At 44.4% G+C, this 136,132-nt stretch overlaps 2 protein-coding genes across 9 annotated transcripts; both read right to left on the minus strand.

Moving 5' to 3' along the window:
• Positions 1 to 719: 719 nt before the first annotated feature.
• ADSL (adenylosuccinate lyase) lies at positions 720 to 18,470 on the minus strand. 2 transcript variants are annotated; one of them, XM_032346194.1, is made up of 14 exons: positions 18,243 to 18,316; positions 17,312 to 17,511; positions 13,947 to 14,150; positions 12,208 to 12,252; positions 11,071 to 11,150; positions 7,537 to 7,708; positions 7,281 to 7,327; positions 6,510 to 6,600; positions 6,013 to 6,082; positions 5,724 to 5,871; positions 3,907 to 3,997; positions 3,026 to 3,115; positions 2,320 to 2,496; positions 720 to 852 (listed from the first exon to the last, which is right to left on the minus strand). In XM_032346194.1, exons 3-14 carry the CDS (start codon positions 14,109 to 14,111, stop codon positions 766 to 768), a joined length of 1,263 nt encoding a protein of 420 aa, XP_032202085.1. In that variant the 5' UTR covers positions 14,112 to 14,150; positions 17,312 to 17,511; positions 18,243 to 18,316; the 3' UTR covers positions 720 to 765. The 2 variants fall into 2 exon arrangements, with proteins under 2 accessions (XP_032202085.1, XP_032202084.1); XM_032346193.1 differs by lacking the exon at positions 17,312 to 17,511 and having other exon boundaries at positions 18,243 to 18,470.
• Positions 18,471 to 31,181: 12,711 nt separating this feature from the next.
• TNRC6B (trinucleotide repeat containing adaptor 6B) lies at positions 31,182 to 98,463 on the minus strand. 7 transcript variants are annotated; one of them, XM_032346202.1, is made up of 22 exons: positions 98,004 to 98,463; positions 91,175 to 91,516; positions 86,539 to 88,887; positions 84,812 to 84,970; positions 83,256 to 83,431; positions 82,440 to 82,496; positions 80,346 to 80,420; positions 79,444 to 79,489; positions 77,695 to 77,843; positions 76,500 to 76,670; positions 72,198 to 72,323; positions 60,092 to 60,223; positions 59,714 to 59,809; positions 59,352 to 59,541; positions 52,570 to 52,707; positions 50,183 to 50,359; positions 48,386 to 48,532; positions 48,027 to 48,122; positions 45,286 to 45,510; positions 44,785 to 44,855; positions 42,103 to 42,242; positions 31,182 to 41,177 (listed from the first exon to the last, which is right to left on the minus strand). In XM_032346202.1, the coding sequence occupies exons 2-22, from the start codon at positions 91,371 to 91,373 to the stop codon at positions 40,790 to 40,792; spliced, it is 5,307 nt and encodes a 1,768-aa protein (XP_032202093.1). In that variant the 5' UTR covers positions 91,374 to 91,516; positions 98,004 to 98,463; the 3' UTR covers positions 31,182 to 40,789. The 7 variants fall into 7 exon arrangements, with proteins under 7 accessions (XP_032202093.1, XP_032202092.1, XP_032202088.1 ...); XM_032346201.1 differs by lacking the exon at positions 98,004 to 98,463 and adding an exon at positions 92,963 to 93,308; XM_032346197.1 differs by lacking the exon at positions 98,004 to 98,463 and adding an exon at positions 92,057 to 92,232.
• Positions 98,464 to 136,132: the final 37,669 nt, after the last annotated feature.

The following is a 136,132-nucleotide window of genomic DNA, read 5'->3' on the forward strand; positions in this document are numbered from 1 at the left end:
GATTAAAGACTGTCGAAAGCCCTGATGAAATCAATAGACCCAATGAGCTTTTCTCTGATATATAAGTTTTACCAAAAGATGAAGTCAGCCTGGGTACAACGTCAGGTGAGTAAACCTGAAAATTCACTGTACCTCTGACTTTCATTACAATTTCTGGCAGAACGTAACCGGATACCAAAGGCATCCAACCATACTGAATCAGGGTCCAGGTTACTTTGCTAGACACAGATCAAATTTACCTTCAGAAGAGAGGACCAGGAGTTTGCTTACTTGCTCATGATCAAGTGAGCAGGTGAAACAGACTACGCTAGCTGGACACATGCCTGAAAGAACAGAGCGAACTACCAACTACAGGCTGTGCTGCTGTAGGAAACAAGAGTCCAATTCAACATAATTTGTTTTTTTAAGAGAGAGGAAAAGCAGGGAGAGGAAGGGAGGGGCTGAGGGAGAAGGAGAATCTTAAGCAGGCTCCACACCCAGAGCTGAGCCTCACATGGGGCTCGATCTCACAACCCTGAGATCACGACCTGAGCTGAAATCAAGAAGAGTCAGATGCTTAACCAGCTGAGCCACCCAGGTGCCCCAACGTGATTTATTTCTGCTTTGTAAACCTTGAGAATTTGAAGGCACCATGCAAAGAAAAAAGCGCCGCATCAATTTAAGGTGATAGGTAAAAGGTAAAATAAAGCATCAGAATAACATTTTCCAAGACTCAGCAATAAAAGTTAATGAAGCCAAAGACTTCTTGTTTAATTTTTTCCAACGCTACAGACATAATTCTGCTTTCACCTTCATTACACTTTCATATGGTTTCAGCAGGGGATATACCTCCTCTTCTAAGAATCTCTGCACCTGCCAAAAAGGAAAGCAAATATAAGACAAAAGAAAATGTCAAGATGTAAATTTGATAAAGCTTTTTTCAATGTCCATTTATATCACTGAGAAATAATTTGATAAAGCTCTTACTCCACCAGTGAACTTCCATTTTTCTCAACCACCTGTCAGGAATCTGGCCCTAGGCTGAGGCAGCTCAACCCACCCTGCCCCCATGTGCTTCCCCACAAAGCAGCCCAGCCCAGCCCAGCGGAAGTTGGTCTCCCCATCGCCCACCTGGTTCCCCAAGCTAAAATCATCACTGCTTCTTTCCTCCTCATTCAACCAGCTGCCAAGTGACTAACTTGCTAACCGGCCCTGCAATCTCTCCCCTTATCTGTATCTACCACTTTGGCTCAACGCCCTCATCATGTACTGCGTGGCCGCCTCTGGCAACTTCCTTGCTGGTCTCCTGCCTCCAGTCTGTCTTCCAACTTGAAAGCCTGTAACTATTTCTGGGCACTTGGTGCTCCAGCAACACTCAAATGATTGCAGTTTCTCTCCCATGCTGAACTATGTTATATGCCAGTTCCTACTTGTCCCTAAGATTCAACTCAGATGTCAAGTCTTCCAGGAAGCCTTTCCGGACCTCTCCTATTTTAGAGCTGTTCTACTCCTCCTTTGTGATCCCAAAGAATGTGCTTCCCACAAATCCTGTAGGCACTCCTTGGTGTTATGACCTCTTTATAAGACTTCCCCACCAAGTTTTGACCCCCAGAACGAAGCATAGTATCCGAATGCATAATGAGCACCTAGTCCGCACGCGTACGTCTTTTTGAATTAGCTCTTACAGTCTCTAAAAGACCAAGAGGGAAAATGACATTTACTGAATACTTACTATGCATTAAACACTGTGCTAGGTCTTTTAATCCATGTAACCACCAGCCTGTGAGATATGTATTCTTATCCTGCCGGCCAATGAAAGCCAGAAGTCAGGAACGAACCTGACGGATCTTCCTGAGGGTAAAACCCAATCTTTGTCCATTATACCACATGCTCCAGACCAGAATTCAGAGAAATCACAGGGAGAAATACTTAAGACAGCTCAAAACAACCAAATCATCACGTTAGCCTGCTCTGAATGCTTTCTGACTAGCCTCACTCTCATCGTACCTCTTATAAAAGTAGAAACATTGAAGACAGTATTCTAGGTTCTGTAGCCCAGCAGTGTAAATAGAGGGCAGTTTGGGGGCACGCGGATGGCTTGGTTAAGCATCCAACTCTTGATTTGAGTTCAGATCATGATCTCAGGATCATGAGATCACGCCCTGTGTTGGGTTTCATGCAGGGTGTGGAGTCTAAGACTCTCCCTCTTCCTCTGCCCTTCCGCCAGCGCCCTAGCCCCCACTTGCACAGGCTCTTTCAAAAAAAATTAAAAAATAAAAAATTTTAAAAAGAGAGCATTTGGGGAGGCTTACAGTGCTATGGAAGTTTTCTGGTGCTTACCTGTTGGGATGCACGACCTGTAAACGAAGAAGGATCCAGTAGATGGTCCAGCTGGGAGTGAATGGGACTGAAGTAGGCATCGGCCTGAATTCGCTCTATGAGGTCATTGTCACCCCCTTCCTGCTTGACCACAGCAGCTGCCTGCTGCGAAAGCACTCTGATTTTCTCATGGCAATCCTGGGAAGACAGTGAGGTATGGTTGGCTTATTTACTAAGAGGGCATCTGAACATCTTAAGAAGTCATCCAACATCACATCCATGCTGTCTGTGGCTGGTACACAAAACCCTTCTAGGCTGAAGTGGTTCCCCTCACAGTCTGACTCCAAGATCTTGACCCTCTGACCTTATCCTAGGCTGAACCTGAAGTAAATGTCCAACTTGCACTCCCTCCTCTAAAGCCTCACGAACCGTGTGCTCTTCTGTCCTGCCCACTCCCCCACCATTTCCTGTTTGGAAATTCAGACCTAATTCCTTCACTAGGAGTGGACCTTTTCTACAGGTGACTAAGTGATTCGCTTTTAACAACCCAAGTTCACCACAATCACTCTCTAGAGAAAAGCCTGTTCTATGGCAGAATACGGTTACTGCTGTGTACCACTACCATGATTGAGGGTGAAGAAAGAAATGTTTTCATTTTCCTTAAGGGAGGAGAATAGGACTAAAGGTGCACTTTCCACTCATCCAGGACCATGAGGGATCAACAAACCTGGCGGTTACCCCCAGCTTTCACCATGGCCATGATGATGTTCTCTGTGGCCATGAAAGGCAGCTCTTGCCGAATGCGTCGTTCAATTACCTAGAAGAATGAATGCAGGCCTAAGATGGCTCAAGGTTACAAAGTCACACACACGCAATAAGAGATCCAAGTGACCAGCAAAACGCACACAGGACATGAACTATCGTATTTATGAAGACAGAGAGTAGAATGGATCGTTTTCATTAACAGTGTATTTTTCAGTTTTCTTTCTAATCCAAAGTAGTATTATTATTTATTAACATATAACCTATTATTTGTTTCAGGGGTACAGGTCTGTGATTCACTAGTCTTACACAGCTCACAGTGCTCGCCACTGCACATTTACTCCCCAATGTCCATCACCCGGCCACCCCACCCTTCCCATCCCGGCTACCCCCCTCAAAGTATTATTCTGATTTAAAAAAGGAATACTGGTTTAAATAAATTTTTAAAAATTGCTTCACCGGAAAGATTTCTGAAACTGGGACTTTGTTGAAATTTCTATGCCCAACCTGAAGAGCCAAGTATGTAACGGAAATGAACCCATCTGCCTCAGGTACTTAAAAACGGGCAAAGGAAATCGTCTGCTCTGCCAGTCACGCCACAGCTGATGATTCCTGCTCATGAACAGTGTAAGCCAAAGGAGTTCCTTTTCTCTCTTCTACAAACATGTCTGTGGATCCCAGGGTTAGTTCTCTAGAGCTTACGTCATCACCTCCGGAATGTGCTCAGGCAGGACCGGGATGCAGCTCCTCAAACATATTCACTCCAGAGCAGGAAGAGATTACGCTCCCCCTCCCACAATTCAACCCCTCCCCCCAACATTTTGCTGTTCAATGGAGGCATCTTACTTTAGGGTACACCACCAATCCTTCAGAAATGTTCTGCAGCGTATTCAGTATCGTATCTGCAGTAAGAAATGCCTCAGCCAAACAGATACGTCTGGAAAACAAACAGCCCGTTCAGTTATCTCTTTAAACAAATACCCATTTGAGTGACATGTAGGGTGTGTCCCAAGAAGCTGCCTCACTGACTTGTCACGCCACATGTACTATGTGGACAACTTCCTTTCATCTCGTGACTTCAGCTACCCCCATATCCTGATGACCCGGCCATCTATCACCCCTTGTCCAGGCCACCTGCTTCCGTGCCAGATCAGACACCCCACTGGAGAGCTCCGCCTGGTGGATCTGTAGGCACCTCAAACCCTGAACTGCACTCAGCCACTTTTCCACTGCTTCCTGCTCATGTGTCACACCCACACTTCTGCTCCCGTGGCTCCTGCTCAGTAAATGGCACTAACACCACATCATGATTTTAATTCTCACTCCTCCACCACCAAGGTCGGCCAATCTGCCCCCGATTTTAGACCCATACCCTTCCTCTCTGATCACAAAGCCACTGTGCCAGTGAGCACGTAGCTTTTTTTAAAGTAGCCCCCTAATGTGTTCTGACCAGATTCATGTCCTCTTACATCCAATTCTCCAAACTGTTACAGGGAGCTCTAGCGGGCACATCTGATTAGGTCACACCCTGATGAGAAGTATGCAACGGCTGACTTCTGAATGAGTTCACACGTTTTATTTCCATCAATGTCTTATTCCCTGGATTACACTAAGATCCCAGAGTGTTAGCTTTAACTATGTTTTTTTTTTTTTTCAGATCCTACTACAATGCAAGCAAACCAGAGTAATGTGAAACTACTTTAAAAAAGTACAGTATGGGGACGCCTGGGTGGCTCAGTTGGTTAAGCAGCTGCCTTCAGCTCAGGCCATGATCCCAGTCTCCTGGGATCGAGTCCCACATCGGGCTCCTTGCTCGGCAGGGAGCCTGCTTCTCCCTCTGCCTCTGCCTGCCATTCTGTCTGCCTGTGCTCTCTTGATCTCCCTCTCTCTCTGACAAATAAATAAAATCTTTAAAAAAAAAAAAAAAAAAGTACAGCATGGAGCGCCTGACTGCCTCAGTTGTCTAAGCGTCTGCCTTTGGCTCAGGTCATGATCCCAGGGTCCTGGGACAGAGCCCTGAGTCGGATCCTTGTTCAGCAGGGAGCCTGCTTCTCCCTCTGCCCCTCCATCTGCTTGTGCTCTCTTGCTTTCTCTCAATACATAAATAAATGAAATCTCAAAAAAAAAAGTCTGGGGCACCCGGGTGGCTCAGTGGGTTAAAGCCTCTGCTTTTGGCTCAGGTCATGATCTCAGGGTCTGGGGATCAAGCCCCGCATCAGGCTCTCTGCTCAGCGGGGAGCCTGCTTCCCCCTTTCTCTCTGCCTACTTGTGATCTCTCTCTGTCAAATAAATAAATAAAATCTTTTAAAAAAAAGTCTGTTATTTCTTGAGTCTTAGAGCATCACCTCCTCTGTGAAGCCTTCCCTGACTCCTCTACCCCCTCCCCCCTCCCCTCCTCTACTCCCCCATCTTAGCTCCCACAGAGATTATCTCACACACACAATGATCCTAACACGCATCACACTGTTCTATATTCTTGCCTCCCTGTTAGACCCTTCCAGGATCTGTGGGGACAAGGAGACCCCTCCAGCCTCTATGGCGACAAGACCCCTCTAGGCTCCGTGGCAACAAGGAGAAAATGTACAGATGCTCAAAACATCCTTCAGGCTCCTCTGCTGGTCGTCCCCGCAACTTGCTGTACACGGCACCCCCCTTCTACTGACCGATTGGCACTATCATCCAGTGTGCGCTCAAACCACTGCACAGAGGCCGTCTGCAGCGGGTCCATGATAAGGGTCATCAGGTGACGGGCGAGGCTGCAGCACCGCTCAGAGCGCATAGGGTTCCGCTTGTATGGCATCGCACTTGAGCCTGCCACGTACAAGGTGAAGCAAATGCAGAGACTTCAGAGGACAGTGAGTGCCCGAGCACACTGCTGGGTGAGCTATTCACACATGCCCACCGGCCTCCCAGCATCTCTGCAGCGCTCCCACATCTTCCCAGAACACTCACCAATCTGCTGTTTTTCGAAGGGTTCCTCCATCTCCTTGAGGTTTGCCAGGAGTCGTATGTCGGTACAAATCTGGGGGGAAAGGGCCACAGGCATCATCCCACAGTGCTGGTGCGCAGGACCCTGGGAGCAGGGGCTAGACTGATGAAGGAGATGAGCACGTCCTCTCTAAGAGCTCCTGGAGAATATCTCGCTCAGACTCCTTCTGGCTCTTGAAGAGCAGGGATAACAAGGAAGGGAGCATGGAAACATGGTGTGGAACACCGCTGAAGAACACCAAGGACAGACAAGGCAAGATGAGCTTTAATGAGAACGCTGGAGCTAGTCCTGCCTTTTAACACACTTAATTTCAGAGCTGCCACCTGCAGACCCCAGACAGTAAAACGAAGTTTGACATCTCTCGAGAGATAAGTCTAGATAGAAGTCTGAGGCAAATTCCATCTCTCTGTGGTATGCAAAGCTCTCAGCCCCACTCCAACAAACTGCCTCTACCACTCACCTTGTGCACAGATGCCCCCAAGCTAGCCAGCACGGACAGCACCTCAATATCCAGTTTCCGTGTGTAGGTCTGCCCTGTGATGATGAAAGCCCTAGAAATAAATGGAAAAGAATCATAAGTGAAATATTTCAGGGGCACCTGCTGGCTCAGTTGGCGGAGCATGCAACTCTTGATCTCAAGGTTGTTTTTCGAGTAAGTGTGGAGGTTACTTACAAATAAAATCTGGGAAAAAAAAGTTTTTTCAAAATGTGACTGTGTCAAACAAATGAGCAAAAACAGACCTTAAGCAAAAGCTTGGTCTCACTGGTCTACTAAGTCCTACCGAGCCCCCATGACCTCACTGATCACATGCTTCTGAAACAAGCTGTTCTTCCACCCTTTATCCTAAGGCCCAGGCCCAAGAAGGAAGTGTGGGCCTGGGGTGCCCGTGTCTTGTCATAACCTGATGGAAATGCGTGCAACAAGCAGCCATGGTGAAGCCTGGTGGCCCTCAGTGGAAATGGTCAGATTTAGATGAACCCACGGGAGGACCTCGATGTGGGTGAGACTACTCTAAAAATCTCAGAAGTAAACACTTTCCTTTTTCCTTATAGACTGTAAAAAAGTAGAATCTAGACTATAAGAAAATAAAAACCCAGGCCAGAGATAAAAGGAAATGGGCAGAAGAACGAAGGAAGAAAAAGTTAGGGTCAAATCAAGAGGTACACTGAACATAGGGCTTTCATCACTTAACAGGGAATAGGGAAGCCAACACTTTTCCCATTTACCTACCTTTTAAATCCTGCCTTTTCTGTCACCATCTTGTCAAGCTGCTCTACCTTGGAAGAAAAAGACCTCCCTGTAGAAATCCAGGTGTGACCAGTATGAGAACATCTCAACATCCTGCCCAGGTTTCAACCCGTGGTACTCCTCTGGTCCAAAGACTCCACTCATCCCAAGATCAATCCTCCTCTCAGCCTGGAGGTCAGCTTTGTTTCTGGTGTTCTCACCACTGAGTTTCCGTGTCCCCCAGTTGCTCTCAGAATACCTTCTGGTCATCTCCCTCGAAGAGCTGCAGGAAGCTGGCCTGAGTGCCAGTGGTGCCCTTCACGCCCCGAAAGCGCAGGTCATCTCGGACCCGCTTCAAGTTCTGGAGATCCATGCAAAGGTCCTGAATCCAAAGACAGCAACGTTTCCCAACTGTGGTCAGCTGAGCAGGCCTGAAAATGACCCAAGAAGGACACACAGAAGTCTCAAACCAAGGACTTACTTCATAAAAGCTTCATTCCTTTTTTGAACAATTATTGCTATCCCTGGAAAGGGTAAGAATTAAAGTAAGAGACAGAGAAAATGGTGTAGACAAAACCAGAGCTAAGAGGTTTGGGTAAATAAGGATAAGGAAATTCAATGTCATTTATAAATATTCAATGATTATGTAACTAAAGGTCTTCTAACATAGTTCTTTATCATCAAGAGGCAATAGAAGGGCAGGCACAATGTCTGTTTTGTTTGTTCCCAGACTTTGGCAAGTCAAATACACTCATGTAACAAACACTTGCCAAATATCCAATGTGTTCTTGGTTTTGAAAATACAGCAAACACAGAGAAGGTTCCTGTCCAATGGAGCTCACACTGTGGTATAAACAAGCAAATGAAGTAACTACTGATTTTTGGTCAGAAATGTGAAAACATAAAATAATGAGGACATTGGAGAAAGCTACTCTAGACTGTCAACAAAGGAAGGCCTCTGAGAGACAAGGTCTGAGAAGGAGCTAGCCATGCTGTGGAGAACAGCCCCAAAACAGACATAACCAACGGACTCTAATGTAACAGATGAGGGCTTTGCTCCCCGTCCTAAGTCTAAATCAATCTACTGCAGGTCTGTTTCTGAATGTAAAGTATAAGTATGAATATACTACAGTAAGGTTGGAGTTCTAATAGATGGTCTAGCTCATCCCAGATGGATTTTCACTTCCGTCAGGCTAATGACATGAACAGCTGGCACCATGAAGGCATACCATGAGCCACAGTATGTCCCCCATTAATCTCACGGTGTTTTCTAGCTAACTCTCACTAGCAGATTACTGCTACAAGGAAAGATATAAACGGATGGCTTTGCTTGGTCTGTTCAAGGCAGCATTGCACATAACAGCCACAAAGTAGAAACAATTCAAATGTCTATCAATGGAAGAATGGAAAACAAAATCTGGTATAGCCACCACTACAGCTACAAAGAGAGACGAAGCACTCTACATGCTACGAGCCCTGAAAACATTAAGCGAACAAAGTCAGTCATAGTAAGAGGAATACTGCATGACTCTATTTAAATAAAACATCCAGAAGCAGCAGATCCATAGACAGAAAAATAGATCGTGACTGCCAGGGGATAGTTAAGGAGGGTAATAGGAGTGACTGGTACGTGGGTATGGGTTTTTTTGAGAGGTGATGGAAATATTCTGAAATTATGTACTGGTGACTATGTAATTCTGTAAATGTACTAAAAAACATGCATTACGGGCACCTGGGCATCTCCATCAGTTGGGCATCCGACTCTTGATTTCGGCTCAGGTCATGATCTCAGGTCATGGGATTAAGCCCTGCATCAGGCTCTGTGCTCAGCAGGGAGTCTGTTTGAGAGTGTCTCTCCCTCTACACCTCCCCTGGCTCATGCTCTTTCTCTAAATTCAATAAATCTTTAAAAAAAAACCTGATCACTAATTGCAGACTTAAAAAGGGTGAATTTTATCTCAATAAAGCTGCTTCCTGGGGCACCTGGGTGGTTCAGTGGGTTAAAGTTTCTGCCTTTGGCTCAGTTCATGATCCCAGGGTCCTGGGATCGAGCCTCGAATCAGGCTCTCTGCTCAGCAGGGAGCCTGCTTCCTCCTCTATCTCTGCCTGCCCCTCTGCCTACTTGTGATCTCTGTCAAATAAATAAATAAAATCTTTAAAAAATAAAAATAAAAAAAATAAAGCTGCTTCCCTTTCCCCTCTTTTCAAAAGTTTATTTATTTGAGGGGAAGGGACGAGAGAGCAGGGAGCCCAATGCAGGGCTGGCTCCCAGGACCCTGACATCATGACCTAAGCCAAAACCAAGTCAGCCGCTTAACTGACTGAGCCACCCAGGCACCCCACTCCTTTATTTTTTTTTTTTTTTAAGATTTTTTATGTATTTATTTGACAGTCATAGATCACAAGTTGGCAGAGAGGCAGGCAGAAAGAAAAGGGGGAAGCAGGCTCCCCACTGAGCAGAGAGCCCGATGTGGGGCTCGATCCCAGTACCCTGAGATCATGACCTGAGCTGAAGGTAGGGGCTTTAACCCACTGGGCCACTCAGGCACCCGCCCCCAACCTTTTTAAGTAGGCTTCATGTACAACATGGGGCTTGAACCCACAATCCAGAGATCGAGAGTCACGTGCTCAACTGACTAAGCCGGCCAGGTGCCCCAGAACTGCTGCATTTTAAGTGCAGGAACTGACTATGCTGAGGTGATACTCATGCATCAGCACTTTTCTGAGCGCCTAATGCTGCTAACTGGGGCAGCAGGTGCCCTCATCACCTCCGCGCACAGGAACACTGGGATGCACGCGTTCTCAGACACTCTCCACTACTCACAGGAGCGGAAGAGGAGCTGCAAGTCAGGTAAAGCTCAGAAGCCAACGGAAGGCCACGTTCGTCATGGCCACCCCACATGCCGCACACGGACTCCTCATGACAATTCCCTCAGCTTTCTGCTACCGAGAAATGCAGACCTGAACTTTGAGAAGATTAAACTCAACAGCCTCTCCTAAGTTATAGGAGATAATATCCTTGTTGCCACTCGATATCCCACTAAAATGTAAGGCAAATGCTAACACGCCACTACTGGAATGTCATCCTTAGAAGTTCGCTACTAGCATTCCAAAAATGACTTTCTCCGCTTTTGAAAAGGATTTTAGTTGATAATCATAAAAATATGTGCACACTTTATAGGGGAAAAATGTAATTATCCTATTATGCCACAAACGAGATAAATCAGGATTTATTTCTTGGTGTATTTTCTTCCAATCTTTATACAATTTGTATGCGGTCTTTATTCTACAACATTAACCTAAGCATATTTCCATGGTATTAGACTTACAAGCATCACTTTAATGGCTGCGTATTATTCTAGCCTATGAATATACTACATACTATACCTTATTTAATTATTCTCTTATTCTGGACATTTAGATTATTTCCAATGCTTACTACCAAAACCAACATATTGTTTAACAGAGATCTTTGTACATAAGGCTTTTTGCATAATTTAGATTACTTCCTTGGGCTAGAGTCTTAAAAATGGAATTACTAAATCAAGGAGCATGAATATTTTCTACGGCTCTTGATCCAGATTTCCCAATGTTCCCCCAATGAACTCTTAAGAATCTAGCTTTTACGGTAGGGACAATGTTCATTCCTCATAAGCATCCCAAGTTATCTGCTAAACTATGTTTTGAGATTCTTCACCTCCAGGCTTCCACAGAGAAGGGAAACTGAAGAAAGAAATGAAAGCCAAATGCACACAAACTAGCCCAAGTCCCAAGAAGTAATCATATCACTTACTGGAAATGTGTGAAACCTAAGGTGGGAAGATCAGCTCGTTCCTTAGCAAAGTCAGCAAGCCGAGAGATCACTCTAGCAAGCTGTAAGAAAGACCATGTAGAGAAGAATGAGTTCACTGTGAGCTTGTTATATAATCAGGAGTTCAACTTTTAGACAATATAAATTTATATTATATAAATATAAATATAAATTTAGACAATGTAAATTAGATCTCCAGCCTGTGGAAGGCAGAGGCATATCTTTTCATCTTTGTATCCCAAAGTGCCTTCATGAGTTCAAAGCAACCAATATTTGAAAATTGAGTTGACTACCTAGAGTCATGAACTTTTTCTGCACAATTTAAAGATCACTTATGTGCTCATGCAGAAAAAAACAGGATAAAATCACAAATCTGACCCACATATTCCAACAATAAGCAGGTAGTTAACTTCCTTCATTTAAAAGGCTATGTTTTATTTTCATTTAAAAAAAATTTTTTTTTAAGATTTTTAAAATTTATTTATTTGACAGACAGAGATCATAAGTAGGCAGAGAGGCAGGCAGAGAGAGAGAGAGAGAGAGAGGAGGAAGCAGGGTCCCCACGGAGCAGAGAGCCCGATGTGGGGCTCAATCCCAGGACCCTGGGACCATGACCTGAGCTGAAGGCAGAGGCTTTAACCCACTGAGCCACCCAGGTGCCCCATATTTTCATTGTTTTTGAAGATTTTATTTATCTGACAGAGAAAGACACAGTGAAAGAGGGAACATAATCAGGGGGAGCAACAGAGAGAGACAGAGAAGCAGGCTCAAGCTGAGCAGGGAGCCCACAGGGGGTTTGATCCCAGGACTCTGGGATCATGACCTGAGTTGGGGCAGACGCTTAATCCACTGAGCCACCCAGGAGCTCCTAAAAGGCTACGTTTTATTTATTTATTTATTTATTTATTTATTTATTTTTAAAGGCTATGTTTTAAAAAGCATTTGCTTAGAGCATTTTAACCCAAAGAAACAATTAGTTCTACAGATCTGACACAGGATCTTTCGCCTGAGTAAAAGACAACCTATTTATATTCATGTTATGTTGATTTATTTGAAAGCGGTGCCATGTCCTATCTTGGGGAAACCAGGGCTGACAGGAAACTGCTGCCAACTCCTTACCTTTGGCAAAAGCAGATCAAATGCGTTTCTAAGAATAATCAGGTCCTGCAAAGGAAAATGCAGTGGTCTCACATTAAACAGCTTGGCCCAAACAATATTATATAACCCCTTTTAGCCCTCACAACTGGGCTTCTCAGCTAGCCACTTATCTCACTATAAGCTACCCTCGGTGGAAGCCAGAAGATCCTAGCAGAAGTTGTTCTTTTCAGGTTACTGTTTTAAAAGCACATCAACCTGGAGAGCAGTACTTCTGCAATCTCCAAGGAACAAAACCCTTATACCCCCAAAGGCCAGTGTACATGGTATCTAAAATGACTGGAAAACAGTCACAGGGCAAACTTCCATCCTGAATACTGTGAAGATGTCCAGGTCACCGAGCTCCCAAAGAGAAATTCCTGAGTCTCAGAGAAGCTTCCAGGGGGAACATTCCATTAGTTTCCCCTATCTGTGTCCACATCTACCATTGCTGACAACAACAACAACAACAACAACAACAACAAAAAGACATGAACCAGAATACCAAGGTTTAGAAAATTTAAAGCTGTCCTTGAGGGAAACAGGATATGCATTTCAGGCCAACTCACATGAGACAGTAATTGCGGAGCCCAACTACACACTGGGTACATGTAAAAAATAAAAAATAAAGTGTATTCCAAGGAAAGGGATTGTAGTTCTTCCATTATTTGAGTCACCAATTACACACAGATGCCTTTAATTATGTACCACTTGAGACTCTAAGTATTTGGGGCAATTTAAAAATCAGTGGCTTCTTTCTGACTTGGAAGGGTATCTGGAATAGAACTTCTGGTCCCCCCGGCACAGTGTGATCCAGAGCACAGCTTTGGAGCCATTCTCCCTGGGCGTGTATCCTTTCTAGCGGTGTGACATTAGGCAAGTTCTTCAACCTAAGTGTCCTAATCCGTAGAGAAAGGAATCATAAAGCCAGATCCAAAAGACTACACATTCTGATTCCATTTATAGGACATTACCAGAAAAGGCAAAACTACAGAGAAAGAAAGCAGGTCAATGGTTGTTTGGGCTGGAGAGCAGGAGTGGGAACTGACTGGCAACAGGCATAAGAACTCCTCAGCGTGATGGATGTGCCACAATCCAGACTGAAGCAAAGGCTGAACTGTAACAATTTACCAAAACTCACTGAACTGCACATTTGAGATAGAAAAATTTATGGTATGTAAACTACACCTCAAAAAGCCGTCGAAAAATGGAGATAAAAGCACCTCTCTTATGGTTGTGAAGAATAAATGAAGTAAGACATATAAAGTGGTCAGAATACTGCCAAGGGCCTAGTAAACTCTTAGGAAAATGTGATATTACTTTTTCATGTTTGACGATAAACTCCTCTGCCAATTAAGTGTTTTGTGAAAGAATCCTAATGCAAACCTTTCCCCGCACCCCAGAAGTTACAATAAAGAGTTATAAAGGACTTTGGAAAGAAACCCCGTCTGGACAATGGCCTTGCCACTAAAACACTAAGACCTTGACTTGGGTCCAGCCAACCAATGCATAAACTGCATCTGCCAGTCTTCCATTATGGAAGTCATTAGGGGCTTATAGTTTAGATTGGAAGGATAACAAAAGCAGAAAATTCCCGAGTTTATGAAACCCCTGAAGCTAATGATCTATGGAATCACTTCCTAAAATTAGACAAAAATCACATAAAATTCATAAATCCATTATGAAGACTGAATCCTAAGTGGAAACTAAACAGAGGCTCTTACCGTATTGTCTCCAACGTAGCAGGAGGTGGCGCCAAGATGAATTATGGCTGCAGCTTTTGGGCAGCAGTGGCCAAACGTGTGCACGTGAGCCATCACATCATGTCGCAACTGCTTCTCCTCCTCAGCTGCCATCTTGAAGTCGATGTTGTCCAGGTTTGACCTCATCTCCTGGATCTGTTCATCTGTGATAGGCAAACCCAATGTCTGCAGAACAGGCAAAGCAAAATAAATAACCTCAAATGTCACAACGACTTGAAGTGACACCAAGAAAAAAGAAAAAAAAATGGTTCATCTTAGCATTTACGCCCCACCTCCCAATTCTTAAATTCAAATTTGGGGTGGGGATCTGGGTGGCTCAGTTGGTTGAGCCATGCGGGCTCTTGATTTCAACTCAGGTCATGACCTCAAGGTCTTGGGAGGGAGCCCTGCCACAGACTCCCTGCTCAGCGGGGGTGTCTGCTGGTCTCCCTCTCCCTTTGGCCCCTACCCCTCCCTCCCTCGCACATACTCTCTCTAAATAAATCAATAAATCTTTAGAAAAAATAAAAATAAAATTGGGGGCAATGAAAAGTACATGGGGAGGAGGGCATGTTTTCTTTTTTTAAGATTTTATTTATTTTGGGGCACCTGGGTGGCTCAGTCAGTTAAGATACTGCCTTCAGCTTAGGTCAGGATACCAGAGTCCTAGGATCAAGAACCGCATCCGGCTCCCCGCTTAGCAGGAGAGTCTGCTTCTCTCCCTCCCTCTGCTCATGCACCGCGCTCTCTCTCTCGCTCACTCTCCCTCTTTCAAATACATAAAGTCTTAAAAAAAAGGGATGCCTGGGTGGCTCAGTTGGTTAAACGGCTGCCTTCAGCTCAGGTCATGATCCCAGTGTCCTGAAATCGAGTCCCACATCGGGCTCTTTGCTCGGCGGGAAGCCTGCTTCTCCCTCCACCTCTGCTGCCACTCCATCTGCCTGTGCTCACTCTCTCTCTCTCTGGCAAATAAATAAATAAAATCTTAAAAAAAAAAATAGATTGTATTTATTTATGGGGGGGAACATGCATGCACACGGGGAGGGTCAGAGGAAGAAAGAATCCCAAGCAGACTGCCTGGGAAGCAGCACTCAGGGCTTGATCCCACTACCCTGAGATCACCACCAAGCCAAAACCAAGAGTTGGATGCTTGACCAACTGAGCCACCCTGACTCCCTGGAGGGCATGAGTTTTTTTTTTTCCTTTTTAAAAAAATTTTTTATTTTTGAGAGAGAGAAAGAGAGAGCTTGCACCCTCCAGCAAGTGGGTGTGGGGGGCATAGGGAGAAGCAGACTCCCCAACCAGCCAGGACCCTAGGATCCTGAGAAGGCAGACACTTAACTGAGTCACCCAGGCACCCGAGGGCACGATTTTCTTAAATAATGTAAATTACATTCTAAGTAAATGCCAGAATATGCAATAATATATTCTGATCTTTGTTCTCTCTGCCTTTATATCTCTGCCTGGCTCACATGTTTTGGTCTTTGGGCTCAAATGTCATCACGTCAAAGAGGTCCTTCCCAAGTCCCAAATGAAACATCCTTCTTATATGTCATTCAACTATCCCTTTTTTTTTTTTTTAAGATTTTATTTATTTATTTGACAGAGATCACAAGTAGGCAGAGAGGCAGGCAGAGAGAAAGAGGAGGAAGCAGGCTCCCTGCTGAGCAGAGAGCCCAATGCGGGACTCGATCCCAAGACCCTGAGATCATGACCTGAGCCGAAGGCAGCGGCTTAACCCACTGAGCCACCCAGGCACCCTCAACTATCCCTTTAACCTAAATTTATCTACAGCACTTAATACCACATGACACTTTTACAAACGCATTAGCCTGTCCCTCCCCCTAGAATGTACACTCCGTAAGAGGAAAGTTTGTTGTCTTTATTGCTTACCCCTTAGAGCTTGGCCCCCACAGTGAGAGATCCAGGTCAAAACTTTACTTTTGACCCAGATGGATTTACTTTGAGAAAGGAGAATTAAGAATGTTGCAAGTGGTTTTGCCAACAAATTACATACAGCAAACTCAGTAAAACTGAAAACCACTACAGGAAGTTATTGAGAAAATAAACAGATAAACATCTTACATTCATTCATCACTGGAAAAACCAGGCTGGCAAAAAACAGCTTGCAGCCCAGAGGCAGCTCAGAATCCTGGATTCAAGTGCTAAATACACAGACTGGTGAAATTCACTCAAACCTGTCTTGAAACTCCCAAGCCTTGACCCTGGGGAGGTTCATGCATTGAAGGCCTATCTTGTTTAAGACGGTAGCTACTTGCCAGATATGGCGATTTACATGTAAGCTGATTGAAATTAAAAAGTAAAAATTCAGGGACGCCTGGGTGGCTCAGTTGGTTGGACGACTGCCTTCGGCTCAGGTCATGATCCCGGAGTCCCGGGATCGAGTCCCACATCAGGCTCCCAGCTCCATGGGGAGTCTGCTTCACTCTCTGACCTTCTCCTCGCTCATGCTCTCTCTCACTGTCTCTCTCTCAAATAAATAAATAAAATCTTTAAAAAAAAAAAAAAAAGTAAAAATTCAGTTCCTCAGTCACACTAGCCAAATTTCGATAGCTCAGGTAGCTATAGGGGCCAAGCTTTATGACAACAGACGGTATCTCAGGTCTCCTTCCAAAGCAAAGCAGCAGGGGGCAGTGTGGCGGAACTGCTTCCTGCCCCCAAGCAAGGCATCTTGTTGAAATTCATCCCCTACCCCTGCTTTTCTGCATTCCTCCCTATCTCTTATTCAATTTTCTTCTTAGCTACTAAAAATCACTGCGCAGTTTATGCTAATTTCGACACCCTAACATATTCCAAACTCAGATTATACCAAACGTGTATGCATTTCAGGCAATGCGCTGACTCGGCAGAGGAAATTCATAATCTGAATCTGAAATCTGAATGCATATTCAGAGGACTCCACATTTCAATTCCTGCTAGAAGACGTTTCCTAGTTATGGTGATCCTGGCGTTTTTGAATGCCACTACCCTCATCTATATAATGGAGTAGCATATGAAAGAGAAAAGAGTACATGCCAGTACATGATAAATCACAACACCCTATTAAGGTCCTTTTCTACCCATTACTGTCATCTTAGCCGATAGTTGATGAAGTCCTTCTGTGTCTCCATTCTGTCATCTGTCAAACATCTGTAAAACAGTACTTACTATACAGGATTTTTCTGAGGGTTAATGAGCCATTAGTACGCAAGGTCTTAAGACAGTGCCTGGCATAGAGTAGACATGATAAATGTGTCTTCTATTATTATGTCACTTAATTTTCTTGAGCACAATGAAGGGGAAGTGGAAAATCTAGCGAGTTTTCTGCTTGGGAAGTTCGGCTATACCTCGGTCCCAGGCACGTGCTCAGATTGTTTCCAAGTTTACTGATGCCCTTTGAGAGGACACTGCCATCTTGCCTGTTGTGGCATTTTCCTCCGAAACTTTATAGCTCTCTGGATCACCTTCAGCTTCCTTCAAATCCTCTGGGAAGGCCCCTCTGGAGCTATTTCTGAAAGCACTGAGCTGAACAGCTTTATATGCAGCTCTTAAAAAAAGACACCAGAAATCCCGTCAAATAATCCCTTACCCTGATTCTCCCTCCTTAGAAAGGCAAAACGCAGCCGAATGGACGGGAAATAGCGGCCTAGGAAATACGAATTTTGTAGTGACACTCCTGTCCCTAACTCCATCGAGGCACCGTGGAAGATAAAGTGGCTGAGTGCTCAGGCTCGGCACTGAACCCAAGTTAACATCCCGGTTCCGCTATTAATGGTTAGGAGCTAACAACGCGCGTGGCTATCACTGAGGCTTGGTTTCGCCCATACCATGTAGAATTTCCACGTATAATGTGGAAAAGGCACCACCTAGTTTGCGAAGTTTTTACTAGTTAAACGGGAAAAGATGTGTAAAGAAATTAGAACAGCACACAAGCACGTAAGGAGCGCTCAGAGTCCGTGGCCAGCGGAGTATTCCTGCAGGAACGGCCAAGATAAAGCCTTAAAACCACAGGGTGCACTTCTCGCCGCCGCCTCCGCGTCCCTAACCCTCTGTGAGTCTAAACTAGGGAGGCAACAGGTGTCGCTCCCGGGCCTCCTGCCCTGACCTTCCTCGGGCCATAGCACCTCAGGAAAGGGATACTCGGCCGAAAATAGCGGGGCAGCTGCCCCCTGGGGCCAGGCCCAGGCCCAAGCCCAAGCCCATGCCCGGCGCCGAGCCGCGCACGTGCCGAGCGGGCCCGCCTCTCCCAGCCCGGCCCCTGTCCCCGTGGCCCGTTACCTGCTCGGCCTCCGCTAGCCACAGCCAGAGCTGCCGCCAGGTCCGGAATTTGTACCTGTCACTAAACACGAAGCACATCTCCGGGCTGGCATAGCGGGAGGCAAGCGGCGAGCGGTAGCTGTCGTACCCGCAGGGCGCCTGCTGCCCGCCGCGGTCGCCGCTCTCCGCCATCCCGACCGGGAGTACCTACTAGCTGAGGGAGGGCCAGCGAGGGCTGGAGCGGAAGTCCGGGGGCGGGACTTCCTCCATTCGGGGCGGGACCTCCTCCACTTGGTCCCGCCCCGGGGTTCTGGGAGACGCCGGCGCGTAAAGTTGTCGGGCTTGGGCTGCCGGCGGGTGAGGTTTGGCGGGTTTCTCTTCGTGGACAAGGAACGTGATTAGCCTTTCGTTGGTTACTTAGCCACTCTGTGCCTCAGTGTCCCCATTTGAAAAAAGTTACGCTAATACCTGCCTTTAAGACTACCGTGAGGTGTCAGGGTATCAGACCGATGTCTGGGACACTTAGAAAACCCTCTATGTGTTTTGCTATTATTTTTTAAAATATTTTATTTATTTATTTTAGAGAGAATGAGAGCGCACAAGCAGGGGGAGGGACAAAGAGAATCTCAGGAAGAGTCCCCGCGAAACGTGAGCGGGATGGGGGGCTCGATCTGATGACCCTGAAATCAGAACCTGACCGGAAACCAAGAGCCCATGCTCAACTGGCTGAGCCACCCCGATGCCCCTGTGTTGGCTGTTATTCATTATAGCCGCCGCCCAGCCCAGGTTCACTGCCACGGCCTGTCTGGCACCAGCGCAGTTCCGAGGAGAAATGGTGTCCAAGCGAAATCAGCATTTGTTGAGGTCCAAGTGAGCCCCTTGCACGGAAATGCAGTAAGAATGCATTTCGGCCAGTGCTGGAACTGAGATTCCAGAAGCTGAGTGACTTGCTGAGGGCCACCCAGCTAGTAAGTGGAGCCACCCCACTTCAGATTCTGCACTGTTAGCCACTGTGCTGTATGGTTTCCAGCACACACCATGCCCTGTCAACCCCTGGTAAAGGCATTTGCTCTCAGTCTGGAACACCTCTCTCTTTCCTTCACAACCTTCTACTTAAGGCTCAGTCCAGAAAATGTTCCTAATGAACCCACTCTTTCCTCTGGTTGGCCAATAATAATAGAAACCTCGAACACTGTGGCGCCTGGGTGGCTCAGTCCTTAAGAGTTTGCCTTCAACTCAGGTCGTGATCCCAGCGTCCTGGAATCAAGCCCTGGAGCCTGCTTCTCCCTCTCTAGCTCCCCTGTGCGTGTGTTCCCTCTCTCACTCTCTCTCTCTGTCATAGATAAATAACAAAATCTTAAAAACAAACAAACAAACCTCTAACATTTGTGGAGGTCTTAGTAAGTTTTTCTTACCTACAGGCAGTAGGTTTTTACACTCAATCTCATTTAATCTAGCTGGCTCAGTTGGAGTATGCAACTCTTGATCTCAGGGTGTTAAATTCGAGTCCTACACTGGGTATAGAGCTTACTTGAAAATGAAATCTTAGGAACACCTGGATGGACCAGTCAGTTAAGTGCATGGGACTCTTGGTTTCAGCTGAGGTCATGATCTCTGGGTTCTGAGACCCAAATAAAGTTCTTGCCTCAATGCACAGAGTAAGTGTTCAGTAAATGCCAGCCATTGTTACAATCCCCATTTTGCAGGTGGCAAAACAAAGGCGTGGGCAGGTGGAGAGCCTCTAGAGAGTGTTTATGTGGGTGGGTGGGGGGAAGTCTAGGCATTAAATGCAGGCAGATAGGCTCCAGAAACGTGGTTCTTAGCAGCTCCAAATACACACCTTCCTTCATGCTGCAGTAGCAGACACTATGCTGCTTTGAAATAACCTATTTCTGAGTTCCTCAGTAGGAGGAGACCTCCCAGGGGAATTCCATTTTGAAGTCCCAGCTTCTTTGCTGAGGTGACCTCCCCTTTGCCGGTAACCATGATACTTCAGGGATATTAAAAGTTGCTGATTAGGGGTGCCTGGCTGGCCCAGTCATGCGACCCTTGATCTCAGAGTCATGAGTTCAAGCCCCACCTTAGGTGTAGAGCTTACTTTGGAAAAAAAAAGTTGTGGATTAGATCTCAAGGCTTCAAGATTTTAACTTTTTTTTTTTTAATTATTTATTTGACAGACAGAGATCACAAGTAGGCAGAGAGGCAAGCAGAGAGAGAGGAAGGGAAGCAGGCTCCCTGCTGAGCAGAGAGCCCGATGCTGGGCTCGATCCCAGGACCTTGGGATCATGACCTGAGCCGAAGGCAGAGGCTTTATTTAACCCACTGAGCCACCCAGGTGCCCAGATCTTAACTTTTGACAACAGTTTCTTTTTCTGTCACTTTTCCATTTCTGCTTTCATTTATTCATGGATTCAATCAAAACCCTATGGACCACACCTGTGGTATCTCCTAGATGACAAATGACCTCCTGGCTTCTTTTTTGTTGTTGTTCTTAAATATTTTATTTACTTATTTGACAGAGATATAGCAAGAGAGAAAACACAAGCAGGGGGAGTGGGAGAGGGAGAAGCAGGCTGAGCAAGGAGCCTGATGCTGTGGGGCTTGATCCCAGGATCCTGGGATCATGACCTGAGCCGAAGGCAGACACTTCACTGAGTCACCCAGGCGTCCCCAGAGTTCAGTGTTTTTGCCTTTCCAACTGATGGCAGACTTGGTTGGGGCAGAGATGTCATCTCATCATGATCAGAGATCATGACATCTCAGTCACTGTGTCCCTGGAACCTAACACAGGATCTATCTAGCACAGTATGGGCGCTCAGTCAATGTCTACTGGATGAAGGAATGAATGCTGCCCAAAGGAGTCTAGCAGAGAGAGAGAAATAAGGCCCACAGTAGGCAAGATTCAAGTTAGATCCTGACATTTCACTTCCTCTTTCCACACCTCTCACATTTCCTCCATGTCCCCATTCCACGGATCCTTCTGGCCTCCACCTGGACCTCAGAATTAGCAGCCAGAATTGACTGAAGCACTAATTCCAGAATACCTTGGCTGTCAGAGAAGCCCATCAGTTACCTGGGCACAGCACTCAAGTCTTCTATGTCCCTTCTGGAGCTGCAGAGGCTCAGTGTTGGGGGTGAGAGCAGACAATTCTGGGAAGACGGAGAATTTACTTCCGGGAGCTTCCCGCTCTTTGCAGAGTGTGGCAGGGCTGTCACTGCTTTGATGTGCTGTGACGAGTGTCCTATTCTCACTTTCCACTGTGACTGTTGCAAACGCAACTGTTCCCTCGGTCTTCCAGCACTCTCTCTTGCCTCTCCTTCACTCTGCTCTCACTTTTCCCCCCTCAACATAGGAGTTTCTGTCTCCAGTTCTTCTAGATCCTCATTCAGGAAAGGATCTTGCTCTTTCAATTACTTGATGTCAAATCTTTTATCTCTCTAGTTCTTCCTCCCTTCTTGTGATTAAAAAAAAAAAAAAAAAAAAAAAAAAAGCACAGGTCTCTCCCACTATAGAAGCATTTCCACTTGCCCTGTTACTTCTTTAACACGGGAACCTCTCTTTCTGGCTGTGTCTTCACCAACCATTCCTGGCACCGTGTGATTTGCAATTGCTTAACCTTTCAGCACCTGGGCCTTCTCCTCTGCCGGCGGCGGCTGATGATCCCCAGGTGGACACTGACTGACGAGCAAAGGCAAGAACAGAAGCTGACTCCCTAGATCACTCACCGTCCAGGATCTGCCTGTATTGAACAAATGTGCTCCGCTGCTCACTTTATTCCTTAGCACTTTCATATAACCTCTGCCCTCTGGTTTCCTCCAAACCACACTCATTCATCACTGAGAACTTCCTGTAATAAACACATCAAAAGGCCCTTGCCCATATTTGCATGAAGAACCACTAATATGGTAACACAGTATGTGTAACACACTAATATGGTAACACTAATATGTAACACAGTGTTACATATTAGTTTTTTGTTTGTTTGTTTGTTTGTTTTTTAAAGAATCACTAGGGGCACCTGTGGCTCAGTTGTTAGACATCTGCCTTTGGCTCAGGTCATGGTCCTGGGGTCCTGGGATCGAGCCCCACATTGGGCTCCCTGCTCAGCAGGGAGCCTCCTTCTCCCTCTCCCACTCTCCCTGCTTGTGTTCCCTCTCTGCGTCTCTCTCTGTCAAATAAATAAAATATTTTTTAAAAATAAAAGATCACTAATAAAATCTGTGTGCTGGGAGGACATGCAGGGAATGAAATAAGCAGGGAAAGAACAGGGAGCCAGCTTTTTTTTTTCTTCCTAATGTATGTCTTTATGTCATTTTCATTTTTGAGTCCAACAGGAGAGACAGAGGAGGAAGCAGGCTCCCTGCTGAGCAGAGTCCGATGTGGGGCTCGATCCCAGGACCCTGAGATCATGACCCGAGCTAAAGACAGAGGCTTTAATCAACTGAGTCACCCAGGCGCCCCTCTTGTTTCCTATATTAAATCACCCCTCCTGGTAGACTGGAGTGCTTAGCAATTTTGACAAGCCCTCCCTCCCTCTTGCTTTGAAAACAGAACCGTACTGATTCCCCTCCCTTTCTGACTGCTCTTTCTTCGCTAACATTTCCCCTTCTCACTTCTGGAAAAGGAAGCAGTGGGAGTTTCTGCAAGACTTAACCCACCTTTCTGCACTTAACCCACCCTTTCTGGAAACGGGTTGCACATCTGCAAGGCTTGCCTTTTGAGTCTGCAGGTTCTCCAGAGCTTTGGTTCTTGATCTTCAAAGGTCACTTCCAGGGATGCCTGGGTAGCTCAGTGGGTTAAGCCTCTGCCTTCAGCTCAAGTCAAGATCTCAGGGTCCTGGGATTGAGCCCCACATCTGGCTCTCTGCTCGGCAGGGAGCCTGCTTCCCCCTCTCTGCCTACTTGCGATTTCTCTCTCTCTCTGTCAAATAAATAAAAAAATCTTAAAAAAAAAAAGCCACTTCCACCTGGTTGTCATGGCTACCTAAATCAACATCTCTAGTTTGGGAGTCTTACCTTTTTCTTTTTTTTTTTTTTTAAGATTTTATTTATTTATTTGACAGAGATCACAAGTAGGCAGAGAGGCAGGCAGAGAGAGAGAGAGAGGAGAAAGCAGGCTCCCCGCTGAACAGAAAGCCCAATGCAGGGCTCCATCCCAGGACCCTGGGATCATGACCTGAGCTGAAAGTAGAGGCTTTAACCCACTGAGCCACTCAGGCACCCCACCTTTTTTTTCTTTTCTTTTAAAGATTTTATTTATTTATTTGACAGAGAGAGAAAGATCACAAGTAGGCAGAGAGGCAGGCAGAGAGAGAGGAGGAAGCAGGCTCCCCGCTGAGCAGAGCCTGATGTGGGGCTTGATCCGAGGACCCCGAGACCATGACCCGAGCCGAGGGCAGAGGCCTAACCCACTGAGCCACCCAGGCGCCCCGGGACTTTTACACTTAAAAAAAATTTTTTTTTGTTCTAAGTGGGCTCAACACTCAACATAGGGCTTGAACTCACAACCCTGAGATCAAAGAGTTGCATGCTCTACCAAGTGAGCCAGCCAGGTGCCCCTCTGTCCTTCTTTCTTAAACAAATTATTCATGTAATGTCCTGTTACCCATTAGGATCATTCATTCCACAATGGTGCGTACCGTGTGCCAGGCATTGTACTAGGCGTTGGGATACAGGGGTCAGCTGATGAGGCTGCCGTGGAAGAGGACAAAGGCGAGAAGAGGAGGTAATTTTGGAGAAGTAGATGGAAGCCAGACCAGGAGATCCTTGTTGGAAAGAAGGATATTTGGGGGTTTTATTCTAACCCATGGAAAATCACTGAAAGGTTTTAATGACAGACGGTGACTTAATCAGATTTGTGTTTTGAAAATATCCCATTGGCTATGTATGGAATGGATCAGGGGCAGGGAAACTGGGGTGAATGACACAAGAAGCCAGATGCGCTAATGCCATAGACTAGGTAAGACCTAGGGGTATGGGTAATCTAGCTTGGATAAGAGAAGTGCGTGCAGAGGAATTAAAGAATGGGAAGCGATTAAAAAGTACACTCAATCCATCTTAGTGACGGATTAGTTCTGGGGTGTATGGGACAGGGCGGAGTCACGGATGCTTCTAGTTCTCTAGGTTTTATCACTGCATGGATAATAATGCCACATACCAGGGGGTGGGAGGAGGGGCTGCAGGCAGGACAGACTTCTGTCATGGATGTGTTAACAGAGCTGTTATCTAGGTGTTTTGGGACTCCTGGGTGCCTCAGTCGGTTAAGCGTCTACCTTAGGCTCAGGTCGTGATCCGAGGGTCCTGGGATGGAGCCCCACATCCGGCTCCCTGCTCAGTGGGGAGCCGGCTTCCTCCTCTCTCTCTGCCTGCTTCTCTGCCTACTTGTGATCTCTGTCAAATAAATACATAAAATCTTAAAAAAAAAAAAAAAGAAAGAAATGTTGAGCAGACGATGAAACATCCAATGTTAAGTGCTGGAAATATAAATTTAGCGGTCATTAGCACATAGATGGTAATTAAAACCATAGAAGTTTTAGGCCCTGGAGCTGATGAACAACACAGGAAAGAATTCTGCCTTGGGGCGCCTGCCTGGCATGGAACTCCATCTCTGGGTCTTAGGGTCGTTGGGTCAAGCCACAAGTTGGGTATGGAATCTACTTAATTTAAAAAAGAAAAAGAAAAAAAAAAGGACAAATTCTGCCTTTTGTGCAGTGCTTACATTCCAGTGAGGGAGATGGTGTTAAAGAATAAACAAGACAATTTTGGAAGTGCTAAGTTCTTGGAAGAAAATATAGTAGGACAAGAGCACAGAGTAACTTAGGGTGGGTATGGGGGGGTGACAACTATTTTTTATTTTTTTAAGTCTATTTATTTATTTAAAAAAAAGATTTTATTTATTTATTTGACAGACAGACAGAGATCACAAGCAGGCAGAGAGAGAGAGAGGAGGAAGCAGGCTTCCCGCTGAGCAGAGAGCCCGATGCAGGGCTCGATCCCAGGACCCTGGAATCATGACCTGAGCCGAAGACAGAGGCTTTAACCCTCTGAGCCACCCAGGCGCCCCTAAGTCTATTTATTTAGGAATCTCTACACCCAATGTGAGGCTCAAACTTACCACTGCAAGATCAACTGAACCAGTTGAAGGCGCCCCAGTGACATCTATTTTTGATAGGACAAGCAAGCTAAGACCTCACATTTGACCACAGATCACACAATGACCCAGGGACCAGAGCATTCCAGACTGTGGAAAAAAAAACTACAATGCCTTGAGGTGGGCATGGGAAGTCTGGTGTGACTGAGAGAAAGGAAAGCTGACAAGGGTCCTGTAAGACTGAGATTGAGAATCGCAGAGAATGAGACCGAGTATGGGTTTTGTGGACCACAATATAGAGTTTGGATTTTAATTTTTAGGAGAAAGCCCTGGAGGGTAGTGACATAAACCAACAGAGAGGTCTGGGGTGGGCGTGAGGGGACAATGGGCAATGGGGAGGGCCTCCTGCAGTGGTCGCTGGACCCAAGTTGCTTGTGGGAAGATGGGGACCACGTGGGGATGTTTAACATACAGCTGAAGGGCTTCCTGATGGCTGAATCAGGGGCGTGAAGCAGCTGTGAGTCTGAACCATTAGCTAAACAGTGGTGCCATTTACTGAGATGGTTAAGACGAGGAAAGCAGATTTGACCAGGAAGGCAGAGGGATTTGTCCATTAGCCTTGGCTGTCGACAGTGTTGACTGTTAGCGGATAGACAGGACATTAGAAAGGCCAAGGCCAGAGATAGAATTTGGGCAGGATGGGGACACGTGTTGTATTTTAAAACACTGGGCTGGCTGATCTCATCTAGGAGGAGCAACGGGACTAGAGAGCAAAATTCAGGACTGGGCCTGAGCCCGGGGCACTCCAAAATTGAAAATTTAGAGCTGTCAGAGGAAAAGGGGGACTAAGAAAGGCGGCCCATCAGGAGGACACCACCTGGGATTTGGGCACAAAGAACACTGGGGTTGAGCACTGATGAAATCCAACATTTCTTGGCCAAGGCAGCAGAGGCTGGGAGAGATGGAGGGGGTAGAGGAACACGTTAGAGCATAGAAGGAAATCCAGGGGCTGCGGTCTCAAGAGGTAAATGGCCGTGTCCACTGGACTAGGGAGGCTGTTAGTGACCTTAGGGGAACGACAGAGGCAGAGACCCAGGAGGAGGAGACGAGAAAGTTTCTCCAGAAGGAACATGGGACAGCAGCCGGGGGTGGGGGGCAGGGGCCGGAACGGGGGCCCACAGGAGGGGGTCTACAATGGCACGGACTTCCCTGAGCAGGCCGACTGGCCAGGGCTCCCAGCCAAACACGTGAAGACAGAATGGATGATGGAGAGGCAAACGCACCTAGGGGGCCGGAAGGGAAAGGGTCCCACACACCAGAGGAAGCACTTCTCTCTGATTATACTTTGGAATCAGGAATTTAGGGGGTTTTCCGACACCTCTCATTTTCTTTCTCCGTGCATCAGGGTGCACGTTGCGTGGCGTCAGGGTCTCACTGCTGGTTGGTTCCAGACTGACAGGAGTCCTTATTTGCCTCACGGTGACTTCTTTTTTTTTTTTTTTGAGCAACGCTGCTCTTGGGTACTGGCAGAAAATAAAGAGAGTTGGGTTTCCAAAACGGGGATTTTCTCACGTGGGTGTCAGCACAGGAGCGACAACAGAATTTAAGGGACTCTGCGACCATGTTATTGAAATGATGGGCTATAAAACCTCACCTGCTTAGGGAAGAGGAAGGAGAGGGCTGATGGGTTGGAGAAAGTAAATAACGTCATGTCCTGGAGTGGCCGATGAGTTTTAAAACAGAGAGGAGAGAGAACCAGTTGGAAGGACACGAGGGCAAAGTCAAGGATGCTGAAATTTGTGATCGTGGAGGGGAGCGATGTGGCATGACTATGGGAGTGTGTGGCTGGGTTGGCCTGGAGGAAGGAACGTAGCAGCCTGGGCTGTTAGGGCGATTCTCCATGTGGACACCTGGAGTCGCCTAAAGTGATGGCAGGCCTTACAGGGAAGAGGAAGGCGGAGTCAGACGTTGAGTCTTAACCACTACCTTTCCTTCTACAACCCCATCCCCACCCTTCGCCATCGATGCGTTCCTAAAATACCCCAGATTTAAAATAAAGTCCTTGGCGATACAGGTCTTCGGAGCTCCTGTGGAGATCTAGTCCGCGGATGACAGCACTTGCTTGGACAGGCGGGCCCTGGGGATGTTCTCCGGCATCTCGTTCACCTCTTCTCCCACTTCCCGGCGCGGACGTATTTTACAACACAAGCACTGGAAGTGTGTGGCCTACTGCTTCCTACAACAGACTCGCTTAAGATCATTTTCTCAGAGACCCAGTGGTTTCCCGCAGAGGGCGTTTTGGCACAGTCACTTTGGGATCCCGTCCAGGTTCCTGGTATGGTTTCACCACTGGCTGAGACGAGGGTCAGGTAAGCGAGTGCATGTCTGTTACGGGGCTCCCTGAGCAGCGCCCGCTCTACCGTAAGCAGTCCATCAGCGCTATCAGCAGCTCATTTAAGTTCTTCTGAGCCGGGTTCCTCAAGAAATGGGTCTGCTGCCATCCGTCTGGCAAAGTATCCTGAGAATTAAGTCAGACAACAGTACCTGGGAATCAGAAAATGTTGGTTTCCTTCCGTTCCTCCCCTTTGCCATTCTAGAGGCGCTTCGCGGCCAGATGTCTACCAGGTCTCTGAGCGGCTAAGCATGGGTAAGAGGCTGCCAGGGCCGGGCATCAGCGGGCAGGTTCTCGGCCACGGCCTCCACCGGGCACTTCTCTCTGCTCTCGTGGCTCTCACTCCAAAGACAAGTAGGGATTCAACAGGATAACAACAAGAGGCAGAAGGAGAACATCAGTTTCTTTTAGAGACTGTGGACCCAGCGGGGGGGGGCGGGCGGGCAGCGGGGAGCTGGGGCCACCGCACCCGCCACTCTGACCACCCCAATAGCCATGACCTCACAGGGCAGGACAGACACCACGGAGGCCCAGTTCAGATGCTGACTTTTGGGGAGCTTCTGTGTGTGGATCAGGGAGGGCTAGAGAAGAAGAAACAAAATCTAAACTTTCCGCAAACAAGCCAATTAAATCAGCGGAATAAAACAGGAAACCACAATCAATGCTTAGCAGCCAAACACATTTATTAGTCTTTTTTCTTTTTTTTTTTTTTCCAGGAACCCAAAAATATTTTGTAGTTATAATGTAAGCAACTGAGTTGCACATAATACAATCATATCTTTCCAAAATAAAATAAAATAAAAAACTAAACAAAACAAAAATAAGCTGTTTAAAAGCCCAAAAAAACCCTTCAGAAAACTCTTACATATGCATTACATCATCTCTCAGTTTTAATGAAATGACGGCGACTTAGTTCCTCAGTACGCAACCTGTCACAATCCAATAAACACCACCCTTTAGTTTTTTTTTGTTGGTTTTTGAGATTTTTTTGTTTTTTTGTTTTTGTTTTTGTTTTTGTTTTTTGTTTTTTTTTTAAATCCAGCATGAGAAATACAGTACCTGCTATGGCGAAAAATACACATAAAATGCAACTTTTCAGCTTATTTGTACATTAGTAGAGTTTAACATTTTATTGTTTGTTTTTTCTTTAAGTGAACCAGTGATTTTAAGTACCACTATACTAAAAAAAGTAAAATAAAACAGAGAAAAGGGGGGCCCAGCCTGCCATGCAAGTGCACCTCTAAAGTGCCTAGTTTCTGTGTCCATGTAAAACCAGTAACATGAGGAACAATTTCAACACATGGGAGTTTGATTAAACCTCTATATGTTTAAGGAAACACACACACAAAGACAATGCCGTATCCTCCCTTTTCTCCCCTCACACTTCCTTGAATCCCATCGTCCGCTCCCTCTGTCGCCCACCAGAAGAGAGAAAAGAAAGCCGCCAAAGTAACATCGTCAAAGCTATTTCAAGTATAAGAAAACCAAACACTTCTAGGTAACTTGCAGAGAGCGTCACTATGGGCGGCTGTGGAGTCGGGTTGGGAGGCTTTGTTTCTGCTGAGTGTTTCAGATGAGAAGATTTTTTGCTGTACCTTCCTGTGAACCTGTTTGTGTGCAAAGTTGGAAAGCTGCCTTTTAAAACTCCAGCCTCTTTCTGATGCCCTTCTCTGTGCCTTCTGTTCAAAGGGGGCAAGGAGAGAAGTGCGGGGCGGAGGGAGGAGGAGGGCAGGGCTTCTCCGTCTCCCCGTGTCCCCCTCCCACCGGATCCCCTCACTTCTCTTGGTCACCATTGGTGACCTGATTAGCTCTCTCTCACTGCAGAGATCCCCATGCTTGTTTCCTGATTTGGTAGGATATATTTTACTATGTAAACATAGCCCCTAGGATTATGGAACCCAAAGCAGCATTTATATCTCCAGCTAAATGGAGAAAGAGAAAATAGTACAGAAACCTCTCCTCAGGTTGCTTTTGTTGTCTCTTTTTGGTTACTCAAAACAGGGATGGGTTGGGTGGGCACAGAATGAAGTTGTAGGCAAATAGCAGAGTTAGGAGTGGGCACAATTGAGCTGTTTCGTCTGCTTTTCCCTCCCAGAAGGATTTTTTTTTTAAATAACCTGTTAAAAATGTTCCTGCACCTTAAGTCATACAGAGGTTAAGGCCAAGGGTGCAGAATCTTGTGCACGTGTCTCTGTGAGCACATTCGTGGTGCAGGCACCATTTTTGATGACTTGTGAGATCACTGGACACACTTTGGTCACTGGTGTGTGCAAAGGGTGGTGGGGGAGGGTCCCAGGAAAGAAGTGCAGAGATCAGCAAAGCCCTTTGGGAGCATCGTGGATGATGTGAGGGCAGGAAGAACTTACGGGGGACGAGAGGAAGGAGACAGACAGAAAAGGGACCTTTCAAACAAACGAGAAATAAAGTCCTAAGGTGGTCAGCGCCCCAAATCAGAAGGTGGGCGGTGAATTAGCAGATGTGCATTTATTCTCAAGCTTCTTTCCTTCAGAGGAAGTCGTCACTATACAAGGTCGGGGGCTCAAACTAAAAAGGGCCTCTAGATACAGGGTTGATCTTTGAGATGGGGGTGGGGAGGGAAAGAGGTGTTGGTGAAGCAGCTGTTCAAAACGATCCCCTGTGACCCTGCCTTGTGAGTGGCCAAATCCTGGAGAGCGGCAGCGGACAGATCCTACAAGCAGCATTTGTTAAAACCTTCTCCGTCCTGTCAGCTTCAAGCCTCAGGTAGGGAGGCATTCACGGAAATGCCTGAGGGGGCCCACACCTTTCAGGAAGGTGGTTTGCATGTCTCAGATGAACTACCTTCTCAGTAAGAAATCAATACATTTCTCGAGCACTGCAAAGTGACGAGTCTGTGAATTCTACAGCGCCAGACTGAAATGCCAGGAGTAAGGCCCTTTGTGAACTACAGAATGCTACTCCATGACTCGAAAAGTGAGCCTGCGGGGCGAAGCAAGAAAGGTTGAGAGCTCAAAGTCTCAGGTTAAAAAACATCCTGGAGTGCCCGGAGGGGATGCATCTTCTGGAAGAGAGAAATTCAGCCACGGACCCACCCTGGAACTAGATCTGGAGTAGATGGAGTAGATGGCATCTCTCCCAAACAGGGTTTAGACTCGGGTCGGCTGGCACTGTACGTGGCAGGCAGTGGAGAGACCACCACCCCGCAAATGCACGTCTGCTCCCCCTGACCTGTTCTGCTTTCTTTTTTTACGCATGGAAGGAGATCTGAAACTTCAGATGGCTTAAAAAAAAAAAAACAAGAAAGAATATCATATTTTAGGGCTACTTTCACAGCAAAGAAAATTGTAAAAGTTATCTTACTATTTACACATTCATATTTCAAAAAGGATAACCCACTGATGTCAGAAAAGGAGAGGGGCGGGGTGAGGGGTCTACACTGCAGGAGAAATGTACCTCGAGGTATCGTTTTGTGTTAGACAGTTGAAACGTCAGGATTTTTTTTTTCTTGTTTTTTTTTTTTTTTTTGTCTAAAGGCAATCTAACAGATTGGAACCCTGATAAGATCGTGCCTGCACAGCCCTGCACGGGCACGAGGAGACTGTGATCAAGTCTGTTACTCGTTACAGTACTGTGAACGTCGACGACAAGAACTGCTTGCATGGAAACACTGAAAATGGGCAGAACAATCTGTGGCTTACGATACTGTAGGCTGCAGACAAGGCCTAGGCCAGAGGGAGGCGGGTGCCAGGATCCACCGCAGGCCAGAATCAACAAAGGAATTCTGTCAGGGCGAGGGGAGGCTGGGGGCGGTCCTGTGGCCTGCACCTCGCCGCTCACTAGCTCTCCGCGGAAGAAACGCCAGGCCGCAGAGAGAGGACATGTGGCTGAGGGGTAGGGGGTGAGGAAGAGAATTCTTTCTGCCTGCCAAGCAACAGTCCCCCTTCCCCACAGAGCAGGGCAGTTTCCTTATAAATAAGCTCATTCGAAAAGGATGATGGAAGAAGGAAAGAAAAATTCAAAGGAGCGAGGAGGAGGAGGAGCAGGGGGAGAAGTTCTGGAAATCAGAGAGAAAGATCAACTTGAAGGTCAGCACGAGGGAGGTATGGTTTCCTGAGCTTGAAAGGGTTCTGAATTCAGGAAAGGAGGAGTACTTTGTCCCAGAGAACACTAGGGCCTTTGGGGCCCCCTGTCGCCCTGGGCTAACACTGCACGGCTGGGGCGGAGAATCTGGTACCGCAGCAGCTGGCAGGGACTGCTGGCCCCAGGCCCCCCGCCGCCCCCCACCCGCCCCGGGACGGCGGGGAGGACTGGACTCCAGGCCTCTTTCTACCTCACTGTACAGACTCCACTGCTTCTCCCTTCACTCCCCTTCCCCGCCAGGTCGTGGGGATACCATGGACACAGAAACCGTAGAACAAGGATGCAAAGCTACTTCCTTCCCCTTTCTGCCCCCCCTTTGCAGAATGCATAGTTACAATTCACGTTACAAAATAAAGAAGCAATGATGACCACATATGGGACCTTTTTTTTTTTTTTTGAAAAAAGAAAAAAAATCCAACAACCTCTTCTTAAATTCAGTATCAAAATTCACATTTGCATAATAATACATTTCAAGGCCATTAGAGAGGAATGAGAGAGAAGCACAGAAAGCCGCATCTCTCCTCCCTTTGTCTCCTGAATGAAGCTGAAGGAATCTTGCGGGAGGGATTGTTTTCCTCTTTGGGGAGTACTGAGGAATTATGGAAATGGCCCTTAGCATTCACTTGCGGTTTCTTTAGAAGAGAGGGCATGGGGAGAAGAGGTGCAATCGTTGAAAACAAACACAAAAACAAATTAAGAGACACTGCAGATTTCTATGCTTAACTATAATAGTTCGGAAGAAATAAAATAGGACTTCGGACTTTTCTCTTTTCTTTCTCAAACATTTCCATCTTATTCTTTCAGAAGCTTTTTCCTCGCGTGTAATACCCTGTTCGCATAAACGGCCAGAGGAGGTGAGGAAAGTACTGCCTCCTCAGGACAGACTCAAGAGGGGGAACAGGTGCTGCCTGCCCCGCACACGGCAGAAGCTAGAAAACGCCTTCTGGACATGCATGCATGGGTCACGAACATCACTGTATTTCTCCAGTGCTTACAGAAACACAAAAACTCAGATAGGCACAGCCACACGCGCGCGCTTGCACACACACATATACACACGAAGGAAACTAGGTTCTGCAGATAAATTCAACCTGCACGCTTGGACGACCCTGGGTCTCTGTCGCTGTGCACCATCCCCTCGTTCTCCCTCCCGAGCCCCAGGATCTCTTCCACACAACTCGACACTGTGCAATATGGATGCTAATGGAAACTCCAGAGCCGCCCCTGGGGTCCGCCGGGAGAATCGCTGACTTCCCTAAAAAGACTACGCTGACCGCCTTTCTGTTTCATCCTCATGGACAGCTTCTTCCTAAAACAGACGGTCTCTGTACTCACAAAGGCACATTCAGAAATACTACACTTAAGTAATTAATTCCTTGGACAAAATTAAAAGGGGAGGGGTAGGGGTGGTGTTTTAAATACATTTATTCCAACTTATCCTGAAATTTCTGGCAAGAAGCGTCATGCTGAATGCATCACTTGGTGAGAAACTATACTACCTTTAAAAGGTATGTAACTTCTGGGAGGATTCCAAAGGTTTTTGCTTTGTTTTGTATAAAGACCCCTCCCCCTCCTCTCGTTCATTTTTGGTGAACACATTTAGGATAAGACTCTCTCTCTCCCATTCCATAAAGCTCTGCTGTAAGGCTAGTCCCGCAGTAAGGCTGCTCCAGCTCACCCCCGTGACCTCCGACCGCCCAGCCCTCGGAGAACCTTGCACACCTGTCGGGAGCCCAGGGAGAAGGCCTGCCACATTCCCTGGGAGGTCCCAGAGAGCAGGGCAGAAGGGAAACAAAAGCACTTTGTTTCACATCTCTGCTACAATGATAGTGTAAACTACCTTCACAATTTTTCTTTTGCTGTTCCCAGTAAAGAGGAATTTCTCTTTTTGTAAAGACAGTCTCAACATGTTAACCTTGGCTCTGGACAGGACAGGGGCTTGGGAGGTGAGGACTGATTGTGGGAAAACTCAACTGAGGCACAAAGTGCTTTGGGGAAACACGAATTCTTTTTTCTTTAAAACAGAAGAGTTCTTGCCTTCATCTGACCTTTCCTCTCCCATGGAGAAAGCAAGCATTTGTCACAATGATGACCCCATAACAGGCAGAGACCCATCGGTCAGGGCGGTACCAATCTTCCTGATGTGCAGAGCTTCTCATGACAAACAAGTTGTGTGGCTAACGGACAAGAACTATCTAAATTCTGTGCGGCAAACACTGGCAGCTTCCGTCATTTTCGGTTTTTTTTGTTTGTTGTTTTTTTTTTAAGTGGTGGTAGCAGGAGGATACTACAAGAGCCTGACCATTCAGAAACCGCTCACACGTTACAATACTTGGTAATTCCTTCTGATCTAGTCCTAGTGACCACGCACCTAAGGACAGAAGGAATGCCCCACCAGTGGGGAGTAGCTCTGTTTCCTGACCAGTGTTGCCTCTGCCATCCTGTGAATGTTCATGGCCTCTTTCCTTTGGTGGCACAGGCAGCGCAGGGAGGTGTTGTGGGCAGGGGAGGGAGGGTCAGTGTTTTACTTTTATTAGGCTATTACTATGTTTACAAGTTCTTGAAGTTGATAATTATTTTAAATCTAAAGAATGTGATGCCAGTACCTCCTTTGTCTAATTCAAGGTCAAGAAAACAACACTATCATTAATAAGCAGGGACCATCTCTGGAAATTACACACACTTTTGGCACTGGCCATAAACCTACAGAGCTTATTACAGGGTACGCACTAACTCTGGAAACACAGAGAACATTCTATGTGGGTTTAAAAAAAAAAAATAGATTGATGACGTTCTTGACAACATTATGTATACTTGTCTGTTTCTAGACTGTGTTGGACACCCTGCACTTGTAGGTAAGAAAGCTAAGAGGGTGTGGTACAGCGTGCAGCAGAGGGGGAGGGCATACCACTTTCTGAATGGGTTCTGAGGTCTACAGATTGAGAATTCACTGCAGACAAAGAAGCTGGAATATTTTCACCTGCACCATCACATGCAGACCAAGCTGGACACTCACAGGAAGGGAAGCAACTCAAGAATAAGATTTCTTTTTGCAGCAACGCTAAGATGCGGAATTAACGCACAGGCATGAAGACTGACAAAACTTGGCAAAAACGCTGGAGAAGAAAAAGTTTGATTTTTTTTTTCAACCAGCTGAAAATGTACCTCTACTCCTAGTAAAAGATCTTATAGATAGCTAAAACAAAAGAAAAAAACCCCAAATCCAAGCAATAATCTACAACGTGTTACATACTGAATCTGAACTCTGAGGAGGGGTAGAAGGAACCTGTTTTACATAAAGACTCCATTGTTCCCTAATCTTAGAGATGGCTATTACAGCCAAGTCTGCCGAAAACATCTTGTTTATACTGCAGAGGAAAACAGGCTTGGCTCAAGCGTTTTGCACAGCACAGAGACATCTTCATTTTGTTTAAGAGAAGAGTCAAGATGGCAAAATAGGAAAAAATAAAATTAAAAAGTACACAGCATCTGAGGTCGATATGGAATCTGGCTGTTAATCTTACAAACACTGCCGCCCCCATGGCAAAAATTCAAGTGACTATTTGCAACAAGTCAATAGCCTGTGAAATGCTAGTTTCTGCTAGATATATTAATAAAAGCTCTTCCAAATTCTTAGGAATTTCTTTTCCTTTTGTGTGTGTGTGTGTGTGTGTGTCTCAGATACCACATTCAACCCACAGGAACTTGGAAGAACCAATTGCTAATTCATGCTACATTCATATCAGAAGAGTTGGGAAAGTTCTTACAACAGGAGCCATTCGATTAGAAAATTAAGCTGCTCTAAGTAAAACTGATCGAATGGCAATCAGTGGATAATATTGATTTACTGGGGGACACTGGTGAAGAATTTGGTTTGGAACCTTAACAAGTAGCACTGCTAAGTTAACTTCTGTGCATGTTGTGAATGGAAAAGGTCAAGGCTAGGTATGGAGGAATCAGAGATGCCATATGGGCCATCCATTTCTTCACAGTGTCTCGGAGATCTGAACTTTGTTTTTTTTTTTGTTTTTGTTTTTTTTGTGTGTGTTTTTTGTGTTTTGTTTTTTTTTTTTTTTTGGTTTTTGTTTTTTAAACACCTAAAATTAGGTCATGGCACTGGATTTCAATTGCCAGTAGAGGTCTCCAGTCTGATGGAAGACATCTCTTCCCCACGAGTGCTTTTTCCTTTTGGCTACTCATGTGGTAGACCGAAACCAAGTTTGTGATGTCTGAAAGATGGGCACCTCCAGCCACTAGTAACCAAGTGTTTAAAAAAATAAAGGAAACTAGTAAAAATTGGAAAGCTCAAATTTACATGATCGAAGTGTTTATAAAATAAATCTACATTAAGGAGAGGTGACCAGCAAACCTCTGCACACATGCCAGAATGTGGTGGAGAGAGGCCACTCCCACCGAATTTTTTAAGTGTTATAGAAGTTACCTAACCTCTCAGCAGACATGCCTCTTGCCAAAGAATACCATGGAAAGAAAAGAGTTTTTCTCTTCCATTATATCCTCACTATATCCTGTTCTTAGGTCACTGCCAACCAATAAAGCAAAGCTTCCAGCAAGTTGACAAAAGATATGGGGTCGGGGTGGGGGGTTGGGGGAAAGAGGAGACAAAGTAGGACAAGAGCAGAAAACCAGGAACCCCTTTCTACTGGCCCAACACAAACCGACTTTAAAATCACTGTACGCAGTTGTCCCAATGACATACCTGGAGAAGTCAGTGCAAGGAAGGATCTTGGCATTCCGCATTATCCAGACATGAAAGCGTATTTAACTTCCTTGACTTCTGTTTATTTATTTTAAATTTAGCCCCCTGCCTTTGGGGCCTGTCCAGAACCACTCCAATTTCCTTAATGGGCAAGCGTAGGTTAATGTCTGTGGAGTGACTGGACCACATGCACATACACACGAGCTCCCCCTGCTTAGGATGTCTGGGTGTATGTACGAAGGCACTAAAGTGGTTTTAGAGAAATTGCAGGCAGCAACCCCACCCATTCCCGTTACCTGTCGAGCTGGAGTTTCTTTCCCACTGGGAAGCTTAGATGTTTAAAAGAAGCTGTGGTCATGCTTGGGAATTCTGACCCCTGGCCCCAGGAGGGAATACAAAAGGAGAATTCAACATCAGGAAAAACTGAAAGGAAATACTCCACATCTCCAGCTGAGGGATGGGGATAATTAAGCAGCAGATCTTCAAAACAGCAATTACAATGAGCACAACAGTAGCTGGGAGCTAAAAAAGTAAAATCACTTGTTCCTCATTAGATTCTGCTTATTTTCTCCTCCTCCCGTGTAACAAGCGGGGAGGTAAGACAGACATTCTTCATTAACAGAACAGTCCATAGATAGTTTCCTCTAGTAATGCCTATGTTTAAAATTTGTTCCAAAAATTATTAACCTATATTTCCTAGCTCTTTACACAGATTCTCAGCAATCCAACCGTACAAGATTTTACAGATTAGAGTTTACTTCTGTTTTTCTAAGTTGTTCTTTCTATCTTTCTTTTGTTGCTGGGGTTTGAGGGACAGGGAGAAGGGTTCCCTTAAAAAAAAAATAACAATCTTTAGGGGAGATGTCAGTTCACTCTTAAATGGAAAGGAAAAAAGTGATGGCATTCCCATTTATACAAACCAAACACTCCCACTAAATGACACACAATTTCAAATAAATCCGTGATAAAGCTCTTAGAAAGCTAAACCTTCTCCCATATTTTTAAGATAACGAATTGACCTGTTGCTGCTAAATTCATAATTTTTAAAAAATAGTTCTTTCTATGTGTTTTAAAATGTGTGATCCCCAGTATGACAATAATGTTTGGAGACTTTTCTTTTTACATTTTTTTAAGTAAAAATTGTTTAAACTTTTTGAAGTTTCAGGAACTTGTAAAAGTTTATTAACAGGAAAGAAACAGCCGTCTATCTAGGATAAGATACGGTTAAATAAACCATCTTCAAAAAACTGGCTTCCTACCCTAGAATTCCTGAGAATGCTTGCAAATTTTAAAGCAGGAAAATAAATGTTAAAAACAAAAACAAAAAACACTGTTAAATGCTCCCAGAGTTAGTCTTCATCTAAAATATATATTTATATGTATATATATACGCACTTTTTGGTCTTTTTTTTTTTTTAAGTTTTTAATTTTTTCCCTTTAAGCTTAAGATGGAAGAACATTTGAGCTTCTCGTGTTTATTTTTACATATTTCAAATCCCTCATTATGTCTTGTAAACAAGAGGGGCTCTAGCACCCGGCTTTCACCGTAGTATCGTAAGGAACCCAACTAACCCATAGTGCAGGCCTAGGAACCAGCAGGCAGGAGGGGGGCGGGGGCGGGGCACGGCAGGGAACCATGGCAGTGGACAGGGTTGCCACGGTGGTGGGGGGCCTCAGGACATGCTCCTGGCCCGGGGCCACTAAGATTTCGCCTCCTGTAGATGGCTGAACACAGCCGCTCTCCACCTGGACATCACCACACACCACAGGGTTTCCCTCACACACAGAGAGCAGGCGGAGGGGCCCGGAAGGAGACGTTTGTACATGGGCAGGGGTGGAAGGGGCACGGTGGTGGTGATGACAACCAGAGAGCAGAAGAGGGCGCGGTTCGCTTTCTACAAGGCATCCAATGGGACCGAACCAAGGCTGGAGACTCAAGTCTGACCACCTACCCACAAAGGGCACATAAAGACTTAGCTGAGCCATCACTCACTTGAACTATGCATGTCAATCTCTTCTGAGGCTAGGTTTACAATCAACGGGGTAAGCCAAAGGACTACAGAATTCCCATTCTTTGCCTCCTAAAACCACTTCAATGCAAATAATTCGTTTTTGCCTTTTCCTATACACACCCACCCACCCACCTACACACAGACACAAGCTAAAAGTCAAATACATTAGACATTGTTGTATCCTTCACTGAAGATGCTGAAGAAAGAAAAACTCCCTTGTCCTCACTAGCAGCAAGTTACGGAGGACAGTAGAGGTCTGCTCCCACCAAGGGTTGGAATGGGCAGGTATTTGCTGGTACAGAATGTCGGCACTTTATGTTAAACAGTATAATGCAGACTGGGATGTCCACACCAAGTGCTAGCACGTTACCGGCATACGTTCCCCTCCCCCCACCCCACCCGCCCCGCCAGCCATCCGCTTTGTATAAAGGGGTTTTCGGGTCTGCTAGAACTCTTCACAAAAAGCAGTCTGATACATGTTGATTCCAACTAAGTACATACATGTTGGTGGTAACTGTGGATTAAAAGTTGCCCCCTAGTCGGCCCAGAGTACTACTACATTGATGCTTAAAAAAAAAAAAAAAAAAAAAAAAAAAAAAGTCTTTAAATACCGAAATAAAAAAAGCAACATTACAAGGAAAAAAAAATAGAGGTCAAAACCAAAAAAAGGTGCAATACTTAAAAAGTCTTTGCTAAGTTATACCTGCCTAAGCGAAAACCACATACACAGGAAACACACAACACAGAGGAACGAAAGGAGACGCTTGAAGTCCACACTGGTTTAAGGACATTCGTTAAGTAAACGTTTCTGTCAGTGATGGCCTCGTGCTGTAAGACGCCGCGGCCTGGCACAGGTAACGCTCGGCGAGAGAGGAGCAGAGAGAGGGAGAAGCTGCAGGGGCTCTCAGGAGGCTGCTCGCAACCGATTTGTGTCCGTTTTCACAGAACGAAAAAGAAAACCAATGGAAACCTTAATTCGGCACTACCTCACGTCTGCTCAATTCCTCCTACCTGATGACACGAGACGGGGAGCGTTCTTTTTCTGCCTTTGAGACGTGCTGTACGTAAAAAACCGCCTGTTCCCAGTCAGACTGATGAAAGAAAAGGCCTGGATAAAACTTAGTGGGTATTCCATGTGCCCGGCGGCCATGAACTTTAAAAAAACCCAGAAATCAGTAAACACACGGTTGCTCAACCAGGTGCCTCCTGCTCTCCTACTTTTTTGGACTTGGCAGTGCTCCGCTCTACTGCTAGGTCAAAAGAAAAGCAAGAGAAAACTCACTCGGGCTAATTTGCAAATGGAAAGGAGCTCCCCGCTTATGAAATCATTAAAAAGCACTCTGTTCATCTTAATGCAGCCCAACGGAGTTGCTTTAGTAAGCAGTGGCTCCCTGCGCTTGTGTGTTCTCTTAGTTTAAAAAAAAGAAAATAAAATAAAAAGCAGATGGCCGGCCAGCCAGCCTGCAAACTGTCAGCAACGCAGCTTTCTGAGATCGAGTGGGGGAGGAGGAGGAGGACACGGGTGTACACACACACACACAGAGACAGAGAGAAGGATGCACGCGGATGCACATGAACACACGTGCACACACATACCAGAACGAGCATGCCTGGGCAGTTACATGTGCCAGAACACACTGGTATTTATCAACCAGCCAATCACAAATTTTTTCCTTTTTTTTTTTTTTAGGTTTTTTGTGTTTTTGTTTTTAAAGTGAGGCTCCGTCAAGTCTTCCCCCCCCCACCCCAACAATTCTTTTGAATTCCCCTCCCTCCCAAACGTGGTAGACCTAAGGACGGAAACACACCCAGTGCAAACAAAGTTAAAAAGCTATTTTTTTTTCAGTATATATGTTTCTTAGCAACAACTTCCATATAACATGAAAAAAGTGAAAAACTAGAAACTAATTTTTTTAATTTTTTTTGTGTGTTTAAATTTAAATGGTATGTGTACTTGCTTCACATTGTCTTTCTAGGTTGGCGTTCATGATTCAAGTATTTCAAGAGTGATATGTTCTCTTTTTGGATTCATATTCCAAACGAAAAAACTGAAGTTATAAGGGAGGCAACTATGTGCTCAGACAGTCTGTCAATGACCCACCTTTTTTTTCTCTCTCCGTTTTCTTTTTTCCTTTTAAAAATGTATTTATTGCAAGTTGAAAAAAAAAACGAAAAGGTCAAGTTAGTGCTGCTGCTGTTCCAAAAAAGGTCACGAGGTCAGAGTTGAAAGTTCTAAGTTCAGATTGAATCCGACCCTCCTCCCAGAAGGTCACCAGGTAGTAAGGGAGCAGGGCTGCCCATCCTATGGGGATCTTCCACAGCTGGGACTCCCCACAAGCTAGAAGAATAGTTTGGGGGCCCCCACAACGAAGCGCCAGCAAGATCGGCCCCGCTGCTGCCACCAGCACTGCTGCTCCACTGCCCGAGCCCTGTGGACCCACCGAAAAGATTCAGAGCCGGTCCGACGGGATCTGACTGGGTCTGGCCGGTCTCCAGCGACTGCCAACCTGTGGCGGGTGCACTTGGGGTTGCTGCAGGTGTAGGGGGCTGAGCTTGTGCCAGAAAGCGGCTAACTTCATCATCGGTGGCAAACTCAGCCAGGATGGTAGTGTTTCCCAACACACACCTAGAAAAAAGGGGAGGAAACAGCTATGGATTGGAGGGCAATCCTAAAGCACCCACAGGGACTGAGGGTGCTGAGTCCTCGACGGTCACTGGGTACCCCTCTGACTAGGAGCTTCCACATCCCCAGGAAGCTTTGCAGAACGCCGCATTGTGGGCCCCACCCCAGGCCTCCAGGATCCCGTTTTAACCCGCCTGGGTGCTCGAGAAGCACTGTTTTCAATCAGTAAGGGATCACTAATCTCAGGACATCCAAAGACTACTCGAGGGCACCATGTATCAGTAACCTTTGGGTATATGGAATTTGTATGTGGAGAACAACGTCACGCCTCTTTTCCCCCAGGGGAGGGGGAAGGTCACACCACAGGCAATGGGGTGACTCAGCTTTAGACATCTGGAGGTGCTGCTGCTCTGTGTCACGGCCCCACTCGTTGCCCAAGCCTCACTGCTGCCCGCTCGCTTGCTTGGTAGCTTTCTGCCGTGACATCTGCTGGCGCGGTGTGATTCAGTCCCACCTACTTTAGACAAAACCACGGCTACCCGCCCCCGCCGACCACCGCGTTTCACCTTCACCAAAAAAGAAGCCAAGGTAGGTTGCTAGGTTCTATTATGAAAAGTCACAGCGCTTCTTACAATGTCTCACAGTCTCATAAATACTGGCTTTGTTTCACGGCACTCAACATTTACTCACTGCTTCACGACTTCACAAATTCCTTAGTTTTGGAATTCTGGTGAGTGGCCTATGACACTGGTGAGTGGCACGGGACAGTCCGCGCTTAGGGAGAGAAAAGCAGTCCCCTCAGTACCAAGCAGTCGCTTAAGCCATGATGCTGTTTTTGTGTACCTGTGTCCCGTCAAGCAGGTGGCAGGCCACTCACGTGTGCACCTTCATGCGTGTCTGTCTCAGTGAGGGCACGAGGGGTACTCACATGTGCAGTGCGGTCTGGGCCTTGGCCGCCTCCTGTTTGGTGCTGTATCGAATCAGGGCGGTGCCCTGGGTTAGGTTCAGATGGAATGTCAGCAGTGGGCCATGCTGCATGCAGATGGTTCTCAACGTTGACCCATCGATCTGAGGGGTAATGACATTCACGAGATTAAAACCTGGTCGTGGGGTGTGAAGGGAACGCAAGTGGCCGTTCTTACACAGGAGAAGACTCCTGGATTGTAAATAACGGTATCAGCTCAAAATGCGTCTTGGAGAAAGGAAGGAAGAACTCGGAGCAGGAAAGAGTGCACTGAATAGAGGTCTTAAAGGCAAATTTTAAGATTTTCAAAGCCCTGGGCTAAGATCTAGTGGGTCCACACTAGAAATAGAAACGTTTGTAAAACACAGCTCAAAACAAATCATAGGATTCAACCTGCAGTGTCTTTTCCTGAAGAGGTAAACAAGTGACCGTGTGTTGATCTGTGAGGCTGCAGGGAGCAGAAATAAGACGGCACCTGAGTAGAATTTAAGAGAACATGCCCAGTTCTTGGCATCACTGCCAGTGTAGTAATCTCCACTTCCCCGGGTAATGATCTCACAGAGAACTAAGAGGTTAGCACTGCTAATCACACCTCATGGTGTGGGATGCTGCTGGCTGACCTAGCTCACGGACTATAGTGGTGTCCTTGGACTCCCACGGTGGCCAACCCAGGGTGAGACTTTCTGCCTCCTTCTCTGTGAACTCTGCTGCCTCAGCCTCCTGTTAGCCAGACTCTCATGTCCAGTGATTCGAGACTGTTCCTCTCACCCAGGACATGGATGAACAAACCTACTTCTTCACTCTGATCAACTTATCTGTACTGCGATCTTAACTAGCTTGAGATAGGCTGCGGAGTCCAACACTCGGTTCATTTCTTTGGAAGGGAAACAGATGACCATCGGAACAGCCTTCGAAATTTGTGCTACTGGTGGCAGCTGTGGAAACGCTGTGTGGTTTCGCCACGGAAACCCTGCAGGATGGAAACCAGTAGGTTCACCAAATTTCTTTATAGAAAATGATAAGCAACTATATGAGCATGGCCTAGAGTATGCCACAAGTAACCTTTCAGCAGAGATGCCCTCTAAACAGATTTTAGGTATTTAAAGTAAATTTATCCAAGTTCCAAAAGATTTGCCCTAAAAACTTTCTAAGCTACGATGGAGATTCGTCTATTAGGCAGTTCTGAGCTTTAAAATTAAACAATTCTTTTTACTACAAACACAGCCAACCCCTTGATTCATTTTACACACATATACATATGTATTCACTGTTTTTCATAGAATAAAACAGAAGTGGACAGCTCGTTAGCTTCCCCAGGTTCCTTTCAAAACAGCGTATCCATTACTGTCTCTCTCATCCTAACCATATAACCACCACACTGAGCGAAAGCTTTCAGAATGTTGTCATATTCTGGGATGCCGGGTGGCTCAGTCGGCTAAGTGTCTGCTGCCTTCAGCTCAGGTCATGATCTCGGGGTCCTGAGATCTAGTCCCGTGTCAGGCTCTCAGTGGGGAATCTGCTTTTCCCACTCCCTCTGCACCAGCCCCCCCCACTCGTGCTTAATCTCAAATTCTTTAAAAATGTTCTAATGAGGCATATACAGTTCTGAGTATAGTCATATAAAATCTTCATACTTCAGTCATTTATCAGCTAAAAAAAAAAACCCCACCTAAGGCTTTTAGCTGAATTGATACGGAGACTAAGAGCCAACCCAGATCTTTCCTCATGCTAACTGTATTTATGAACTACCCTTCTCCACATGTACTCTTAAATATAAGCCCTGGGTACACTCTGCACAAACAGATTCACTGGGCAAGTAAATTTAGGAGAAGCTGTATTTCCCCACAGAGGATCATAATACATGTTAGCATATTAAAGGATCTAAGAAGTCTCATAGTGGAGAAACCTGCTTAATTTTGTTTAATCAAGTATATATTCCAAACATATTAGGCCAGAGACCTATTAATATCCCATGGGAACACTCTAGAACATGCTGGCTTACTAAAGTGTGCATGAATCCATTTATGAATTAAATGCTAGACAATTCATTTTATGTGTCAAAGGGAAGGAGACATAATTGACTCCTTTGAATAAGGTGTTGTAAAGGGGGTGCTGTCAAGTCCAAATGAAGGTCATGGGCTCACTTGCAGTGGGTTCATTTAATCTCATGTGAGTGTTCAACGTAATACTCCTGCAAATATGTCAGTTATCAAGCAAACAAGGTGACAGAGTGGCTTGGAGCAAATGAAACCCATCACTGTAAAAACAACCCAGAGGGCATGTTCTGAAGAGAGCAAATTAGTAATGCCATCTACAAAGAAGAGAGTAACAGACGGAAAACTGAAAGCACTCATGTGGCATTCACACTAGGAAACTGACAGATTTCCTCTACTGCCAAGAGGGATGGTTAATTATTTATGAAGCATAAAAATGGGAAGATATTGAGTCTTAAGCCTTGCTGGGCCTACACTCCCCATTTAGAAGGCTTCAAGCCCTTGGGTCCGCAGACCCACTCCTGTGCGCTGGACCTCTCTGTAGTGACCAGGAAATTAATAAGCTTTCTTATCTGCCGACATCCCACACCTGAGTTTCCCTGTCTTAATGCAATCAAGTCCTGTCTCGAAAATCACAAGGAAACATGATTACCTGTGGAGTGAGATTGTGAAGAACCAGCCAGTAACTGGGACGGACTGAACCACCATCACTCCAGGTAGAGGCTGAAGCAACCAGAAAAACAATTAGGAAGAGCAATAAAAAAAGTCAGGAAGCCACGTGTGAGAAACACTTTCACACAGCCCACATACTACTTCTCTCCTGTTCTCCGCGGGCTTCTCTTTTCGACCGCCCTCTGACCCCCTCCCCCCGGTCACTGAATGGCCAGCTCTCTTTTCCTACACCTCCTACACTTACGCACTTGCGTACCTCACTGTTAAGACAACGTTTTCCTCCTAATGTTCTCCCTCTGCTGGTCATCATTTTTGCTTCAACAGTCCCTTGAGAGTTCTCGGATCCCTCTGCCCTGGACTGACTGCTACCTTCCACTCAAGAGATACTCTCCTCTACCAGACTTCCTGTCTTCTGAAGATTTCATTCATTGTTGTTTTGTGTTAACATGAACCCCTTGTGTTTTTGGTGGATCCTTCTCACCCGAGGCAAGCCGCGAGTCCTGTGTCCCCCACCCCCTGACTGATCGGGGTGCTGTGCTGCTCCAGGGAGATGACGGTTTGGGGTTGGTCAGACCGGGAGGTGGGCGGGGCAGCGGTGTAGTGTTCCTTGAGGAAATATGGTTTTTCCACATCTTGTTGGAGAGATGAGTGGGGTTGTGTCCTATGGGATCTGGGGACCATGTTGATTTGTAATCAGGGAACTTTGCTATAAAGAAGAGAAAATTAAGGAAGGAATAAGGTTAGGACCGGTCACTTTTGTCAATATACAAAATACATACACATGAATATACATGTGTATATTCATAAAATTCTAAAAATAGTTAAAAAAAACATTTTGAGAGTAGCATTGCAAAGTAACATTGACCCTTGAGCTTACTAAATATAAAAATGTCAACGATTATTACTCTGAATTGACAACATATAAACTGAAGATTTAATAAGATAACTAATTCTCTACTACTTTCTTGGTCAAACAGAACATGAAAGGGAAGATTAACTGAAGGGAAGTATTCCTAGAACCATTAGTCTTACGGATACAGTAGAATGTGAACCCTAGTAAAACTATTCTATAAATAGTCATTGACTGAATGAAAAGTAATTAGAAATTTGTACTTTTCTTGATCCAGATTATTAGCTATCAACATTCAAATAAAATTTTTTTTGCAAGGTTTTTTTAAAGTAATCTCTACACCCAATATGGAGCTCGAAATTACAACCCTGAGATCAAGAGTCACATTCTCTACTGACTGAGCCAGCCAGGCGCCCCAACATTCAAAAAACAATCAACAAATATTTGCCAAGGGCTTAAGATGCTTAAAGGCACTTAATCAATGCTGTGGGTAATACAGTTATTCTCAAGAGTTCACCGGGGAAGACATAACAGAAAAATAAGAGAATTGGTAACCTCAGGCATCATCACACATGTTCAATACATAGAGAAGACACGGCTTGGCCATCACGTAAGGGTTTGCAAAGATAGGTCTGGAAGGATTTACATAAATGGTTGGGCTCAGAGAGACAGGAGAATATAGACCAATATCCAATCTGAACTCTATCTGTACCAAGTATGTTTTCCTCCAGTTCTGGCTAAACAATATTTCACAGGAGCAGGTATAGGAGGCTGGAAAGGTGGGCAGGGGGCCTATGAGGATACTACTAGATTGAGCACATAGTATTTCAACTTGGCCCTCATCTTGGGTGACAGCAAGTAGAGTGGAGCAGAAGATATGGATGGGAGATGGGGCTGCAGACTACACCCCCTGGGAAACACCCAAGACAGTTACTGAATGCAAATACTTCGTTAGGAAAAGATAATGGGGGGGGGTGCGGAAAAGTATACACTCAGTTTAAATATGTCGGGGCGCCTGGGTGGCTCAGTGGGTTAAAGCCTCTGCCTTCAGCTCAGGTAACGATCCCAGGATCCTGGGATCGAGCCCCGCATTGGGCTCTCTGCTTAGCAGGGTGCCTGCTTCTTCCTCTCTCTCTCTGCCTGCCTCTCTGCCTACTTGTGATCTGTCACATAAATAAATAAAATCTTTAAAAAAAAAAAAACATGTCTGAGGTGATTCTTGGGTCATCTCTCAGGTGAATGTCCAAATGTAGACAAAAAGATAAAAACAGTTCAACTGAAGACAACGGGCAGTTACTGGAATAAAAGAGTTGGGCTGAAAAGTGAGTTTTTACATGTAAAGAAGTCCCACGAAAGTATAATTCAGGGTGGTCAGAAACCTGGATTGCTGAGTTGTGCCCTTACACACTCACTCAGACCTGAGGCAAACTATGAGCTCTTTGAGTCTGAGTTTCTTCATCGATAAAATGGGGAGAAGGCCAGGACCTGCTCCCAGTATTTGATGAAGGTAAGATAAGGACTCATGCTGATGGCTCAGCCTGGTCTCCAGGAGCAGTCAATACGTGACAGGCAATTGTGACCCTGTCGATGTGACACAGAGGTGAAAAGAAAAAGAAGATAATCTGTAAAGCCATTCACCTACAGTGTCTTAGAAAGTAGTTAAGGATTTGTTCCATTTGCTTTTGCTTGGACAGAACAGAAGCCTTAATGACTTTAATGGCTTGAGGTCTAACTTTTCCAAGACCAAGGTGCCAATTAGAAATAATCTCTCTACCAATCTATAAGGCAGTGTGTTGAATGAGTGACTTCAAAGGCTTTATTGTATCCATTAAGTTGTCATTCCCTATCATCTTAAAAAAAAAAAAAAAAAAGTAACACACATACACATAAGGAATTCAACAAATGTTGTTGGTAGAATTAATTGAAGGTCTCTTTTTTTTCCCCCTTGGCCATTTGCCTGTAGCCTTTGTCCATAAGTGGAAGGATTTTTTTTTTTTTTAAGAAAAGCAAGCCATAATTGGCTGCCTAAGAAATAATAACCTGGATTTCCCCGGCCCTTCCCATGGCCATGATTCCTTCTGGTTCAAGAAAAGCACTTGTGGCACCAAATTTAACCTCTGCCCTCCCACAAGGGTCCCTGCAATTATGTCACCATCTGCCCTGCCCTAAATCTATGTGTCTCATCCTGTCTCTGTGCCACAGGAAGCCCCTTGAGAACACGGCCAACAGAAGAGGTCTGCCTCCATTTTGGCTGACTTAGCCAGTTAGCTTATGTTGAAGTCGTCCTTAAGAAATAAGTGCCACTTCCTTTGTCAAGGGGAACCTGACGAGAAAGTGCTAGCCAAAGGGAAACAAAGAGGTCATACTTGTACCTGAAGTGCTATGAACGTTGGTAAAGGAGTTGTCAGAGGCACTGTAGGGCCAGGCACCAGGTGAAGGCAGCGAGGTGTTGAGGGAAGAATTAGACCCTTTGGGTGACACGGGAAGAATGAGATGAAAATACTGCAGACAGACGTCAGTATAACCAGTGAAACCTTAAGTACTGTATTTAGCCTTTGATGGAAGATTAAAATGTATCTAAAAATGTATCCCAAAAGCCCCTGAAAAGCTACATATTTTTATGTTTTCTGATTAAATTATTAGATTATTAGCAAGTACAAATGAAAACATAGATTGACAGATACGAAATGTTGGATATTGAATAAACACAAAGGATGCCTCACTCGTTTACCTGTGGTGTTATCCCGCAGAAGTTGGTGGTCAGTATCTACAATGGGAGATGTGGCTGTACCCCCCAGCACACTTCCTGGGGTGACATAGGGGTCAGATTCAGGGTCAATGTTTTGGATACCTTTCCACGGCACTCCTGGTTGGAATTCTGAAAGAAGGAGAACAAATATTAGAGGTAGGAGGTTGTTCAAAAAAATGATAAAAATCTAGTTTCTTTTTTAAATTTTATTTTTAAGGAATTTCTACGTCCAGTGTGGGGCTCAGACTCACAACCCCGAGATCAAATCCTATGTTCCTCTGACTGAGCCAGTCAGATGCCCCTCAAGTTAGTTTTTGATATAAGACATAGATCTGTGAAAAGTAGAATACTCAATCTATTTTAGTTCAGACTTTTAACATAAAATTAAAGATAAAAATTCAGCCCGGGGGCACCTGGGTGGCTCAGTAGGTTAAGTCTCTGCCTTTGGCTCGGGTCATGATCTCGGGGGTCCTGGGATCGAGTCCTGCACTGGGCTCTCTGCTTGGCCGGGAGCCTGCTTCCCCCGCCCCTTTGCCTGCCTCTCTGCCTACTTGTGATCTCTGTCTGTCGAATAAATAAAAATCTTAAAACAAAACACAAAACACTCAGCCCAAACAAGTACTGTGCCAGAACCTCTATGTCATCAAGCACGCTGACTTTTTCGGTCTCTGTGGCTTTGAACCAGAGCTCATCAGTGCCTGGTCCAGGCGGCCGCTCCTCCTGCTCCCAGGAAGTTCGGGCCTGAGGGCAGCAAAGTCAGGAGTAAGTAACCCGGTGCTCAGAAGAACTGTCCGGGCATCCAGAACAAGAACTGGGAGAAAATCTGGGTTGGAGATGAGTGACTTCTCCCATTTATTTCACCGAAAATTGGCTCAGATACACAAAAGAAAACACAACGCAAGCGACCACCGTGACGTGGAACAGCCAGGGACAAACAGCAGGAATGAGCTGGCTTATCACGAGAAAGCCTAGAATACGTGGACAACGTGTCTGCAATTTTTTTTATCAGTTAATTTAAATCCTACTCAAAGCCATGGGATAGGATTTACAAGCTTTTGTTTTCCCAATCATGATGGAGAGATAGAGCATTACACGCAAACAATATACATTATACGAGCTTCAATGGGAGGAAACGAAATGGATTCCTATTACAAACATGGCCATACAGGAAGAGGTTTAGAGAGAGACACACGGATTTTTTATTTTTGCTTAACTAAATTTGAAAAATTTTTACAATGAAAATATTGTATCAAAATAAAAAGAGAGGAAAAAAGTAACAAAGACTCTCACGGCAGCATTATTGCATACCTGGGACCTAAGTGGTAATACTTGCTTCATGAATAAACAAGTCAATTACATGGACATTTCAGAAGATCCCATGTTACAAGGCATCCTACCCACGGACGAATGCCACAGTGCCAGTGCTCCCACATCACCTTCTCTGATCTCCAAATTCTACTCCTCTGACCTCCTATAGCTCGTCCGTGCCTCTGCAGTGTTCATCACAGTTACCTGTCTTGTGGGGGACCAGCGTCTATACCTCACCTTCCTGACTGAACTCGAAGGAGTGGAGGAGACCCCATCTACTGTGAATGTCCTATCTTTCCCATAGCACCATGCCTGGCTCTTATCAGACAGTAATTACGAAATGAAAAAATAAAGTAAGTGCCTTAATAACTGGCAAAAGCAATCTGCCCAGAACCCAAGATTAAGAATTAAAAACAAACGATACACCAGGAAAAAAACAAAACAAAACAAAAAACATGGCCTGGACAGTACCTGGAGGCCAACTGGCATTGCTGGATTTACTTCCGATTTTATTTGTTGGTGGAGATTTGGCAGGTAACCAGCTATCACCAGCAGGACCCGTATGGCCACCCAGTGTGTCACTCGGGATGATATCAAACTGGTTGTATGGTGACCCTCCTCGAGTCTTACCAGGGGCCACGATAGCGCCTGAGAGGAGAGAGGAAATTCATTCACACCCAGAAAGGATTCTTATGAACATAACTTGTCAAGTCTCTTATTCAGCAGAGAACAGTATTCTGATGTTTATGCAGTTAGAAGGGAAAAAAAAAAGAGGTGCTGGAACGAGAGGTCACCCTGGTGAGCCAGTATCCAATTCACAAGCAGATGAGTAGAAACAATCCATTTCACCTTCCTGAGCCTCCTGGGGTCTCACTGAAGCACACAGCACTTTTCTCATCCTCGAATCTTCCTTTCAGTTTTAAAATTCCATGGTTTAAGAAATTAACAAAACTTTCATCAACGATGAATCATATCATTCTCCCCAGTTTCCATACTGATGACTCAAGAATGAGAAATGGGGAAAAACACTACACAATCCGTGGTACACAGGATATGTTCTCATGACACTTGTACGGATGCCTCCCCCCAGCCCCTGCCACCGCCCCAGGTTCTTCCGTGCTTGTCAGACCTCAAGTAGCTGGAAGAAGCAGCATATACAGAGGGAGCCCACTGGAGAGAACAGCATCTGCGATTGCTTTGAATTCCAAAGCCATGAGATGAAGTCCCGCCTTAGGTCTCTCCAGCACGTGAGCAGGGAACCCTGCAGCTCTGCAGCCCATGGCCCCACACACAAAGCAGAACTAATCCTTTTGTAACTTTCTTCCTGAGAGATTTCGGCAGTTCTGTCTGTGCCCCTTTTATGCATTTCTGATGCTACGAGGCAGGAAGAACATTGAAATCTCAAAAGTTCTCTTAATCTAACAAAAAAGGATCTTCACCTTCAATAAAACTTTGGGCCTCTGTGAGATACTACCCTATTTCTTTCTCAAATGAATTTTACATGCTGCAATTGTGTCACCTGATCTCCCCTCAGGATGCTGTTTATAAACAGATAAAATTATTTCCAGCATGATGTATTAAAATATTTGTGTAAATATTGATTAAAATAATTTGCCTGCGTTGGCCCAGTAGGAGCATTATCAAAACCACCTCCACGCTCTGCTAACACATCGCCTGCATTTCTGGAGCCGCTGACAGAAATCTGACTCAAGGGCACATCACACTGAAGTCGTAGGAAATGAAGAGCTCAATTACCGTGGCGATGGCTGAGGACATGGGGAGCACTGTATCTACAAGCTCTGAGAAGGCAAGTAGATGTTTAAACTTCTAGATATCCTCTCACATGACATTTTGTGTTTATTATCATGCACCAATCATGTCTTTGGGGACAAGGGGACCTGACGAATCACCAGCCTAAAGAAGCAGGATAAGAGCCCAAAGCTATAAATGCTGGGCCTGAATTATTCAGTCTAGAGATAGGTATTAGAATTTCAGTAAATCATTCTTGATTTCGTGGCATGAAATCAAATGAAAGCACACAGGGAGAGCAAGGAGGAGCTCCATGTGGCCAGTTTACTGTCTCTCGGACTGACACGTTCAAGAGTGGTTGGTAAAGGAACCCTGGACGTTTTCAGACCCGAAGCGCTCAGGTCTGCCAGGGAACTGCGGCCAGACCAGCCCAACACCCGGTTATACCTGGTTCTCAGGGCTACAGCTGAGTCCACGTGAATTACTGTCCAGTAAAATAAACACTGAAGCAAAGGCTGAAGGAAGTTTCGAAGACCTTTTATCTGTTTTACAGGGACACAGAGAAGCATTTACAGAGAATGACGGAAATGAAGAGCCCACGGTTCACAACCAAAGCCCCTGATGTCCCTCAGCTGCTGTCTTGTGGACACTAATTCATTACGAACAAGAAAGCTTTGTGGACCGTTCAAATTTCATGTTATCTATCTTTTGGAGACTAAAGGGTTTGAGTAATCAACATGATATTTGTTGTGATCTCTTATACCTTCAAAAAAGAAAAAAAAAAAAAAGGGGTTCTGTTCTCTCAGCCCAAATATTAGGGTTTCATCCTAATGGGTTCTCGACTTCACTGCTACTGTCCTCAATCCCATTACAGGTGGGAAATTCTGCTCCCCTTAATTACAGCTAGCATTTGAAGTTTCTTATAATTTGAAATATACACAACCCCAACCTGCCTCTCACAGGTGATCATAGGATTTGGAGGAAAAAAATCTAGAGATCAAGAAAAAGCTAAAGATTTGTGCTTTAAAATAATTTTACAGGATGTGATGTAACATCAAGGCCCGGGAAGGCTGTACAGCTCCAACTCGTAAGGCTTTGCTTGCTCTTACCATTTTTGTGCATATTGGCTTCCTGTGTGGCTACAGAGGGCAGTCCCTCCATCATGGAGGTCCATTGTTTAAAGCGAGACTCTGTTCCAGCCTCCTTCCCACCAACCATGCCATAGTCCATGCCGCCAGAGCTGAAGCCTAAAACAGAGAACCACATTTTACATCTTCCTATATATTTCTAGTATCAGCAACCAAGAGATCTGAGATAGAACCAACTTCATTTGTCATTTAAAGACTCATTCACAAAAAGTTTCTTCACTCAGAGATTTTGATTCAAAATCAATTGGCCCTTGCTTGCTCAAGAAAGCAATGGCTCTTTGTGCAGGTATGACACAGTGCAGGACTCCCCAACACTCACTCCTTCAGCTAATGCCTGCGCCAGGCAGAATGCTGGGGCCAGGAATTCGCCAACTCAAAGTGCCATCTCCACACATCAAACTAATATGGCAGAACAACAGCCATGAGGGTGAGGGTGTGTGGCTGAAGAAAGGCTTTGACGAAGAAGGGATATTTGATTTAGAGCCGATGGCAGGTATGCAGCTAAGTCAAGGACACCAAGCAGAAAGCTTTAATTGATGACAATCTGGTACATTTAGGGAATGAGGAGTTCAGTGTGACTCTAGTGCTGGGCTAACCATGGCTGAAGTGAGGCAGGGTGACAGGAGATGAGGGGGAATGACATTTTTTAACAAGTGAGAGAATGAGAAAACTAAGTTTGTATTTTAGGGAGCATCCGGCTGGTTCCGTTGGAAAAGCAAGTGACTCTTAATCTCAGGGTCATGAGTTTGAGCCCCACATTGGGTGGAGATGACTAAAAATACGTAAACTTAAAAAAAAGTTTGTATTTTAGAAAAAGTGTAAGAATGGGGCACACGGAGATCAAGGCAGATAGAGGAGATCAATTTGTAAGAAATCTTTATGCAGTGACAAGACCCCAGAGCTCGAACAGACAATGAAGGAGAGGTTCAGAGGTTACTCTGCAACGAACCCCAGGTAAGCCTCAGGTGTCAAGGCTTTTAGCACGAGCATAGGTGGGTCATGACTTCCTGCTGCACCGGGCGGAACAGGGGAGAATGAGCATGAGAGGCTTGCTGACAGGGTCTCCCAGGCCCCACCACCCACTGTAGATCAGAATGTCAACATCAAGAGCAAAATAAAGTACTAAAATACACAAATGAAACAGAGGAGGGGAAGAGCAATGAACAGCCAGAGGGAGACTGAGGAGGGACCGCAGTGAGCACAGAACAGCCATCGCAAGGGGGGTGAGCAGGGGCCCCGTCACGCGAAAGCTCAGGCGGCTACAGGAGCCAAACCTCATCTGCTGGTTCTGGAGAAGATGTGCCACGGCAGCCAGGCCACGCTTCTCGCTGTACCCACTTGACCCTCCAACCATGTGTGGTGCCTCACTGGCTCTGAGATTCTACTGATTATCCAAATCCCATGAGGGCCCAGGTCACGTTTTCTCCTCGTGCTTCTGAGTTGTCAGAGTCAGTTTTATAAATGCATAATAAATCCAGTTCAAATCATTCCTAAAGCCTTGACCTATATTTAAAATGTTGCTATTAATATAAAGAACACTGCTTCGCACTGTTTGTAAGCAACTTTACTAGTCCATGTGATTACTTGGAGCATGGGGGCGGGGAGCAGAAATTCTTGGCATAAGCTGGAAATACTTCAAATTAACTGATTTTTTTTTTCTTTAAAAGAAGAGTTTTCCGGGGCGCCTGGGTGGCTCAGTGGATTAAGCCGCTGCCTTCGGCTCAGGTCATGATCTCAGTGTCCTGGGATCAAGCCCCGCATCGGGCTCTTTGCTCAGCAGGGAGCCTGCTTCTCTCTCTCTCTGTCTGACTCTCTGCCTACTTGTGATCTCTCTCTCTCTGTCAAATAAATAAATAAAATCTTAAAAAAAAAAAAAAAAAAAAAAGAAGAGTTTTCCTACGTAGTTGAAATGAAATAAGACTGGAGGATAGCAGGCTGAAAGCAATAAAGCCCTTCTCTGACGGAAGCTTTAATGGCCTAAGTGGGTTGCTCCTTGGGCAAGGAACGCCTCTACCTTTGACAGAGAAAACCAACGCCAAGTGCCTGGATTCCAGCTATTTGAAAGCTTGGTTCCAACCATGGAGGAAGAGCTTTTGGGAATAACCCTGGATTATATGGTGAAGACTAGAAAGAACCTGACGATTAGTAAGAAGATAAAGAACCATTCCTTACATATTTCTTTTCTTTTCTTTTTTTTTTTTTAAAGATTCCATTCATTTATTTGACAAAGAAAGAGAGTGCACAGGGAGGGGTAATGGCAGAGGGAGAGGGAGAAGCAGCCCCCCCGCCCCCACACTGAGCAGGGAGTCCGACGTGAGACTCAACCCCAGGACCCCAGGTTCATGACCTGAGCTAATGGCAGACGCTTAACCAACTGAGTCACCCAGGCGCCCCCACATTACTTTTTCTTTAGAGTTGCTCTGAAATGTCTTTAGAACCCACTGTGAATTATAATTATTTAATTTCAGCTGCTTAGAGTCCTTTTGTGACACATGAAGTGTAGAAAATTATGAAGAGTTACACATCTCGAGGGGATGAGGGGACAGATTGAGCAGTTCCATCTGAACCTTAAGCGAGGTTGGCATCTTTCTGGTTAGAAACTTGGGAATCAAACATCACCAAAGCAAGGCAGCGTCCTAACTAAGGAACAAGGTTTGGGAAGAAAACACCCAGAGGACTGTGCGGAGAGCAGGAGATAAAACTGCCCTGAAAGGTTTAACCTCTGAACCCAAAACCGGGAGAGGAAGAATCAGCGCGAGGCTGCACATGGTTCTGGATCTTTCTTCGATGCCCCAGAGTAATGGGCAAGACTCACAACCTCTACGCCATTTGTGAGGCGCCACATCTCCAAGCCCAGCAACTTCCAGACCTTTCTGTCCTTGCTACTTCATCAAAACCACATTCCTCGGTCCACCAAGCGGCCTCCCAGTAACCCTCCGGCTCACCAGCACAGAACCTGAGCTCCCGTCCGACAGTCCTTCGGTTCAGGTCAGCGCACCCCCACAGAAAGCCTCATTTGTGCCAGGCTCTGTGAGGAGCTGAGGGACAAACAGAAGTAAGACATGCCTCCTGCTCTCTCAGGCGTTCGTGTCTCCAGTACCTCCTTTTTACCTATCTTATCGTTCCTATAGATCCAACCCTTGGCCCCCCTTATCCATCCTGGCCAGAATTACCTTCTCTGCCACACACGCTACTTCACTGACTCCTCATCATTACCATTTGGCTCAGCTGCCACCTCCTTAAGGAAACTGGGACTTCCTCTTTCACACTCTTTGTCTATGTTAGTTCTTTCTTTCCCGCTTTTCCTTTTATTATAGATTATAAAAGATTTATTATAGATTAAAAAACAAATCTGTGCTTTTATAATAATAAAAATACACTGTAAAAGAAACAAACCACCCATAGTTGCTCTTTTAACACAAATATATGTATTTTTTAAGTAGTCTCTACCCAACATGGGGCTCAAACTTACAACCCTGAGATCAAGAATCGCATGCTCGAACAACTGAGCCAGCCAGGCGCCCCCAAATTTTGATTAATTTTATTGGAAGTAAGTTTTCCCCTTTTAAGTAGGTTCCACATTCGGCACGGGGCTTGAACTCACAACCCTGAGACCAAGACCTGAGCTGAGCTAAGAGTGAGACATCCAATAAACAGGAGAAGTAAAATTTTATTGGAAGTATGTTTTTTTCCCTTTTAAGTAGGTTCCATATTTGGCACGGGGCTTGAACTCACAACCCTGAGACCAAGACCTGAGCTAAGAGTCAGACATCCAACTGCCCGAGCCACCCAGGGGCCCTAGGACATTTTCTAATAAGACGAGGGACTTTACTTCTTGATTAGTTCAGATACCTATACATGAGAGATGAGAGGGAGTTCACACTATTCCTACTTTTTAAATTCTGAGAGACAAAAAGCACCAAGAAATCTTATATATAAGTACACAGCTGTTCAAACATGTTTAGATAGGTCACCAATCCGACAACTCAGTTAGGTATATTTTCAATTCTGCTAAAAGCAGAGAATGAGAAACCATTTTTTTTTTTTAAATAAAAACAATCAGTCAAGGATCAGTTAAAGAATCATTAAACTCATTCAACTTTTTAATTTTGAGAAAATATACCAAAAGAGGCTTTTTTTAAGGACTTACTAAGAGGCTTTTAACTGTTCGTGCCTCTCTTTCACCCAGAGGTATCTTTTTTAGTTTAATACTCAATAGTAGGAAAAGTGAAATAGTATTCATTTTACTACATCTTTGTTATACACTTTTTGAAAAAAAATTTAACCTCTCTGAATGCAGTACGTATATTTTCATCAAAATCTTAAAAAAGCTATAGATTTAGTTATTCAAAACAGGCAGCCAAATTAGATTTACTTTCAATCCCAAAACGTATTTTTCAATTCAAATAAATGTCATAATATTAAGGAATTAAGGACATTTTTAACTGTGAAATAAATTGCAAAGTATACTTTATAAAGCAGATTGTAAGTGGTCAGATCACAATATGATAAAGACCTAATAAAATTTATCTACTGTTCCATAAATGACCAAATGGAAATAAATCAGTAAGTCAGTATGTTTTTCTCCTTACTTAATTTGGATTATAATGCATAGTTAAATTTAAGTTATTTTGAAACAAAAGTATGATTTAAAAAAATGCCTTTTCCTCAGTAAATGTAATATGTTTGTATGTATATAAAACTCTGATCCTTCAGCCATAGGAAAAAAAAAGCCTAAATAAAAGCACATAAGAGGTCCATTCACAGGTTTTATCTGATAAATTGTGAAAAAATGTGTACTTAAGAGTACCTGTGTCACTAACCTATGTTGCTCAAATTGTTGGAAGATACTTTTCTTTCCACCTAAGACATGGCCCTAGGGCATGAGACTGAAGAGCTCAAAAGAACTGTGCATTTCAACATGTGGAAAAGCTGCCCAGGACTTCCAGATGTCCACTTTGCTTTGTACGACTAGACCCTACTCTGGGAACCACATACTCTTTGCCAAAAGGGGATGCAGTAAGCAAAGCTACCTTGCTTCATTATCATATACGGCATCTAAATTCACAAGAACTGGACACATACCAAAATACCCAGGTTCTTATTTCATTTCATCCTTAACAGAAAATGTTGTAAGAAGGTGAAGCCTTGAGGTGCCTGGGTGGCTCAGTGGGTTAAGCCTCTGCCTTCGGTTCAGGTCATGATCCCAGCGTCCTGGGATCAAGGCTGGCACCAGGCTCTCTGCTCAGCGGAGAGCCTGTTTCCTCCTTTCTCTCTGTCTGCCTCTCTACTTGTGATCTCTGTCAAATAAATAAATAAAATCTTAAAAAAAAAAAAAAAAAAGGGAAGGTGAAGCCTGGAAACACAGAGTTAATGACACCTCCCTTAGTCATCATGGGAGGCTTCCCCCTTGCTTAGCACCCTGGATTTCTACACCCAAGATGGGCAGGCCTTAGTAAGACAGGAGCTGGTGGAGAGTTTGCTCTTCTTTTATGTCAAGTGGAAGAAAGGTTATTTTGAATTTAAGTCAGTTCTCAATCAGACCATTTTAAAGAAACAATGCCATTGGTGGATCTGGAAATTAATTCCCTTAAAACTATCCAGGATCAGGATCAAAGCATCCTTGGAAGTCCCTGCTCTTCTCCGCACGTGGACACCCAGCAGGCAGTGTGCACCCCACAGAAGTAGAGCAGAGAGCAGGGCTATGTGTCCAGAGTCGCTTTGTTTCCTAGGAGCCAAGGGTTTCAGGTCTCCCCGACTCTTATTTTTTGAGTTTGCACAGAACAGTATTTTCCTTACTCGCTTCGGCAGCACATATACTAAAATTAGTATTTTCCTTACCAAAATAAGACCTGAATCTTATCACTTTGAGAAAAAACCCACTGTAGTGTGTGGTACCTTTTTAATTTTTACATTTTATTTTTAAGTCACTGTTGCCTCACGGACTGGATTCTGCTTACCACACGTTCCCCGGTTCTGAAAAAGCTACCGTTTGCCTGCCAACAAATTCTTGATGAATGTCAAAGGTATAATCTTACTTGAGCTAATTCTATTTAAATCAGATGAAATACTAATATCAGAAGAATTCTATCAGTTTGTCTCCCGAGCTTCATTTTAGTTTTCCATTTCACCACAAGAAGGAACTTTTATCAGTAGAGCTAAACACCTCAGCCTGTACATATTCTAACAGATTATAACTTCAGATGCGTGTGGCACTCACAGCGCGAACAAACGTTTCAACTGGCTTTCAAAAATTCCCGGTGGCAGGGGCGCCTGGGTGGCTCAGTGGGTTAAGCCTCTGCCTTCAGCTCAGGTCATGATCCCAGGGTCCTGGGATCGAGCCCTGCATCGGGCTTCCTGCTCAGCAGAGAGCCTGGTTCTCTCTCCCTCTGTCTGCCCCTCTGCTTACTTGTGCTCTCTCTCTGTCAAATAAATAAATAAAATCTTACAAAAAAAAAAAAAATTCCTGATGGCAGAAGAGCAGGTTGTCATTTGAAAATAGTAAAAGACTCCCTTGGACCCAGAGAAGTCGGAAGCACAGCTCTGAGATTTACTCATCGTGTGGTCAGCTTTCAGACACCATCAGAACTCTCGGCTATCGGCTGGAAGGCCAGGGTGAGAATCCTTCTCTCTCTCGTGTGGCTGCTGCGCAAACAGGGGTTAAGGAAGACCGAGCTCCACCAGAGGCTCAGCGCGTGACTGTCAGATTTTGTTAAAGGTGATCTGCACTACTGACCACTTACCAGAACCATATCCAGGTATTGGCCCTTTGGTTTGAAGGTCTGGGAGCCCCACATTCAGAGCGTTGGGTACCATGTTGTCCAGATGTGGCTTGGGCCCAACGGGATGAGAGGGCGAGTGCTTCATGCCAGGCTGTCTCTGTTGCTGCTGCTGCTGCTGCTGCTGCTGGAGCGCACTCACCATCCGAGCCAGCTGGAGGCCAGGAGGCCAGAGCGAGGGGGAACCGGAGCGAAAACGGACACATGAGAAGCCAGCACCCTGACCCTCCCAGCAGAGACCGCAGACGGCTGGTGCTGGGCTCTCAGAGGCCCCGAGCTGCAGTGCTCACACAGAGCACTAGAGGGACCCTGCCAACCCCGCGTACCTGCTGCTCTTGCTGCTGGCGCACGGCTTGAGAAAGCTTCCTCTGGTTCTGTAGCAACTGCTGCTGCTGCTGCTGCTGCAGGAGAAGCTGACATGCCTACAAAACAGGGGAGGGGAGAGAGGAGCAAAGTTTCCTGAGTTCGACTTACTGAGACACCCTAGGGAGCTGTGCACCAAAGCACAGTGGCTGAATCAAGCGTCTAGGAGGGAAGGACCACCCAGTTCCTGGTCTACTGGGCACATCTACCTCTAGCTGAGCTCATAAGACCCTTAAACATGCATAAAACGAAGCAAATCAAAGTTAAAGGGGGGAAAAAAAGCAAATAGCCTTTTTTTTTTTTTTTTTTTTTAAGCTATAGGAGGAAAACCTGCTACTCACCAACTGAAACTGGGGAATCTGTGGAAGCTGGCTCAGCATGGCAATTTGTTGAGGAGACAACTGGGGCCCCACATTGAAAAGACCTGGGTTCAGGCCACTGTTGGGAAACTGCTTGAGCATTGAGGCAGAAACCTGACAAGAAAAAAAAAGATGAATTTTTAAAAAAGATGAATTTTTTAGAACTTGCCACAATAAAACTTTTTTTTTTCCCTGTAAGAAGGTCTTAGTAGGTCTAAAACAAGCACCCATGGTTTCCTTGACAAGTATTTGTGGAAAATATTAAATGATCAGGAGAAATACACTAAAGTGTTAACAACGGTTATCTCTGAGTGGTGAGATAGTTAAGAGCTAATTTTAGGGGCAACTGGCTGGCTCAGTCGATGGAGTGTGCAACTCCTGATCTTGGGGGTTCTAAGTTCGAGCCCCACATTGGGGGTAGAGATTACCTAAGATAAAATCTTTTTATTTTGTTTTTAAATTTTTTAAAAAATATTTTATTTATTTATTTGACAGACAGAGATCAGAAGTAGGCAGAGAGGCAGGCCGGGGTGGGGGTGGGGGTGGGGAGCAGGCTCTCTGCTGAGCAGAGAGCCTGATGTGGGGCTCGATCCCAGAACCCTGGGATCATGACCTGAGCTGAAGGCAGAGGCTTTAACCCACTGAGCCACCCAGGCACCCCTGCTTTTAAATTCTTTAAGGAGATTTTATTTATTCATCTGACAGACACAGAGAGAGAACAAGCAGAGGGAGTAGCAGGCTGAGGGAGAGGGAGAAGCAGACTCCCTGCTGAGCAGGGAGCCCAATGCAGGGCTTGACCCCAGGACCCCAGGATCATGACCTGAGCAGAAGGCAGATGCTTAACTGACTGAGCCACCCAGTCAGCCCAAGATAAAATCTTTTTTTTTTTTTTTAAAGAAAAAGAGCTTTTAAATTCTCTATTTAGGTTTTTCAATTTTTCTACAATAAAATTTATGAACTTACAATCAGGAAGACTTCGGCAAGACAAAAAGTTTTAATGACAATATGACTTTTACCTGAGAAATTGTTACTGGAAACGGAAACAAAGTATATCAAACTTCACAAAAGTAATAAATAAATGCCTAAAAGTATTTCTGTTATACACATAAGGAATATACATTAGCCTGTAGGTGGGAGACACTGGAGTTTCAGTTCATGACTTCTCACACCAAACACTGGGAGGCACAGAGAGGCAGAGTGAAGGAGCCTAACTGGTCAGATGACTCAACCTGCTCCTTCTCCATGGTCTTCAGGAGTGAGCTAGGCTGGGCTGCAGAACCTTCAAGGGCAGAGAAAAGACTCCCTCGCACCTTCAGACTGCTGGTCTAAGACGTTTGCACGGAGCTGGAGTTACCCTGCACTTTCGTTCTCCCAACCTACTGAATCAGCTGGTGCCACAGAGAACAAAATGAACCTTCCATGGTGGGGGGCGACACACTGGTCATGTATTGGGGCTGCAGGCCGACTGCACGGGCTCCCATTGCTAACGTGTGTGACTGTTAGCCCTTCTGAGCCTCATTTTCCTTATCTCCAAAATTAGAATAATAATATTAACTCTGGTGATTGAGGATGTTATGAGTTAATCCACATCAAAGGCTTAGAACTGCACTTCATAAATGCTCGTATCCTTCCACAGGGACGGCTCTCCAAATGTCGGGAGATGATTATAGCTCTTTGTGTCTCATCTTCAGACCAAACATGAGGAATTCTCTCATGCGTATCTCATCCAATTTCTCAATGCACAGCCCAAGACAGAGAGAGTCATTTTCTAGAGCAGTCGAGTACTAAGTAGACCTGGCTATCACTAACCATTGGGTTAAAAGCCAGACTTCTATTTAACAATGCCTGAGATCTCCGTTTCTATGATGATCGCACCCTAACTCCCAATCACACACTAAACTTACTGTCAATTAAAATCTGTAATACTGGGGCGCCTGGGTGGCTCAGTGGGTTAAGCCGCTGCCTTCGGCTCAGGTCATGATCTCAGTGTCCTGGGATCGAGTCCCGCATCGGGCTCTTTGCTCAGCGGGAGCCTGCTTCTCTCTCTCTCTCTGCCTGACTCTCCGCCTACTTGTGATTTCTCTCTCTGTCAAATAAATAAATAAAATCTTTAAAAAAAAAAAAAAATCTGTAATACTTTTAGGTTTTGCTCTCCTATGTAATATTTAAGCAGGTTGAATTGTACTAATTGATGTTTTTGAACTTAGGATCTTATCTTTATGTACATGGCATATAGTAGATGCTTGATAAATACCTATTAAATAGGTATTTTATTTTTTTAAGACTTAATTTTCTTTTTTTATTTGACAGACAGAGAGAGAGAGAGGAGGAAGTAGGGTCCCCGCAAAGCAGAGAGCCCGATGTGGGGCTCGATCCCAGGGTCCTGGGATCATGAGCTTAGCTGAAGGCAGAGGCTTTAACCCACTGAGCCACCCAGGCACACCTGGGTTTTTTAGGAAGAGTTTTTGTTTTTGTTTTTGTTTTTGTTTGAGAGTGAGTGAGTGCAAGGAGGAGAGGGAGAAAATTTTTTTAAATGATTTTATTTATTTATTTATTTGTCAGACATTGAGACAGATAAAGAGAGAGAAAGCACAAGCAGGGGAAGAAGAGGCAGAGGGAGAAGCAGGCTCCCCGCTGAGCAAGGAGCTCAATGTGGGGCTCAACTCTAGGACCCTGGGATCATGACCTGAGCTAAAGGCAGACTCTTAACCAACTGAGCCACCAAACATCCCACAGAGAGAATCGTAAGCAGGCTCCACACCTAGTGCAGAGGCTGACGTGGGGCTTGATCTCACAACCCTAAGATCATGACCTAGCCATCCAGGCGCACCAGATTTAAATTAAAAAAAAAAAAAAAAAAGATTTTATTTATTTGACAGAGAGAGAGAGAGTGAGAGAGCACAAGCAGGGGAAGCAACAGAGGGAGAGGGAGAAGCAGGCTCCCTGCTCAGCAGGGAGCCCCATGTGGGGCTCAATCCCAGGACTCTGGGATCATGACCTGAGCCAAAGGCAGACAGTTAACTGACTGAGCCACTCAGTTGCCTAAAATTTTTTTTTAATGTAATCTCTACAGTCAGTGTGGGGCTGGAACTCATAACCCTGAGATCAAGAGTTGGCACGCTTCACGTAGTAAGCCAGCCAGGTACCCCGTGAATATGATATTTTAACTTATTAACAGTCACTCCACTGAATTCTTTTCTAACCTATTATTCCACTTATTCCCAGTTTGCGTTTCCCTATCTGGTTGTTGGTGGGAATCTGGAACGTGATAGAGCTTAAGATAACCTATCAGCATGTCCGTAAAAACTTCTTTCCAACTGAAAGTGATCGGGCTGGGAATAGTCAATCATTTACTAATCCACACAACTGTTTCAGCACTTAACTTACACTTATACATCTTATCTAAAACAAAGAGACAGCTTGTCAAATGGCTTGTCAAAATAAGGATTTTGACAACAACTCTATCATTCTTATAATCTGTGATTTTTTTAACCGATTAATAAAGAAAATCAGTTAAGACTTATTAGTAAATTTATGATTCTTGATTTCCTATCACAGACGCTCAAAAAGCTGTATTTTTGATATCTAGTCTAGAATCTTGCCTAGAATTGGCACCAAGTTCATCAGTCTAAGCCACTTCCCTTAATGTTTCAAAAATTATTTTAAAAAATCCCCATTCTCCTCACTTCCTTGTTGGGGAAGGGGGACTCACCTTCTCATCACACTCCAGGCATCCTGCCCTTTCTTGGTGGCAGTAAACCTACAGGGAAGGTGGCCCTCTTCCAGTTACTGCTGTCTAAGTTTGTAATTCAGGATTAGGAAGCTCACATACTCCAAGATCAGCTTTCTCAGTGGTAAAGGGGATATTTTGGCCCCACATGCCTTCATCTTGTCTTAAAAATTTAGGATTTGTGCAAGAAAGAGGAGTTGTCATTATTAAACTCCCCTTGAAGATCCCCAGACTTCCTCCAAGATCACAGAAGGGCTCAGCAATTCTTTTCACAAATTCTTTCTCTGTTGTAGGATTTAATTTGTCTTAACCCTTTTGGTCGAACATCTTTGTTCTTAATGGAGAAGACAAAAGCGGTAGAAACTTTATTTTCACTTAATTTAACTTAATTTCTATTTAATCATTTAATACAAATACAAGTAGTCCAAAGCAGGGATTCTTTTCCCAGTCACCAGAACCGCACCAAACCAAACGCTGAAAGCTCTTTCAATATGCCTGCTGTTTTGCAATTCTGTTTATGTTGCAATTCCCCAACACACTCTTACACATGTTCATCCCTGCTTGCTACCCTTACTTTCCATCTTTTGAAAATACCCCTTTAAAATCTGAGTCAGGGGCGCCTGGGTGGCTCAGAGGGTTAGGCCTCTGTCTTTGGCTCAGGTCATGATCTCAGGGTCCTGGGATCAAGCCCCGCATCCGGCTCTCGGTTCGGCAGGGAGCCTGCTTCCCCTTCTCTCTCTGCCTACCTGTGATCTCTCTCTCTGTGTCAAATAAATAGATAAAAATCTTAAAAAAATAAGATAAAATAAAATAAAATCTGAGTCATCAGAAAGCTCTCACCAGACACCCACTGGGTCTTTCCACTGGATCTTTCTTTAGCATAACTGAGTTAAATTGGTGCTTCTGAGTCCCCGTCTCTACCAGTTTCAAGAATACCTGCCCACCTTTCCATTCATACTTTCTAGTCTAGAAATATCTGAGGTCATGTTTCCTGTCCGGGCTCACCAACTCGTTTTCTTCCAAGATCTCAGCCACTTTCACTTAGCCTATCAATGCTGTCATTTTGGGATGTATTTTGGATTAAAGCAACAGTTCTCCCAGCTGTTTCCTCTCTACTCTCTAAGAGATGCTGAGGGTTGCCAACCAATGGAAATGCTTGTTGGATTTTCTGTGTTAATAGCTGGAGGCCTAGCAATTGTGAGCTCAGCGTGTGCATCCACTCCTGTGCACTGTGCCTCCACACCGATTTTACCGCCAGCACGACGGGCTTAATATTTAAAAAAAAGAAAAAAAAAGTAAAAATTTCAATAATAACCTTTAAGCACTGATTGCAGGTTGAAATGGTAATGTAGCTATACTGGGTTAAAGAATATATATATATGTTGGGGAGCCTGGATGGCTCAGTGGGTTAAGGCCTCTGCCTTCGGCTCAGGTCATGGTCCTGGGGTCCTGGGATCGAGCCCTGTGTTGGGCTCGGTCCTCAGCAGGGAGCCTGCTTCCTCTCCCTCTCTCTGCCTGCCTCTCTGCCTACTTGTGATCTCTGTCAAATAAATAAATTAAAAAAAAAATCTTATAAAAGAAAGAATATATATATATTATTAAATGGAATTTTACCTGTTTCTTTTTATCTTATTAAATGTGGATACCAAAAACCTTATGTTACATTATGTGATTTGTGTTCTATTTCTATGGGACAGTGCTGCTCCCAGGCCATCAGCATTGTTTCTCATTTCCTTTTCGAAGGGAAAGGACTCTATGATTCATGGGAAATCTATTCTGCTTATTCTGTTTTCCAATCTGCCAACCTCTCAAAGAAACAGCCATTGTCAGAACCTTCCTTTCTTCCCACTTCTCCGTTCAGTTTTAAAAGCTCTACTGAACAAATGAGCTAGTCTGCCGATCAACCCATTTCTCTTCAGTCTTGAGAACGTATGCCATGGTTTGCCAAGAGCCCATGCTTCCCACCCACCTCCAATATTCCTATCCCTTGAAATTAGCTAAAGAAACCACCATTCAAAGTAAAACATGCGTGTGATCCAGCAGTACCCTAGGAAACAAATTCGTCCTAGGAGACAGACATAGGAATATTCATAGCAGCACTGCTCGTAATAGCAGAAATCTGGAAACGACCCAAATGTCTACTGGTAGTGGAAGAGATAAATAACCGATGGTATATTCATGTAACAGAGACTACATAAACCAAACTGCCCAGATCAACATGGGGAAATCTCAGAAGCACTGTCAAGTGAAAGAAGTCATAGAAGGCTTCATACTGCATGTTTTTGTTACATAAAACGCAAAAAAAAGTCAAAGTCAAACTATACTGTTTAAAGATAGACAGATACGGAAAGAACTGTAAAAAAATGCTAACACGAGGTGTTTTATTCTTTTTTTTTTTCTAAGATTTTATTTATTTATTTGACAGATAGATCACAAGCAGGCAGAGAGGCAGACAGAGAGAGAGAGAGAGAGAGGGAAGCAGGCTCCCTGCTGAGCAAAGAGCCCAATGCAGGGCTCGATCCCAGGACCCTGAGACCATCCTGTCCTGGTCTCAGGTCGGACCTGAGCCGAAGGCAGAGGCCTTAACCCACCAGGCACCCCAAGGTGTTTTATTCTTTAAATTTAATTTGGAGGCCAGCAACTCCAATGTGCCATAAACTGACAGTCATAAAGACTAGAAAGGTTACCTTCAAGGACTTTCTGTCTAGCTTTGCCCAACTTTTCCCTTCCCCAGACTAAACACTGCCCTTCCCCGATGAATACAAAAGGACCAGAGAGAAGCACCACTAGGCTCCTGGCAAATGGCTGTTCATGCCTGGGTTGCAGAGTAATTAAAGTGCAGGTCTGCACATTCCCGTAGCAGGGATTTAATTATTCTGGCTTAAAAGCCCTTCAATCTCCAGCTGGGCTGGAGAAAGGGAAGATCTAGTTGGAGTCAATATGGCATTTACCGAAGCACTGCAGGTGCAAAATGACAGCAATTTAAAGCAAGACAAGAGCCTGGTAGAATATGTTACTTTCGGAATATTTGAGTAACAGGAGGAAAGAGACAAGGTAGAAACCCAAGACCTGGAACACCTGCAGCAAATCTTAAAGGTGAATTTCAATGTCTCCTTTCCGGGTTCACATTACACATGGACTGCCCTGATAAGGCAGTTAAAATGGATGTAAAATTTGGTATTATACATTAAAAAATTTCAGTGTTCATGTCTTTTGACCCATACATTTCATTCTGGGCAACTGAAGGTGGAAATAACATGGGCACAGATTGATGTATAAGGCTGCATAAAAGATCTATGGATGGGACACCTGGGTGGCTCATTTGGTTGAACATCTGCCTTTGGCTCAGGTCATGACCTTGGGGTCCCGGGATCCAGTTCCACTGGGCTCCCTGCTCAGCAGAATTGTCTGCTTCTCCCTTTCCCTCTATTCCTTCCCCCTGTTCCTATGCATGCGTTCTCTCCCTCTCAAACAAATAAATAAACAAATAAGATATTTTTAAAAAGAGATCTACGGATAAGGGTTTCTCTATTGCATTATTTTTAACAGTGAAAAATTAGAAACAATTTAATATCCAATAATAGGGATGAGAATGTTTCAGGAAATAAAAGTAAATCTACCCGATGGAACATTATGCCTTCTTCGTTACAAATGATCGATAGAAGACTATGTTGTAACAGGGAAAATACCAGGTATGACCCAAAGTTAACAGAAACCGCAGGATACAGTGACCACAAATGTCATTATGTGAAACCATGCCAGTATATGAACGGTATGAATAGGGGATTTTGTAAAAATAATCCCTGTCACTGCAGCTGGATCGGGGGTTCCTGGAAGAATTTTTTTTTCCGTTATCCAAACTTTCAGTGTGGTTATTATACTGTCTTTACTTAAATAAATAAATAAATAAATAAATAAATAAATAGCTAGCTACCCAACTGCTTTGTTTTTTAAGATATGGAAATGTGAGGAAAAAACCCTGAGGTTTCTACAGTTTAAGATTCTGCCCCCATTTATGCATCAAATAAACGTTAACCACATTTTGCTAAATGAATAAATCTCGAAAATGAGAACACAAATACTTTTCTCTACACAGAGCAGATCATAGGTCATACAGAGACTGGCAGCCTTAGGTCTCTCAGACTAAGTGAACTGTGCTTTCCCGAACAATTCCACTTCCTAATCATTCTGAAATGCATCTTCCCATGACTCGACATGTATTTACTCAAAATACATGCCCTGCGCAGTCGTGGATTTCAGGATCCAGCAGTGAACAAAGGCAGATACAGACTCGGCCACTGTGAAGCTCGGCACACGCCTGCGGGTGGGGAGAGTGACCGTGGTGGGCTGTACGGTCCACAGACCGGCCTGGGAGAGCCTCTCTGGGAAGGCGCCTCGGCAGCAGAGATCTGAGGGAAGTATGGATGGAGCCCTGTGGCAATCTGCGAGAACAGCATTCCAGAACACACCTGGTGCCCTAGGGCACGTTGACTAGACAGGCCAGAGCTAATGGGGAGGGAGAGTGGCAGGTGTCCGGGGTGGGGAGGTGACCACGAGCGCTGAAACCCACAGTAAAGAGCTGGCTTTGTACTCTCAGGGAGAGAGGGAGCCGGGAGAGGATAAAGTGGTAACACGATTTACCCTTAACTTCCCGTGATCCATCTAGAATGTTCATTCAGCAGCCACCGAGCAGGTGTGGCTATTTAAGTGTAAATCAATTAAAATTTCAGTTCTTGCACCCACTGGTCACATTTCAAGGATTCAGGTGGTGGAGGGCCACCCTGAACCGTGTAGTTTTTGAGGATTACCAGAATGCTGGGTGGAGAAGACACTGGAGGCAGGCAGGGCGGGACCAATCAGGAGGCCACTTCTGGGAGGGAAACAGTGGTCATCTGCCATGGGTCCTGTTAGCAGAGGTGGTAGGAAACAGATCTGGGACAGAGCTCTGAAGGGGGATTTGTTGGTGGACTGAATGTGAGCTCAGGGGACTCTGCACCAGCTCCGAGAGCTGTGGCCTGAGCACCTGGAGGATGGGAGAGCCACAGACCCGGAGGGAGAGGATGTTTTAAAAGGGAGTATGGGGGGGCACCTGGGTGGCTCAGTGGGTTAAAGCCTCTGCCTTCAACTCAGGTCATGGTCCCAGGGTCCTGGGATTGAGCCCCGCATTGGGCTCTCTGCTCAGCGGGGAGCCTGCTTCCCCCCTCCCCGGCCCCTGCCTGACTCTCTGCCTGCTTGTGATCTTTGTCTCTCAAATAAATAAATCTTAAAAAAAAACAAAAAACAAAACTAAGAAAAAGACAAATATTTCTTTAAAAAAAAAAAAGAAGGGAGTATGGGATGGAATTACATGTTCTGTTTTGGACACGCTGACCTGAAGTGCCTGTAAGGCCTCCTAACAGAGATGCCCAGAGGTCCATGGAATTGAGAAGAGAGATCTGGGCTGAAGACAGTCTTTTTTTTTTTTTTTTTCTTTTTAAGATTTTATTTATTTATTTGACAGACAGAGATCACAAGTAGGCAGAGAGGCAGGTAGAGAGAGAGAGAAGAGGAAGCAGGCTCCCTGCGGAGTGGACAGCCCGACATGGGGCTCGATCCCAGGACCCTGAGATCATGACCTGAGCCAAAGGCAGAGGCCCTAACCCACTGAGCCACCCAGGCGCCCCTGAAGACAGTCTTTAAGAGTATTTAAGAGTCACCCACGGGGCAAAATCACCCAGCAGTGGCTGCAGGTGGTGAGAAGAGGGTGGAGGACTCAGACTGGGGCTCTCTGATGTTTCATGTTGCGGAGGTAAGGAGGAACTTGCAAAGGAGATGGACAAGGCAAGGCACGTGGAGAACCACTGTACAAGGTGTCCCAAAGCCAGATGAATGAAAGGTTTCCGAAGGGAGGGCGCAATCCTCTATGTCAGATGTGGCTGATACGCCAATAAGGAGACTGGAGAAGAGACCAAGACATTCCACAGCACGAAGGTCATCTGTAACCTTCACACCATCTTAATCACACCATCTCGCTCGCTCGCTCTTCACACCATCTTGCTGCTACCACCTTACGTGGAGTCCTTCGCTCTAGTATGTCTGCCATTCAAACATGTCCTCTCCATCTACGTCAATGTTATTTTCTAAAACGTTAAGTTTCCCTGCATTGCCACTCAGCTGAAAAATCTTGCCCAATGCTGCAGTATCTATGGCAACAGCAGCTAAACTTTAGGGTGCAGATAAAAATCACCAGGGGGTGACTAGGCTCTGCCTCCCAAGATTCTGTCTCAGTAGATTGGGGGAGACCTGGGAACTGTATTTTTAAGTAGCAACCCAGATAACGGTTCCAAGGGACAAAGTCCAAACTCCTTAGCAAACAAAGCTTTTCGGAAACCAGTGCCGAACTTCCTGACTTGTTTTTTCCTCTTCCACTGCAGACCACTTCCATGTGCGTCAACAAGCTCAACCTAACTATTCGGAGTCCAGAGTGCTCCTCATTATACCATGGAACTGCCTCAACCTAACTATTCAAATCGATTGCATTTTCCCAAACACACCATGTTCTTCCAGATATGACTACTCCTCGTCCAAGCCGTTCCTGCTGCTTAGAAGGCACCTTTACCCTGGTGGTGCTCAGCAAACTCGGACTCACGCCTCAAGACCCAGCTTAAATGCCACTCCTAGTGTGAGGCCTCACCCATATCCCAAACTGCGCTGAACATTTCTATGTAACATTGATCGTGGTGCCTATTTGCTGACTGTTCTGCCATCACCCCCACCAACTCCAGGAGGGTATGACAGGAGACGGCAATTTCTTCGTCTGTGCAAGGCCAATACCACCACTGGGCACACCGCAGACATCTGATAACCACAGGACTGTTGCCTGACCCAGACACGCTAGGAGTTAGGAAGACACAGTGACCGTGGAGCACTGGGAAAGTCGGGAGCAGCTCTGTCTAGAGGACAGACGGCTACCTGAGGCCTGGAGGATGACCAGGACTTAGAGACAGGGGCAAGGAAGGAGGGACACCAAGAGGACTCCCAGACCCCTGGCACAGGACCATGGAGACGGGAGGGTGACGTGATGAACATTTCCTCTCCTGCTAAGATAGTTACAGACCTAATGTCAAACACAGAATCTGAAATCTATAGGATATGGTTTCAAATAAATATTTTAAGTCTAAGTTTTACAAGATATCTCAAAAACAAAACAGCAACAAAACCTGACCCTTCATAACCTGATGGTTGGACCTAGTAAGTGTCCCACCCCCTTCTAGAGGATGGGACAGACTCAGAGCTCTTTATCTTAGTTCACTGAAGTGACATTCTAAGGAGACTAAGTCACTTGCTGAATCCTTACATGGACTCATAGCTTTTATACTGCTCCTCAGACCTATTTTCTCACAAAGAGGTATGAGGGACAGTTTGTGGCCCAAATCTCTCCCCATACCTTGCCAACAACTCACGGCACATCTCCTACTAAGAAACGGACCTAAAAGGTTTCCCCAGGGGCACCTGGGTGGCTCAGTGGGTTAAAACCTCTGCCTTCGGCTCGGGTCATGATCTCAGGGTCCTGGGATTGGGCCCTGCATCGGGCTCTCTGCTGAGTGGGGAGCCTGTTTCCCTTCCTCTCTCTCTCTGTCTACTTGTGATCTCTGTCAAATAAATAAAATCTTAAAAAAAAAAAAAAAAAAAGGTCTCCCCAAAGACTATATACCCCACAACACAGAGATGCTCCAAGAGTAAGTCTCTGCCATTTCATTTTTTCCCAATCCCCCTTCCAGAGCACCTAGTTAGTACTTCAACATCTATCTCCTCAAAACTTCTCAGAGTAACCCAGAGCCTGGTTATTCTCCTGCTTATGTGTTGGTGGATCCTCAAGGGCAACCAACTTCAGAGTGTTGACGCATCGGGATTTACAAAGTAGTTTTATTTACGCACAAAGAAAATAACAAATGCAGCATTAGAAAAATATAGAGACACCTAAAAGGAATATAATCAGAATGGTTTTCATGCAAAAACATCTTTGTATGTATGATACATTAAAGAACTGAGTTTGACATTTTTTCTAAAAATCTTGATTTGGGGGCTTGACCTGGGTAGTTCCGTAAGCTAAGCGTCTGCCTTCGGCTCAGGCAGGTCCTGGGATCCAGACCCAAGTCAGGCTCCCTGCTCAGTGCGGAGCCTGGTTCTCCTGCCCCTCCTCCTGCATGTGCTTGGTTTTGTTTCGTTTTGTTTTCCCAAATCTTGATCTGGATTTTTTACATTTTAGACATTTAGGTAACTATTATTCCTTTTATGCCCATAAAACCTGCCTGTTGGTGACAAATAACCACCTGGATAGGCTTTACTACTGAACTGTGGAAACACAAAATTGCTTACCTGGGGGGAAATAAACTGGGGAGGCACTTGCGCCCGGAGATTAGGAGAAGAACTTAGTGGCTGCACCGGTGTGTGCATACCTCTCGATTGTGCTGTGCTATTTCCAAACAAACCATGATTGCCACCCTGTAAACGAACAGCAACAGTAAGGCTTTTTGTTAATGTAAGAAAATGCAAAAAAGAAACAGTTCTGGTTTTCTATCCCTCAGAAGAATCATAGCCTGTGTTCCATGGAATCACAGAATTTTCTAACTAAAAATTTCCTGGTCTTAGAATGTTTGGGGAAATTATTCAAATCAAATCATGCACACAGCACCACCACCCCTGCAGTCGGATGCACTCTACAACCAGAAGAGTTAAATTTGGTCAAATGTTAAAAAAAATGCACAATTTTTTTTTGTCATTGAAAGGTATAGGCACTACAGTGTTTATTTCAACTGCTCTCTTTTTTCTTTCTTAAGATTGAATTTACCAAATTTATTTTCAAGTCCAATAATCTGAGCTCCATCTTGAAAAGGCACCTGAGTACAATGCAGCCATCTGAATAGTACCAACTTTAAAACAACACTAGGACATTAATGTCTCTGAATTAGTTCAATCATAGAATCAGAGCCACCAAATTGTAGTACAGCCCCATGAGAACCCAACTTGAGATCTGAACACCTTTCCCTGTCTTGGGTCTGCTTGATCCCTTCTTTGCTAGATGAGAAAATCTAAACCAAGAGTGAGGTTTTTAAAAAAAAGAAAAAGAAAAAGAAAAGCAGAAAAGGGAAAAAGTGAAAAACCATTACTGGGACACCAAAAAAAACCATTACTCACCTGTAACCTCTCATTCCAATGTATGAACATTAGTCTGGTTAAAAATAAGCTTAATTCCCTGATTTCTGGAGGATCAACTCACTGGAGTACTTCTAGACTATTCCAATCAAAGAGCTACACAAGACTGGTTTGTAAGATGGCCCTTCTGTTCTGACTTGTTTCAAGCTGAGAAAAAGCCCTTCAGCGAAGAACTTGACACTGTTCTCTCTGTCTGAGGAAAGCTTCTACACCATCTTCACTTGGCCTCTTTGAGGCCCAGCTCAGAGGTCATCCTCACAAAGGAAGACTTCCCCGAACCTTCTTCCTTGTTTCACATTCAAATTAACTAAGCCCACCTCTATGTTCTGAAAACACATTAAACACTCTTGGACGGACCCCATGAGCAGGTTACATTAATTTTCCATTCTGTCTGTCCACCACCAGCTTAAAACTTCCCTCTCTGTACTCCCAGAAATCAATAAAGGGCCAGTCTATAGGATGCAAATGTCACGACCCACCAATTCCACACACTTGACAACATCCCACTGAGTATCTTTGGTGAAGACAGCCCTTCCACTGCTAATACAAGTATGTATATTCTGAACTGAAGTCACCATCTTCTCCTTGGCACAGTGGGGATTAAGGTAATTTTAAGGAAGAATTTTGTAACAGCACCACTAAGTTCTAGAACACTAAAGATATTTCAATGGCTTAATGATTCAAGACAGATTAAGGGACTGCTACCAGGAAATTAATGAACTTAAAGGCACTGAAAACAAAAATGGCTATGAACATAAAGTAGAAAAGGCAATCAAAATCTGTGTATATCTCACAAAAGAAAATCAGAGATCCATCCTGAATTTCCAATCTCCCCAAAGACTGTTTAAACATGAAAAGACCTTTAATTCTACAAGCTGTAATGTCGCCACTTCCCCTGCCTTACTAATCAAACTGTCACTCTAAGGTGACGTGGTTTGGCTCTGATTTTTCTAAGATCGTGGTAGCTGGTAGCTTACCTACTGATCATTCTCAAGAACATGGGAAACACCTGTTTCACTGAGAAAATTCTGCTAAGATCATTCTCACATTTTACTATAAAAGTAATGACCTTGTTATCAGATGTGAATTATTCATGGTTGGGTCCTCGGATGGTAGGATTTCTGGTAGCTGAAGTCCTTGTCAGAATCCATGTTTTAAAAAGTCCAAAACTGCTTTAAATTCCAACCCCTCTTTTGGTAAGAAATATTAGAAAGCATTTGCCTTTTTTCGTTTTTGTAAAATCAGACCCTATTTGCACATTCCCAGTGTACAGATGCCATCCCCACCCCACCGCCCAGAGGTTTTAAGTCTGCTTTATCAAGTGTCTCTAAAGCCATATCAAGCCCTGAGATACATCTGATATGGATCATAGTACAGATGAGTCAATAGCAGTCTATCCAAAACACCTTCCTTCTTTTTAAATATGGAGCTTTGGCACTGCCACAGACTCCATATTTTCTTGGCTTGGGATAACATGGCTAGTGGCAATCATACATAGTTTTTTAAGACTGTATTTAGAAATTAGGAAAATGATCATCCAATGCTTATATGTATGTTCACGGCAGTTTATCTGGTTATTTCTAGAGCTTCACTGCTGAATACAAGGCTTTTATGCTGACCTGAGTCCTAGTATTTAATGGTGATCGCTGCCTCAAATGTAGTGTTTAACACAAAAAGGTATATAAATTATAAACCAAGTTACCAAGCTGACTGTAATCTGTGATTTGAAAATAAAAATCTTCCATTTTAATTTTTAATTATGAATTATGAACTATATTAAGGCTGCATGAAAATGGTATAAAAGAACCACGACACACGTACCCACCGGATTCACAATGGACTTTGCAGCATTCCATTTTTAGGATTAAAAAAAAAAAACAACCCAAAGAGGAATGACCTTTTCTTCGAGCCCAGTGCCAGCTACTTTGGCTGGTCTATTATATTAAAAATTACAGGGGCGCCTGGGTGGCTCAGTGCGTTGGGCCTCTGCCTTTGGCTCAGGTCATGCTCTCAGGGTCCTGGGATCGAGCCCCGCATCGGGCTCTCTGCTCTGCAGGGAGCCTGCTTACCCTCACCTTCTCTGCGTGCCTCTCGGCCTACTTGTGATCCCTCTCTCTCTCTCTCTCTCTCTCTCTGTGTTAAATAAATAAATAAAATCATAAAAAATAATAATAAAATAAAATAAAAATTATATACTAATGGCTCTTGATAAATGCACGATCCTGTAGGCATGTTTGTAATCATCATTAATCAAGAGTATTAGGACTATTTTATATTTTCTATATTTCACTCCAAAAAGAGAGCTGCCCCAAACCACTGATATAATTATTTCTTGTTTGTTTATATAAGCAAAATAGGTCTATGGTCTCTGTGGAAGCATTAAGAAAAACACAAGAAATATAAAAAAAGAAAATAAGAAATTACCCATAACTCCCAAACCAGAAATAACCAACTGAACACGAGGATATCATATGATCCATTTTTAAAATGTGCTACAGCAATAATGAAAGTGTATGAAAGACCTGTGTGCAACGAGGACTATGGTGTGAGAGGTGTTCTGTAACATCCTTTCACTTGTATGTGAAAGTCAGTATGTGGAAACAGAATGGATACAATTAAAAATTAAATGTCCTTCCATGACATCCTGAGGTGAGAGTCACAGTGACAGGAAGTGGCCATAGAACTGTGGCTAGGAAAATATCATCACTGGAGTCACTGTCACAGAATGGTCTCCAAATTCCTGGTTTTCTCCCTGAGAACTACCCTGGAGCTGCTGTGGGGTGACAGAGGCCTGCGGCACTGCGTCAGGCCCACGGAGGGGAGGGGGCCCCAGGGGCCTACCCTGCCAGTGTCACTCTTGGTGCTTGTCTCTCCCCGCGTCCTCGGGAGGGCTAAGGCCCGCCCCTAGCAAATAGGCCGCCATGTCTGAGCAATGTCCAGTCTTCCCAAAACTTCATTCTCTCCTATCAGATTACCTCTCTCGGGGTAATTATCGTCTTTTACCCTTAAAGACACCCTTAAGATGTTGTAACATTCCAGTATTTGCTCTTACTAGTTTTGCTGTTATTTTCTAAGTAGAAGTTTTACTAAGGTGAAAGGACTTCAAAAATATCACTGGCCATTCAATCCAAGGTTAAAAACGGCAAATTTGTTGCTAAGTCAGATAACATAAAATACCTACATAGCCTCTTTAACATTTTCCTAAAGTAGTTCTTAGGAACTTAGCTTAACTTGGAACCAAAAATGAGAAGACAAAAGAAACAGATTTAAATAAAATCCACGTTGAGAAAGTATGAGGAGAGATGGGTTCTACGGGCTAAGAGATCTAAAGCCTATACTTAGTATCATTCTGTGCATTCAGTAATCAACAAATTTCCCAAGACAGACAAATGATGCAATGAACTGCAGACCAGGGCCAAGGCGAGGCCACAGCCAAGCAGTTGTAAATTTGAGAGGCCTCCTTACTTGTCTAGCAGCGAAGTTTTGGGGGTTGAGCCCTGTGCCGATTGCTCCAAGGCTGACGTTGGGTAGTGTGGAACCAGAGGGAGACAGCTTGTAGCTGGGAGAAGGGGAGAAGGGAGAGCAGGGAGCCTCATCCCCAAGGCACCCATCTTGATTGGAGAAAGGCAAAGTCAGCTGAAAAGTAGTAGGAGTTAGCCAATCACAATGAGTGTTGGTTAGTGAAGCAACAGAATGCAAGAAGGGACAAGAGAGAAACACTAGGAACAAACAGAGTTAGAGTGTATTAGCAATAAACGAGGATGGAATTTGGATTTGGTAAGAGTCATTATACTTGGCCCAAAAGACACCATCTGTCATCTCTGATACAGATTTTTTTTCTTATCCTCTAAATCAGTAACACATTCTGTCCATTGCACTAGGATAAAAACTGCCAGATTCTTTACTTTTTTGCTTCTAATACTGATTACTATAGGTGGCTGCTGAAAGAGAAGCCAGAGTAATACTCCTGTGAATCTGTTGCTGCCTGGAACAGCGGCATCAGCGTAAAACTTCTGGTTTTCATTGCTTTCTGCAGAGCCAGGGCCATGGCAAATCAGTATTCTCCATCAAGGAATTACTTCCTCCATTAGGAATGATAAAAATCAAAATAAATAGGTATAAACAACTTCTTTAAATAAGGTAGTTGAGAATTTGGACAGTATACCATTGTAACTAAAAACAGGTCACTAGGGACATGGAGAAAGAACAAAGGAACTCTCTTAGAAATAACAAAAGAGAAAGTTCTGAGGCTGGAAGGCAAGGCCTTAGGAGATACGGACTGTTGGCACAAGATCCCAAATTTAATTTCTCATTGTGCAGCAGCAGAGAAAAGAATTCAGAATAAATAAATTTCTTCTACATGTTTCGAATGTGCATTTCCCGTACTGTAAAAAGTCAGATCATTCATTTCCCACCCCCCTCTGAACTTCATAAAATATCTAAAGACTCAGACCTTCTTCACATACTAAAGACAGATGGTTCTAGCTTCTGCCTAATCACCTGTCGACATCGACTGTTTTTATGTCACCACTTAAATGCAGGTGATGTTTGCGTTTTGCTCATTAATTAATTCAGTAATTCTATGCTGATTATCAAAAGAACAAATGGGAACCCAAGTGGTTCACATGAATTATTGTGTGAAACCAAGGATCTGACTCACCTTCTCGAAATAAGGCCCACTATCTGTGGTTCCCATGTCTTTGGAATTAGGTGGACGGAACCCAGATCGATCCTTCCTCATGATATCATTAAAATCCCCGAGATTCATCGCTCGTTTGTCCACGTCAAATTTTTTATCTGGAAGGCTCCCTGAAAAAGAGCACAGAAGAAGTGAATATTTCAAGAACCAAAGTCTCCCTCACGACAAGGAGTTACCAGCCCCACTCTTGTCCCTTAGGTGCTGGGTGTAGCCCACAAGGGATCTCACTGGCTCAGGCTGCTGGGGAACCCTCCCTCGAGCGCATGTGGGCCCTTTTGTTCCTTTTTAAAAAACCCGTATCAGTTTTAACTTGTTTTCAATGGAGGACTGAGAGAGAGACTCAGACACGACCCGGTAAAAACCTGACTAAAAAAATATTCCCACCAGTTATTGACATGTTTGAGGAATATCACTTGCTCATAGATTCAATTGTCCTGGGGGAGAAAATTTGTCTCTTGCCCTTTTAGCATCTGCTAGATAAATGGATGGGGCTGTGAAACAGTTATTGGGAATAAAAAGGCCTAAGAGGCACAGCTGTTGCTCTAGAATTTAGAAATCAGAGTTGAACACATTAAGTACCACGGTTATTCCTCATTTTCTTCGCTGCTCTGAAAATTTGCTATCATACACTGACATGATCAGAGCTCCTGGAAGCACGCTTTTTTGTTATTCTTAGATTTTAAAAATATCATAGATCAAAGACAATCTCCCTTATGACCAAGGACTGTCTTTCTTCCTGGTTTGATTCTTTTTAGTTCCTCAAGGTGAGCAACAGGGTCATGGGGACGACCCCACAGATGAAGGGCAGACGCTGCATCTGGCCCATTTGCAGTGGGTGAGCTCGTCAATAATGCAACATCCCAGGGCAGACAGGACTAGCAAGCTGAGAGCAGAGGCTGGCAGGGCCACAGGATACTTTGTTCGGCCACACACCACAGTTCTTTTTTTTTTTTTTTTTTAAAGATTTTATTTATTTGACAGAGAAAGAGATCACAAGTAGGGAGAGAGGCAGGCGGGGGTTGGGGGGGAAGCATGCTTCCCATTGAGGAAGGAGCCCAATGTGGGGCTCGATCCCAGGACCCTGAGATCATGACCTGAGCCAAAGGCAGAGGCTTAACCCACTGGGCCACCCAGGTACCGCCACACACTGCAGTTCTTAAAATCTGAATTAGCGGGGCACCTGGGTGGCTCAGTGGGTTAAAGCCCCTGCCTTCAGCTCAGGTCATGATCCCAGGGTCTTGGGATCGAGCCCCGCATCAGGCTCTCTGCTCAGCAGGGAGCCTGCTTCCTCCTCTCTCTGCCTGCTTCTCTGTGAGCTCCGTCTGTCAAAAAAATAAATAAAATCTTTAAAAAAAAATCTGAATTAGCTTCCAATATTTAAGTATCAGGTTGTCCATGTATGTATTTCTGGCCTTGCTTGTAAACTGAAAGCTCTGACAAAGCTGAATCCTAGATCTTGTAAATGGGTACATATGCCCCCACAGTAACCAGTGGCCTCCAACTCCCACTTTCTCCTACCTGGCACACACCATTCATTTACAGGACTTTCCTGGATCCTACAGCCGTTTGAGTTTTCAACCCCCACCTAGTGTCTAGGACAGTCCTTCACGTCTGCTGAATAGCACCCACCCCAACTCAAACTGAGCAGGGATCCAACGTGGCATCATTAACAACAATATATTCCATTCTTATCTGTGGAGTGATACACACCTACAGACAAATCCATTTTGCTGCCTGGATTATCTTCAGTTTGACTCTGAAAGAGAAGCAACAGGGAGGGAGGATTAAAGATTTGAATTCAATGTCTGCACCAGAGGGAAAAAAATGGCATTATTTACATGTGGCGTCTGACAGGCACCATACACGGTCCTTTGATGTGAACCTTACACAGGGATGAAGACAAGATCATTCGGGATACGACTAATTTGATTGCCATTGGTGTCTATACTCCCAAATTCAATTTTCACACAGAATTAGCTTTAGTAATTCTATGGACACAGCAATAGCTAAATAGCCGCTTAGAGAAATAAAACCCTGTCCTCAAGCTCCAGTCGGCTCAGGATCAAATTCCATGAGTGTCAGCCAAATGATGACAACTTCTTCTCGTGACTCGTCAAGTCATCAAATTTGGAAATGTGCAGCCAAGTCAAGCTATTTGTCTTTTGGCAACCAGGGACGGGGTGTCCCCATGATGCTCCCAAGAGATAAGGGAAAGAAAAAAAAAAGAGAAGTCCTCCAAGAATTTCCTATATAATTAATTACAAATATTTTCTCTAGTAATTTTGCTGTTGCTGCCGTTTTAAAAACTGTAATATTAAACCTGATACAGGAATAGTCAGGGAAAATTCTACAAGTTTTAAGGCTTGGCTCTTTCTTCCTCTAGCCACCTAAGGAAAAGGTTACAAGGACTACAAACTCAAAAGCCATAACCATTAAATATTGGAGTAGATCACTAAGAATAAAAGAATAGAAGACAAATATTGCTTAAATCAGAAACACTGTTTAACCAGTTTCTAACCCTGTGATGTTGTACTCTATGTGGCAGTGGTTTTAACATCTGTACTAAAAGTAAAAGCTGGGCTATATTACACATAAAAGAAAACGAAACTTACCAGCAATCCCATATTTGAAAACTGTTTGGCAAGAGGATTCATCCATGAATCATTGTTTCCTCCTTTCAGTGAGCACTACAGAAATGAAATATGTAACCTCAGAACCAAATTATTTTATCTCACTTCATATCTGAGTTGCATTTAAGTACTGACTGAAAATGCAGAACCAACAGTTTACCTTTTAGAGCCCAAATTTCCCTCTTTAACTATGGTTATTTTGATATTTAATCTATTAGGATGAAAGATTAATAAGCTTTAGTTCTATCTGTGTTTTCATTTTTCTTTTGTCACATTGAATTAGAATTAACTGGAAAAATATACAGTCGGGTTCCCCCACGCCCCCAGGGGGAATGGCAGAGGGAGAGGGAGAAGCAGACTCCACACTGCGCAGGAAGCCTGATGTGGGACTAGATCCCAGGACCCTGGGATCATGACCTCAGCTGAAGGCAGATGCTTAACTGACTGAGCCACCCAGGCACCCAGGTCTGCTGGTATTTTTACCTTACAAACAGAAGAAGGTCAATATCAGATCACAATGTCAGATCACAAACACAATGTTTGCGTCCTAGTACTTTCCCCTTTACTATCTTCTTGTAACCCAGTTTGTAGTAGAAGAGTTTGATGCTAGTGCCTATTATAAAATAAATAGGCACTAACCTATTAAAATGGGCTATTTAAGCTGGTCATTAGTTTCTGTGTGCAAACAACGAGGACTCATCCACGTACCCTTCATCAGCTTATTTAACAGTATAAACAACCAAGGTCCCCAATAGGAAAGAGGCCTAGTGGAAGACCTCACGGATCTTACTGTAAAGTAAGGCAGATGCTGAGTTTTTGTTTCTTTTCTTTTCTTTTTTTTTTTTTTTTAAAGATTTTACTTATTTATTTAAGACAGAGCGAGCATGAGCTCGAGCAGTGGGGAGGGGCAGAGGGAAAGGGAGAAGCAGACTCCCCGCTGAGCAGGGAGCCTGATGCAGGACTAGATTCCACGACCCTGAGATCATGACCTGAGTGAAGGCAGACACCTAACCGACTGAGCCACCCAGGTGCGCCTGGGTTTTTGTTTCTCAAGGGACCTAGTTTCTTCCTTAAACAGGACACCCAGCATCAGCTCCTCTTTTACTTCTATGGAGGAGGCAGGTGGAACTGTGATGAGGACTTGTTGGGGACACGGGGTGATGGGGCTTTGTGCACTTGCATAATCTACCGATAAAAACTCTGTGTTTTGATGATATCTGTTACGTCAGTTTTATTATTCTTGAAAGTGAGTAAGTTTATTTCAGTTCAGTTATAGGTTTTAAGGTCAAGAAAGCCCTCACTGGAGAGAGGGGAGAACTAACTGGTAGTTTTTGTTGAACGCAAACAGTTTCGGTTTTGCGGATGAAAAGAGTTTTGTGGTAAGATGTGGTGACAGTTGCACAATAGTGTGAATGCACTCAACACTAATGAACTGTCTGTGCACCTAAAAATGGCTAAAATGGTAAATCTTATGTTATCTGCCTTCGATCACAATCAGTTAAGAAAAAAAGGCTCTTGAATACAAAAGGTCAGAACTGTCAGTCACGGGGCAGAAACACTGAATTCCCACTGAGCTGGATCAATTACGTCTCAGGGCCACCCACGAGGCCAGCACCTTTCCCTTGCTCACTTCGGGTCAATCAGCAGTCTCCCTCAACTGTCTTTTCAATCCGACTCATTGGGAATTCGTAAATGACAAAAACAAAGCCACAGCAAGCCAGACAATATGAGAGTACAAAGATGCTGACCAGTTTATCTGAATAATTCCTTCTGTGACTAGGGTGAGGGAACAGAAGTCCTTAGGAGGGAAACTGTGACTGGCTGCTTACCCAGGATGCCTCCAACAGGAACCATCTGTGTTCTCGGCTACTGAGCTACCCTATTCAGAACAAAACTGCATCCTGCAATAAAGGGGGTGAAGGCACAGCCAGCCCCCTTAGCCAACCAAAGACCTTCCAGGAGGGTACTTGGTGTTTGAAACCAGGACAATGTTCACTGAAATGTTTCACGGGGCAGCAAGGCTCCCATGTTGGAATTAAATATACGACTGCCCATTCCTTATGTCCATCAATTTACCTGCAGAAGGGAAAGAACGCCTCTGCTGAGAGAGTGGTTCAGGTTCAGAGACTTGTTCTAGATTGAAACCAAAGTTCTCATCAAATTATGCAAATCAAAGTAGAAACCGAGTTGCTCTAACACAAGGAAAGCGACTTTATTCCCCCCCTTTTTTTTAGTTAAGTAGGCTCCATGGCAGCATTTAGCCCAATGTGGGACTTGAACCTGTGACTCCGAGATCAAGATTTGCGCTGAAATCAAGAGTCAGATGCTTAGCCAACTGAACCACTCAAGCGCTCCGGAAAGTGACAACTTTAGAACAGGCACAGGATATAGATAATATCAGCCGGCAGATACAGCAGGGCTACGCACCGGCACTTCACTTTGTTGGAAGAATGGTTCTGGGTTTTGGAATTTCCCGAAATCGGATCAAAACCAGTCATGCTGATTGCCACTGGAGAAGCTATCTTTCTTTGGTTTCTCTTCTATATATCATTGGGACTTACCCTAAAGACTTCCTTGGCTTTAGAATGCAAAAGCATAAAACATTTATAAGGTATGCCTTGAAAGCTTCCAAAGAGTTATCATCATATGGAAACTAAAAGTGAAAAAAATCTCTTTGAAAATTCCACTTTGTTCACAGCAACAGCTCTGTAGTTTGAGGTTTCAAGGTCATGGGGAAGGAAGATGAGGAGTGAAGAGGAAGTAATTATTTGCTCTTAAGAAAATATTTCCCCCCTTACTTAGGACCTCAGGGACTCCTCCATTAGAAAATTCTCAGTTCTGCCTTCTAAGAATGAAGAAGCAAGCTCGAGCATTTCTAAAGTGGGCTACTACCTTCATCTGCTTCTTTCCTCCTTGTCCCCAGCTTGCTGAGTTGTGGGAGGAAGCACTTCCCTGAGAGCCGGCGGTGTTCCAGACTCCTCCATCATCCTCCTCTTCCCAGCTGGGATGGCGAGTTCCCGTCACTGGACCGTCACTCTCCCCCCAGCCGTCTTGCATAGATTTGGAATCTTTAGGAAAAGAACAGGTCAATCGTATGCGATAGCTATATATGGCAATAACCACAATGCTCAGTCCCTACGAGTGCAGCATTTGAGGTGTTTGTCATCATATCTAATCCATCTCATCTCTATGGCAAGGCAAACAATCTAGCCCCTTCCACATTTATATTACCTAGACAAAGGGTAGGTACCATTATAGCTTTAACTACAGACGATCCTGAAGAGGAGAAGACATTTTTAAACTGAGAAGGTTTTCTGATGGAAGAAGGGTGATTCTAAGGTTGGGAAAGACACGGAGAAATCCTGACAGTACTGCCCAAGCGTCTCCTTGTGCCGAGGATCTGGTTCATGTCTTCCAACATCCATTTTGGATCTATTTCAAGTTTATAGCGTGGTATTTCCCATGATGATACAACCAATTTTACAGTGAAAATCATGATGAAATCATCATCTTTATAAAGCTATTTCTATTTCTATGAAGTGAAGGAGATTTGTAATTTTTAAAATGCAAATTACAGACACAAGAATCAATTTCTAGAAAATAGCTGAAATTATATTTCTTCATGTGGCACTATTAAGAGTCATACATACCATATGATAGAACTGACAACAGAATTTGTTATTCTAGTTCAAATTTTGAGCACTCAGTATGACCACACTTTTAAATCAAAAGATAATTCCTTAAGTCTGCAATATGGCAGAAGAGAGATGTTGGAATACTTTTAAAGACAACGACAAACAAGTGAAAACGGGCACTTGAAACTGAATTTTTCAACATTCCATAGCATCGGTTTACAAAGTTTTACAAATTACTGTGCCTACACTTGCCAGCTGGATCAAGGATAGCTTAGACTTTCAATGATTATGAATAAGTGTGACATGCTTCGTATAAAAACTCAAATGAAGAAATCTTTGTTGCATTCAAGAAACCTTAAATGTTCCTATGTGGGTGGAAATAGGAGAGGAGAGACAAAGGGACAAGGAAGAAACAGAAGGATAAAGTCACTGAGCAGCAGAGACCGTGATCCACAGTAAAAGCCAGGAAAAGTCTTTTCAAATTATACTAACAAAGGGGCAGAGATGCAAAACAGAGATGGTGAGCAATATTTACGTTACTGGCAAAAAAAGCACCATGGCAACATTTCAAATCTGGCCAGATACTAAACCTAACTTAAAATGAACTCAACAAAATCAACTTATGTCTTCTAGACTGTAAACATGTTAACATACGCAAAGCTAAGTCACGGTCATTTGCGACTGATGGTCTATTAAAGGTCCACGGTCCTCAGTCTCATTGAAACGACAGTTTAAACATCAGCCCACGCCTCACCAACATGTTTGGCCTCCAGATCAACGGAGACTCCCTCACAAATAAGGCTGTACACTTACTAGGTTTCATGGCATTTGGAGCGTTGGAGGGTGTGTTCCCCCAGCCTGTGGTCGATGCTCCCGTGTCATCCATTTCACCCCACCCAGGACTGCTTTCGTTTGGCTCACCCCAAGCTGAAGTACCATTATCTGGAGCAGGTGGTGTGCTTTTGCTCCAGACTGCAAAGAAAGAAAATGGGTCTCTAAGAAGGATCTGTTAAAGGAAACATCCTAATATCCAGGGAGCCAGGGAGCCAGGGTGGGGGAGGGGCGGCGACAGTGGGAGAAACAGGCACTCCTGGGTTCTGCCGGCAGAAATAGGAACGGCTTCCACCCTCATGGAGGCAACGGGCATTGTCACTTTAACTTCTGGCCCAGTACTTCCTCTGCCAGGAAACTATACGATAGATACACTTGTAAAGTACATAAACCTACAGGTACAGCAGTGCTCACTGGATCGCTGCTGGAAACCATCTGGAAGCGACCTAAGTATCTATCAAAGAGGGACTGGTTAGGCCAATTGTGTCACCCATGAAATAAACACTGTACACGAAGCAAATAAAAGACAAAAATGTATGTGCTAACATGGAAAGTTTTAAAGTATGATGAAAAAAGCAAGGTGAAGAACAGCGTATACAGTACAATCCCTTCTGTGTAAAAGCTGTAAAGGATAGATATATTTTGCTACAGGTATGAACAAAATTTCTGAATGAGACACAAAACTCTAAGACATTACCTGTGGGAGGAGACCCTGGGGGCTAAGATTCTTTTATTCACTACATTTCGCTTTTCTATATAGTTTAAAGGTTTTTTACTATATGGATAATAAATTTTTTTCATGTTAGCAGGTCTTATGCTGGACAGGGAATTAATAAGCGATCTTTATTTCCTGCTTCATTCTTTTCAATATTTGAGGGGGGAAAAGAGAACTAGTTAAAAGCAATCATTTTCTAAGTGCCCATAAATACATTCACTGAACACTATGCTTACCCGAGGAGTGGAAAACTAAGTATTAATTCTACCAAGAAAAACAAAAACAAAACCCCACCTGAAGAGTGCATCCCCTTAATTTGCTGAATTATATGTTTTATGGGGACATTCAAGTTGACAATGCCAAAGATGGTATTACTAGCACTACTTTTAATTTACCAGGTATGGCCATGGTTTCTATTCAGACCGAGGAAGAAGAAAGTTTAATTCTGGGCAAGTGAGTATCATGAGAGAGCAACTTCTTATGTGAAGTATTCCACTTCCAGATCCTGCTGTGCTACAGCATTCCAACGGCCCCTTCCAGAACAACACAAAATACCTCCCTTCGCTGGGGAAGGAGAAACACAGAGGATATGTCCATGGGTAGAAACTGAATGGAAATCAGGTCTATTTCTGCTACTATTTTAATTCTTCATTTTTAAAATCTGGAGCATAGTTTGTTTAGCAAGATACATTTTTTGGATTCTGCAAGACCAATACAATTACCACAAAAAAAAAAAAAAACCCCTCTGGGAGACTAACACAGGGATGGCCATCTTTTTCCTTTTGCCAAGAAAGAACATTAAAATGTACCACCAGCATCTGTTATCACTATCATTTTATAAAAAGAGAGCGTCTGTTAACCGTCGAGTAGGGTTAATGTAGAAAGATTTCCAGAACAAAACCAACTTGAATAAATGCAGAATAAATGAATAAATACCAATGCCCCGGTTTAGGATTTTTCCTTATTGACCCCGCAAGAAGCAGCCACTGCCTACCTGATGCTGATTTACTGGTCATCGGGGTAGGCAGGTTTGGTTCTCGAGGAGCTGGGCCCCCTTGGGAATTCTTATCCCACAGATTCACATTCTTGTAGTTGTAACTGTCAGGGTCTCCCCACGCTGAAGTGCCATCATCAATGTCCATTTTCCGACTAATTGACTGTGGGGATGGCTCTTCCCAACCACTGGGTTCCTCATCCTTAGCGGTTACTGGCTGTGGCCCGCTGCTCCAGTTGGAACTGGAAGGTCGTCCATTGCCTGGAGGTGGTGGGGGCGGGCCTCCCCATGAACCGGAAGCCTCTGGTTGTGGTGGCGGTGGCTGCTGTGGCTGCTGCTGCTGTTGGTGCTGTTTATTCCAGGAACTGGGCTGTCTGCCAGTCTCAGTCCATGCTGGAGACCTTTTGCAATCTTCCCACCCGCCTTTGGAAGCTAGGCTTGCACTCCCACTGTTCCCCCAAGTTCCGATTTCGTTCTGCCCTCCTTCACCCCACCCAGACCCAGGTTTACTTGCCGAACTTTCCCAACTGCTGTTTTTCCCTTGATCAACTTCCTCTCCCCAACCATTCTTCCCGGAAGTCCATCCTTGATTGGGCTGGCGCCCCCCTCCCCACCCCTGATCCTTGCTGGAGTTCTCGTTCCAAGAGGAAGATGTCTTTTCATCCGGTCGTCCGCCTCCCCAGTTGGAAGAATTGTTGTTCTTGTAGTCATTCCAGCCTCCTGTGTTCTTGGGGTCTTTCCACTCTGTAGAGGCTGAGAGCTCCCCCCATCCAGACTTCATTTGATTGCTTTGGCTGGGTGCGTCTCCCCAGCCCCCTGAGTTCTTGGTCTGTGTGGCAGCGCTCTCCCACCCCTCAGTTCCTTTGTCAGACTTCCCCTCAGGCCTTGGCACCTCTTCAATATCCCACACTGTGTCCTGCTTAATTTGAGTTTGGCCCCAGCCAGTGTTTGAGAGCACCCTGGGGTCCAAATCAGTTCGGCTCAAAAGAGTCTGTAAGACAGCCTGACAATCAGGATGTGTGGGCCGGTATGACCGACGGCCAGAATTATGACTGTCACTACTTCCTGCTTTGTGGTTGCTTCCAGTGCTTTGACCTCCAACTTCACTTCCTGTGGAGCTGGAAGATCTTCCCCAACAGGGAGCCTGGGCATTGCCTTGGTTTTCAGGGAGGGGGTGGCCCTTCTGATTGTCCCATGCTCCAGTGCTAGAATTTGGTTGGTTTGGACCACTCCATTCTCCAATTTTCAACTCATCAGACCCAGTCGGCTGTTTCCATTCTCCCTGAGAGACCCCAGATGTCATTTTGTTCCCTTCACCCCATTTGTTGTCGTTAGAGTCCTGAGGGCCAAAGTTCCAGGACCCACCCGTAGACCTGTTATTGTTGTCCCAAGAGTCATTTTTTGACCCAGATGATTTCTGAACAGAAGCTCCTTTCCAGGAGTCCTCTCTATCCTTTCCATTGTTCCCATTGTTTCCAGAATTGCTTTGTCCAGAGGCTGTGTCAGTTCCAGAAGGCCCCCTAGCTGCACCCCAAGATCCAACACTCCCAGTCTTTCGATCTCCAGTGCTTTGTGAAGGGGCATCAGTGCTCCTGGAGGCGTTCCCCAAGCCCATTCCAAAGGGCATTCCCTTATTCTCCATGGGGTTTGGTGAACTTAAGTTCAAGGAGTTAGTGTTTCCATTTTTTGGTCCATCAGTGTTATGAATTTGAGCCTGTTCTCTGCCAGAGACAACAAAATTAACACCCGCATTTTCCATCTTTGACTGCTGTTCCCTGGACGCCTGACCTACTGTGCTAACCTGTGCACTGGAATTACTCGTATCTGTTTCCAATGCCCCTTTCCTAGAATTTCCTTCTTGGACCAGCGCTGGCCAGGCAGATGGGTTGCTATTTGGGTTAAAGTTGCTGAAGCCAGAGCCAGGTCCGACTCTATCCTGACCACTCACATTCCTCCAATTTCCTAGTCCATTGTTGCCCTCTGTAGTAGAGTTGGAAGATTGAACAGATTTAGTCTTAGGGTCAGATTTCCAGACCCCAAGATTACATTCGTTCCCAGAACTTGCAGACTGGCACTGGCTCCCTTTTCCTTTGTTACTAGTGGTGCTTCCTGGCAGAGTGCTCTTCTCAGAGCCAGGGTTCGAGGCACTGTTGTTATCGGTGGTGTTTTCGGAAGAAGACTCAGTGTCTTTGCTGGCAATACAAGGCCACTCTTCCATGTCAGACCCGTCTACAATCACCTTGTCCCGGATGTGAATGGGGTTGGGGGAGGCGCCGTTGTTGGAGGAGGCTCCCGGGCCCCAAGTGGAATTTGCATAATTTGAAGCAGCAGCACCTCCAAGGGTTGACTCTGGGAAAGAGATGATCTGATTAATCACAGCCACACATCCCCTTTCCCCACAAACTAGCTTCTCTACCCAGTTGCCTGTCTTGGTTAACTGTGCTACACCTGTGCTAGTCATCTCTTCTCTCTCATTCTGCAGGGGTGCGGTATTGCTAAGTGTCACTCCACAACGTTTCTCAAAGCTGTCCCCTTGTCATTCCTATTGACAGAGAAGGGCCTTCTTGTATCATGAGACAATGCAGTAACAAGCTGAAGCTGCTTTGTATTTCCAATCTACTCTAAGCACTCCTGGCTAGAGTAATTGCTCTGAAGCACCCTGTCAATTAGATCACTGCTGTATGGGAAGCTTCCACAAGTTTCTTCGTGCACAAGAACAAAGCTAAACTCGAGTCTGATCAAGACACTGCACAATCTGGAGCCAACGGACTTGTCTGGTCTCATCTTCCACTACTTTCTATGTGGATGACTACATTCTGCACTCCTCGACAGTCCACGACTTGTGCCTTCTCACCCTGGTACTACTGGTTCCCCTGTTTGGATTCATATACTGAAGTTTATCCATCTTTCTGGGCCTAGTACAAGTGCCATTTCCTCTATGAGGGTTTTTGGTTTGGTTTTTAGTTCATCACTTGAAAATAACCTTTCCCTGTCTAAAGCTCAGTGCTGGGGTACTGTGTTCCCATCTACCTTCCCCCACATTAACACAGAGACTTGCCCAGAAGCTCTCTCCCTTAGGCAGAGACCCTATCTTGCTAAGGTTTGAATTCCTCATAGTGGCCAGTGCTTTGCTGCTCAGTAAGCATCTAATGAATGCTGAATGCCCACCCAGCTAGATGCTGGGGCAGACGAGTATGGATCACTTGTATGCTCAAGGAACTTAGTCTGACAAATTAGTCTGACTCAGCATACATCTTGGTGTAATTTATCATATTTGGTGGGAAGAAAAATGACATTTTTAACTCAGTAATTTCTTCTAAACTTGTTTTAGTTATTTTAACCAAGATGCTTTAAATCAATATAAGAGTGAAAAAATACTGCACAGAGCCATATTAAGTGTAGAAAGTAGAGAATCTCCAACTATTTTGAGATTTAGGGGGTCTCCTTGGTTTTAAGAATGCAAACGAGGGACTCATGTCTACATCCAGGCCTGGCTAGATCTGGCTGCAGAAACACCTGATATGACCACCAGCACAGACTTCCTTCTGCAACTGCTGAGGAGGGGCCCTGAGGCTTTCCTCTGCCTGTTTTAGGCCTGGCCTGATGGCCACCACAGGAAAGTCTGCAGAGAGCCCGTGTAACTGTGAGGTTTCTTTCCATCTTTACTCTGCACAAGAGATAGTGACAGAATTTTCCAAGGCAATTCTATGTTCAAACTCAGAACCAGAATGAAGCATGCTTTCAGTTAACAATGACCAATTCCTTGTTCTTGCCAAGGCCTGATGACGTTCAAGCTCTGAATTTTAGTACAGCCTCAAAAAAACCTTGTAAGAGCTAAGAGGAAATCTGTTAATAAGATTTGAAACAAAAGGGGGGGAGGTGATGTTTGGAGGTTCTCGGCTGTTAGCTGATTTAGTATTCACCTATTAAAACTCTCAAAACTTGTAAAGCCCTTCTGCTAAAGATGCCTTATATCTACATGCAGTTTTCCTGTCTGTCTAAAGTAGGCTCTATATCCAATGTGGGACTCAAACTTATGACCCCAAGATCAAGAGGGGCACACTCTAACTGTGGCAGCAGGGCGCCCCTACATACAGTTCTTAACAAAACTCAAAATCCCCTAAAGAAACAATTAATTTTAAAAATCCAATAAAAAACTACAGAATGGTATTATTTGGTATCTCCTCCCACGAGATTCTACAGAGTAACCTAAGAGACGATTCTCTCTAGGCCCCCGGTGTTCTACAAGCAGAAGCACAGGCAGGTAAGGTTCGGAACAAGCCTGAGCACCGGCCCCACCTCCAGTCATACCCTGAGCACACACTTGTGCTGACGGCTGGAACTACGGACGCTTGGGTTTATAATGCGCTCATCTGAGGAGGGAAAAGAGTCCCAAATGGTGATGACGAGCCAAAGCCACATTAGCTCTCGTGCCAAGAGCACACGCTGGACGCTAAAACCCCGTTTCAGAAAGCGCTGGTGCGCATTTCATCCTGGGATCCTCGCCTGTCTTCTGAGTGACCCCAAGAGTCCAGCTAAGGAAGGGTTTTCGTGGACCCTATACCAGGCCATAGAGAAGACACGCTCACTAGCTTTAAAGCTGCCGCGGGATCCGTTCCCAGCGTGGAACCCTCACCTGGTGCAGTCCCACCGTCACCCTGCAGCAGCGTTCCTGTCACTTGTGCGTTGTTTGAGTTTGCTCCAGGTGCGGTGGAGGGAGGAGGCCCTGCCCCACCCCCGAGGAGCATGCAGGACGGTGGAGGGGGCTGCCCGCGTTTTAGTAACACTTTGTGGTCCTGCTGGCAACGGAATCGCGGCGGCACCTCCCGAGGCATGTAGCGGGCGGCGCTTGGCGGTTGTCCGTTCGGCACTGCCACCCTTTTGGCATTGTTGCCACCATTGACTGGTGGCGATGGAGAGCTGCCAATTGGGCTGGCGGCCGTTGGTTGGCTTAAACTTGGTTTCGTCACTTCGGGCACTGAAAGAGAGAGATTGGGAAATGGTCTTTGAAACCAAATACCTTTTTCTAAAGATTGTTTTTAAGAAAGCTTCCATGAGACCAATTCCCACAGGACAACCCTTCTTCCATCCTACTGTGGATGGACGTGGTCCTTCTAAACTTCCCTGCACCTTCAGTTTACTGGAGGGACGGCAGAGGTGGGGAGAGATGGTGACAGGGGCCCAAAGACAGCGATGCCATAGAACTCCATTCCATCCATTAAGGGGGGGTGGGAAGCAATGACCATCTGCTCCCCTGAATCCCTGAAGGGCTGCCCAGCCAGTCTGAGGGTACATATGGGCACGAGGCAAAGCCGCTGGGGAAGGTTCAGGGCGCTCAACCAGAATGCCCCTGCCCTTTATCCACCTTCTTGAAGACCTTCAAAAGAGAAGCTTTTCTTGAAGTCCCTAGACTAGATGGGCAAAACACCTTTGTTTGTGCTCCTGGAACACGATGTCCATCTTTCTTCACCATGAATTTATCACATTATATTGAAATTCTCATTCACGAGCTCCTCACCCTCACCAGGCCAGGAATCCCTCAAGAATGAGGACCCTCCTTTCATCTTTTCTCTTAGGGCCTAGCACAGAGTAGATCCCCACAGGAAACCTCAGCCCTGGAGAGTCACAAAATCCATGGATTTTGGTTTCTACAGCTACCTGAACTCGAACACTCTTGCTTCGCACTCTGTAAATAATTAGAAACATTATACATTTTTTTGCTGGTGTCAAAAACAAAATTTTTAAGGGGATCTTGTATGTTTATTCCAACTCTTTATTTAAAATAAAAATTTCAGGGGCACTTGGGTGGCTTAGTCGGTTAAGCAGCCAACTCTTGATTTCTGCTCAGGTCATCATCTTATTAGGGTCGTGAGATCAAGCCCCTCCCTGGGATTGGCAATGGGACTGCCTAAGAGTACTTTTTCTCTCTTTCCCCCTCTGTCCCTCCTTTCTCTCTCTCCCACTCTAAAAAAGAAAAAAAAAGTAAAATAAAATTAAATAAAAATTCCAAAATGTAGGTATTTTTCCTACTTATTTTAAAGAATTTAATGTTTGGGGTGCCTGGGTGGCTCAGTTGTTGAGTGTCTACCTTCAGCTCAGGTCATGATCCCAGGGTCCTGGGATGGAGCCCCACATCGGGCTCCCTGCTCAGCGGGAAGCCTGCTTCTCCCTCTCCTACTCCCCCTGCTTGTCTCTCTTGCTGTCCCTCTCTCTCTGTGTCAACAAATAAAGTCTAAAAAAAAAAAAAAAAAAGAATTTAATGTTTTATCTTACTTTTAAAAATGGCAAACAGGAAGTCTGGAATGTGCAGGGTGACTGAAAATATACCCTTTGGTTTTCCCCTCAACCCTACAGAGGATGTTCTTTGGCACCTCTCTTGCTTCATCCTACCGACAGGCTCCCCCCTCCTTCCAAGAAAATCTACCTGGCAAACAGAGGCTGGCAATGTTACGGAAACAACCACTGAGCCAGGTAAGTCAGATGATTCTGAGGCCCAAATCCCTGACCTCCAGAGGCATGTCTGGGCCAGCTCTGGTGGCTGTACTGCTCCGACTGCTGAAAGGATGCTGGGCCAGCATGCTGCTCGTTGAACTGGCTCCTTTATGGAGAGAGAGAGATCATCAGAAGTCAGGGGGCCCAATCTACTCCCACTGGGCACTGGTGAGCACTGTGAGTAACAAAAACAAATAGGAGCCTGAAGTCACTTCAAGGCAATCCCTGGTCTAATCTTAGCCAATCATGAGGCAGTCCTGGGCCTCCCAGTAAGGAAGGGAGGTCAGAGAATCCACAACCTATGAGAAGAATAAAGCTATTTCTTTTTTTTTTTTTTTTTAAAGATTTATTTATTTATTTGACAGAGAGAGATTACAAGTAGGCAGAGAGGCAGGCAGAGAGAGAGGAGGAAGCAGGCTCCCTGCTGAGCAGAGAGCCCGATGCGGGGCTCGATCCCAGGACCCTGAGATCATGACCTGAGCCGAAGGCAGCGGCTTAACCCACTGAGCCACCCAGGCGCCCGAATAAAGCTATTTCTTGAGAAAATAAGTTGGTCGTTGCCAGATATTATCAATATAGTAGGTTCTGCATGACCTATAACAGCCAATAGATAAAAATAACTGATAAATGAATGAAGATGAATTATTCAGTGATTCATTTTCTATCTGTGCCTGTAAGATTCTCATAGCAGATGAGATTCTCATAGCAGATGGCATTCCCAGTCCCCTCTCTTCTTATTATGACAATAAACAAGAAGTTGGCAAGGGCTGGCAGGAGTCTTCCCGATTGTTGTTGTTGTTGTTAAGATATTTATTTATCTGACAAAGAGAGGGGGCAGGGAGAGCACGCACACAAGCAGGGAGAGTGGCGGGCAGAGGGAGAAGCAGATCTCCCCCTGAGCAGGGAGCCTGATGCAGGCTTGATCCCAGCGTCCTGGGATCATAACCTGAGCCCAAGGTAGACACTTAAATGACTGAGCCACCCAGGACCCCATGAGTTGTGTCTTTAAAAAAACAAAACAAAAAAACCCCAAAAAACTGAACATGAAGATGAGGTCTAAACTCTGCCCACATTTAAGTTACTTGAGTACAAGTTTCCCCATACTTGGACTTTAACATTTACGTCCAAGTGTTTCCCAAATCACTACCATCTAACTCAGATCTCTTTCAGCTTTCTTCCTTTTAGCCAGCGCCCCATTATTTCTTAGCTCAAGGAACAGAGTCATCACCTAACCACCCGCTCAAGTAGGAAACCTGGAAGGTGTCCTAGACTTTGTTCTTCCCCGCACATGGCTATCTGCTCATCATTACATCCCAATGAACCAAAGCATCTCTGATGCCTTCCTTCCTCCTCTACCCCTGTTCCTAACCAGGTTCAAGTCCTCACTGCCTCCTCCCTGGACTATTCTATGCCCACCAGCTGAGCCATAGGTCTTATACCAGCATTCACTCACTCTCTAGAGGCAGTCAATTCCATCTCTGAACAAACGCTCCCACCAGTGTGAGAATACACAGGTGTTTCTACCAGGTGCGATGCACACTGCAATTAGTTTAGTTTGTAAATTAGCTACCTGGGGGGAACCCACCTCAAATCTTAATAAATGAGAGTAGACTCAAGGTTATCCCAACCACCAACACACATTTACTAAATATGCCTTCTAGGGCAGACTCAGCAGAGAGACTTGTGGCCAGTGTACCACAATGGTCCATCACCCCAAGTATGCTGATGGGAAGGTGCTGTCCCTCAGCTGTGTTCATGTGGGGTAAAGGTTATGACCTGCTGCTGTGCAGGACACAAGCAGGACTAGAAAGACTGTCTAAAAATTTCAACTTATATTGAGCTGGAAGCTTTTCCCTGTTGCTTTGACTCTCACTATCAGTACTTGGCTGTAAGAATAGGCTGCACTGAACAAAACACCTGACAGACATTTACCAAGAGACTACTAAGTGTCAGGCACCAGGACCCTTCAAATCTCTGAAGACCGTTACCTGAGCTTCCTCAGGCGGTAAGCCTTCCACGGAGGGTTAAGCATCTCCATGTGTATAACCCTCCCCAAGGCAACACAGGCTCAAATCGCTGACCAATCTGATTCAAACCCCACAGGCTCTAAACAAGTTGATTTCTGTCTCTTTACACAGTGTGGTGCCTGTTATAGGAATTGCAAATCCCTTCCTAGATACTGTATTTCTATGAACAGCACTTAAGGTCACGTCAGTCATCTTTTCTTCAAGATTTTATTTACTCTAGAGAGAGCTGGAGCACACACACAAGCGGGGCCAGGGACAGAGAGAGAACCTCGCGCAGACTGCGCTGAGCACGGAGCGGGATATGGGACTGGGTCTCACGATCCTAAGACCACGACCCAGTCAAGCCAAGAGAAGAGGCTTAACCGATTAAGCCACCCGGATGCCCCAGGTCATGTTAGTTTTTATAAATCAATCATTTCATACTGATAACTATACCATTAAGCCAACCAGGATCCTAACATCTTTTTAACAAGGAAAAACTGCTATGTCCAAACTCCTCCATTGCACAGTCTTTCTAGTCCTGATATTTTTTTAAGTAGGCTCCAGGCCCAGTATGGAGCCCAATGCAGGGTTTGAAGTTTGAAGACCCTGAGATTCAGATCTGAGCTGAGATCAGGAGTCAGATGCTTAACTGACCCAGGCACCCCTTTTAGTCCTAACCTTACCCTTCATCCCTGTTGTATCTGGTCTATTACATCAATCCCACAGACCCCTTCGATTCTAAGTCCAATATCCAACGAAGTGGGACATCAGCTTCTACTTTAAGTGCTTCGTACTGTCTGCTACTGGACAGCAAGGCCCTCCTCTAGGCCATGTCTTCACATAACCTTCACTTGAAATCTTATTCTATTCTCCAGAATTTTCTTTTTATAAAATAATGGAAGATAAAGACAGAACATATAATGAATCTTTTTTTTTTTCCCTGAAATATGGACAAATCTTACTTTAGTCCTCTGTACAACCAGAGACTTGGCACCAACAGTCTTTTTTCTCGTAGGGTCTACTGGGAAAAGAGGGGCAGATTCAGAGTTATGGGGAGACTGCCTAAGAAAGGCACCATCTTTGGGAAGAGGAACAGGACCCAGAAACATCAGCTAAGGGAGAGAAGAAAGGATTTAGAATGCCCAGACAGGCTTTTGGGAACAAAGATAAAAATGTGGCTGTAAAGTGGGGCAAAAACCCAGAAAGATCAGGCCCAGTGCTAGGACCTGTCTTCATATAACCTCCACTTGAACTCCTGTTGTATTCTCTCCAGAATTCTCATTTTTCCTCTCCCTCTACTTATGGCCTAACATACCCCAGAGATAATTTTTATTTTTACTTCTATTTTCTCCTTGGTTCTACTAAATAAATTCCTGAGGAGATCTGAAACAGGCTTTCGGCTCACTTAGGGATTAACTTCTGATGGGGGATGGGGTAGAAAAAGTATGGAAACTGTGAGGCTATAATCCATTTTATGGGAGGTGAGAGAAAAATCCTAATTGGAAAGAAAATTCAATAGTAAGTAGGAAAGGAAGTTTGATTTTTAAGATTTTGGCAGAGGGAAGAGGAATGTGTTTCTGAGAACAGACCCAGCACATACACAAAAAATCCAAGAATGCCTTAATGGATTTTCGATTTTCCAATAGAAACACCACTTACCATACAGAGCAGCTTGTTTCCATAGCTCAGTTAGTACTTGGCGTCATGAATGTTAGAGTTGTGGCCAAGCCCAGGAACCTAACCACCATGTTTCAACAACCACAGAGCCTGGATTTTCCAGGAAAATGCCAATACTCTCATCTGTTGTCTTGATAATCATCAGAAAGTCCTATAAACATAAATACTATGTGCCCAAATTCTTTCCTAGATAGTATGTTGGTTTAGAAAATATGGACTCTGTACTACTACCAATAACTCTATTTTTATGGTTAAGTATAATTTCTATTTCAAACATATCATTTATAAAGATACTTCCACATAAAGCCCACTTCTGTGTTGGGTACTGGCTAAAAGTACAAGAGGAAAACACTATTCTAACAAATTAAGACAATCATAACTAATAAATGTTCTTACCAGTTTATTTTATAAATCACTACAAGGCCCCAGACTATATTCTCCCTTGAAATGCATTTTGATTAGAAATACATTACAGTAATGTCTAGTCATATGAGAATTTGTTCTCCAGAACTAAGTTTCCTTAAAAACTAGCACTGTCTTGGGGCGCCTGGGTGGCTTAGTGGGTTGAAGCCTCTGCCTTCAGCTCAGGTCATAATCCCAGGGTCTTGGGATCAAGCCCCGCATTGGGCTCTCTGCTCGGCAGGGAGCCTGCTTCCTCCTCTCTCTCTGCCTGCCTCTCTGCCTACTTGTGATCTCTCTATCAAATAAATAAAAAATCTAAAAAAAAAAAACCCCAAAACCCCAAAACTAGCACCGTCTTTATTAGTTTTCCATCACTGTTGGACATGCTTTGGCATAGCAGTCAACAAAAGAAAACAAAACCAAAAAGAAAACAATCATTAGAGGGCCTCCCATCACATCTTGGCCTATCCGTTCACATCTTGGCCTATCCATACCCGGACCTTCTTCCAAGTTATCACAGTCCTAATGTGATTCCTTCCATCCAAGGCAGTGGTTCTCAACCTGGGGTATGTATTGGGGTCACCTATAGAGCTTCTGCTAGGTCTGTGGCCTGAGACCATAAAGGTTTAGGAGGAGGTCCACACTTGTGTATTTGGCAAGTCTATGCAAATGATGTCAATGCATATCCTAGCTGAGAACCACATATTTCAGTGGGCAAGGACAGGAGTCAGAACACTGGTCTCAAGGAATGAGGTCTACCGTTCTGCAGGGGAACCAACCAAAAGTGCAACCATCATCAGACTGCATAATCCAACCTGCACCAGATTATGCACAAAACTGCATAATCCAAATGAACAGAAGAGAGAGAGATCTGAAAGCACAGACCATTAGGTTGGGGATGGCCTGAAGAACATCTGCTTCTGTTTACGACACATCACTAGTCTGTAACAGAGTTAAAATGTATTATTTTTTGAAAAAGCACATTCCAGGCTCTAGCTCAGAGGACCACCTGACCATCCCAGACATTTAACGCGCCCTTTCAGACACAATGCATGGCATGCATCAAGATGTTTAGCAATCCTCTGCAGTTCCCATCTATAAATGAGCGGCTAGAGTTTTCTTTTTCTTACTGTTTTGAAAAGGTTCAGTTCAAAATCATGACCCATATACTTTCAAAACAAGGTATTACTTCTTCTAATCTCCTTTGCCTTCTAAAAAATTTAAGGCCAACTAGAAACACTACTACAAATACTTTTAATTTGTCATTACTGCTCTTCAGTGGTTGTAAACAACCAACTTAATTACCTTGCACCCACTCTCACTAACCAAGTGGATTGGAGGCTGAGTCAGCAAGGGTGTAAAAATCTAAACACAGAAGGTTCCAAGGACTGAAAAAAGAAAAAAAAAATCTTACCTTTGGTTTTTTGTTCCGTGACCTGAAAAATAAATTAACAGACAAAAGTGAATGAGATATGTTTTCTAGTTCCCTATTATAGGACTACTGTAATTCTAATGACTTAAGGAATTCAGGCTATCAGACATGCAGACATGTCTGATAAGGATTAAGGATTATGACATGTCTCATAAGGATTAAGTCAGATTACCCTATGCCAATGCTCAATATTTATTTGTTGTTTTTAATCAAAGTTCATGAAAAAAGCTTGAGAGTCCACGCTGATGTCCTTCTATAATGCCACATGTCCACTTATAACTTACAATTATAACTTACTACTATGGATACTAAAAATTAAAACAAAAAGCATTCCACTCTTACTAAATGATGAAGTAGCTGTGCCAGGAATGCTGTTTGTCATTTTCATGCTATGACTAGAGAAAAGCAAATGGATAGAGCCTAGAAACTAAAACTAGCCATACAGACAAAAAGATTACCCTATGAGTATGGACTCAAACATTCAATCTCAAATCTATAAGGCAAAAGTTCAGAGGCCCATCATCAGAGGTATCAGAAGCCATGGCAGAAAGACAGGATTGAAAACCAAGCCATACCACTTCCTGGCTGTGTGATCTCCGTTTTCTATTTATCTGTTGAATGGGGATTAGTAAGAACAGTATCTCGAGTACAAAGGGTTTTTATAAAGATTAAGTCAGATTACCCTATGCCAATGCTCAGTATTTATTTGTTGTTTTTAATCAAAGTTCATGAAAACAGTAGGAAATACAGCAATGAGTGAACATGTAAATTCTGAACAAATAAAGACTGCTTTGTTGAAAGTATTTCTTTATATAGTAACTAATAAATCTATGGAAGTGATTAACTTAAAAGGTTGGATAGGCTGAATGTAATAAGAGGTTTTTTAGAGAGTTTGGATATGATGATTAGGAGCCACATGGAAACTGCTTCTGCTATTGAGAGGAAAATAAAGGAGTGCACCTAATTATATATGCCCTATGATATTAAAAAAACCACAAAAGGCCATGCATAAGAAAAACACCCAAAAGGAAATGCACCAGAATTCTAATAGGCTTACATTATTTTCATTACTATTATGGAGATCGTACATGATTTTGATTCCCTTTTCCCAAATGTTAATCTTCTAAAGCATTTTTAATGGTTCTCTGACTTTGATATAGAAAAGATGATGTTTGGTTATCTGTGGCTGATAACCAGTCCAGGCCACTGCGACGGGTGCTCATGCAAGCATGCCGTCTTTGGAGTGTATGTCCTACAGCTAACCAACCCGCTCTGCAGTGGATTCCAGCACACTAATGCCTGATACAGAATCTGAATGAAATGCCCTAGTTTTATGACCTCCCGGAGTGTTCCTTACACTCCTGCATTAAAAGACAAGCTAATTCGACTCTATTGAATTTGTAGTAGACAGCACTTTAAAATGAATGTGTTTCCCTGTACCAACTGTTAAAGAGCTCAAGTCTACTGTGCAATTTTTCTAAAACTCCATTTCACCACGAATGAACTGATTTGCATCCACATACCACCAATTCCTGAAGGCAATTTAAACTTTATAACATTATAAACATTTCTCAGAATGCCATTTTGAAGATCAGTTATACAGGAAGTCAATGCCTTCCCCAGTTGTAAGTGACAAACCCAAGTAATGTCAACTGTGTCTTACAATGTGGGTTCTGTTAAAAGAGCTGTCCTCCAGACGGTGGAAAGCTGATGATCAAAGCATGTGTTCCGCCAACACTGAACAATGGTCCTTCAGCAGCATCAGCTTAATGAATGTGAATGGAATCCTTCCTTGACACCTTTCCCATGAATGGAAATCTAACCCAGTTTACTCAGCGATGGCTCTAGAAAGAGCAAATTGAGTAAACCCACACCATTTTCATGAGAAAAGCTCAAGTTTAATGTGTGTGTGGAAATAGCCTGATTTAGCTTTAAGGAAAAGTCCATTCTTCAAGAAAATTACATTGCCAACACTCACTCTTAACCACTGATCTGTTAAACAAACAGGTTTTTTTTTTTTTTAAAGATTTTATTTATTTATTTGACAGAGAGAGAGAAAGAAAGACAGAGATCACAAGTAGGCAGAGAGGCAGACAGAGAGAGAGGAGGTAGCAGGCTCCCTGCTGAGCAGAGAGTCCAATGCGGGGCTCAATCCCAGGACTCCAGGACCCTGAGATAATGGCCTGAGCCGAAGGCAGAGGCTTAACCCACTGGGCCACCCAGGTGCCCCTAAACAAACGGGTTTTGAGTGACTCTTATGAACTGGGCACTGCCCTAACTTCCCGGAAATACAAATATGAGTAAAACCTCGAGAAACTGACAGTCTAACAGGAAGACAGACACGAAGAGGTGATTGTAGAGCAAGAGGGTAAGCAGCGAGAAGGATGGAAGCACCGTAAACGGTGCAGACTGAATGAATGACCACATGATAGAGCCTCTGGCACATTCCCTATGATTCTTTGCATCATAGCACATTTTATGCCTCCTCGTTGAGCCGCTGTCTCTACAATAAGGTTGGGAGCCACTAAGACAATCACATGGTAACCTTTGTGCTCTTCCTTAAAACTGCTAAATCAGATTTTAATTCTGGAATGGCACAACGGTTCAGTATGATACAACAATATCCAAGGCCATGTGTTGGCCTGAATCCCGCGTCAGCCGATCTAGAACATTTTTGAACAAAAATGATTGAATGTTATTGTTCATACGTAACCATTTGGAATTTTATTTATGGTGATTTTCTTCTTTGCCATAATTTCTGAACCAGTTCTTCATGTAGATACAAGTACACAGGGAGAGTGACCAGCTGTATAAATGACATTCTCTGCCTAAATACCCAATTTGCTCTTGAGTAAACCCACACCATCTTGTATTGTAAATCATTTTTCTATTAGTGGATCCACAGTAAAGTTTACAGATGCATATTTTATCAATCACATCCAGATGCTGATTATTTTCCAGTTGAGGAATATTATGACCTTTGTGAAGAATGAAGACAGATCACAGATTGCCTAAAATAATCACTCGATTTGCTATCTTCTTGTTACCACTCTTTGCTCAAGTTCACCCATGTCTAGCCTATTAACCATTCATTCCCACAGACTGCAAAATCCAATTTTTATACCAACTTAGTTGATGAAATGGGAATGCCCTAAAGGAAAGAAAACCTTCACTGCGGTTCACTCTTCAGTGAACAGGTCAGTATGAGGAGGGGCAATGCCCTGACACGTTCTCACGGGTGGACCTGCTTATCACACCTCAATACGTGGAAGGGGGCTGTGTCTCCAAAGGCAAGTATGAAAAAATCCTCTAGGTTGTTATCTGACATCTTTAGTCAGACTCTTTCCTGACATTTTAGATAATTCTAACAAGCTCAGATCAGAAGCAACATGTTAAAAGCAGGTGCCCTGATAGCACGAGGATGGGATGGTGAGTACACCACTACTAACAGAAACAGAAACACCAAGAAAAGCAGACAAAACCTTAATGAGCATGTGCAGCAGTCTATTATATTATAGTACCAAACACTAACGAATATTCCTTTTAATTAACTCATGAAGAAAAGATAAAATTTTATTTTACATGTTTAATGTGGCAGGGTCATATGCAATCCAATTCAGAAAATATTTCCAGTATTGTTTTTTCTCCTGGCATCCAAAAATGATCTATTTCAGAAATTCAGAAAACTGACTTATGGGAATAACAGTTCTATCCAATAATGCTGAGATAACTTGTGGTGTCCCATGACACCCCACACTGGTTTGTGTATGACTGCCTGCCTGGGGTCGTTCTAAATCTGGACTTTCCTCTAAACCTTGTAACAGTTTCTACCTTCCTAAACTTGGCTTCAATAACCTGGCACTACAGCAGGAACCCTCAAACCTGACTCACAGTTGAGGTCCTACTTCCCAAGTGTGCTAGTCAGCAGTAACAAGAACTGGAGGCAAATCATTTTACCTCCCCCAAAGGCACCAGAACACTCTTGCTGAGCCAGAGCCTAAGTCAGGCAATGCTGAAGAGTGGAGGTGGGGGAGATTAGACCAGGGAGGGGGCAGAGGAGCACACACTGAAGGAGGGGCGCGGGGCCCGCTGGTCTCTGCTCGGACAGCGCTGAGGTCCAGCTCATCAATTAAGACTTGTCAGCTGACAGAAGCATCTCAGTGGCTCAGTTGTTGGGCATCTGCCTTCGGCTCAGGTCATTACCCCAGTGTCCTGGGCTCCAGCCCTGCAACGGGCTCCCTGCTCAGCGGGGGCCCTGCTTCTCCCTCTCCTACGCCCCCTCTGCTTGTGTTCCCTCTCTTGCTGTGTCTCTGTCAAATAAATAAATAAAATCTTAAAAAAAAAAAAAAAAAAGACTTGTCAGTTGACAGAGGTGAGGCCTGTGTCCTTTTTCTTTTACCATCTCTTCTTCCCTAAGCAAGGGCCTCAATGCCATGGTATATTATCTCCCCCAGAGCACTAATCAGACTCTTACAAATGACAGTGCTGTAGAGGGACCAAAAGGAGAACACTGTGGTGAACTTAACAAGCCTTAAGAAGTTATTTTATAAGCTAACCTAAGAAAATGGAGATTAATTATGATATGAATAAGGAAACTCTAAGAATTTAAATGCTGGGGACCCTCTTGCCTTTCTCGATTTCGTTTACTGCTGTTCTCATTAAATCAGCTGTAGCTCTCCTGAATACCTACTTACGGAAACAAATGCAGGTCTCCAACTTTCTCCCACTTTCAGATCTTAAAACTTTCAAGTGAACTAAGCAGCACTGCTGGGCTCGCAGGTATCCAACCCAAGGCAGTTACTTACTCTAGATGCTTGGTGGATGTCAAGACAGACTTAAGTGATTAAACCTACCTTCTGAGTGGCTTCTTTTTTCTTTTTATCCTCCTTCTTCCTTTTCTTGTCTTCCATTAACTGTTCTTCCCTTTCCTGCTCCTTCTCTCTGTTAAAGTAATATCACACCAGAAAGTTAACATCTATATTCCATCTCCTTGCAGCCAGTGTAATGTTTGTAGATGGCGTGCAAACATTCCATCTCTGTGACTGAGCAGAACCCGGTATTTTACTTAAACTAAGAGGATGCATAAAACTCACCACTTTTGGTTATCCACCTATTTTGGTTTGTTACTCCTTTTACAAAATATGACTGTTTTTTTAAAGAAGCCCATTAAAGTGAACTTTAAAGTATATTCCTGAAACAAAACAAAACACACACACACACAGCAAAACCCTTGATTTGAATATATGACAACATCTGGTTGGCTTTTAAGGGATATTCCTGGAATCCATGGATCTACAGAACACTCAGTACCTGGTCTTAAAAACACAAGTAGAGAACACATAAAACACAAAGCATTAGCAATGTCAAAGAAAAAAATGTTTTTAAAGGTTTTTATTTATTTTTTTGAAAGAAAGAGGGGGGAGAGAGAGGGAGAGAGAACAAGCACGGGGTGGGGGGCAGCAGACAGAGGGAGAGCAGACTCCCTGCTGAGCAGGAAGCCTGAAAGTATTTGATCCAGGACCCTGAGATCATGACCTGAGCCTAAGGCAGCTGCTTAACCAACTGAGCCACTGGGTGCCCAAGAAAAATTCTGTGATAGGCAACAGGCCTCAAAAATAATACAGAATATATTAATCATGATACGCAGTTACATATCACAATTTAGGCATTTTCCCATGACATCTCCAGTGTGGTTAACATAAAACTCTACATTCTGCATTTCATATTTTTCTTCTGATTACTAATACTGGACACTTTACATGTGTTTTTAAGGCGGGTACCAAGTGTCCTATAAATCCGTGTACCCCTTCCTGAATGAGTTCACGGCTGCAGCTTCGTGAACATGTGCATTAAGACCACCAATGAGAGCAAAAATGATCCACGACAATGAACATTCTAGTTGAACACGTGCTGAATCTTAAGAAATTAAGATAATGGGGGCGTTGGGGCGCCTGGGTGGCTCAGTGGGTTAAGCCTCTGCCTTCAGCTCAGGTCATGATCTCAGGGTCCTGGGATCCAGCCCTGCATCGGGCTCTCTGCTCAGCAGGGAGCCTGCTTCTGCCTCTGCCTGCCTCTCTGCCTGCTTGTGATCTATGTCTGTCAAACAGATAAATAAAATCTTAAGGAAAAAAAAAAAAAAAGATAATGGGGGCCTCTGGGTGGCTCAGTGGGTTAAAGCCTCTGCCTTCGGCTCAGGTCATGGTCCCAGGGTCCTGGGATTGAGCCCCACATCGGGCTCTCTGCTCAGCAGGGAGCCTGCTTCCTCCTCTCTCTCTGCCTGCCTCTCTGCCTACTTGTGGTCTCTCTCTGTCAAATAAATGAATAAAATCTTAAAAAAAAAAAAAGAAAGAAATTAAGATAATGTAATTGATGCTTCACATGTAGAAGAATGTAATATTTAGACTCCTATACCCTGTAACATGCGTCTGAATGTAACGTATACATAAGGCTGCCAACCTCCACTCCGCGCAGCAAACGGGAAGAGCACATCGCCAAAACTACTGCGGCTGCTTCCAAGCTCAAGGCAGGGCCTGACACCACTCTCCAAATGGCGGAGCTAGGAGGAGACCGAGATCTGGCGCCCAGTTCCCCCACAGTACTGAACAGATACTTAGGACTTCAGGTGATCCAGCACACTGAACTCACGGCTTCACAGATACCATCCAGAAAAATGCCAAGTTCAAAGTCAGACACATGAAAGAAAAACGTGAAGTAAATGTTTGCTGGCGTGGCAAAAGCCACAAAGACGGTTCCTGAAGGACTCGAGTCGGGGAGTGGTAACGCCTCAAGCTGTACAAAGAACTGACCATCGACACTGAAGCCGGCTCTCCTGACAGGGTAATGCTTTGTTTCTAGAAAATGAAAACTAAATGACAACTAAGGATGAGGTGTTCTCCCTACATGCCAAGCCTCCTGGGGTTCTGTCCATCTTCACAAATACTGGCCCTTCTCCCTCCCTGCCTCTGGCATAGACATACAAAAGCCTGATGTGCACAATTCACACCCCAAAGGCAACTTCAATGGAAACTACAGAAACATCATCAAGGAAGAGGTTTTATTGTGATTCCCATAGGTTGAATGCTGGAACTCTGTGGAGTGAGATGATGTGTCCCTCAGTCTCAGCGGGAACTTGTGGTGGAAATCCACCCGCAGCAGTGCACCACTTCCAGAACGTGGCATTATGAAAACTGGCAAGACAGAGGCTGACCATCTAAGGCAGGCTGGCCAGGGATCCTGCTGTAGTTGCTTCCTCTGGATGCAAGTGGGAGAACATGGGATTCCTCATGACCCAGTTACTATAACTCAGTTCCTGTATTTTAAAGTGCGATGGACTACTGGGAAAGAGCAACACAGTCTGAAAATCTGTTTAAATATCCAATGCTTTAAAAAGCAGTGAGTTGCAATTTCTTTCTGTATCTATTCTAAAAAGTTTATTTTAAAAACTCAATGTAAAAAAAAAAAAAGCAAAGTAAGTCTTTAATGAAACACATTCTTCAAAACAACTAACCTTTTCAAGTATTTTTTCCTATAAACAGGTAATTCAGGGAAAGGGACTGAAATTCATATTCACTACAAGATTTATTTCCAAAATAAATATTTTTCAAAGCTTTCCAGGAGACAGGCTGTGCTTTCACCGTCATCTTTTACTGCTTATATTGGTAGAATTGAGTTTTCTCTTTAGATTTCACTTCCTTAGGAAGAATTTACTTTCCCAAACCAAACCTGACTTAAAAACCTGCCAGTTAGGGGCGCCTGGGTGGCTCAGTCATTAAGCGTCTGCCTTTGGCTCAGATCGTGGTCCCAAGGTCCTGGGATTGAGCCCCGCATCAGGCTCCCTGGTCAGTGGGAAGCCTGCTTCTCCCTCTCCCACACCCTGTTTGTGTTCCCTCTCTCACTGTGTCTCTCTCTGTCAAATAAATAAAATCTTTAAAAAAAAAAACAAAACAGGGACGCCTGGGTGGCTCAGTTGGTTAAGCATCTGCCTTCGGCTCAGGTCATGATCCCAGCGTCCTGGGATCGAGTCCCACATCAGGCTCCTTGCTCCACAGGGAGCCTGCTTCTCCCTCTGACTCTGCCTTCCACTCTGTCTGCCTGTGCTCGCTCTCGCTCGCTCTCTCTCTGACAAATAAATAAATAAAAATCTTAAAAAAAAAAAAAAAAAACCCAAACCTGGGGCACCTGGGTGGCTCAGTGGGTTAAAGCCTCTGCCTTCGGCTCGGGTCATGATCCTGGGGTCCTGGGATCAAGCCCCACATCGGGCTCTCTGCTCAGCAGGGAGCTTGCTTCCCCCCTCCCCTGCCTGCCTGTCTGCCTACTTGTGATCTCTGTCAAATAAATAAATAAAATCTTAAAAAAAAAACAAACCCCAAACCCAATTACTTAATGATGCCATTTATTTAATGATGAATCAGAAAGTACAGAGTTCACCTTTCTTCTCATCCAGTTGTGCTCTACCTTGGTTGCATCATTGGGGAGCTTTAAAATATCCCATGCTGCACCAGAACCCAAGAGGGCAAAGGGGAAAGAGGGCATCCATGCAAGGAAGGCGGTTACATATAGGGGGACTGATTAATCTATCTATCTATCTATCTATCTATTTTTTTCTTTTTGACAGAGAGATCATAGGTAGGCAGAGAGGCAGGCAGAGAGAGAGGGGGCAATAGGCTCCCTGCTGAGCAGAGAGCCCAATGCGGGGCTCGATCCTAGGACCCTGATATCATTACCTGAGCCCAAGGCAGAGACTTGAGCCACCAAGGTGCTCCAAATCAATAAATATATTAATGATGATGACAACCAGGTTTCTCACTATTGAAAAAGTAGTTACCAAAATGGAAAGGGAAAAAGCTCAAAAGAGTCCTGTGGAGTTGGATCAGAATTAGTTATTGGCAACAACTCAGGGTTTTTAACATATAGAGAAAGATGTAACAATAAACATAGATGTGATTTTTGCAAGCCCATATGTGTGTATATTCCTTCATGTATGCAAATACACACACACACACCCCTAGCTCTGCCACTGAAAGGGCTTGGGAAGAAGGAACACCCCAAAAGCAATGAACACACCTAGTACCCAGACTGTGGCTTCTAAATATCATTCTTAAAAAGAACTAAAATTCTTTTTTAGAAGAGCTAATTTGGGGCTAGGGCAAAGGAAGTACAAAATGAGTGTGGAATGCTCATTGCCAAGAAGCAAGGAAATGTTCAACAAATAATGGGGCATATCAAATGGCTGCACAGACCAATTTGAAGGGGCTCCTATAAGCTAAATCTGGGACAGTATGCACATAAAAAATAATGATGGTAAGAAATTATAAGCCATTGTATAAAATAGGAAACCATGAGTCCATTCAGACAGAAATAAGTAAATGAGTAAGTTAAAAGTTTAAGAAATGGAATATTCACATAGTTTTAAGGTACCTCCCTATGAAAATACTTATTAATTAGAAAGGAGATAAGAATAAGTACACAGAGGAGAAGCCTGGCAGACACCACCTTAATCAAATAAAACACACGAGCATCATTGTAATGGGATAAACTGAAACTGTGAGTTGCCTGATTAGATACTCTGAGAACACAGAATCTCTTCTACGATATTCCTCTCAAGTATGTATAACCTGAAAATTATCAGGAGGAAATGCCAGAGAACCTCAAACTGAGAGGCATTTTACCAAATAATGGGTCTGCAATCTTCAAAAGTTTCAGGATCACTGAACCTCAGGGAAACAGGAGATTTAACAAGACAAAATAATCAAATGCTAAGTGTGATACTTTTGCTATAAAGGGTATTATTGGGCTAAGTGTCAAACTCTGTGTAGAGGCTGAAGATTAAATGGTAGCAATGTATCAGTGTTTCTTTTGTTTTGTTTTTTTAATTTCGATAGTTGTATTGTGGCTATATAGGAGAATATTCTTGATTTTTTGAAATACACTAAAGTATAGGGAAAAGGGATACGGGTGATAGGACACTGGGACAACAATTTATTCTTAAGTGATTCAGTGTTGTTGCTGTTTTAATCGTATTTGCAACTTTTCTGTAAGTTCAAGATTATTTCAAAATAAAACAAAAATCAACAAAACCATTATCGGGGTAGCTCCCCAAATCAACTACATAGGAATCTCTAGGGAGAGAACCACGGCTCCAAATTCTGCATTTAAGCCCATACTTTAAAAGGTATTTATTATAGGGGTGCCTGGGTGGCTCAGTTATTAAGTGTCTGCCTTCAGCTCAGGTTGTGATCCCGGGGTCCTGGGGTCCTGGGATCGAGCCCTGCATCGGGCCTCCCTGCTCAGCAGGAAGCCTGCTACTCCTTCTCCCACTCCCCCCTGCTTGTCTTCCCTCTCTAGATGTCTCTGTCAAATAAATAAATAAAATCTTTAAAAAAAAAAAAAAGGTATTTATACCTCAAACATCAAACCTTCCATCCAGCAATCAAATACAAGTGCCAGGTGACTAGCTGGGTCCCACTTAACCACCAACTGCTTCTAAGTCTAAGTGCAGAGGAAATCATTCACATTCTCCCGCATCTCTTAACTATGTAGCCAGATCCAAGTGTGAACACTATAATCTAGAATAAATCTAGAATAGTAAAAAGGCAAAACTACTTTTAAGAAAGGTCTAAGGTGAAAAAAAAACAACAGTGTTTTCTTGTTTCTTTAAAAAAAAAACAAACCATTAATTGAAAGAAGTAGAAGTAACTATTTTTTGAGAAAAGCAGTACTTGAATAAAGGAAAATATCCAGTCTTCACCTGAGCTGAGGCAGAGCAAGACTCCTGTTCTGCTCACAAGTTCAGAATATGGAACAGCCATTGTGCTAACGTTCCTAAAAACCCACCACATCACACATTCAAAGACTCTAAGAGCACACAGGGCAAGTTAAGAGCTGTGCCATCTGGACACCTCCCTAGAGCTCACATTCAAGATCATTCACAGGACAGTTCTAACTTCCATGTTCTCCCTCATCCATTCCACATAGCTAATGGAAAAACCTTCCTCCTTCTGTGGCCCAATCACACCTTACCCCGTTATCAAGTCTTGGCTCAATATCCGTCTATATCATCTCCAATTCACAGGAAACATGCCTCCCCCTGGACATCCCACAAGCTCCCAAGGTGTTGGTAGCTATCCATCACGGGCAGCATCAGACCACATGAAAGGACTTCTCTGCAGCATGGCGGCTTTGAACAGGGAGGGCTCTGGGGAACAGAGGCTGGTTTGGGGCTCGGCTAGTCTGTGTTTCGCCTCTCCTCTTGGAGGCTGCCCAGGAACGGATCCATCCATTCCTTTAACAGACATTTCCGGGTGCCTAACACGAGCTGGCCCTTCCCTAAGCACTGGGGATAGAGCAGAAATAAAACCAAGGCCCAGCTCTCGGGGCAGGGGGGCAGCGCTTACCTTCCAGTGGGGAAGAAAGGCAACAAACAAGATCTACAACAAAACTCTATGTATCAAATATCCACTTCCGGCGCCAACAAGTACCCTGGAGAAGACAGGGTGGGGTAAGCTGATGGAGATAGCGGGCAGGGAAGAGAGCATCTTACATGATGGTTAGAAAAGGCCTCTCTGGTCAGGTGGCCTAAGAACCCCACCAAAGCAAGGGATTGTGTGGGTGCCTGGGAGACAGCATTAGGAGATGACGTGTCTGAGGAACCAGGAGCTTGTGTCTGAGGAGGAAGGGAGAAAGTGGTGGTTGGGGTCAGAGAGGCAGCAGTGGCTCTTCCTAGAATGACTGTATTTTTCAAGTTAACTGGAACCTACCTTCTCACAACTGAGTAACAATCACCACTTCCAAAATCTCTCGTTCTCACCTTCAACCGAAAAGCCCACCTCTCCTCTCAGGTGTCAACACCTCTAGGGCTGCGGTTTCCGGCCTCAGTGGTGGCTCGCATGCCTCCCTCAGAGCACCCAGCACACTGCAGAGACGTGAGCTAGCACGTTTGCATTTGCTACCCATGACGTCTCTGAATGCAGGGGAGCTGGCCTTACTTTTCTTAGGCACCCAGCAAAACAAAACAAAACAAAACTAGGGACACACCAAGTCCTCCATGCAATGGTACCAAAATGCATGATTACAGAGTGAGGGAAATTCTCTCTCTGAGGAACATGTGTTCTATCAAAAAGCCACCACACAACCAATGAAGTCACATACCATACACTGAGTTACTATTATGTGCCAAGCACTGGGTATACAACAGTGGGGGAAAAGAGAGATGGGCCCTACCCTCAGGAAGCTGACATTCCAGACGGGAGACAAACACCCAATGCCGGGGAATCATTACAAACGCCAGGAAGAAAATAAAGCTGGGAAAGAGGCTATAGAGGACCAAGAGAGAAGGGAGGAGTGGGCTACTTTATACAAAATGTTCAGAGAAGGCCCCTCTGAGGCAGTGAGAGACCTAAAGAAGAGAACTCTCTGGAGGGGAGTGACCCATGAAGCACAGAAAGCAGAAGGGCCCTGAGGTGGGGAAGTGCATAGTGTGAATTTGGGGTTTTATTCGTTTGGGGGGCTGGGGGTGAATCTCCTCCCCTCCTTCACCCTCTCCGCACAGCAAACACCTCCACACACCATCGGAGTCTTCTGAGCTTATATATAAGGTCACTCACGTTAAAAGAATGGGACATCTATTTCTTTCAAGTTTCCCTTCTACCTCACTCAATTTTTTTTTTAACACTTTATTTATTTATTTGACAGACAGAGATCACAAGTAGGCAGAGAGGCAGGCAGAGAGAGGGGGAAGCAGGCTCCCCGCTGAGCAGAGAGCCCAATTCAGGGCTGGATCCTAGGACCCTGGGATCATGACTTGTGCCGAAGGCAGAGGCTTTAACCCACTAAGCCACCCAGGCACCCCTACCTCACTCATTCTTTCTCTTTCTCTTTCAGTGCCTGCTGGGTGTCAAGCACTGTGCTAGGGCCCAGAATTCAGCAGCAAATAAAATGCAGTGCTGCTTGCCTTCCCAGGCCTCTCGGTTTAACTTTTTCAAATAGCTGTTAACTCCCTCCCCTTACAACCCAGGCATCATTGTTAGAGCAGGAACCTGTGTTCTTCATGCTCTGCCCTCTATAAACTTTGGGGGACTCTGAAGACAGCTTATAGCTTCTTTGGTGTTTTAAAGTACTTTGGGCATATGAATTCATGGCCTCTGATAAAGACCAACTTTTCTCCATAACTAGAATCATGACCGATGGTTCCTGAACTCACTTGCCCAAACCTATCATGCTTCAAACATCAGGCAGAGGCAGGGCTGACAATTTCCTACTTGGAAGCAGTAACCACCAAGATTCTGACTGGAGTGAAACGATTTTAAGAACCTCAATTCAGATAAACAGGGCTCATCCTGACAGGAAAATGTCTCTAGAAATAAAGAACATCTTCTTTTTCTTTAAGGACTGGATAACTGCCCATCAAATAGCATCAAAACATATTCCTGGGGCACCTGGGTGGCTCTATTATGGGTTAAGCCTCTGCCTTTGGCTCAGGTCATGATCCCAGGGTCCTGGGATCGAGCCCCACATCGGGCTCTCTGCTCAGCGGGGAGCCTGCTTCCCCCTCTCTCTCTGCCTGCCTCTCTGCCTACTTGTGATCTCTGTCTGTCCAAAAAAAAAAAAAAAATGTCCACCTCTTGGGTGGGTTCAGCTCATGTTATAATCTTACGGTTGTAGGACTGAGCCCCAGGTGGGGCTCTGTGCTGGGCATGGAGCCTGCTTAGGACTCTTTCTTCCTCACCCTCTTCCTCTCCCCTCTGCTTTCTCTCTCTCTCTCAAATAAGTAAATCTAAAAAAACAAAACAAAACAAAAACCCCAAAAACAAAAAACAAAAAACAAAAACAAAAACAAACCCCATGTATTCCTGATGCTCTGTGGTAAGTGTGTTAGTGGTTCATTATCAACTCCATACGACTGAGGCAGACAGATGTGAACAGATACAACATGTCCACCCAATACGTGAAACGTGCCAGAAGCAAACCAATACTGTACAAAACACCCAACTCGTAATACGTCAACAACCTGGATAAGTCTCCAGGGAATTATGCAAAAGACAATCCCAAAGGTTACATACTGTATGATTCCATTTATATAATATTTCTGGAATGACTGCTCTTGTTGGGGGCTGCAAGGAGGCGTGGGCAGAGTAACACAGGCGTGGTTACACTAGTGATCCCTGGGGTAGTGGGACTGTTCTGGATTTTCACAGTGGTGGCAAATATGTGAACGTACAGGTGGTAAAGTCATAGACAAGTATACACAAACAGGTAGAAGTAAAACTGGGGAATCTCAATAAGATCGGTGAGTTCTATCAATATCTCGGTTGTGATACTGTAGTACAGATCTGGAAGAAACTACTGATCAGGGGAAACCGGGTAGAGGACACATGACTCTTTCCTACGACTACACGTGAGGCTACGATGATCTCAATTAAAATTTTAATTTAAAAGGGCTTCAACACGGACTCATCTGTTTAAAATTTTCTCCAAGGACTTCTATTTTAAACCATTTTTAAGTAGTTCTTTATGAAAGTCCTGTAAGAGTTAAAAGGAATTTTTCAAATTGTTTAGTCCTGGCGTTCCCAGAAATGCATTCCCAGAAATATTCTAGAATTTATAATTTAGTCTAATATGTTCAAATTGTTATAGTTGTGTCAATCAAGGTTCCTGGCCTTGAGTATGTTAGATACGTGATAAATATGATACCACAGGGGCACTTAAAATCTTCCTCTACCCCATAATTCATCATATAATTCTTTCACTGAGGATTTTAGTGATAACATAGTAATATACCTTACTGTTTGACTCTGTGGTGGGTATGTGCAACAGCTCAGTCAACACCAATTCCAAGCTACCTCAGGTCCACTCCCCTCAGAACTAGAGACTGAGATGTGATTTACGCTCTGCCAGTAAGGTAGGCCTGTATATGAACTTTAGAAGGAAACGACAGGGTAGAGGGCACAGACCTTCTCAGGGAGCAGAATCCACACCTGTAATAACGGTTTCCTGAGTGTGCAGGAAGAGGAAAACGCCCCAATCAGGCCCTCCCCAGTTCCAACGTGTCGTTCCCAAGAAATCAGTGAGATGGTGTCACCACTGACTAAACCCCCGGGCACCTGGGAGAGTGGATTCTGCAGTCCGGACACAAGAGCTCTAACACAGACTTACACGGAGCTTTTCCAAAGCACGTCTAATACATGTGGCTTGTACCTTTATTTCCTTAAAAGACAAATGGTTATCTTGGCAATTTATAAAACATTAAGAAAATAACTAGATCCTCAAACCATTAACAACCATAACCAATTAAGGATTAATGATACCGCATGTGTATCTGGGGTGAAAAAAATTAACAAAAGAAGTGCCATGAAAAGAGTCAAGCAAGTGCTCAAAGTATCCATTTAGAGTGTTTTAATTAAAAACGCACACAAAAAGAAAGCATGTTGGAACATATCCAGTCAGGCAGAGGAAATTACATACTAGGGTACTCCAAATATCTGTATTGAATCTCCTCTTAACATTTTTTTCATTTGCTAGTTCTGACTGAGAGAATTTAATGGGATGCTAATGTAATTTGTACATGATATTAAATTAGTAGACAAAACCAAACAGCACTGAGGCATAAAAATCATTCTAACACTGAGTGGCTCATGGGAAGAAAATGGTAACATTAAACCTAGAAAAATTAAGGTAAATGCATTTTTCATTTAGAGGGATACAGAAATATCTCCTGCCTTCAAATCCATCATGTGACACGTGACTGGCAATTCTTTTGTATCCCAGAAACAAAATTTAAAATAGCTCCTTTTACAAATGGATTATCTTCCTATATGAAGTTAAAGAAAGCAACGCTTCTCAAACTTTAACGGGAATCTCATTAAAATGCAGATTCTTATTTAGTAGATGTGGATTTTAAACTACAACTCTCCGTTTCTAACAAGCTGCCGGTCAAGGGCCTTGACTTTGAATAGCCCAAGTACAATGCACTTGGTTGTTTCTTTCCAAGAAAATACGGAATTGTAGTCATTTCTCCAAGAATAAATACTAACCTCATTACTATCAAACTTATGCCTTGTTATTCCCATCTGTGTTTCAGTGCCAGATTACAGCATAATCTTTACAAAGTTATATTAAAATGCAATTAAACAAATCATGGAGTACCAAGTATGTACGGAACACCACTGAAATGATGCTAGGAATTGCTAGGGCCAAAATCATATACACAAAAACAAAAAATAAAAACAAAGCAAAAAACCGGATGAGAGCCAATCCTAAGGCATCAATAGCTGAAGTGTGCCCATCACACTGCACGCAGACTTCAGAGATGTCAAGCATGTAGAGGATGTAAGTTTCAGAACCAGTGAAATACGGCAGGAAGATCTGTGCACACCTCGGCTCTAAGAGTCTCAGAAATTTCCCACTTTCTGTATTTTGAGACATACAAAGATTAGACTTATTTAGAATTACTCAAACTAAGTAAAGATAAAATATTTAAAAGAACTTGTTTTCGCTTTCAGAAATTTAAGGTGGCAAAAGTTGTAACCGATGAACCTAAGGAACACCTAATTTGAAACCACTCTTCTTACACCTTATACGCACTCTTGCTAGACTGCCTAGCAATCTTGAACAAAGGGAAACTCTTGGCCTTCTGTTTTTGTTTTTTTTTTTAAAGATTTTATGAGAGAGAGAGAGAGAGCATGTGGGTAGGAGTGCGAGGAGGTGAGAGGGAAAAGCAGACTCCCCACTGAGCACAGAGCCAGAGAGGGGGCTCAGTTCCAGGAGCCTGAGATCATGACCTGAGCCCAAGTCAGACGCTTAACTAAATGAGCCTGAAGCAGTGCCCCCTTCTCTGACCTTCTATTCGATCTTAGTCCAGCTGTGCACTTCTTGAAATGGTCTCCTTGCAGCTTCTGCCCACCGGTCCTAAACCTTCCTTCCCAGGCTGCGCAGGGCAAGTGTTCTAGTCATCATAGTCACCCATCATGTGACCCCCAAGGCATTCCCAGTTCCTTCCAACACTGCCTGTGTGGTCTGGCTTTCTACCCCCTCACACTAGGGTCATTATCCCCTAAAACATGTTCCAGTTTGTGTACACTCATCCAATTATTGGGCAAGGCAGCACGAGAGCAAGCCTTGCCACGTCCTCATCCCAGAAAATATACTACTGCCACTGCTGTCCAAGAGCCCGTGTGCCTTCTTGGAAATCACATCTTGCTGAATTACAACCGTCAAACACCCCTATTTTTCATAGTACTGCTAAGTCACTTCTCCACAACTGGGTGTGGCATCTTACATGTAGCTCTATTAATGTCCTCTGTGCCAGACTGCTGGCCTGGCACTGCCGCCTCCTAGTCCTCCTTGCATAGCAGGAAAATGTAGTCTGGAACTACATTTCTGAGAAGCCCATTCTCCATTTGTTCTAGGTTAGATGGGCTAAAGTGAGGCACACCCATGTGAGATTTGGAAGACAAAATCCATATGCTCTGAAAACAGCTGCAAGCAGACACACAAGCAGCAGGAGACCGGACTTTCCACTCTTAGAGCAGCTTCCAGATGAGTTAAAGCCATACTGGAGCGGCAGGCAGTTGAGATCACTGCTTTCCTGGGAAGCCGGCACTCTAATTTCATCAACAATAACAACAGCCCCCTCCCCTGAACTTTTCCCCCCAGACTTTCTAATGATTGTGAAAGTCTTTAGTTCCCTTTATTAAAGTCTTTCCTTCTTGGAATATACAGAGGATTCTAGCCTAAATAAATAAATAAATAAATAAATAAATAAAAGGGGGGGGAGGGTATTAGAATTAATAAATGAATTTAGGAAGGTTTTAAAACACAGGATGTCTATATAAAATCAGTTGTATTTCTATAAACTAGCAACAATCAGGAACCAAAATATTAACAAGTCCTATTTAGTAGCATCAAAACTTATGAAATACTCAGGGATAAATCTGAGAAAAAGTTTGCAATCCCCACACACTGAAAACTATAAAACATTGTTGAGACAAAAATTTAAAAACCTAAGTAGGTGAAGAGGTGTACCATATTCATGGATTAGAAGACTCAATACTGTTAAGATGCTGATTTTCCCAGATTTAATTTATGGATTTGACCCAATCCCTATCAAAATCCCAGCAGGTGGGGTTTTTAAAATAGAAATTATAAGCTCCTTTTAAAATTTCTTAAGAACCCAACAACTTTTTAAAGAGCGAAGTTGGAGGACTTACACAACCTGACACCCAGACCTGTTATAAAGACATAGTAATTGGAGTGCCTGGCTGGCACTGCTGGTGAGGCATGAAACTCTTGATCTTGGCTGGGATTGTAAATTTGAACCCCAAGCTAGATGTAGAGATTACCTGAAAATAAAATCTTAAAAAAAAAAAAGAGTAACCAAGACAGTGGGGTGTTGGCATCAAGACAGATTTAAAAATTCACTAGGACAGGATAGATTCCAAAAATAAATGGACAGAGATATGGATAAGTGACTTAAAAAAAAAAAAAAAGGTACAGGGACGCCTGGGTGGTTCAGTTGGTTAAGCAGCTGCCTTCGGCTCAGGTCATGATCCCAGCGTCCTGGGATCGAGTCCCACATCGGGCTCCTTGCTCAGCAGGGAGCCTGCTTCTCCCTCTGCCTCTGCCTGCCATTCTGTCTGCCTGTGCTTGCTCTCTCCCCCCCCCCTCTGATAAATAAATTTAAAAAATCTTTAAAAAAAAAAAATGGTACAAAACCAATTCAGTGGAGAAAGGACAGCCTTTCTAACAAAGCATTGTGGAATAAATGAACATATTAAAAAAAAATGAACTTCAATCCATATCTTGTACTATATATAAAAATTAATTTAAAATGAATAGACCTAAATACAGAACCTTAAACTACAAGAAAATGTAGGAAAGAAAATTTCTGTGACAAACTTGGGTTAGGCAAATTACTTCTTAGGTACAACACTGAAAGCAAAATCCATAAAAGAAAAAAATGCATAAATCTGATTCAAAATTAAGAACTTTCTCTTCAGAAAATGCTGTTAAGAAAATGAAAAGAGCTGCCTACTGGGAGAGAGTATCTGCAAATCACTCATCTGATAAAGAACTGACGTCCATATATATTCCACATATATAAAGAACGCTCAAAACTCAGTAATGAGAAACAGCCCGATTTTTAAAACAGGCAAAAAATTTGAACACTTCACTAAAGAAAATACACAGATGGCAAATAAGCAGATGAGAAGATGCTCAACATCATTAGTCATTAAGAAAAGACAAACTAGGGATGCCTGGGGGGCTCAGCGGGTTAAGCTTCTGGCCTTCAGCTCATGTCATGATCCCAGTGTCCTGGGATCGAGCCCCACATCGGGCTCTCTGCTCAGCAGGGAGCCTGCTCCCCTTCCTCTCTCTCTCTGCCTGCCTCTCCGCCTACTTGTGATCTCTGTCAAATAAATGAATAAAAATCTTAAAAAAAAAAAAAAAAGGCAAACTAAAGCCATGATGAGATACTACTACATGCATACTTACTAGAACATCTAAAATTAAAGAGACTGACCTTACCAAGTTTTGGCAACTGGAACTATCTCACAGTGAGAGTGTAAAACGGTATAATCGCTTTGGAAAGCAGTCTGGCAGTTTCCTACAATGTTAAACATAAACCTACCATATGACCCAGCTATTCCACACCTCGGTATTTACCCTACAGGAAAAAAAAAAGGATACATCCAGCACAAAGACTTTGTAAATGAGTATTTGGTAATAACTGAAAGGTATAAACTACCCAACTGTGCATCAGTAGGTGAATGGATAAATAAGCTATGGTAGAACTTCCTACTCAGCAGTAAGAAGAATGAACTGTTGATACACACGACACGAATAAACCTCAAAACTACAATCAGTGAAAGAAGCCAAACAAGAAGTACGGTATGTTCCAATTGTATAAAATTCTAAAAAACCCCCCAAAACCTAAAAAACCAAAGAACAAAAAAACAAAGAACCCCTAAACTAATCCATAGTGACACAAAGCAAATCCGCAGTTACTTAGGGGTTGGGAGGGGCAAGAAAGTATAGGAAGGCATATTGACAAATGGGCACAAATGGACTTTGGGGAACAAGGGATACATTATCTTTTGTATACATAGTTCAAAATTTAACATATACTGAACACTTCAAACATGAGCAGTTTATTATAGGTCAGTTAAATCTCAATAAGGGGATATAATAAAAATTAAAAAGAGGGGTGCCTGGGTGGCACAGTCAGTTGAGTGTCCAAGTCATGAACTCGGGGTGTGGCATGGAGCCCTACACTGGGCTCCTCGCACAGCAGGGAGTCTGCTGGAGATTCTCTCCTCTCCCTCTGCGCCTCCCCCTGCTCTCTCAAATAAATCATTTAAAAAATTTAAGAAGAAATTAAAAAAGGGAAAAAAGAAAAGGAAGGGGAGAAGAGATCTTTCCTGCTGGAGTACCCTGAATGGCCTGTTTTCCTGGCTGATACGCCAGTCCGAGATCTCTTTAGCAGCTGAAATTTCACCCAGGCGGTACACACTATTCCCTAAAACAGTAAATCTTTAAATTGGGAGCTTCTGCATGAATAACGTTCCTATGATGGGTATAAAGTTTCATTTTTAAAAGCAATGAAACCTCCTATAAAAGAAATCTTGGTAAATCAACGTCTGAATTTTTAGATCTTTACCTTTACATTTCATTTAACATTCTGGATCACTATAAACTACCAGCATCTTCACTGTATTTTCTCCTGAAGTTTCATTCAACTGGTAACACCTGATGGTGTGTTTGTGTTGTGACTGAGGAGTCAAATCTGCTAATTTTTCAGCCATTCTTGTGGTTTTGTTTGCCTTGAACTTAGCTTCTTCAAGCTCAAAGAACCCCTTTGGTTTTAAGGTGCTAATCTGGCGAATAAATCTTTATTAGCAATATTTTACTCCTAAAAGTACTTCCCCATACACTCCAATTAGTATGCCAGCTTCCTAAAACCCTGAAATTAGCAGTCATTTTACAAAAAGCCCAACAGGCAAAGGGGCAACACCATGATGAGGTCTATACCACATACTCTAGTATTTATATCCTGGAACCTCTAAAAACCATGTTTAACCCTTAAGGGCCAGACAAACCCACAAATCCAGACAGGCAGTCTACCCTCGGCATTCAACAACAAAGAAAGTGGAAAGTAATGAAGAGTCAAAGCCAGGGCTTTGCAAAGAACTGTTCACTACAGTATAGTGATGATATAGGGTTCCTCAGCAGAAAAGAAGTTTCTCAATCAGAATCCATAGTTGTGAGGCACACATTTTTAGAACTGACAACTTATTAACAGTAGAGTGGGGCTGTGTTCACAAACACTGAAGTGCTTGTTTTTATGTTGTTTTTTCCCCTTCTCTGCCTGCTTCCATGCATGGTTCAACACAATTATTATATTAAAAGAATAACCGACCTTTGAAATCAGTTAAGATTGTTAGCATTTTAACCAAAATGACAGTAAGTAGACACTCTATTAAAAGGCGGTTTTAGGGGTGCCTGGATGGCTCAGTGGGTTAAGCCTCTGCCTTCGGCTCAAGTCATGATCTCAGGGTCCTGGGATCGAGTCCCGCATCCTCTCTGCTCAGCACGGAACCTTCTTCCCCCCACCCCCCTGCCTGCCTCTCTGCCTACTTGGGATCTCTTTCACTCTGTCAAATAAATAAAATAAATAAATAAAATAAAAAATAAAAGGCAGTTTTAAAGGAATCAGAGTGTGACATATGACTGTAAAAGTATGTGGTACCCAGACACATTCAGGAGTAACTCAGGGGCTAGGACATTAAAATGCCTGAGATGCTCTACACATGTCCATCCACGCCAGGGTCTCATCTTTGAAGATGCTATCATGGAAGTCTCAGTCTGAGACTCAGATCCCTGTGTGTGCACCTAATGGAGATGGTACAGCAGGTTCTGGAAGGTGCTGGGAGGTTTCTTGCCCACCAAAACAGGGAAAGAGAGTTGGATAATGTGTGCCCTCAACTGGGAGTCATCTTTCTCAGGCTTTGGACCCTCCTTCCTCACTGACCAAGCTACTTTCTGTCTCATGGCTCTACGGTACACATAAGAAACGAGGCTAAATAAAAATCTTTAAGAAGATTCCTTAAGGGCGCCTGGGTGGCTCAGTGGGTTAGGCCACTGCCTTTGGCTCAGGTCGTGATCCTGGGGTCGTGGGATCGAGTCCCACATCGGGCTCTCTGCTTCGTTGGCGAGCCTGCTTCCTCCCGCCCCACCCCCCGCCTGCCCATCTGCCTACTAGTGCTGTCTGTCAAATAAATTAAAAAAAAAAATCTTAAAAAAGAAAAAGAAAAAAAAGAGACAGAGAATATTCCTTAAATTTAAGGACCAAAAGGAGAATCCAAGTGATAAAGACAATTAATTGACTCTCCTCTGACCATCTCTAGGCTCACGTATACACTGTATTGTGTTCAGAAGGTCAGAGGGCCACTACGGGTATTGTCATAATGCAGGTTCTCCAAGCAAAGTGACTGTTGCATACATTTCTAGACCTCTGCCTTATTAAAAAAAAAAAAAAAAAACCAGCATTTTATGTCAGAAATTAGATGGAAGAGACACAGACTTTCGTAAGACATCACGCAGTATCTACTGCAGACAGCGGGGGAGACAGGCAGTGCGTAAGCTTCCTGATTATACTGCATTACTACCATTTTATTAAGTTTGTGCCTGTTACTCTAATTCTGGAAATCCTCTGAGAAAGGGTGCTATTTGTGACACTTATCTTGGTATTGAAAAAATTAGCAGAGAAGGAAATCAACTCTGAATTTAGGATTCCACAGGTGACAGTCGTACCCTACTTCTCAATGCTCTTAATTTGTGCTCTATTTTCAGAATAGTAAAAATGGAAAGTCTCGTTCTTGGGTGCCAGCAGTTGTCATTTAAATTTAGCAAGCTGAAAGATAATAACTGAATTACCTTGAAGAAAATGCGTATTTATGAAAGGCAAGCATGTTTAATGTTAATAAGTAACCAACTACAGAGTAAAGCTAACTCATGAACTTATATGACCCAATTCTTGAACTAAAACTATACACCAGTGCGAAAATGATTCAAAATTTAAAATATAATTTACAAATAGACTTCTGATAAAAACTAACCCAACACTGACCTGTGTTTAACTCTCCAGGATCAAATACAGATGGCTAACTCCATTTAGGATGATATTCAAGTATCCGTATACAGTTCTGTACCTGATTTCTATGTAAGTAATCTGAGGGAAATTTTTGTTTTTTTTAAAAAATATTTTATTTATTTGAGAGAGAGAGAGAGAGAAAGAGAAACAGCATGATAGGGGAGAGGGTCAAAGGGAGAAGTGGGCTCCCTATTAAGCTGGGAGCCCAATGCGGGACTCGATCCCAGGACTCTGGGACCGTGATGTGAGCCAAAGGCAGTTGCCCAACCATGAGCTACCTAGGCGCCCTTGAGGGAAATTTTTAGAGAATGATCTATCTACCACTGCAATCTTTAATGGATAATCTCAGTAAGAGCTATGTGTAAATGTCATGTTTTTCCGAGAGAATACTTAAATTTCTCTTTAGGTATCAAGATCTTTCTTTCCCTTGTAGTTAAGAACTGTACTTTCTCGGGGCAACAGGGCAACTGGGTGGCTCAGTGGGTTAAAGCCTCTGCCTTCAGCTCAGGTCCTGATCCCAGGATCCTGGGATCTAGCCCCGCACTGGGCTCTCTGCTCAGCGGGGAGCCTGCTTCCACGCCCCCCCCCCCCCCGCTTCTGCCTGCCTCTGCCTACTTGTGATCTCTGTCAAATAAATAAAATCTTTAAAAAAAACAAACAAACTGTACTTTCTCTATATAATTTGAGTCTAGGGAGTCTCTGAACTTATGCACACAGTATTTTTATATTCCTCCTCTGTGTTTTAAGACCTTCAGATCCCAACAACTTCTTCAAAGTTCTTTTGATTCCACCTCCCACAATTCCATAGAAGCGTGGTAAACTACAACAGGCAGAGCACCTTCTACCAAGGCTGCCTAGTAGAAAAAAAGCACACACTTGGAAGTCTGGCAGTTTTAAGATCAACTGTGTATCTTGAGTCTCAGACACTAATGGCACAAACTTGGGCAAATTATCTGGCCTCTAAGTCAGTTTTTGTATCTATAAAATGGAGGTAGGCTACCTATCTTAAAGAGCAGCTGTGCTGATTAGAGAGCGTGGATGGAAAGCACCTAACAATACCCAGCCTGTGGGCTGCTGCTGCTTCTGCACTGGTGTCCTCCTTCTCATGCACCTTAAGCATATGTGATGCAAAAAGCACCAGAGAAGGGCAACAGGTAATACAAAGAGGTATGAGATGCCAAACTTTCTAAGAAGAGACTTAGGGACGATCATGACTCTCCCTATAAAATTAGATCCATACTTCACACAAATGAAAATAAAGTCCAGATGGAGAAAAGATTTAAATGTAAAGGAAGGAAGGAAGGAAGGAAAGATACAACTAAAGCACTTGAAGAAACTGTGGCTAATTTTTCTTTTCATAATCAGAGTGAACAAAGACTTTCTTTTTTAAAAAAAATTTATTTATTTTTAATTTTTATTTTTAAAAAAGATTTTATTATTTAAGAAAGAGAGGGAGAGAGAGAGAAGAACACAAGCAGGGGGAGAGGCAGAGGGAGAAGCAGACTCCCTGCTGAGCAGGGAACAGGACCTCAGGATCATGATCTGAGCCAAAGGCAGACACTTAATTGACTGAGCCACCCAGGCGCCCTTAAATTTTATTTTTAATGTAATACCCATACCCAGTGGGGGCTCAAACTCACAACTCAAGAGTCATATGCTCTACTGACTGAACCAGCCAGGCTCCCCCAAATACTTTCTTTTTTTAAAAAGATTTTATTTATTTATTTGACAGACAAGAGATCACAAGCAGGCAGAGGGGCAGGCAGAGAGAGAGGAAGAAGCAGGCCCCCTGCTGAGCAGAGAACCGGATGTGGGGCTCGATCCCGGGACCCTGAGATCATGACCTGAGCCTAAGGTGCCCCTCCCCAAAGACTTTCTAACTAGGATACAAACCCAAAATCCATAAACAATTGCTATATTTGTATAAAATGCAGATTGTAAAAGTAATTGCTATATAAAAACTTTAAAACAGGGGCACCTGGGAGGCTCAGTGGATTAATCCTCCGCCTTCGGCTTGGATCATGATCCCTGGGGTCCTGGGATCGAGCCCAGCATCAGGCTCTCTGCTCAGCAGGGAACCTGCTTCCTCCTCTCTCTCTGCCTGCCTCTCTGCCTACTTGTGATCTCTGTCAAAAAAAATAAATAAAAATCTTTAAAAAAAATTAAAAAAACTTTAAAACACTTATTATGATAAACCTACCTGTAACAAATCAGTATTTATTCAGAAAAAGAGATTAGCAACTTACATCACAAAAAGCTAGGTTCCATAATATATAAAGAACTTCTACAAATCAGTAAGGAAAAGACCAACAATCCAATAGCAAAGTGGGTTAAGGAAACGAACAGTTCACAGAGGAGTGATAAAAAGTTCTAAACATATGAAAATATGATCTACTGCATTCCCTACAAAGGAATAGTGTATTAAAACTATATGAAATATCACTTTTCACTCACCAACTGTCAAAGACAAAATTTGGTAAAAAAAACACAGTGCCATTCAAAGGGGTCACGAAAAAAGGCATTCGCATATATTGCTGGTGAGAATAAATCTCACTGACAACCATTTGTCAGTAACTCATCAAAATTAAAGTGTACATAGTTTTTGACCCAGCTATCTTACTTCTAGGAACATATCACAGGAAAATAATTACAAAGGAGGGAAATTATCTATGTAAAGGATATCTGCTGTAGCATGTCTGTAATGGCAAAAGACTGGAAACAGTCCATCAATTAGGAGATTGGTTAAATAAATTACAGCTTATCCACACAAGCTTCTAAAATTGCATATATAAAAGGAAGTTTTTTCTGTACTAATGAAAATAGATCTTCAAGATATATCATTAAATTTAAAAAGCAAGATGCTACCTTATGTGTAAGAAAAAGGGGGACTTATATGTGTTTCTTTGTATATTAATAGAGGCTCCCTGGAAAGAAACATGAAAAATGAGTAATACTGCTGTGTCTGAGGAGGAAATGTTGGGTGGTTGTAAGACAATCGTATACTCTTTTTGACCAGATAAATTCAGCTTTAAAAAAAAAAAAAAGACAGGGGTGCCTGGGTGGCTCAGTGAGTTAAAGCCTCTGCCTTCAGCTCAGGTCATATCCCGTGGTCCTGGGATCGAGCCCCACATCAGGCTCTCTGCTCAGTGGGGAGCCTGCTTCCTCCTCTCTCTCTGCCTGCCTCTCTGCCTACTTGTGATCTCTCTCTGTCTCTCTGTCAAATAAATAAATAAATAAATAATCTTTTAAGGGAAAAAAAAAAAAGGATAAAACAGTAGGTGTTACCAACAGGGGAAATGGTAAAACATACACAAGTTTATTTCTGACAACTTTTTAAGCTTTTATTTAAATTCCAGTTAGTTAACAAACAGTTTGTTATTTATTTCAGGCATAAAACATAGTGACTCAACACTTCCCTCCATTATCTGGTGTTCATCATGACAAGTACCAGCCTTAACCCCCATCACTACTTCACCCGTCTCCCCACCCCATTCCCCTCTGGTGACCTCAGTCTGTTGTCTACAGTTGAAAGTCTGTTTCTTGGTTGGCCTTTTTCTTTTTCTTTCTTTCTTTCCTTCCCCCCACCCCCAAGATTTATTTATTTGAGAGACAGAGAAAGCAAGTGAGGGGAAGGGCAGAGGGTGAGGGAGAGAAATCCTCAAGCAGACTCCCTGCTGAGCGCAGAGCCCTACAAAGAAAGAGCTCTATCTCAGGACCCTGAGATCATGACTTGAGCTGAAACCAAGAGCAGGATGCTTAACTCAGTCACTCAGGCTCCCCCTTTCCCATTTTTTAGCATGTTATTTTTACAACTGCATGTGAATCTACAATTATTTCAAAATAAAGAGGTTAAGTTAAAGAATATAAATCCCCTCTCTTTCTTTTGGTTCTAATCAAGGCCTTCAAATAGCCAAGCGATCTCCCCTGGGTCAGCTCCCGAGTCCCTCTAAACCTCTTTCTTACCACTGACACCTTCTTGTTTTGTGTGGTGGCACAGAGGGGAACCACACACAAAGATGCACGCTGCCCAGATCAGCCGGAAGTGTAGAATGAAATCCTGAGAAACAAGCTGCAAATGGTCAACTAAGAGGTTTCAAGGACTTCCTAATTTTACCTCTGCGAAGGGGCTAGGAGATGGTGTGAAGACAGAAGGTAAGAGAGGTGGTCTGGGGAGACTCCAAAGAGTAAGAACTTGTTTTCTCCACTTCTCCTGGGACTGAAAGTACCTGGATTATTAGGTATGAGTCATCCTGCCTCCTGGCTACATCTTAAAATGGGAAAAGCAATGGATGGCCCAGGAACCTGAAAACTTCAGGACACTAGCCACTGAAATCCTTCCACTAAATCACCCCTTATATAGACTCCACACTCACCAAAGGACACACAGGACACCTAGAGGAAGGACAATTTTGTGCAGAATGTCCAGTGAGAATCACAGAGCAAGGGGCAGCAGGAAAGTAGACAGGAGGTGTCAATAAACAGGGTTAAGAAGTTAGCCAAAACCTTCACTTAATTATACTAACTCCAAGAGAAAACTTGCAACAAAAACAAGTTTGCGTTTACAGATTTCCTGAGCACTCAACTGGTATAGGACTATGGCTCCTGAGACATCAGAGAGACTCTGGAGACCTGACTTAGGAACAGAGGTAAGAAACACTGTCAAATAATTCATACACTTAAGAGAAGGAAACCACTGCCCTGAACAGAAGGAAACTACATGCTGTAGTATGTCTCAGGGAATGGTGGAAGACTTAGAATCTTCTGGACAGAATGTTACAGGTGTGAACAGAACGGGGTGGGGGGGCATGAGGTGGGAAGGGCAGGAAACGGGACACTTTAGAAGGATGCCGCCATCATCGGGAAAACCAAAGCTTCCCAGAAACAGCCAGGCATTTTTGCTAAAAGCGTATCAGGTGGGGCTTTTGAGTTAAAATTTGCGGTTCGCTTCCCCCTACATGCCCGCCTCCGCTTACCTTTTTCATTCATTTTATTTGACACGCTCCGGGCCTTTACCAAATTAGACCAACGAGTCCAGTCTTGAAAAGCTAACAACTGCTCTCCAAACACACCAATTTCCCTTTTCCTAAAACAAAGCCTTTAAAAGGGAAGGGAAAGTGAAGAAAGAGAGCATGTTCGCAATGCCTGCCAATTCTTTTGGCCAACTTGGGTTTCCGCAATTAAGCTTTGCACTGTTGTATGTGCATCTTCTGTTTAAAAAAAAAAAAAAGATGAAAGGAGAAGGGACATGAAACACTGAGCACCAGAACTCAGCTTTAAAGGTGCCATAACCAAAAGGTAAAAAAAAAATTCCAGGAAGATGAAATGATTTAAGCGAACACTTGAACAGTGAGTTGCTGCACGCATACTCACAAAACTATTCACTGCCTCCAGCAGGGGGGATTCAAAGAGTCTCTCCCTCCCTCTTTTAAGTCACTCTAAAGCTGACAGAGTGACAAAAGCTCCCCAGTGGGTGGGGGTGAGGAGGGAAGGGGGCTCAAACCTCACCCCTCCCTCAAAGGGCGAGAAACGGCATCTGAGCACAGAGCCACGGGCATCCTCTGCACCCTCGCTGCACTCAGGATTCTGGCTTTGGCTCTAGGACCCCTGTGGCCTGTCCGCAGTTATCAAGAGTTGGGGCATCCTTCACCAAGGAATCCCGACTACACATGCCACCACCGGCAAGCAGCAGCCAGGAGAGAGGCAGAGGTCAGGGGGTCAGAGCATCCAAGATCTGGCACGCTGGATGCCCTACCGTGGCCGATTCCCAATGCCATCTGTTGTAAGCTATGTCACGGTCGGCTGCTAACCAAGTTCCTAGATTTACAGTCGATTTAAAAAAAAAAAAAGGGTCTCCCTCTGTAACAAAATGTATTTTTCCCAATGCATTCAAGTAGCGTTCCCCATAGGACACGCCTTGTTCTGGGGACTCAGCCTACAGGAGAAAAAGGCAGAAATGGTGTTTGCAGTCCAGTACGGGGAGCAACCAGTAAACCAGCAGACCAACAAGGAACAGGGTTTTAGTCATGATCAGTACTATGAAGAAAACTAGGTAGACAGGGTAATGGGACAGGGCAGACAACGGGTTCTAGAAAAGGAGAAGAAGTCTTCTGACGAGGTGACATCTGAGGCCTGGACGGTGCAGAAGAGCCAGGGAGGGTGTGGGGTGTGGGGGAGGGGGAAGAACCAGTCTGAAAGGCTCCGTGAGGAGGTCAGTGTGGCCACTCTCGACACCCGGGTGCTCAGCCTCCGTCTGCGGGGTGAGTGGCAGTTAGAAGACGAGGCGCTGCTGGGGGTGAGGGGTGGGGAGTCCGTGGACCATGCCTGGACGACAGGGTCTTCCTGTCCTCCCGCCACAAAGCCCCTCCAGCCTTCCGTCCACAGTCCCCGGCCTGGACCCCTGCGTGCTCAGCCCCGCCTCGAGACGCCCTTCTCGCTCCTTCACATCCTCCCTTCTCCCGCTGCAGTGTCCCAGTTCGAGTCTCACCCCCTCCTCCCCTGCCCCTCAGATCCAGTGCAAGGGCTCCCGAGGGCCCGGAGCACTCAGTCATCTTTCTAAGCAAATACTGACCGTCCTACTAAGTGTCAGGCATTAGCCTTGCCCTGGGGATACGGAAGGGATCTAGACACAGGCTCTGCTTCAAGGGGTCTGGCCTGGTCTTCAGGGAGAGGAAGTGGTAGACACACACTTTCTACTCAGTGGGGTAATCGTAACAATAAAGTTCATTTGACTTTTAATCAGGTAAGTAACTGCCTCTGACAGCAACTTAACTCTTCTGTGGGAGCAGATGATGTCACCTGCCCAGATCAGGCTGAAAACTCAACAGCCAGGTAAACCCACTTCCTGGAAGGCCTAGGCCGGGGACTTGAAGCCTATTGTTCCTTAGAAGTGTCCCGGTTTGGACAATGAGCTCACCTCACCTATGAGGACCCCGCCTCCAGTCCCAAGCCTTGTCGCTAAAGCCTGCCGCCCGCGGGGCCTCAACTTACACCCCTGCCTCCTCTACCACACCTCCCTGTACAAAGCTTCACTTCCAGTTACCAGAACCCACTGCCACCTCCGACACCGCATGCCTTTTCTCTGCCCCACGCCCTCCACACTTGGTCCAGGAACGGCCTTCAGTGAACACTTGTTAAAACACAGAAATAAAGGGGAGGCCTGTCCACCTGCACCGCAGCTAACTTCAGTCTCAGCCGCAAAAGCTGTCCTGGCGGCACCTGCCCTCCCACTCAGCGTTCTTGTCTTCACTACCCCTTAGTAGCAGTAAGGCACTATGTAACACGATTTTTAAAAAGATTATTTATTTATTAAAGAGAGAGAGACAGGGAGAACACACGAGTGAGGGGCGGGGCTAAGGGAGGGGGAGAGAATCTTGGAGCAGACACCCCGATGAGTACGATCCTCCGAACCCGAGATCATGACCTGAGCTGAAATCAAGCGTTGGACACTTACCAATGGAGCCACCCAGGCGCCCCTGCAGTCTGCTTTCTTAAAGCAACAGTGATTTAGACGTGTAAGTTCCAGAGGACCAGCTTAGAAAGGAATGATGTGGTCACACTGTGCATTCTCTCCTGACACCCCCTTCTGCACCGCACGTGCCCAGCCCTCCCTGATAGCGACACAGGAGGCAGGGTGTCTAGAGCCCCGGGAAGGCCACTCACTTGGCTCTGGCTCACACCTGTGAGAAAGGGAACTGGGCTTCCAGATGACGTCAGGTTCCCTTCAGCCCTAACATTTTATAGTGAGTTTAGAGCATTAGTAAAATCCAATTTCAATAAAAGAATAATTTGGAAAATACTATGTGGGACAAGTATAAACAGGCTCTACTTTTTATTGTTAACTACAAAAGGGCAGATGCCAATAATGCAGCGACAGAAGACAAGAAGCAGTAAAGAAAATGCTTCCGGCAGCCAGACGGAACTTTCAGAGTATGCTAATGGACTCCCAGAAAGGACACGGATGGGGTATACCCAGTAAAGCAGAAAGATTCAGCCATGCAATGGACAGCTTGAGACGGTCCAGCAGAAAGGCAGGCAAAGTCCCTGCAGTGAATTAAGAGAAAGTTTTAAAATGTTCATGCTGTAACAAAATCTCCAATTTGAGACTAATGTCAACTCAAAGAAGAAAGCCAGATAAATTCATGTTTTAAGGAAGGGGTGGTAATACAGAAACCACAATAGGAATTAGGCTTCAAAGGGGTTTTCACGTGCTTTTCATCCAAATATTACAGAAGAGAACAACCTATCATACAATGACTTTGAGATTATTAAGTGAACCCTGGGGCACCTGGGTGGCCCAGCTGGTTGAGTGGCACGACTCTTGATTTCCGCTCAGTCATGATCTCAAGTCCCACGTCCAGCTCTACACTCAGCAGGGAGTCTGCCTAAGACTCTCTCTCTCTCCCTCTGATAAATACATTTTAAAAAACAAAAAAACAAACAAAAAACCTCTCTCTTGATTAAAAAAAAAAAAAAAGAAGAATCTTTTTTCATGGTTTGGCTCCTTGTCAGTATTTTCACTGAAGTGACCTAACTCACAGCAAGACTCACAAGTCACCTAAATCACTTTCTCAAAAGTTTTTACCTTGTAATAAAAATCGATTCACCCTTAAGATATCAACAAGTGGCCCCTTCCTACACTCAACAAATATCTATTTTATAATATCCCCGTTCATTCAGCAACTATTTACTGGGCATATACAATGTGCCAGCCCCTGAGGACACAGCAGAAAGAAAAAAAAGAAGGGAAAAACCCAACATGGGCTTAGTCCTGCCCTTGGGAAGCTAGGTGTAGTTGGGGAAAGAGACGTTCATTAGAGAAAACTGATGGAAACGTCCACCGAGGCCACAGTAGGTGCCATAAGGGGCACAAGGTACTACTGTGTGTGCAGACCAGTCGGGGAGGGAGAAGGGATTTCCTGAGACTGCAGGACGGTTCTGAGGGCGGAGGGCGTGGGAGTAGGAAGGGGTCTAAGCAGAGGGAAGAGAATCGATAAAGGCTACGAAGGAGAAACCGGGCTGCTGAGGAACTGAAATGAGACCTGTGCCACGGGAAGTGGAGCAGATGAGCCCGCCCAGCCACCACCCTGCAGGTGCTGGGAGCAAGTTTTTTCTCTTTCCGTAAAGCGCGGGAATCCACAGCTGGGTTTAAGTGGGAAGAGATTTCTATTCTCCAAAGGTCACTGGAAGCAGAGAACCGTGTGTGTAGGGGCAAAGCTCAGGGGCCATCCACGTGCACACGGCTGGCGCTGTCAACACTACTAGCAACCGTTGAGGCCCACGCAGGAGACAGGCCACACACATCATTTTCACAGAGAGGTTTTCATATAAAGAATGGTTAGCTAGGTATAAAATGATGGACTAGTCCCTGCAAAATCAAAAAGAAAGAGACAGAGAGAGCGCACACTAATGCCCTGCAGGTAGCAGCTGCCTGAGGCTGGGGAGCAAAGGGACGAAGTCCCGCCATGGACCTCTGCCTTGGGGGGGGGCCGTGGGGGGGGACTGCCCGCACCTTAGGGGGTGCAAAAAAGCTGGTTCTGCGAGGTCCCTGCACGTGGTGGAAAAACTGGGGAATGGACTGAGCCGCTGCTACAGGAAGGAAATGCTGCCGCTGGAGCAAAGCCGCGTTGCTAAGAGGAAACAGACAGGAAGAAGGCAGTTCCTTCTTCCTCCTCTGGCCCTGCAGTGGCCCTTGCACACCCCTGTTGACAATGCCTGACAGGGCCAGAAGCGGGGGGCAGAATTTCAGCTTTAACACCCCGAGAGCAGGAAGGGTGAGCTTGGGGCTGAGAAACAAACACTTAATAACCAAGAGAACACACAAAAAAGTGCCTGACACAACTCGCACCAGCCCCCGGTCTTTTCCAACACGGCTGGATGACTCACAGACCATATTAAATCTTGGATACCATGATCGTTCAGACGAACCAATTTAGGTGCTGCTAAGAAAAACTGTCACCCATTAGACTAGCTCGATGCTAAGTCTCCGTGAACTGTAAGACGCATCCGTATTTCAAAGATGTTAGAGGGCGAAGAAAAAAAAATGTATATTTCAGAATTGACAAAACAGCTGAATATTCCTTAGCAGTATGTCAAACTTAATCAAAACAAGTCACTTATTACTGACAAAGCCAGATAAAAGGGAAATACCGAAAACCAGGAGCTCTAAGAGGGATTTGTTTTGCTCTATTTTGGGGGGTTTAACTTTTTATTTTGAGATCTATGGATTGACACACAGAGATCCTGTATACCATTCACTCAGTTTCTTCCAGGGGCAAGTCTTACATGACTGTAGCAGAACATCACAAACAGGAAACTGGCACTGATGTAGTCCAGCAATCTTACTCGGATTTTACCAGTTTTTATGTGCTCGTTTGTGTATGTGCGTATTGTTCTCTGCCAATTGTCATATGTTGATTTGCAGAACCATCACATCACAGTCAAGGGACAGAACAGCTCCGCCGTGACAGTCCCCATGCTATCCTATCACAACCATGGCCATCCCTCTCCCTGACCAATACTGTTCTGCATTATTTTTAAGGCAAAGAGCTTATATATTACTCTATCACTATTTGTCATATGAATTGAATTTTCTTCTGTATTTAAAGAGCAATTAAAGAATGTGATATCTCAGTTGGCTTTGGGTTAACTATTCCTACACGGGAACACACTGCCAAGTGGGTAAGGACCTCTCCAGAAAAGGAAATCTCATTTTTCAAACCCCACCATACTACTGTCAGATCCCTGCACTAGCCCAGGTTCGCCCCTTCACTGCAACACTGAACGTTAGCTGCTATTATCATCCTTGTGATTGGGTATGATTAGCCTGATTATGTCTCTCCTGTTCCAGTTTTGCCACCCTCTGACACTTTTTTCACAGAGCAGCCAGAATGATTTTTATAAAAATAAAATCCAAACATGCCTCTGCTTGCTTAAAATCCCTCCCAACTTTCAGACCAAGCCTTATTTCGGGAGCCTGCCATTCGCAGCTCTTGGAGGCCTGGCACCCGCGGCTCTCTGGCCTCTGCATCTCCAGGGCAAGAAGCCACTCGCCACCTCCTTCCGCGGACCATTCCCCATACCTTTCAGACTCAGGGTGCTCCCTCCTCAGCAAAACCTCCCTGGTGCCCTTCACTGGAGGCTTCGTGCCCCTTCACCATGTGGGCACTCTCTCTTTATTGTGAAAAATTATTTGTGACATAAAATTCACCATTGTTTCTATTTTTTTTTTAAAAGATTTATTTATTTATTGACAGAGAGAGAGAGGGAGGGAGAGAGCACCGGCAGAGGGAGCGGGAGAGGGAGAAGCAGACGGCTGACGAGGGGCTGGAACTCAGCCGCTGGGATCACAACCTGAGCCAAGGGCAGATGCAGAACCGACTGAGCCACCCAGGCGCCCCCACTGTAACTATTTTTAAGCGTACAGTTCATTGGCATTAAGTACTCTATTCAGCTTTAACACAAGTTTATTACTCTAGATGCAGCAGGCATTGAAATATGTAACAGTTTTCCGCAGAGTAGGAGAAGGAACATATCAGAAGTTAGAAATTAGAGACGTCATAGTCTCATTTAATAGGAAGAGTTATGCTATTAACAGTTAAGACGTGAGCTGTCCAATATGGTGGCCACTAGCCACACCTGGCCATTTACATTGACGAAAATCAAAATGTGAAAATTAGTTTCTCAGTCACACCGGTTGTATTTCAAATGTTCAATAGCCACATGTGGCTCACGGGCACCCCATGGGGCAGCACAGATACCGAGTATTTCTATCACTGCCGAAAGTTCTACTGGATAGCACTGCTGAAGACTATTTTTAAAAGAAATGAGGAATATCCAGCTGGCGAAGGCAAGGCACACAGGCAGGAGCAAAGCCACAGCCACAAGGGAAGCTGAGGCATGCTGGAAGCATGTAGAAACCCGGCACACAGAGACCACAATCTTGGCCTACGTCCATACCTAAAGGCCATAAAAACCCCAAGCTAATCTGTACCCAAAGGTATGCTTTTAAAAAAATCATAAATGCTGGCAATAAGGACCCTAAGGAAAGTGCCAACAGCAGTAGGTGCAGAGGCTAAGAATGGAACAGTTAAGACGGGAAAGGCATTAAGAAGCCAACAAGGTCTCTCCAGCAAGGAGCACGTTCTGAGTCTTAAAGAATAGACTTCAGTTAGGGGGCCAAGGTTAGCAGGGTGTTCCAGGCAGGGTTCAAGGTCATGGAGCTGGTAGGTGGGAGAGCCAAGATTCAAACACAGGTCTGTTTCCCAGCGATCTTGACCGTTCGAGTAGATAACTGGGGGAAACCGCAGCAGCACAGCAATCTGACAACCTGAGAGCGGCTGGAGCCCTAAGTCGGAGGGAAATGACAGGAGATAAGTCTCAGATAAGCAGGGCTAGTACAAAGGGCTTTGTCTCTCAGGCTAAATTTGGACTTTATCTTGGGGAGGAACTGTTGAAGCAATCTAGTAAGCAAAGTAATGAAACCACCACATGGCCGTTTTAGAAAGCGAGCCTTCCAGGTGGAGGAAGGTTACTGGGCCGGAGGAGAGAGAGGCAGAAGGACGGGTCAGTCAGGAGTAAGGGAGACTTCAGGCTCTGCAGTCAGAGCCCGGCCGGCTCCACGCAGCACACAACCCTGGACATGCTTCCTTCGTGTGAAAGGGGGTATCTCCCTACACATTTTCTTAGGCATGAGGCGCTGCCCTCTTCTGAGGACAGCTATCAGAGTCCTCCTGACAACACCCCCTGCTGTCCTTTCTGGGACGGAGGGCTGCAAGGACAAGGCTGGCTTGGGTTGCTGGGGCCTCCTGCTGCCCTGTCAGAAGGGATACAGAAAGAGGTGTTGCCCTGGGCTTCCCAGGAACACAGGCCAGTCAGTTCCTCTGGCTGGTTTAACGGTCTGCGCCGGCCTGAGGTTGCCTGCACAAAGTTGTGGTCAGGATTACACGGGACGCATGGGAAGAGGGAGGCATGCTGTCTTACTCACTCAGGTACTCAGTCCAGGGGGTATTCTCAGTACCACCCGAAAAGTTCAGGCAAGAGAAAAGCACCTGAACCAAGTCAGTGAGAACAAAGAGGAAAGATGGAATCTCAGCTAAGCAGGGAGCAATCACCAAAGAGTCTCAGTGACTGATTAAACGAGAAAAGAAAAAAAGAAAGGTATAAGACGGTCATTTTCAAAGGAGGTGTTTTTGCCAGCCAGGGATCATCGCTAATGTGTGGAAACGCATGAGACTTTCATAGGGACAGGGCGCTACTGGCAGCTAGTGGGTGGGGACCAGGAATGCTGCTCAACACCAGACAACGCTTGGGGCTGGTCCCTCAAACAAAGTATTATCCGGCTTCCAGTGTCAGCTCTGAGCTTTAGAAACTGTGGTCTAGGATGGTTTCCAGGTTCCTAGACTAGGGTGACTGGTCACGGCAGGCTCTGCATCAAGAGAGAGCACACAGGAGGAAGGACAGAGGTCCGGGGACGGGGGAGGCGCAAAAGAGCCTGAGTCCAGGCTGGGATGTGGTAAAACCTGTGTGCCCCTGGGGCGCCCAGACGGACCTGCTGAGTAAGAGCTTGGAAACTTATCAGAGGAGAGGTCGAGATGTAACAGGAGTCAGAGCCTTAAAGTGCCAAGGTAGAAACCCAGGTCCCAGGAGTAATGAGTTTATCCAGGGAGCATGAAGAGAGGCAAAGCCAAGGAGGATATGAATTTTAGCAAACCACAGCACATCTTCCTTATCATTAACTGAGTGAAGGGCTAGGAAAGATGTGTATGACAGGATATTTGCTACCAACAGTATGCTAACGGCTCCCAACCCTCGCCTTTATTTACAGCTAGAACTACCGCAGCAAAGAGGAACCCTTGGGAGCGTCCAACTCATCTACCTGTTTTAACCACTGAAAGCAATGCCTGACAAATGCTAGAAAAAATAATTTTGATCCAAGTGCTAGTACTTCTCAATAATCCAGAAGCGGAAATGGATCCACAGACTCCCTTCGCAATTTATTTATTTATTTTTAAAAAGTTTTTTTATATTTTTTTGACAAAGATCACAAGTAGGCAGAGAGGCAGGCAGAGAGAAAGGAGGAAGCAGGCTCCCTGCTGAGCAGAGAGCCCCATACGGGCTTCAATCCCAGGACCCTGAGATCATGACCTGAGCCAAAGGCAGAGGCTTAACCCACTGAGCCACCCAGGCACCCCCCCACCCAACCCCTTAGCAATTTTAAGCAACACTGTACAAGCCACACACCTTCAAAGCTATGTTATAAAGATCAAACTCTGTGTTCAACAGCCAACATTAAGAGGCTTGTTGGGGGTGGAGGACAGGGAACAGCGCTAGGTGTTAGGTAAGGGGAACAATCATCAGCGCCTGTGTCCCCACCACATGTCACTGAGGGCACGGCATCTTCATGCCTGTTGTCTCATCTCACCTGATTGATCTGTGCAG

The sequence above is a fragment of the Mustela erminea genome, chromosome 6 (genome assembly GCF_009829155.1).
Source record: "Mustela erminea isolate mMusErm1 chromosome 6, mMusErm1.Pri, whole genome shotgun sequence".
NCBI classification, from domain to species: domain Eukaryota; kingdom Metazoa; phylum Chordata; class Mammalia; order Carnivora; family Mustelidae; genus Mustela; species Mustela erminea.

What these genes read in the sequence shown, in the direction of transcription:
- ADSL (XM_032346193.1), bottom strand. Translation starts at nt 18,413, where the DNA reads ATGGCGGAGAGCGGCGACCGCGGCGGGCAGCAGGCGCCCTGCGGGTAC. An exon ending in GATTGGTGGTGTACCCTAAA is followed by an intron (nt 3,116 to 3,906) that starts GTAAGATGCCTC and finishes TCATTCTTCTAG; the next exon opens with GTAATTGAACGACGCATTCG. An exon ending in AAGCTGGGGGTAACCGCCAG is followed by an intron (nt 2,497 to 3,025) that starts GTTTGTTGATCC and finishes CTGTCTTCCCAG; the next exon opens with GATTGCCATGAGAAAATCAG.
- TNRC6B (XM_032346197.1), bottom strand. Translation starts at nt 92,102, where the DNA reads ATGAAAGGAGGGTCCTCATTCTTGAGGGATTCCTGGCCTGGTGAGG. An exon ending in CAAAATGGATTTGTCTGTAG is followed by an intron (nt 77,844 to 79,443) that starts GTGTGTATCACT and finishes GCTCTTTTTCAG; the next exon opens with GGAGCCTTCCAGATAAAAAA. An exon ending in GCCAGCAGCAAGAGCAGCAG is followed by an intron (nt 59,542 to 59,713) that starts GTACGCGGGGTT and finishes CCTGGCCTCCAG; the next exon opens with CTGGCTCGGATGGTGAGTGC.